Source organism: Colletes latitarsis, chromosome 7 (assembly GCF_051014445.1).
Source record: "Colletes latitarsis isolate SP2378_abdomen chromosome 7, iyColLati1, whole genome shotgun sequence".
Taxonomy (NCBI): Eukaryota; Metazoa; Arthropoda; class Insecta; order Hymenoptera; family Colletidae; genus Colletes; species Colletes latitarsis.
In genome coordinates, this window is record NC_135140.1 from 18,248,768 (window position 1) to 18,392,946 (window position 144,179).

Genomic DNA, 144,179 nt, shown 5'->3' on the forward strand with positions numbered 1-144,179 from the left:
GAAAATCAAGAATACTAATTTGTTGATTAAACAGTTATTAACGTTTAAAGTTCCGCTCGTACTGAATTTTTTTCTACGGATATTGCAAGGATATCATTGGGAACCTACAGGATACTATGATTCAGAGACACATACTTCAAAAAGTGAATCTATAGACTACAACAAATGGACTATCATTTATCAAGCATCGTTGTCTCGTTTATAAATATTTCTGCAAATTAAGTAGCCCATACTTTTCGTCAGAGCATAAAGAGCAAGTAAATGAAATTTAGTCTAAATTGGACAGAAATGGTAGCAGTTATAGGGGGATCACAAACACACAGACTTCAAATTTTATGTCATCGATTCAGACCTAACGACGTTTATTTGTATTCACATGTTGTGAGAAATACATTACAGTTTTAAAATAGGTTTCGTCGGAAAATAAAATGCAGTGTTACAATCTTATAATAGATGGATGATCGCTTTCTCAATAAATAATTTCAGAATTACATCGACGCGACTCCGTCATGAATAAATAAGAAATAAATTATGAAATGTTATAAATCACTTAGTCTATTAAGTTAATTCTTATTCTAATCGATCAAACGCAGGTAACGAACGCACGGTGGCAGGTTTTATCGGGTTTGATCAAACTTATCAGTGGTACATCGTTATTTAGAGTCATCCACAACCAATTGTTTATCTTGACTATGTAGAAATGATCTCGATCCGGGACCATGGGCTCCTCTGTAACTGAACTGTCATTTTTAACGTCCCCAGTCGTGTATCCCATCGTTTTACACAAGTTTGATGATTCCTCTTTTGATGTGATAGGGTTTGAGAAACATTCTGTGTGCCATACACCGTAACTTCGTCGAATCACTTCGCCAGATGTAACACTACAATTGAAAATGATAAATCTCTCGCATAAAAAATGATCAAGGACTTGTTTGACACCTTACAATAGCATCACACTAATCACCTGTCGTTTGCAGATTGTTTTAACCTTCTACACGTTGCCTCGTCCTTGCCATCGATGCAATCCTTGTCCCCATCGCAAACGAAATCTTGAGGAATGCAAGTGTCGTTGCCACTAATTCTGCAGGGAAAAATTGTTATATTATAGTCGGAATAATTATGTAAATTTGCAATCTGTTAACAAACTCAATTTCAAACAGGTGAATCTTTGCTTAGATACTAAGACAGAATATTTGTTTGTTATTGATTCCTCTCAAACTTCAACAAACTTGCTATTGTTTAAAGCTTTTGTGACCTGTTTTGAATTTTATATTTACGGTAACAGAATGTGTCTTAATAGCTCTTACGTTCTGCATTTGAATCCTGTGTCTGTGCAGAGACACCTCTCCGGGGATTCGTCAGTTTTGTCTAAACAATGTCGCACACCGTCGCACAGACGTTCAGGTGCAGTCAATTTCAGGTATTCCGCGCACGTGCATATCGTAGGTTCGTCGGATCCGTCGGTGCAATCCATGTTTCCATCGCAGAATGCACTCTTGTCGACGCACATGCCATTTTTACAGCGCAGCTCCGACTTCAAGCAACCTGCACGTTCATAACACAATCGACCACTATTTTCTCGTTTGTCGGTGTTTGTATATAATTATCAGCAAGTTTGTATGGCATTAAAAGCGACAAAACAGCGTTTGTGTGTGTTTGATAGCATTTTACCATGTTCATATGTGACTGCAAGTAATAATGATCCCGTTTGTGTATGTTTGTGCACGTTTGAACGTGTCAATAATAGACTGTGTGTGTTTGTGTGCCAATGCAAAAGGCTACTATTGCGTTTGCCTGTGTTTGTGTACGATTATCAGTAAGAATGATCGTGTTTACGCGTGTTTGTGATCGTATTGTCTTATATGGAGATACTAACTGCAACCCTCTACGATGTTTTCGCAATTTTCACGAACTCGATTGCAATAATTTGGATCCTCGTCAGCTCGATCTCGACAATCCGGAACACCGTCGCAAACACGATCCTGCGGAATGCATTGGCCAACGTTGCACCGGAAACCACGGCAAGGAGCTTCGATGGACACTCTGGAGCCATCTGGATCAATGATTTTCGTTTAGGAGAAAAATTCGTTTGGAATAGTTTTCAATCGATCGTAAGTTTACCCATAGCTTTCGTCAGATAAGGATTTATGTGATCGATTCCCAGTAATTTTTGCGTGTCCTGGAAGCTGCAGGGACCGCCTTTGTCCTGAAAGGTGGCCGCAGGATACCATCCTTTCTTGCCACGACAGAATACCGTTCCACTCCATTCTGATGTCTCATTCTTCTAAAAAGCATCAGAAATGAATTTTCTCTGTTATATGATGATCTTCTAAATAAAAATTACCGAACATTCGGCCATCGACGATGTAACGAAGCATCGATGACAGCTCTGGCAGTCTTGCAAAACTGTCTGCAAGAAGATGGACTTCGTCTCGTGGTCCTCGTCCGTTCCAACCGCCACGCAAGTGTCTTTCGTCCCTGGTAGATACACCCTGTGATAAACATGATTAATAATTCCGTGGAACAATTAAATATCAGTGAGACAGCAGTCTAGATATACTCACGTCCTTTCGAGAAACAGTGGACGCACGTGTCGAGTGAAATGCACCTGATCTTTCAGATGCAACAGAACAGAGTCCGACTTGTTTACAGGCTGCACGTCATCGATGGTCGATACCTGTTGATGAGGACCATCCACGTAGCGGAACAGTCGACCATAACCGACCAATGCTGTCGTGTAGTTCGAGTCCAGCCTAAAAACACTTGAAATCTCAATCACTGCATCTGACGAGTCGAAAATTGATCAACTTCAATGGAATATCGACTAAAAAGAGTTTGACTGAGCGTTACAAGGAGTTCACAAATGTATTAACCCGTTGACGGCCGTTGTCACGTATACGTGACTTCACAGGACGACACGGAAGAAAGTGTTTAACTTGCCTGACATTTTCGATACATTTCGCAGCAGTCAATAACCAGTTCGTGTCCAATAAAATCGCGGAGCAACGATACTCCCCGTCGACGAAAATGGCGGCCAGCCACGGCCATAGGTAGTCACGACTGCCAGTTTCAGCGTCGACTGTCACCAGCGTGTTCACGCTGCCGCTCAGAACCGGTCTGCAGCGAACGTGAATCCCGGGGCACGTTTCAGCCTCGTCGTCCAGAGAGGCCGCTGATGGAACCTCCTGAAGCGTGGCGTTCGCCTTGTTCCAGGGTATCGTCTCCAGTATGGAATTCGTCACGGTGACTGACTCCGACGATTGCAGATTCCTTTGTGGAAGAAACAGGTTTCTAATGATTCTTTTTATCGTAGAGATCGGTAAACGATCCTCGCTTTTGTTCCTTCTACGGGAATAATTCAATAACACACGCAAGAAAAGCGTCACACAGCTTCTTGGCTAAGGTCTACTAGCCTATACCATAAGATAGGGGTTGGTAATTTTAAGGACATAGCGATTAACTCTCCCCAAGAAGAAGATTCAAAGTGTCATAATAAAATGCACATCGCTGGATAGACTACTTCGTTCAAATAAAATATTTAAAAGGACACAAGTAGCGAGAGAAACATGTTCACGTTCAAGTCCTCATCAGCCATCCTATGGACTCTGGGATTAACAAGTCCTCCAGTTGCAAACCATACAAGATACCACATAAATAAACTTACGCAAATCCAAAATACTCGCACATATTTTGACCTATAAGCATGATCGTGGATTGATTGTGATGTATCTTAGGTCGATGACACGTGACCTGCCATTTGCCATCGACGTATCGTGTCAGAATACCCTCCATGTTCAAAGATGGCCGCTCGTCCGCGTCCAGGAACACGCGTCGACCGTCAGTCAGCGTAACTGCAAACATTTGGTTTGCACAAACTCAAACATTATCTCCATCGACTATTCTAAGATCGAACTCAAGGAAAGATGCTCACAGCAGTCCAGTTCGTCCTCGTTCCGTTCACAGTCGAACTGTCCGTCGCACTTCTTGGAAATTGGAATGCAAACCTTGCTGCTTCTGCAGAAGAACTCGCTCTCGGAACAAATCCCTGTAAAACAAGTAACGATGAGTATTTAACCTACTGGAAGAGACAAGAAATTGAAATTATTATTTACTGCAATCCTCCTCGTCCGTTCCGTCGTCACAGTCTGTGTACCCGTCGCATATGGCAGTTGGTTTGACGTTCATCAAGTACTCTTTGCAAGTACAGTTAATCTCATCGGTGCTGTCCTCGCAATCGATCACTCTGTCACACCGTTTGTCCATCGAGATACTCTGAAGCATGCTGTTAATTTTGTGATTATAAGAACGATCCTTGTGATCTTCAGTGGCAATTCTTACCTTCTGCATGCAAATGTTGTTGGAACGTTTACTACTACTGTGATTGACAACGAATCGGTAGTACTATCGTTGGGACTGTACGTCGTTGCAGTAGGATTATTGAGATCCTCGGTGTATCCTTGCGGGGACGTCCATTGATCGGTGGTGTACAACAGTTCGACATCTGAAATGAAAATTGAGCTAAGAAGTGAGAAGATACTCAGTGATTATTCTGGAACTTTTTCGAGGCCTACCGGGTTGTCCAAACGTCGTAGAGTTCTCGTTTTCGGGTGTCACTGAATCAGGATCAGAAGTCTCCATTTGTCTGTATACAGGATTGTTCAGATGACCAGAGCAATAGAGTTCGTCCTCCCCGTCCAAACAATCCACCATTCTATTGCAACGAGCTTCGATGGGTAAGCATTTGCCTAACCCTCTCTCGCAACTGAACCCTGGACACTTTTCCAAAGGAGTTCGTTTCATGGGAGGAACTCTTTCGCCACCTGAACATCAGAGAAGAGTAGAGAGTTCTGTTATGTTGGCTAAAGAATTCCTAATGATCCTAAAGATTCTGGAGATCCTAGAGACTCTGTACTACAGGTCCTGTAGACCCTAAAAGTCCTTGGAGACAATAGGGATTCTACATGGTTTACCAGCCCTAGTGATCCTAGGTCTTCCAATAATCTCCATTCTAGCACCTAATAGTGATAATCAAACGTCTAATATGGACTTAGAGCATAGACTGGTGCAAACACCTAAGACTCTACCCTAACAGTTAATGATTTTTACCTATGGAACTAGTAGAGTTATCAAGTTGACCAATATCAGAATAGAATGTGGCCAAAACATAAGATAAAACTCACTGAAAACCTCTCGAATCCACTCCAAAAAGTAACTGACTTTCGTGTAGGTACCAGGTTCGTCTGGTCGACCACAACCTTCTCCATGACTGACTACGCCAGCTACGTACCATTGCGATTCCGAATACGGATTTCTGCAAATTATATACACAGTATTCGTATCATTACTAGCAAATATGAAAGAAGGAACAGTTGTGACAACAAATAGTAATTCTAATCAAGAGTAACTTCAAGAACTTTGAAATAACGTTGATCAATGCGTACTTGCACATTAGGGGACCACCACTGTCACCCTGACAGGCATCGCGACCACCTTGGAGATAGCCCGCGCAAATAGCAGCGTCGCTTTTATCGATCTCGTACTTGCACTTCTCCAGTATTGGCACCTCGACTTCTCTCAAGTGGTCAGCTGCAAATGATCATGAGATTTGGGTGCTTATATAATAAGGGCACGCACGCAGAAACTCAGAATGTGTCTTACAGTCTGGTCCATGCTCCCTAGTAGCTCCCCAGCCGATAGCAACGCAGGTGGACTTGGGCTCTGGCATGTTCCTCCACATGGGGCCCAAAATGTCCACTTCCGGCAAGCAAACGGGTCGCACCCATCGATTGAAACGCAGTGGTTCGTCCAGCATGATCATTCCAATATCGTTTCTCATATTCTCGCTATTATAGTGAGGGTGCACTATAGCGTACCTCGCCTTTCTGGACTGCGCCATTGGGGAGAACGACAGTCTTCGAAGCAGTCCAGCTTCGATTTCGAAATAGTGGCCAATGTACCTATGGTTTGGTAAGAATTTATTAAGGGATGAAATTGGATACTATAAATTCGTTCTGGGCCTGCTAGTGGACTCAATAAGACAATTCAAAAGGATCACTCGAGCGCTTGCGAGAGAGACAAGAGCGTAGCCCTCTAGTGACGAGTACGAGAGGTGTCGCCAGTGTGTCATTCTGAATCCTCACCTGTCGATGCAGTGTGCTGCAGTTAGGATCCACAATTCGTTCAAGATGGTGCCCCCACAGTAGAAATTACCGTCTCTGTAAATGGCCACCAGGAATGGCCAAGCTTTCGGTTGACTGGCGCGTCCACCAACGACTCGCAATTGCGAGCCAAGGATGTCGTTCTGTTCTACAGTGTCATTGTTGGTTTCCTTCGTTTGAGAGTCAACGCTACCTCGGAAGAGCAGTTGCTTGATCGGATCCAAGGCATTCTGACTCCTATTCTCGGGAACGAGAGATTGAAAATAGTCCTGTTCCGAAAAAACTCTGGTCCCGCACAGTAGTCCTGAACACCGGCCGTAGACTGCAGTATTCGCGTTTGACGAAATTAGCTTCACTTCCTCGCCCTCTGCCGATATGTACGGACCCTCGTACGTGTTCTCCGGTATGGAGTGAATATTTATCTCAGGCATCTCGCTGCAATATGAATTTTAACGAGGTTTTTGGTGACAGGTTATTTTTTGAAAAGCCTTTGAAATATAATTACGTCATTTTTGGGCCAATTTCTGAGATACAGGCATCCCTGACCCAAGATGCGGCTGCTGAGCTGACAGGGTACCACTGGCCCTTGAAGTTCTTGTGAAGATATCCCTCGGTATAGCCCATCGTGAACACCTGATAATTATACATCGACTCGATAACGCGAGAAGTTCGCAATTTGTCTATAAAGATAGTATTTGCTCACATTTTTCCCCTCGATATACGTGGGCGTGAGTATGTTGCAATCCATCTCATCTTTTCCATTGGCACACTGCTTAACACCGTCGCATCGTTGAGAAAGTGGAACGCAGTTGTCGGTCGAATATCGTCTCTGCCAATCGTTGCAACTGAACGACGTCTTCGGACAGCCTAGAGAGTAGTATACATAAATACAATTGTAAAAATTGTAATTATATTCATATTCATTCAATAATAGCGCTAATACAGAGTTCTGGGGTTTGAATAGCCCGCCAATTGTTCCGTAGGTAAAACAGTAGAGAATCGAATTGTGGCGACTCCACAGGCACCTTCCTTATCCATGGCTGGATACCATTCTGATGCAGTCGGTAAGGGTGATCCAGCCATCTATAAGGAACGTGACACCACAGACGAGATATACGAGCAGACCTTTCACCTGATGTATTTTTTCGGCCCGTTTCTCTGGGGCTCTAGAACTCCATTACCATTTCTGTGCCACTCGCAACGTTACCAACAGATTTAGAAATGAACACAAGAGGAAGTGAGACAGAAAATTAAATTACAGAAATTTTATTATTTTTTAACGGAATGAAAGCTGTACAAAGCTGTTTCATTGGAGTAATTAATCGATTAAGATTATTTAAAAATGTCAAGATTATTAAAATACCTAAGGATGTATCTCAATGATACGTATACCGCAACTGTATTTACGCATGGACAGCTTCGAGAATTCAAGAAAGAAGGCGAATGTGAGTCTTTCTTTCTTGCTTTCGAAACAGCTGAAATCCGAGGTAAAAAATAGACCTATCGTTAGTGGGATGAACGCTATCGCTGTACCACGAGTATCTTATAAGATACTCTCCTCCAAAGTGGAACAAAATGTTAAAAAGACCATGCATCAAATTGTAAGGGGATCCTCGTAAGAAGGCTTTAATCTTCGTAACAATGACTAACTTATGGTCACTGGTGGTCAACAGTGAGGTGGACATCAAGGTCAGCGGTCCAGTGAAGATCCAGAAATGGTCAAGAGGTGGGACCAATTGAAATAGTATTGTTCGCTAGACCAAGCGGTTCTTAACTCTTCACGTTGACACTGTCTCCCCACTCTTCGACTTCCCCTCTTGAAGACTACCTCTGGACAAATTCTTCAGTACCCCTGGAGCATCCAGGGGGATCGGGTCTCGCGGGCCTAAGTCAGGCCATTCGTGGAGCGGTGACCACTGGGGGGACCAGGAGTGACCAGGACTGACCAGGGCTGACCAGGGCTGACCAGGACTGACCAGAACTGACCACTACTGACCAGTGCTGACCAGTGGAGATCCGACTACTGACCACTACTGACCACTACTGACCAGTGCCGGACCGTGATGACCACTGGTAAGAACTATTTAAAATTGCTCTCCCCACTTCTATTTCGTCGTTTGATACCAATTCAACGTTATGGAACTGTCTAACGCTTTTGCTAAATTACGAATCGTTTCTTATGTTACAGCTGGACCTCTGGTGCTGCTTCCTTGGTAATGGTAACTAATGCTCAACAAGTAGTAAGTCCACTTTACTTATTTATATTATTATCACAGAATTGACCAGTTTATTTTATTTGTTTGGTCATAATTCGGTGTTGTTTTACTGTCCGGTTTTATCTGATTATTATGTTTTCCTCTTCTATTTCTTCTGTTTCCTTATTTTTTGAATTGGCATGATTGTGTTGGATCATGTACCATTTTTGTTTCCATATTATTTTATGTATTTTGTTTGTATGTTATTTCATGAATTTCGATGTCACTAATTAGAATCAGATTTTTATTCTTATTCTATTTCGCTAAGATATTTTGTTTGATTCTTGGGTATTTTCATTCTTTGATTTCATCGTTGGATTTTCAATTCTGCGTTGGATTTTCAATCTTTGTTTCTGTTCGTCTTTGAAGTTTGTATGGTTCTTTGGACAAATTTTGTAATCATTCGCTATTTTATTTCGACTTTATACTCTCGTTACGCAAGTATAGGTAGAATACTTTGTTCCTAACATGTATAAATTTTGTACATTTCCTTAGGTAGGTCTAGCATCGAGAATCTTATAGATTCTCACTTTTAGGTACATCAGCACGACTAATTATTCCATCGCTTCGTCTAGTTTGCATGGTGTTTATTAAATTTCCTTTCGTATGTCACTAATATGGGTATCAATTTTAGTTTCAGATTATTCGCAGGGACATCGAGGGAGTACGCCACATCCGCCGAGGGACTTTTAATTCTAGGTTAATTAGATATAAGCTTCGTCGCGAATCTTAAAATTAACGTCGAAGATTTCTTTATTGTACATATTTTCGCGTCTGTACCAAGCAATTATTCAATAAGTAGCTTCTCGTTTTCTCGTTCCCTCGTTTCTAGCTTCGGTCACCGCTGTTTCATCGATTGAAACATGTGATCGGCCGTGTATCTGGTCCGAAAGATCTAATCGCCTTCCCTTGGTAAGCTTGATTGAGGGAAAACGGCACTTCGCTGGAAGGTGTGGAGTTTCCGTATTCTGCGGAAACGCATACCTTCCAGCGGAAGTCGACCCCGTTTCAGGTACTCTCTCTTTGTCAGACAGCCTAAGTCGGGTCCTTCGGGCTCCCGGCGGGTTGCGTTGGAGAAATGGAGACCTCGACTCGGGGTTGCAGTTCTCTGTTTTCTTGTTGAGATCGAGTTAGCAAGGGCAGTAGGTTCGATCCTCGGATCAGCTGCACGGTACAGCATCGCGTCGCGTCGCGTCGCGTATCCCACGATTTAACTTCATCCCTCTTTTTAACCACATAATTGCTTGGTACAAGGAACTTTGTTTCCTTCTATCGTCCGAATTTTAGCTTCAACTTGACTAGATTTGAGCTTCGACGTTAATTTTAAGTCTCTAGTGTATCTGCGTATGCCAAGTAATTATTTAACAAGTAGCTTCTCTCGACTCGTTCTCTCGTTTCTTGCTTCGGTCACCACTGTTTCGTCGAACGAAACATGTGATCGGCCGTCCAGTTTGTCCGAAAGATCTAGTCGCCTGCCAATGATAGATCGATTTCTAGAAATAGAAATCAATCTACCAAGGGTAGTGTTGATTCGATCCGAAGATCTGCTGCACGGTTCAGCATCGCGTCGCGTCGCGTCTCCCATAATTTAGCTTCAACCCTTTTTAAACAAAATAATTACTTGGTATTTAGACTTAAGCCCCTAGTGTAGCCGCGTGTCCTGCCAAGTAATTATGTAACAAATAGCTTCCCTTTCACTCGTCTCCCGTCGCCTCCGATCACCACTGCTTCCATGTAGAAAGCAAGTGATCGGCCGATTAGCTGGTCCGAAGGGTCAGTTGCCGTCCTCTAGTAAGACGATCCAAGGGAAAGGGTATTTCGGCCGCAGAGGGGATCAGGGACTGTTCCTGTCTGCGGTAGCCCCGACTCAGGATCCCTCTCTCTGTCAGACATCCCGAGTTGGGTCCATTTGGCTCCCAACAGGCTGCTTGGGGGAAATGGGGAACCCGTGTCGGGTGCGTCGATTCCCTTCCCCTTCGATCGGACTTGCCAAGAGGCAACGAGCTGACCCTTTTGACCTCGCTATTCGGTTCGCGTCTCTCGTTCCTTGCACTATTGCATGGTGCATCGCGTCGTATCGAGTCGCGTCACCCACGATTTAGCTTCATCCCTTTTTAAACAAAATAATTACTTGGCATGACTAACCTAGTTTCTAAGGATGTAAAGGGGAGATCGATGGAACTTGGATTCCATCTATCTCCCTTCGGGTCTCCATTCGCAGCAACCTCCTCGTGGTGAGACCTGGGTAATATTATTTAACGTTTAATTAATAATCGTATCACTCTTAGCTGGGTAATGCAATTATTAATTAAAAACTAAATAATATTAGCGAATTGGCTGCGATCCGCCTTGCATAGGTCATCATGAATATAGAGTTTCTTCGCTAAGTTAGTTTTGATTCTCATTGATTCATCAAAGATTCTAAAGTATTGTCACAGACGAGGTATACCAGTAGATCTTTCGCCCAATGTATTTTTTCGACCCATTTTTATGGGGTCTCGAACCCCCATTATCATTTTCGTACTATTTGTAACATTACCAACAGATTTAGAAATGAATTTCAATCCCTGCATAGTCAACTCACATGTATTTATGCACACACTACAGCTGCACAGTCCATCAATTGACCACCATCCATGAGAAGAGGGCGATAAAATCACCCCTGAATTTTCAGGTCGGTATGGCAGTCAGATTGGGCCACTTTCAGTCCATAAGGTGTAAGGTCTATTCGTATACATCGTCTGTGGCGACACTAGGAGACACCATATGAGTAATTGTTTTACCGAGACAGCCTAGCTCATCTTCTCCGTGCGGACAATCGAAGTAGCCATCACAAAGCCTCTCTTCTGATATTCGATGTCTACATGAGCACGTGGTCTCGTCGCTTGCATCGCCGCAATCCACCTGTCCATCGCACCATTGCGACCTCAGTATACATCGCTTGCCGTCACGACATCGAATCATGTTGGAAGGACATAGTTCATAGTATCCTGATATAACAAAAGCGAAATTCAGTTATTAATCATGAAACCACTGGTATCTATTCTAAAGAAAGTAACTCAAACTGTATAGTAGCGTATCTAAGACAGTGCCTACCATAATTCGGTAGATTTTGTTTGTAAAATGAGTTGTCCCTTGCGTCACCCTGCGCTTTACTGTCTCTAGAATTAGCGGCAGACCTCTGATACTCCGACTCCCCAGGTATAGCTGGAAATTGGAACGTCGGCATAGGAATATAAGTGCAATAGTAAGGCAATTTAGCTGGTGCACTCGCGTCGGCACTAGGCGACGTTTGATGCCCCGGGAACATGGGGAAGTTCTGTGTCGCGGGCCCCGTTGGGCCCACTTTCTGGCCACTGAATCCTGAGTTCCCTGAGTAGGGCTGCATCGGCATGATCTGCACGTTCTGCGCGTGGACTTGCACGAAACTCTGCGCTTGGCTATCAGGATCCTGGTAGCCTTCTCGCTGTTGAGACATGTACACTGGATAAGGAGCTCCTGGAGCCGAGGGGTACACAAATTGACCTGATTGCTTCCCGGAACCGCTCTTCCCTGATGGTTCGTAGAAGCAAATCTGGTGTTGCTTCCAGGACATCGTCGGGGTCAGCTGCAGCTGCTGGGTCGATTTCGATGTTTCCGCTGTGGGGATGATCAGCTGGGAGTAATCTAGGGTCCCTTTCGTCTGTGGGTCATCCTTCATTATGAAGACCTTGCCTTTATAGGGGGCTGACTTCCTGGCCCCATTTGAGTCTGGAGTTTCTGACCCTGTAATAAGATATTTCAAATTCTTTCCTTTCTGAACTGAATATTTGAAACGCGACTGACAATTTGGTTGCTTCGACCGGTGCAACTGCTTTATACATTCATGGATATTTAATATTTACTGAGATGCAAGTACAACTCTAGCCTTTGAAGCAGGTTCAGGGTGTAATAAATAATGCATCTACCGTTTTTGGTTCCCTCCGGTTCTCTCTGTTCGGCGTGACCTTTGTACGAAGGATACGTCGAAGGATTAACCGCGTCGTTCGCTAGTTCCGTCACGTTATTTGTGCTCGAACTGTCCGTCACGTTCACGATGACCTTTGTCCGATCCGTATCATCGATTCCGATCGTCTGGCTCGCCGCTGCATTTGTCGGCTCCGCTTCCGTGAACGTCGATTTGCTCGTCACTGGTTCCTTCGTGGTTGGTCTAGAATCTTCCTCCAGACGATCGAAAATGGTCGATATCTTGGCGTTCTCATACTGATACCGCGTTCCATTATCAACGTGTTCCACGTAATTAACGCTAGAGTTCTTTTCGGTTGGTTTGTCGTCGTCCAGTAACTTCGTGATAACGTCGACGTTATTCTCGATCCGATCGTGATTAAAATTCTGATACGTACGATCGTTGTTTATAACTCTATCAGGGCCAGAAGTGTCGATGAACGTTATGGAGTCGTCCTTGCACTGGAGACAATCGAGAAACTCCATGAATTCTGATCTGGACTCTTCCGGATTCGTGGAGAAACTCGTCAACAACGCATGCAAATGAGGCATGCTGTTATTTACGATCTTCGTGATCGTCCTCATCGAATTCATCACTGTCTTGCAGTGCTCTACGTTCTCTTTGCACAGAATCGTTCCAGTGTCTCGTTTTCGACGATCCCCATCCACTTCGGACAGTATCGATCCCCATTCTGGACTCGATCCCAGCAGTCGAATAGTGTCGATAATTTGATCCATGGTCTGTTGATCTAATTCCTTTTCTCGCTCTTCGACCAGCGACTCGTTTGTCACGAATTCCTCGTACTGATTAATTGGATCCGCTTGTTCGTCTTGGAAGAAGTAGCCTTTTGAAAATTCAGTTAGATTTAGGTTAGATCTTTATCTAACATGTGATGGAATATGTTAAACAAATGTTTTTACAAAAATTATTTCGTATAACATGGCTAATGAAAATTTATACAGAGTGTAAGCATTGATTATTGACAGTTAAATGCTTATTATACAAACCTGACGTGAAGACGAAATATAACAGAGAACCAGCAAAAAATATGGTCAATATCATGAGCAAAACTTCGACCAAGAAAAGTAATCCAAAGCGTTTGAAGAAATTCCAACGACTACGAGTAGCTATACTGTTGCAACATTTCGCGTCCACCGTTGAATTATCTGAAATTTTACGATAAACGAATAGTACTAACAAATTAAAATATTTATTGGTATCAATAGGCAAATAATAAAAGTTTCCCATGTATTGAATCTGAGTCCCTTTCAAGCTTTCTAAATTATTTTTTTACACTGAAAAATGGATTATTGTCTTCAATATTTTTAGTGACATTTACAAAGGAACAAAGGATGGAAAACGTTTACTAATTGCTCGTCAAGGCTAACAAACGTATCAGCCATTCTGTACGAAACATTCACTGGACCATTTTATTTTGAAAAATATCAACGATTTTCCGTACTGGTTTTCGACGTTGTTGGATTCACGCCACATTGGCAGTCGAGAATTGGCAGGTTTTCCAATTTCGAGAACGAAATTTTGCACTCTGTGTCCATGACGTGTTCGTGGAAAACCTGAAAACGAAGTGCTCGAGTATCATCCATAAAATTAAGTATCCATTAAAAGTCATCAGAGTCGATGGAAAAGGATATCAATAATAAATTAATGGCTCGTTTAATGGTAAACGTAGAAATTCTCCCATTTAAATGTCTTGAATAATGTAGTCGATGGAAAATTTTGAAATTATAAGCTCGAGAGCAAAAAGGAAATGTTTACTATAGTAAATTTTTCTCTGTCAATTTTGTTCTGTTTTCTAGCTTTGTTATAGTCAATTTAAGTTACTGGAAACGTATAATTTTACCAAATCGTCGGTAAATCATGATTCTTCGCGGATGCAGGAAACTGCCATTTTCGATTTATTTTCTGATACGATATTTCGGAGATATAACTCGAAAGAGGCGGTACTCACGCTCGCGAAGATCTCAAAGTACACTTCCTTGGTAGATCGTTTCCATTCAAATGTCAAAGTCGCCTCGCGAAACCGATTCGTCGCTTGAGAAGTTGCTACTGCCAATGGTCCGTGCGCTCGACGCTGTCGACGCAAAATAAACTCAGGATTCGATAGAACGAACTATACTTTGCATCGAATGCAAATATTGGTCAGCAATATTGGCAACGAAAATCAGGCTAGCGAGATTTCATCATCGCGAACGTGTGAATGACCCTTTGGACGTATCGATATTACTCAAACAGCGACAAATTTTGTTTTAGAAAAGTATACTTCGAAGCTTTTAGTTTGGAAATGAAACTATACAAAATGTCCCATGTAATATTTATGAAACTGTTGACTATACTAAAAAAAATAGTTCAGGGAGGAGCTTATTCTCTGATGTAAACAAGTTTGACCTTTGAGGACGCTTGGAGAACATATGAAGGTCAACTTTGTTTTCTTAAGTGAAATCGCGTATTTTTAGGTCTCTTTTGATCATTTTCTTGTGTAGAATCATTTGTCGACATTTATGGAACGCCTAGAAATTTTTTCAAAGTTAAATAATCAGAATTTTTGCGTTTAGAAGACTTGAAATCACCATCGCGATTTACGTGGAATATGAATAATTTTTATTCGCCTTGTCGAAATAGTGGTTTCGAATTGATTTCACTTTCGTTGTGAAATCTTTTGTTTCTTCCGGAATTAAAACGATGCGCTTACTTTTCAGCGAAAAATTTCAACGCACGTAAACCTCTGTTGTTCTGTTCGTATGTCAAGCGTAATAGGATCTCTGCTGTCGTCGACTTTTTTTATCACTTATTGCGTACACGCATGCCAAGAATGTGCAAAATGGGCGCATACTCAACAATGGAACACTTTTCACTTGTCCATATTAATTTTTTCATATTCGAAAACAAGATATTATTTAAAATTTTTTTAAGATTATAATTACTACTATAACTATAATTTTAGTTATTTTCCAGTTTAGAACAATATTAATGTTCATATTGTGTTTAAAAGTCTGGTTCTTTTCACATTTTGCAAATACATATTACGTTTCACGGTCGTTTATTTTTATCTTTCGGAAGGAATGCTCGTGATAAAAGGAGATGTCAATGGTTAATCGTCGGTTTATCTGCACGACCGTGCACCGAAGCTTCTTCAGCTCGTTAAATCTTAATTATCTTTATTTGAGTTAACGTTCTTATAAAAAAATTGTAATCTTTTAGTCTGAAACAAACATACGTTTCGAAAAATACTTTCGATCGTTATAATTCCCAAAACAATCGTGGATACTTTTTTATTTATGAAAAATAAATTTTAAAGCAAGTTTATTGCGCGTATATGTATAATTGTACTGGAAAATTTTATTATATTGTTACACTAATCATGTCTGAACGGTTGTCGTTTCATGAAAACGACATGATTGTTTTTTGCACGGTGTACATTGATTTTAAATTCTAATTCAGTATTCGATGTTGATTATGTGCAACAGATGCAGCGAACTTCGCGGGAAAAATATTCCCGACCCTCGTGTAATTGGATGAACGGTTTTAATTGGGAGAAATAATTTCTCGTGCCAGTACTAATTGGATTAAATTGAATCAGCGACTTCAATCCCGGTGAAACAATTGGTTTTCTGGAAACCAACCGAACAGAAAATTCTCACGTTTCTATTTTCGAATATTTCATTTGGAAATGTACAATGTACAATAATTTCAGTTTCGAGTAATTGATAGTATATTGTGTTTTCAATCCACTACCTTGTTTTAAATGCTTTTTCTATTTTTACTTCCAACTGTGTACGCATACATTTTATTACGCAACACTTTACGTGAGTTGTAGTACGAACTTAGTCTCAGAGAGATTTATGTGGATACAGATTTCTCTGAAGGTTAGAGAAACTATGCGGGGAACTAGTTTAATTAAGAATTAGCATCGAAACGGCTGGGGGAAACTATCGCTAGCATTGAATTAAGAATTATGATAATGAAAACAGTATTAATGGACTTGTCACTACTGACTCTATTAAAATAGCTACTAACCAGTCGACAGGATTATTTACTCTCTGATGAACTAGTTAATAAGTGGTTTATTATAGTGACTATTATGTTAAATCGTTGAGCTGATGTACTGTTTAATAAATTAAGTTATCGTGACACTGCACAAGGTATCAATTAATTAGTGAGTCAAGTAACTTGACTGAGTCCACTGAGTCAAGTAACTTAGCTACTATAGTATGCACTGAGTCAAGTAACTCAGCTACTATAATGCCCATTGAGTCAAGTAGCTCTTCTACTATAATATCGACTGAGTCAATCAACTTAAGTTCTTCTTCTCGCTAGAAAAATTACCAGATTATTTGTTCATCTACTAATCCACCTGTTGATCAAACGCCTAACCACGCTTCTAACTTTCTTCCCGTAGTGCCTAACTATCGTTCAATGTCACCAGTTTCAAGGTGCAAATAAACAATAGTCACGCCGCCAGTAGGCAGTCTTATTACGTAGAAATTATTTCAGACGCTGTAACGCGGAATTGCGCAACGTGGTTCTTTTACTTTCTCTTGCAACTGCTCGGCTCGCTCGGCCGGCAATCGATGAAAGTGACAGTCCTTGTTCTAGCGTTAGCTCGGCCACGTTCTCCTAGAACACGGACCGTTTAAATTCCATATTTTCTTTCCCCTCCGATCCACGAATCGATCCAAAGTGACTGGGGACTTTGTTCGAGCAGAGGACTAAACGGTGACTGTGGTGACGGGGTCAAGTTGTTCCGGTGATAATTGTGCCACGCTAATGAAACGTGGCCCAGAATCAAGAAACTCTCAAGGCTGTCGAACTAGCGACGCGCACGACTATCGAGTGCTTTCCGTTGTAGTCCTCGAGGTTCTCTCGTAAAACCTTAGAAGATTATTGACTAGGAGGCCTAGGAGTCTTGGACATATAGACGTGGGGCATTTGAGGACTGTAGAACACCTGGAAGACCTTCTGTTTACAGGAGACCTAGGAGTCTAAAAAACTGAGGAGTTCAAAGGACGAAGTAGGGTTGGAAGACCTAGAAGGTCTCATGTATACAAGACACCTAAAAGGTCTACAAGATAGAGAAGTCTAGAAGACCCAGGAATCTAAGAGACTTCGAATTCTAGGGGACCTTTAAGGTTTAGAAGACTTAGGAGTCTAGGGGATCTAGGCTACCAAGTTTAAGGAATTTAGAAGATCTTAAGCAGTACAGGAAACCTAAGTGCACTCAGGAGTGTTGGAGATGTAGGAATACAGAAGAAAGGCTAGGAATCTAGAAGACCTAGAAACATGGGAGTCTAGAGAGACTAGGAGTGTAGGAGACCCAGGAGTCTAGAAGACGGGAGACCTAGTAATGCAAGGAAACCGACGTCTCAGGTGCATAGTGGACCTGGTAGTCTAAGGAACCTAGAAAATCTAGGTCCAGGAGTCCTAGGAGTCCAGGATTCTAGGGAACTTGGGATGAGTTTTGCGGTTACCTATGATGCCCTGTCTGCTGATACTGTTAGGGGAATCCCAGAGTTCTGAATCCAAGATCCCGCAGACAGGTCGTTACACGATGATCGTACAAATTCCAGAACATAGGAGATGAGCAGACTATGAGAAGAAAGTGTTGAAAGTTTCTCGAGGAAAGTGGCCGCGATATGAAAACCGGTCTTGCGGAAAAGGGATCTAAGAACGAAGTGGATGGTTGGATCTTCTCCACAACCTGGCCTCTAATGACCTCGGTGAGCATTATGTTAAACAGCACTTGGTTCTAAACGAATTGCATCAGAACAGGAATGAGGTCTTCGAGTTATGGCACACTTTGATTAGCAATTCTGATAGTAATGGCGCTTTCTTTGTTTTGGTACTGTTGATGCATTCGAGTTGTTGCCCCTCTTACATTGCAACTTTCTAAGGAACGTCTTTGAACCAACGTTGGGTATTTATAGCACTGCAAATCTTTGTTTAGGAGGCTCATTTGACGTTTGAATTGCAAATTCGTTTTAAAGAACGATGTGCAAGAATGTAGTTGAAAGAAGGAGAACCGGGAGCAACGGGACATTCGTCATTTTCATTCATAGAATGCTCCATTTGCATTCGTGCCTTCGACTATGTCGTTTGAGAGGCTTCAAAGTCTCTTATGTGTTTAATTGCATAATTACGATATCGTAACGCTTCATGAAAATGTATATTTATTGCGAAACATTTCGCTTCGAGTGCAGGAACGATGCATCGATCGGTCGGGGAGGTTAAACACTTGAAACTGGAGGGCTCGAGGACTCTCTTCGTCCAATCATTCGAACGACCTTGTTTCTATTAATTTAATAGCGATTCCAATCAATTAAATTAATATTTTTAATGTAATACTTTGGTATGAATTGTCGATTCCGTTATATAAATATTGATTAGTGTTGTGAATGTAAGGAACAAATGATTGTTGTAAACAACGAAGTAGTAAATTGTAGGTTAATCTTCCTTTTTTTTAGTAAAGTAGTTTACGGTTAACTCATTCTTATTATGAACAGTTTATTGCTCTCTTCGATTTACATAATACATTACATCTTGAGTTAGATTGTGTAACAGATAGGTTAGGTTATAATACATAATACATTACATTAGAGGTAGGTTATAAACCAGCCTCCTTCCCTGAAGCTCGCCCTTTCACTCAGTCCACTTTTTTGCTCTTCTGTTTTTGCTTGGCGAATAAAGTCGTTACATGAAAATATACTAAAAAATCAATAAACGTACTCCACGGTTCGCTCGGTATGCTCGTAGTGTGAGATTATATCGTGAAACCATTAGTTTCAAACAATTTTGTTGAATACAAGGTACAATCTGAATTACGCAATCAAAGTCGACTTTTATGCGATTTCGTTTCATTTCCGTTTGTCTTGTTTTCTCTTCGGTGTCGGTTCAATTGCGTGCAACAGAGAGGTGAAATAAAATACACGAAACAAACGAAATAAATGGAATGCATGAATATTTGTTCTACACAGAAACACAAAAAATAAGCATGGTTCATGTCTAAACCAATGTTTAGATAACTGCAGGGCATTCTTGATCGGATAAGTGAATCGTAAAGGGTTAGGAATTAATATAAGCATGAGCGACGGATATACGAGTTCATCGTCCACGTCGATGGTTTACGCAGACAGAAAGGGTTAAAGCCTCCGACGGAGCCAGACGCTCTCGACGCAAATCTCCCGACGCGTCGCTCCGCTTCGAATATGATGATCCGATAAGTAGACGCAGTGCCGCGCGACGGGCCTGTACGAATCATCGGCCCTGCCAGAAAGAAAAGAAAAAGAAGGACAAACGTAGCGTGTCACGGCGTCAGAGCGAGACACCGTGTCCATGAGAATAGCCGTAGGATCATTTCCGTTTCCCCTTCCAAGCCGCCTGGCCACGCTAGTCTGAGCGTGTTTGATGTTTCGAACCAGAGTCTTCGTGGTGACGGCCCGACGAACCGTGCTCTGGTCGATCTCGCGCTCTTTCGATCGATTATACCCGCGATCGGTCCCTCCAAGTCTCCGAGATTCTCTGCGCCACGATTCCGGTGACCATGCGTTCGCTGTTGTGACACGTGAGTACGATTTTATACTTTGCATCGCGAAAACAGCTCCTGTTTTCAGTTCTTAATCGTAATATACTACCATTCGTTCACTAGATTGTTTATTTAAGTTAATAGACTTCTAAAGACTGACACTTTGGAGTTCATATCAATTTTTATAGTGGTACAATCAACGTTAAGGTTCGCTTTATGAGCAGAAAATTTGCTACGATAAAAATGGAGTAATCCACAGTCGTGAGTAACTTAAAAGCGACTGTTCTTTTAATTAGCCATTTCCAGTTACTTGGAGGAGATTAATTTACGATAATAGATAGTGGTAAAAATAATTTTAAAACGTAATTTACAAATGGAACATTTCTCACAATAAACTATCACCACTGCAAATTCGTGGAAACGTTTTCCATTTTGTTTTGCTCTCGATAGAGCCGTCCTTTGTTTTGTTTACATCATCGGTCGTAGCGTGGAAGTCTTTCCGTATATTTCGTTCGTCGATTGAACGAGGCCGTACCGTGGGATCGTTGTTTTGTTTACATTGTCGATGGACAAACGGGGCCAGTGTTACGTAATTTTCTTTCTTTCGAGCGATCGAACTCTCGTTTGATGTTCTGCGGATGGTGCTGCACTCGATTCGCATAGCTCGCCGTGCATGAATGCTATCTGAGCACGTGCTGCTTCGTGACGGTATTTGCGCCGGGAGATAAGAATGACGACTTTGCAATGATATCATCGCCCCACCTGTATCTACAGAGCATATATTTATTCTAAATTATAACTGCACCGAGCTTGGACATTGTTGTTCGACGGTCAATGTGAAATATCGGTTTATTTAAGGAGATATTACTGTCTAGACTGTCAATTTCACGGCCCATTTTGTGATTTTTTTTCTAACGATAGGTAGGCTGTTTTGCACTGAGACTTTGTAGATATATTTATTCATCTTATAAGCACGTACAATATTTTTTTCATGGAAAAATATTAAAAATCGTGGGAATTATAACTTCTTATTTAATGGCTCTTTTGAAAAAGGCGCTCCAAATGGCTTCCAGGATTCCAGATAATTTGAAACAGAGGGGGTTAAAGTATCTAAAGGGGGAGAAGTCAAAATCCTGACAAATAAAGAAATGGCGACGCTTAAAGTTTCGAATTTCTATTTGTTAATCGTTCTTTTGTCTTTAGCGTATCAAAAACAATAGTAATACTCAATATTTTTTTAAGTCTCTAGTTTCAGCTATAAAGGCGTGTCTGCTGAATATTCTCTGCAAATTTGAAGTCAATCGGTTTGCTAGATCTTGAAATATCATGTAAGCCAGTTTAAATGCGTTTTTTTTTAAACAAGAAGCTATAACTCTCGCAATTTTTAATATTTAAAAAAAAAAATCACAATAAAAGGCCGAAGAAATGACAGCCTAGACAGCAATACTCCCTTAAATTGATCTTGGGTGCTCGATAATCTTTATACGATCGTTTAACGACAAGTGCGAGCAGTATCGGTAGAAAAATCGGTGTCTCTGAAAAGTGAAAGCGTTTGCTCCACCACGCAATCGATGAACTCAGTCGAAATCCTCCAGCATCCACTTGGCACGTTGTTCGATCTCTCAGTATCTCGCCAGCCGATCTCGGTGTTTGTTCGCGATTCGCAGAAGAGGACATATCTCGATCGAAATCGATAATCAGACCGATTGAAATAGTGTAAATAACCGAAATATGTCGAACGATCGATCGTCGATATAATTTAACATGGTCTCTAACAGTTAGAGAAGTTGTATTATTAACAACAATTGTGAGTAATTAGTAAATAGTGTTGCAAATTGATAATTGGGAAGATCGGTAAGGACGAAGTAAGAAATTTTGTACTTTTTAAGGTGGAAAAATGGTTGAAATTTAATTCGTGGTTATTCTAACCGATTTTAAGTTTCAATTTGTAACGATTACAGATTTATAAGAACGTACGTAGATAAATACAGCAATTGTGTCGTCCGTGATCAGAATCGAAAGATCGGTAACGAAGAAGTAAGAAATTTTAATTTATTGTTATACTAACCGAGTTTGTTTTCGATTTGGCGAATCGATAAGTTCGATTTTTTTGCATTTTAATTCGTTTCGCTCGAAATCGTAATTATCTCTCGATTTGTGGTGAGAACTGGAGCAGTAGGTCAAGTAGAAAGATCGAGACGATCAGTCTCGTCGAAGGAAATCCCGTCGATCTGAACTCGAGGTGAACGTCAAACTTGCTTCGCGAAATATTCGGAGAAAATGCAGACCCATAAATTGTGCATCCATAGGCATATACTGGGTGGAACGTTTAAAACGAGTCTCCTGAATAACTCTCAATACTACCTCGCTTCTTGCATCGGTTCACGTTAGGGATACTTGTTAAGAAATCACTTGTTTTTAAAAATCATTATTCTACAGAATTGTGTCATACAAAGTCATACCATTTGGTAACAAGGGACCTTTGTATCTTTCTTGTGCTTCCATAAAAATATTGATATCAGATTTTGTCCCCTCAGAAAAAAAAAACTTATTTAAAGCGTTTTGATCTACCGCCAAAAGTAAATGAGTCATTCGGGTGGTCTGTTTTTAAATAATTCACCCAGTATAGATCTCGTTGTCGTTAGAATTTAATTGTTTTGGAGGTGCGTTGCGGACGCGGCGGGCGGATGTCACTGAAAAGCGTTAGAATTAAGTTGAAACGATGAATCATACCAGAGGCTGCGTGGCGCCATTTCTGGGTAATCGCTGCACGAAATTAACCTTAATCGCCTCTGATAATAGAGCTCACTAGAGAGCGACCGACTCCGAGACTGGACGAAGTTTCGTTTCGGTGAGTGCATCTCTGCGAATACATACTTTTTCTCAATTTTATAATAATTTTCAGTACTGATGACGCTTCTTGACATCTAACCTAAATCTATCCTCGCATAAAATAAATCACTTCTAGATTACGGTACCTAACTTAGACTAAACGAATCAATTCACGGTTTTGTAGGTCACCTTGAAGCCTGACTCGGGTCTAACCTAATGTAAACAAATGATGCATGACCTTCAAACGACCTTGACTGTTTCCATACGTCTGTAACAGAAAAATAACTCTTTCCAATTATCAAATAGCAAAGATATTATTTAAATAGAATACTCTTTACGAATTCTGAGGATTCAAGTGATGTGCGAGAAGTAATTAAGATCAGATTAGGTTATTCCAACCCAAATTTGAGCCAGCTACTTCAGAAACACTCTGTAAATGTAAAGTCTCGTAGTAAAACTGTCGATGCGTATCAAAATACTAACTGCAAAGCGCATGGTATGATGCAGGTATACAATTTCTGCAAACCTCGAACAATGGGCATTCTTGCGACCGACGAATGATACTATTGAGCGAGCTGCAGGTGTTGTCACGCGAGAACTGTACAGACCTAATAAGGATTGCATCGCGAATCGCCTAGCCACGTAATCCGATCACGTTAACCGTCTGCTTACGCAAAATCATTTCGGTCGAACGTCACACGAATTTGACCGTTCCTTTTCTAATACAGTTATCACGTTAAGTGTCACGATTGGTCGCGTTCCCCCTAACTGACCCAGCCACAGCCACGGAGCAATGACTTTAGCTAGCCATAACAATCTGATCTCCATTAAAACGTGGACCCAACAACATGAGAAATAATTTAAAAATACTGTAAATGAATAACATGGGCAGAAATCTCCAAACAGAGTCGGACAAAATCTGATTAGGTTTCTGCAATAGGATTACACAAATTCACACTCTAATTGCACTGTTAGCGTATTATGTTAAATGTAATCGGATTACATGTTGCCCAACTCTGTTCCCAGGTTCAATATAGTTAAACCCTTCGAGAGGATTCAAATTGGGTGAAATATTAGGTCCGAAATTGAGTTATTCTAACGAATCGTCTACCTCGCAGCTAGGTATCTTCTAACCTTCTTTAAAGTAGCTCTCTACTGCTATACATCTCCTTTAATGTCGTTGCAATTCCTGGAAAGATCGCTAAAAGAGTGGGAGGCTGTTAAGCTCTGTCACGTTCACTTTAATCCTGTCAGGGTTACTTGGTCCTCCATTTAACTCCATTCTGATCCTGAGAAGTGAGGATGAGTGAAAGGGTTGATGGTCTGGGTGATAGTGATGTTGGACTTAAGAGAGAATTGCTCAGCAATTAAAGATCTCCAATGGTAATCGATCCTCTAAACATCTCTTCACTTATTCCTCAAACCACTCTTCTTGTACCCTAGAGAACTTCCCATACTCTTTCCTTTTTCACTCTATTAATATTGCAAACATGACTACAGAACCCAACGATGAACCTGTCTATCTACCACCACCTAACGCCAATAATAAGTACATATCAAAGCTAGTTTTGAGGAGGAAGCAAGGTTCTTAAAGTTTCCCCTATTATAATCTGCAAGTTTCCTCGAACTTTCTAACAAATAACATACATCGGATTAAGTATTTTCCTTACTGCGATACGTCACTCTTGAAGCTAATAACACGGATACCTCGATCTACGGATCGTGGGAAATCCTTTCTTCTACAGACTTCTTAGGCTGATATTGATAGAAGCTTATGTGTCCCGTAGGATCCGTCCTTTTGTGAAAGTGTCGCGACATTTTGTTAGCATTGTTGCCAGCTTCATCAGAGATGAACGATCGTTCTGGCAGTGGTGCATGCCTTACAGTTATTGTCTATTTAAGATGCCTGACGTCACTTCTCGTTGATCAACAATCACACTTGTTCAGCCGATCAATTACAAAGTAAGAGGATCCTCCCAGTGTTAACTAAGTGGTGACAGAGCTCTTATTGATGGCTTTAGAGTACCACGTAACTTTCAAGATTTGGCTGTATCTTTTTAGAAGTATCTATCATTTGATTATCTTCTGACAAATCCTTTTTGAATGTCATGTTCATGTCTTATCAGCATTACACCTAGTATGATGAGAGATTGGAGGATGCACTGACATTTGCTTGAGGATTATATCATGGATTATTGACTACCAGTCATAGATTTTAGTTGAATCATGTTGTCCAAGTTTACAAACAAATTTTAAAGAAAAATCAACAGGGGGTAGGTGCCTCAATTTTTCGACGAAAAAAAAAATTTTTAATCGTTCTGGAAAAATTATTTTCGGTCGCGGGGGTCAATTACAAGCATTTTTGGTCATTATACATACCCCCAAAATCCTACTCAGTTCCGAGAAAAAAATTCAGTACGGGCGGAACTTTAAATGTTAATAACTTTTTAACGAAGCCTCCATCAACAAATCGGTATTCTTGATTTTCGTCCTATTTTGACCTCTAGAATCTCCCGTTCAAATTTTTCCCAGGGTTGGCCGAACACCCCGTATGTAGCAGGGAAAGTTATACTACTTAATAACACTTAATAACAGCTCTTTAGCTCCATCCTGATTTTTACCCACTTAAGCGCTTCCTATTTTATTTATTTATTCTCTATACACACACATTCATACATAAAATATATCGATACTAAAAATTGAGACATCGATATAAGAATTCCGTTTAGTCCATCGAAGTATTATTCTCAAGTTTATTCGAAAGATGAAATCACGTGTCGACCTTGAGTTACACGATTCCTTCAATTATTGCATAACACATGGAACTAGAAACTGTACGAAAAGAAAGAAAACAAATTCTTCGCATGTTTCGCGCATCAATTAACGTCCGATACGTCATTAAAATCCTATTCTCGTTGCGCAATCCAAGTTTTCGATTGTCAAGATAGGCAAAAGATAAGTCGACGTGACGAAACGATGTTTACTCCGCTGAACGAAACCTTCCCGAGGCTTTTGGAAATTCCGATACGAACGGTCGAAGGTTATAAAGCCACTTTCGATGGGTATTAAGGCAACCTGGAATGTGTCGGTATAAGAATGCCTGTTAGGTGTCTGGTGACCACCCCACTATTCCTGTCACAGCGACGGATAAGAGGATCGTGAAAGCATAATGCTTTGAAATATCGAGCAACGAAATCACCAGGACCCTCGAGACTATCAATTCTTCAATAAAATTGGTTGCAGGCGTTGGAGCGTCGGAACGACAAAATTGTGGCGAGACAAATTGGAATTCTACACTCAGGATCTATCGTCTGTCGAAAGTTCGACTTCCAATAAAACAAAAGAATCAAATTATTTTACTCCTCACCACCAACTTGCTAATAAACATTTGTCAATTTGCATTTTGAAACAGTAAAATCCTCCAATCCGTTCAGGACTTATGACCTTTCTAAACATACGCATGACATTTCAGGGGAATCGGAATGTCACGATCAGACATTGTATTTTCGGTAAAGAATTTTTTTCTCGAAAGTGCGTAGGAATTCGGGGATATGCCTATTCACCAAAAATGATTGTAATCGAACCCTGCAATCGAAAATAATTTTTTCAGAATGATTTGAAACTTTTTAATTTAATTTTTTAATAACTTACTAACTTACTAACGAAGCCTGAGTCAAGAAATTGATATTTTTGATTTTTGATAGCAATGAGACGACAACAACAACAATAAGTTTGATACAATACAGATATTTAATAAATTGCAAAACAAAAACTATTTTTCGAAACATTTGTCAACATTTGTTTGAAATTTAAGAGTTAGGGGGTGGTTTCCCCCTTAAAGTTCGAAAGCAGCATCGAAATATGCCATAGTTATTGGACCAATCTTCAGTTGTATCAAATTTCATAAAAATTTTCATCCCTCGCGAACGTGACAAATTGGCTGCGACAGTTTCGGTTCAAGATTGCCTCGAAACATGAATTTTATATCATATGCTACAGTCTCATACATCATATTAAAACTTATACGTTTGGCTTTCCATGAAAACTTTTTTGCAAGATTTATCGAAGCCTTTCCCTTTGTAAATAGTTCTCTTTTGTCGTCTACGCAGGTTTCGGAATATATTTCGAAGCTTAATATATGCATAATGTAATCTACAAAATTTAAAAAATAAAAGTTGATCAGTTTTTGATCAGTGGACGTTAAAAATTCCGAAAAACTGTTGCAATAGTGGGCTAACGGGTTTTAATCTCTCGCTCATACTAATTGAGCCCCGCTCCGAGCAGCCAATTTGCGTATAATCGCGTTCAAAATTGACATCGTAACACTGGAGCTTCCCCTTCCTCGTCGATGGCGTCCTCCCGCCGTACACTTTTAGCGCGATAAGCCACACGATTTATCATTCGGATGATCGTAAACATCGCCAAACCCCATTACAGTAATTTTTTCCAAAGTGCCACGATTTTTCTCTCTAAAAGTGTCACAAAGTTATATTCATCCCCCCCACCACTTCCTGCAACCGCCAGTACCTAGCGAGCCCCAGGATTATCTTCGAAACGCATTCATCATTGTTAAAAAAAACAAGAACTGGTCTTTTGTTCCCTGCAATTGTGATTTGAAAGTAACAGAAACATCCATTATTCATACAAAAGGCATAGTCTGTGTGTTTGTTTCAAAGTTCGTAGAGGAGTAGTTCTCATTTTTGACGTTAGATAGCGTCACCAAATTTTGTAGCGCGTATTTCAAAAGGAACACACCACTCCAACAAATTGCAAAATATTTCACAACGACAGGTTCAAAATTTAATTGCCGCGTGAAAGATTTCCTGCAAACATTCTAATCTACGGCAAATCCTTATCTCGTCGATCGATTACGATAAAAAGTGTGGGAAACGAAAATATGAGACACAGTCGATCCTTTGATTCCAGCGCGATCAGACCGTGGGGCCAGAAAGCTGAATGGAGACATCAGCAAGCAGACGCTCGCAGATCCTTGGATTGGTCTCGCTATGGTTCCTGCAAATCGCGTTGCCCACTGCGCATGCATCCTACAGCATTGGCGTGGGCAGAGCTGACACCACTGGACCCACTGCTGAAATCAATTTCGTTGGTATCCAGTTTCTGATTTAATTTTCTATTTATATCTAACAATTTTTTATCAATCAGTGGTGGCTGAAACAACTGAATTAATTTTTTAATAATTGTATATGTAAAAATTAAATGAAAATATTATTAATCTTGGTAAAAATACCTGCCCTGGCAGATCGATTAAAAATAAATAACAACGAGAAAACGCCGTGACACATTCGAGCCTTTTATTGGTTGGTTTCCAGATGGGCTATGCGAAAATCGATCAGAAGGGATCAGGACTCCATCTTCGAACATTCTCCCGCGCGTTCGTCATAGATGATGGCGAGGAGAGGTTCGTCTTCGTCAGCGTGGACAGCGCGATGATAGGAAATGGCATTCGACAGGCGGTAATCCTTCGGTTTTCCATTGATAATTCTTTTTTGAGAATTTAGTACCTAACTCAAATCGTTGAGCTTCGTTGATTTCGACTTAACGAGGACCCACGTGGTGTTTGCCATCATCACAGGTGCTGCAGAAACTACACACGCAGTTCGGTGACATGTACACGGACAAGAACGTGATGATCAGTGGCACGCACTCCCATTCCACTCCAGGTGGCTTCATGTTAGACATGCTGTTCGACCTCACTGTGTTCGGATTCGTTAAGGAAACGTTCGATACGATGGTCGAAGGAATAGCCAAGGTGATTATGATGCAAGCTAGTCGACGTAGGAGTAGACGATGATTTCTATCTGAACGCTAAAACAAAATAAACATTTTTTTTTCACGTATCTTTACTAAAGTATCACCACTAGATTGCTGGCACTCCCCGGATGAAAATGAGTCCAAACACGGCTAGATTCCAACCATTTTTAGTCCCTCAAATATTTAACTCGAGCTCTTGCAAATTTCAAAAATAATTCAAACAGGTTTTAGACATATTAAACGTAGTCCGAACAGGGTCGTGTTTGTACTCATTTTCATCGGGGAAATCTCGTCGATACATTGATAGTATTGCCACGAAGATATAACGGAGTACATAAAATTTTAATTGTTCCAGAGTATCGAACGTGCCCACAATAGCATAGTGTCAGGTCGAATCTTAATCGCCCACGGGGAGGTCCTTGACGCTAATATCAACAGAAGTCCTTCAGCATACCTCAACAATCCACAGTCTGAAAGAGACAGGTGTGTAAGGACACATTGACATAACTAGCCATTATCCTATCACTCGGAGATTAATTAATACTCTTGTTCTCAGATATAAATACAACGTCGATAAGACTCTGACCCAAATCCAGTTCATTGGAGCAGACAACAAGCCTCTGGGTGCCATTAATTGGTTCCCAGTGCATCCAACTAGTATGAATAACACTAATCATTTGGTGTCCAGTGACAATGTCGGCTACGCCTCCATTCTTTTTGAGAAAACGATGAACGGAGATAATTTGGTCGGCCAGGTGAGACGTCTTTGATAATAGTAGTAGATCAACTGCTCAATTCCTAAACACACTGTTCGAGATAGTTAAAAGATCACGTGACACGATAATGTAACCAGTGTCTGACACGAAGATCCTTTATTCGTTGGAATTAGGGTTCGTTCGTAGCGACATTCGCCTCCACCAATTTGGGCGACGTTTCTCCGAACACTCATGGCCCGAAATGCGAGTTTTCCGGTAAAAATTGCTCGGCTCAGTACACGTGTCCTGGAAAGAAAGAGATGTGCTTCGCCTCTGGGCCAGGGAAGGACATGTTCGAGAGTACCAGCATCATCGCGAATAAGATCTTCAAGGAGTCATGGGTGAGTCACTTTTTCTGCATCCTTCTTTGTAGCAATGGTTAAGTAGCGTCAAAACTAATCACAAATATCGAAAATATTGAGGTGAAATTTTTCGATATTTGCTCTCTTGTTTAGGCTAGGTAGCTAATTCGTAATGGACGCCATATCCGTTAATTAATTAAAACTTTGCAGTAATGGAACATGTCACTGAATAGTAATCTAGGGAATAATACAGTCCATTCAAGACACGTCCTAACTCTAACTCGCCTCGGTTTATCCTTTCGAAGGAAATCTGTTATACCGTATACAATGGCGTCGGAGTGAAATAACAGAGCATTGTGAATATTGTCAATATATCTCGCTTATAAGGATGCAATTAATACCCAGTCAGTGGCACAGTATGCTTACCTGTCAACGCAGAATCGACTTCGTAGCGTGTATACCGGGTGTCTCAGGAGTTACACGACTAAGTTGCATAAAAAGTTTATATTCTAGATAGAAAAGAAAAATAATGGGATCTAGATAACGAAGAAAAATAGTTAAATGAAAAAGTTTCATTCTGAAGGTGCTTTAATAATCTTGCTTGTATCTGGAAAGAACTCCAATTCAAGGAAACTGCAAACAACAATTAGTAATAGACTAAACGGCGTGTAACGATAGAATCGCTAATTGCGTTAAAACTTCCAGTTCCACCGCGAGAAAACCCGTAATTAGAATACACGGTGTTTGTTAATGAACGATATTCTAGTAAGAAGCGTAAGAAAAAAAAAGAGGAGACGCACAAACGTGAGCAGAGTACGGACGAAATCATGGACACGAGGAGCAGAGATAGCGATCGGTGGAGTAAAGTAAATGCACTCGGCAGACCGTAATACGGTTGGTACACTATTAATTAAAAATGAAATAAACTGTCGGTGCAAACGCCTCGTGCGTTGATTGTTCAGACAGCCGGGAAGTCGCTTTGCCGCGATTTTCCTTTCATCTACCGGGATTTTTCGAGAGATTAAATAACTGCAAAAATTTTTAAAATATAAAATAATAGATTTTAAGTCAATGTTAATAATTAGACTTCTTATTCAGTCTTGAGAGAAGCATATCAGAGAAATTAAATTTATTTACTGATAAGATCGGTAAATAGTCGAGTACGTTCTTGAAACTCCCGCTAGGTGGCTACTGTTACGATTCTTTTCTCGCTTTCGATCATTAACACTTGGAATAGGATTTGTTAACTTTATTTTGTCTGTATAAAATAAAAATTTACATTGTTAAATCGTGATTAAAATAACGATTGGACGATTTAGTTGAGTCGATAGCAGGAAGTGTGACTTGCAAACGATGAGATTAGATCCGGGAGGAAATGCTGAGCACGAAAAACTGTTTACGTTAGCGACAAGTGTTGTGGGAGCAGGAGATTTCATCTCGACAATTCTGCTTTCGCAATCTTTCTCCCGTTTCCCTAAGCTGTTTACGGAAACGGAAACCTTGACCAAAGTTACGAACTACACTGATGTGTTCTTCGCCTCATTAACTCCATACAATCCTATGTGACGCTGTCACATACACATACATCAATATTTCCAAAGTTTAGAGCTACCTTTTTGCCAACAAAGGATCATCGCGGACTGTAACGTGTCGATTTTTATGAAACTTTGCATAAATATTCTTCAACTTCTCGACTTTAAAGGAGAAACCACCCCTTATATCGGAGCTGCCATTTTATTCGTGCCTGCATAACTCTTAAATTTCAAAGGATATTGAAAAATGTTTCAAATAAATATTTTTTAATATCTGTTATAGTTTAAGAGTCATATAGTCGTGAAGAAAATGGAGGCTCTGATATAAGGAGTATTTTTTTTTTTAATCGAAAAATAGCAACAATTAAATATGGCATAGTTTCAAGATTGGACCAATAAAAATTTGTGAAAATTTCAATTCGTATCTCGCTATCAATCTTTATAAACGACCTATTATGCAGTATTTTCCGAAAACAAAAATAATTAAGGTTAAATGGGGTTAAAACACTCGTCTCGTTTGATCAGATTAATAAGTCATTGTAATTGAGCATCGCCATCTTTGGAAGTGCTTCAAGGTAACTTCATTGTCCCTAGAATGGCGTGTTTTTCTTTCATAGGTAAACAAAGTCGACTTATGATTCCATCTGACTTCGTTATTAATTACCCGAGAGAATAATTCCAGCGAACACAGTCGCATCCGGGCTGGAAATTATAGCAGGGGTTCTTCACCTCATTTCTGTTACCTTTTTAAGAGTCAGATGATTCACATAAATTGCCTTGTTCAAAAATATATTTAACTTCTTAAATTAAAAGTGTATATTCTACGGTTTTTTTTTCTTTTTTTGGGGGGGATTATATCAATTTTAGAGAATAGAAGTCTTTGAGGTTAGCAGGCGCGGAAATTTTTATACAATAGCTTTTATTGAGTACAAGCTTAGTTCCTATTTACAGAAAATGTGTAATAATACTTTACAGTTAAAAAAAATATAGATTCGAGCTGTTTCCTCGCGGCGCACCTTTCATGTAGAACGATCAGCTGTGTTCCGAGTTCGTTGGTTCCTAGAAGTGTCACTGTGTCGTTTTCAATCCATAACCAGATGGCGCTGAACTCAGATAGTTGCAAACTCAATTAGCAAACTTGTTAAATTCTCATAACTAATATTACTAAATTTGATTTCTATTATGATTTTATTCGTCCCAAAAGCTCATGATTCTAACCTCAAAATTTCAATCATTCCAATCCCTAGTGTGATGACCCTAACCTCCAATAATTGGCACGATTTGCAAACTTTGCCAAAACCAAATTCTGTTCCGGTTTCTCCAATCCCCAAGTCGGCAATTCCAACTCGCGACGATTCTAATCTCCACAAAACCTTCTAATTTGCGCAATCTGATCTTAACGACGTCTCCGCCGTCCGTCCAGCAAAAAATGGCGCCGGATTTTCGCGCCTGTTCCACTTCCTTTGGGAGCGTACCGAACGGAACGCGATGGAAAGTTCTCGTCTGGCTTTTCATTAATTTTCAGGTACCCGAGCAGTTTTTCTCCCCGCTTTCTACTAGTTAAGGAACGGTAAATCTCGTTTACATATTCGCCGTGTATAATCGTCTCGACTTTAAGGATCGTTTTCCACGAACGAAAATTTACTCGCGAAACTCTCAGTCGTCGATCGGAGAGGATATTTTCGAAAAGAATTGCACGCTCAAGCTTTACTTATTAGTTTTCAACGAAACGATACGCTTCTTCCTACATCGAACAGGGTCCCGTCGAACCACCCTGATCGATACGGACACACGAAATTGTAGTTGCAAACGTAGAAACGAATTCTCAGAGAATCTTTTCGAACTCTTCGTAAAACTGAACTCGAGTAAGTCGAAGTTTCGGACACGTGGGTAATCGACTACGGAACCAGGCTTCCCTACTTTGATCAGGAATCAGCAGAATTCGGGGCTGATCTCTGAAAACGTGACGTGTCCCTGTTCGATCACCTACGCGGTTTAACGAAGCGATTCGTCGTTGACCCTGTTTCTGCTTCCTTCGAGATCTCCCTAAGTTTAGTAGTGCTTCTCGTAATCTTCGTAGCTGTTGAAGTACGCTGGCGACACGTACTTCGCCACGTGGATGGGTTTAGGGTGGACAGCTGGACCGACCTTCTTCACGACAGCGTTGAAACCGTTGTGATCATCTGCAGTGTACTCGACGATTCTGACGCTACCGTCGGGCTCGTTGACGCTGTAAGATCCGTGGACGACGTCGCCATCGCGTACCTCGTGCTGGGTCTTTACATCCCCCGTGTGGGGATCGTGCACGCCATAGTTGAAGGTGTACTTGGGGTGAGCCTACAATTGAGGAACAAACAATGTCTGTGTTGAGGGGAAAGACAAGTTGGGTTGTAAGAATTCAGCAGTCTAGGGCTCTATTGCGAAGAATTTGTATTGTATTGTAGCCACAAAGACCCTAACATCGGGTGAACATAGCTGTCCAATACTTCTGGGACTTCCGAAATGGACATAGATCAATTTCATAGTTATGCACAGGATGTCCTAGAATCCCTGAAGAATGAGCTCTCTCCTTACTCATCTCCACTTAAAACATTGCATGGGATAGCCTAACATCAGGAGAACACAAAAGTTTTTACCCCTACAATCATCATAAATTAGAGTTGTTGAACGGCTGAAGCGATCAATACGTCAGTTTTATAGTTACGCGAAGGATGTCGTAGAACAGTGAACTTTCTCCTTACTTGCATATTTTCACTTAAGTCGACACACTCATAAAGAAAACGAAACCTACCAATTTTCTATAAATAGAGTCACTGAGAACACTATCAACGTATCGCCAAGGTTTTTCCGGTGAGAATGAGTCCAAACATGGCCTTGTTCGAACTACAAAATTATTTTTTAATTTTGAGAACGCACGCGCCAACGATTCGAACAGGGTCGTGCGTGGACTCGTTTTCATCGAACAAATCTCGTCAATCCATTGATAATACAGATCATAATTTATTGATAATTTATTTTCGAACATGGATCTACGATTCATATTTTCTGGACACCCTTTGTATTCCTACCGACGTCGTAGACGAGTTACGAGTAAATAGGGGAAATAAACTATTCTCGTAGATGGAAAGTCTGGATGCATTGGATATTCGAAGCCGTTCAATTGATATTATGTCCCACGTGAAAATTTCGTAATTATCCACGTAACGAACATCCAGATACTGATATTATAGACGATCGTAACGAGCAGACGTAGCGAGAAAGCGTTGCGGAAACGGCCGCGACAATGAGATACATCACGGAAGAGGTTCTTATGCCGGGCGTCACTTTTCACAGCCAAGAATTTCAATTAAAGCACAGGTGACGCGGTTGGAACACCCGTTGCTCGGGCTCCGTACTACTTATGATGGACATGGCACACGATTTCGGATGTAAATTAACTCCAAGGCACTCCTTGTCTCTCAGATCGACGATCGTTGCAAACAATTGTCATGCAATTTGTTTCCGATGTCAGAAATTAACATTTTAGGTATCGAAATTCCGCAGAATTTATTGCCCCTCGTCCCAATTGTATTATTTTGAAAGGATTCAGATTCAAAACGAAGATTTTGTTACTATTTTGCTTTGCCAAATTCTATCTTGAAGTAGTGTGAACCCTTGAAAAATGGGTTGATTCGAAATACGAGTTGTTTTATACTGGAATGATAAAGAATAGTACTTCAGCGCCCCCATGGGGTACTACAGCGCCACCATAGAGGACTGTAGCGCCACCATAGAGGACTACAGCGCCCTCACTGTCAATTAAAGTGTCCTTTTGGGTGACAAAGACCCCATTTTGTGAAGCTGGTTGACACTATTGGGCACTTACGTAGTAATCGTGGTCATGATCTCCATGATGGTCGTAACCGTGCACCCCGTGGTCGAGCGTCGCAGCGACATGCACCGGTGCAGCGGAAACCGCGTGGACTGGAACGGCTACCGTTGGCAATACCGCATGTTCCCCATAGTTAGAAACCCCTGAGTACGCTTCGAGGCCCTCGTAATCGCTGTAACTGATCCCGTGACCTCCGTTGTAACCGCTTAGAACCACGGCGTTGCAGCATGCGGCCGTTACGCAAACCAAGCACAAAATCTGAAATTTTAATTTACAATTTAGATTGTATTCGACAAGCTAGTTCATAGGGGTGAGGAATTAGCCAATGAAATTACAGAGTCGAGTATACAGGGTCCAACCTCAACCTAGTTAGTCGATGGGAAGCATGGAGGATAGGAGGTAGCTAATCCCGAAACAGTTAAGAGGGTCTAGGTTGCAACTCTTCGCAGAGTGTCATCCGTTGCAATAAGTCTGAGGGAAGAATGCGGGGAATTCCCATTCTAGGCTAATCTACAAAGGAGGAGGTTCCTCAGTTATTTAGTTTCATCGTCAACCTAACGAATTCCTTCTCGCTGTAATTAATATCTGTTAGAGGGAAAGACTTCACGATCCCAACCTTGAAATATCGGGGAATTTTTTTGCTCTGGGTTTAAAATGCCAAAATGGCTGCGCGTTTTTATATCATATCCAGTTAATAATTCCTTCAATAGGAAAACTTCCAATTATTATTTAGTCGATATCGTTTCAACGGAATGCTTTTGTGAATCTCAAAGGGCTCCGTGGAATGTCCATGGCGAACTTTAAACGGACGACGAAGCACGCAAGTTTCGCGACAAAAGGGGGTCGACGCGAAATCGATTTCCTGTTAACCGAGATTTTTCCCTCGTTGAATCCTTGCTCTTTCGTGAGAAATGTTAGCCACGCAGAGCCAGTATATCAGGAGTATGAAAGGGTCATAAAGCGAAGAATATTATGGCGATCATTTCGTTGAGCTAATACAAGCAATATAAACGCAACTTTTGCAATAACAATCCGTCCTCTCTTAAGGCTCACTAGGATGACGTATTTAATACGTTACGTGCTGCTCTTTAAAAGAATATGGAAACTGTCGTTCTGAGGCAAATCATTTAGCAACTTTCCATTTTTTCTCCTACGAACGTAGTATCTGCCATAACTATGAGATCATCTCTGTTATACATTGAACGAAAGAATAGTTAACTATTATCATTTGAATGTAACTAATATTATTCTGGGTATATTATAGTATAATTAACAGATCTATACATCATTTTAAATATGAATATTATAGGTAGACTCAGGTGTAGCTTAGTTTCTGTGCACAATAAGCCAGGTCTATGATAGATTGAACCTGAGTTATTGGAAGTTAATGAACTGTTTAACCTAATCAATCTGGAATCCTGATCTGAGGTACAGTTAACTCAGGTTGATGCTTAGTCCAAACCATTCCAAACCTATCACTTACATTAGCTTGATTTGATTGAACCAAGCTAATCAAACGCTGGTCTCAACGAGATCAAACCAATAGGATGTCTGGGACCTATTCCACCAATAAAAGGAGTTAGCAAGTAATTGATCAGCCTAACAATCTCGTAGTCAGAATAGCTTACCATCAGGTCCAAGTCTAGCAAACCTAACTCAAACCTAGCCATACCACGTCATACAGACCTATCTTTCAACCTCACACGGTGAAAAGTATTACCCCAAGTACCTTTTAGGATAATCTAGCTAACTTCCAAATTCTAGATTAGCAGTGGACTCAGGATTGTTAAACATTGTTTGGCCACTGGAGAGGTTCGACGAACGGGAGGCTGAAGTCATCGAACGCGTCGAGAAAGTTTCTCGTGTTTCGTCTTTCGCGTCGACCGTCTCGCGCTCGAATCACCCGCGTGTCTTCTCCCCGAGTGTCCCTTTTCACTTTCACGCCGACCTTGCTCCGCAAACCAACACGAATCCACGGAAGTGGTCAGAATCCACCACCTGGGCTATCGCGTTCTGTGGATTCCAAGAGTAAGCCGCGATACTATTGCTCGTTTTATCCTCGACCCGAGGGTGTCGTTTATCAAACAAAAGAACGAGCTGGCGCTAAGCGACACCGAGGCAAACCGATCTTTCTTGGACTCTTTGGAACAGTGCACCAGCGTGGGTGCCTTTGATTAGATTGTCCTAGGTTTGAAGATGTTTGGTAGATGTTAACTGGACTTTTAAGGATTCTTTTTCTAGAAACTGTCCTCTACATGTGTAAGGATTCTGTTTGGGTAGGACAGTTCTGTTGTGGGTGAACATAGTTCACAGTTCTGTTATAGGTGTTTGACTAGGTTTGAAGGTGTTTGCTAGATGTTAACTGGACTTTTAAGGATTCTTTTTCTAGAAATTGCCCTGTACATGTGAAAGGATTCTGTTTAGGTAGGACAGTTCTGTTGTGGGTGAACATACGTAGGTGTTTGACTATGTTTGAAGGTGTTTGCTAGATGTTAACTGGACTTTTAAAGATTCTTTTTCTAGAAATTGCCCTGTACATGTGAAAGGATTCTGTTTGGGTAGGACAGTTCTGTTGTGGATGAACATACGTAGGTGTTTGACTAGGTTTGAAGGTGTTTGCTAGATGTTAACTGGACTTTTAAGGATTCTTTTTCTAGAAACTGTCCTGTACATGTGAAAGGAGTCCATTTAGGTAGGCATACCTAGGTACTTGACTAGGTTTGAAGGTGTCAACTAAACTTTTATGAGGATTCCTAACGACACGAAAAGTAAATTATAACAATCTTCTTCTATCGTTCAGAGAAGAGAGAGATCGCAAGGCATCAAATACCTAGACGATCAACGAACGATTGAAAATTCTGCCCTCCACAAGACCGAATGGAACTCGAACGACTTTTATTATTTGTCGTGGCAAGATGGAATACCATGTTTCGCAAGAACAACCCACCGCCTATTTGCCGAGCCATCAGAGGGGAGTTCCAATTTCTGCCCGGTGTCCAAATACGCGTCGTCCAGCCGTTCAGGGGGCAAAAGTTAAGCTGGATGAGCGTCGGAGGATTACAAACGGTCGCGACGGGATGCCCAATAAGAAAAGTTTCCGAAAATCCAAGCGGCCGCGACGAGTATCGGGGCACAAGAACGGAACGAGACTCCTCTGACGGCTCCCACGCACGCACACGGCCATTTATCCCCCGGTGTTAAACGAACATCGTACCTTCAGCATCGTTGCTCGACTCGTAGGGTGGCCCGTTTAACTGGTATATGCGAAAACAGCGCGATACTCACTGATAGCCGTTATTCCGGGACGATCGTCTTATATCTATCTCCCACCAGCGTGGCTGTCCCGTTCCGGGCAAAGGCTCTCGTCCTCCTACCGCCTGCCCCCCGCCCTCCCCCACTGCTTCCCCCCTCATCGTCATCTGCGGTTTCTTCTTTTTCCTGCGCGAAAACCGCCGACGTCTATCCACGTGCCGGGGGTATTTTTTCTTTTTTTTTCTTCTTTTTTTACGGATTCAGCACCGGCGAAAGGACGCTCGTTCTCTGTCAGGGTACTTCCGGTCAGTATTCAAGAGTTGCAGAACGTCTTGGACACCGTCGTTGGGAAACGGGGAATCCACGCTGTCGATGAAATTAACCCTTCGTTACTGAAGCATTTCGACGTGGTTTATATTTGTTTTGTTTATGATTGATATCGTGCGCTAGTGTTTTGAATTTCAAATTTCCCGCCGTATCAGTTTCGTCTTGGAAGTACGAGGTTTCGTTTGTTGATGGATTCTGGTTCATTTTTTTGGGAATTAATTTGATTCTTTATGATTGCTACGTGATAATTAAATTGATTTAACGTTTCGTTCGGTTCCTCGAGTACTTTTGCGACGCACTGTACGTAACCGGGATGCGTAAGCCTGGTAGGGAGGGAAGAAATTAATTTGGCGAGAAAACGAACGCGCGGAGAGAGGCGTGGCTGCCTCTGTTACGTTGGGAAGTGTTGTAATATTTAGGAGAGTCGGAACAAAGCTCGCCTGTGCGGCTCCTGTGCATAGCTAATAGAACGTCGTTGCTCCCGATGCAATCGCGAACTGGGCTAGAGAATTCCCTGGAAGCTAATGATGCACGACACTTTTCCATCCCGGCCTTGGATACTTCGTTAGATTTTAAATAGTGATTTTTATTGCAACTCTGTACCTCCGCAAACTGATACACTATCATCCAAATTGAGTGACGACGACCTAAAAATGATTGGACAATGTTTCACGCTGGACTGTATTTGGATGGTTCTAGCTTCTGTTTATGTGTTTTGAGAACACAGTGAATGCGTGGGAAGATCGAGAGTTTTGTCACGTATCTTACAGGTGCTCAAGACGTTCAAACACAAGACTGCACTGTCTTTTTAGCATGTCTGACGTATCATAGACCGCGAACAAAGTATCACTTAAAATACAAAAAGTTTCAAAAAGATAGGTTAAAAGTTTAAACTGAACCTCTCTCCCCGTAAGAACTCCTAATTTCGAGGCACCAGGTTTTGAAATCAAAAGAACCTTCGTTAAAACCCACATCTCGATACTAAAACAAAATAGAAATTGTCCTGTGCTGCGTCAAATTCGTGTGAAATTAATAGCAATGCATTTGAGAGGATTCGCCGATTAAAATGAGTCCAAACACGACCTGATTCGGACCATCCTCGATTACACGTGATTGGCGTAGGCGTTTCCAAAACTAAAAAAATTATTCGAATCACGTTTTAGCGTACCAAACATGGTCCGATCGACGTCGTGTTGGGGTTCATTTTCATTGTGGAAGTTTCGCCAATACGTTAATGATATTTTCACGAAGATATGAAGAAAAATTTATTTGAAATTATCTCGAGCAAGGGCTAATAAGAATCGTTAATTAGCAGAGTTATTACGTTCTTCCTGTTGAATAAATATGAGAAGGGGGTGATCGATTATGGTTAAGGGTATAAATTAGGCCTTGAAACCTAGAGTTATTGCAAAATAATCCTACAAAGGCGTGGTCCTCCTTAACTCCTCTCAAATGACGCAACAATACATTCAACAAAGCTCGTTTGTCCACTTGAACCAATGACGCTGTTCTCTCACGCGTTATGAGACGCGCATGGACGTTATGCAAAAACGACGATTTCGCTCGTTTATTGCGACCAACCAGGTCAAGAGCGACTATTATAGAAAAACGGGACTCAACGTTCTGCATTCCCTTTCTTTTTTTTATTCGTCCTTTTTATCAAACTCAATTTCATCGAATCAATTCACATTCCAGTTGTTATCGATCCAGGAAGAATATTTCAAATATTTTTAAGTGCCTCGTGCAGAAAAATTAAAAGAAAAATTGATTAGAAAATTGAAAAATAGTTGGATACGCCCTAAAGTAATTCTGAGAAGATTTAGCAACAACTTTGCCAGCTTTTGTTCTATTTATTCGCACCAGAGGGCGTCGACGTTTACATAATTAACCTAAAAAGATAAATTGAAGGCCCTATTCTTTCAACGTCCATTACGCAGTCGCGTCTTATTCACAATGGCGGCGATTGGATTTCACAGAACCCTTTGTTACACCGACGGTTTGCTACACTATAATCTATATCTTTCGAGGTGACGAAAATTCGACGATTTCGCAAAGATTCTCCTTTCGAACTTTCGTTTTCAACGAGTACTTTTCCATGGATTTCCGTGTGACGTCGCCATTAATCGGTGGACCGACAAAGGAGGATATGTACAGTGATACGATTCAAATAAGATTCGTAGAAACGATTTGGTATTCTCGACTCGCAGAGTAATTCATGACTGGAGGTAAAAATATCGTTAAAACGTAGCAGGGATATCACGGGACGACGATCAAACGTTTGCATAAAGATGCGACTGCGCATCCTCGTCACGTGACGTTGCCACACGGGTCACGTGACTTTTGAATTCCGACGCTCGAAACGACCGCGAACGTCTACGTGAGTTATTTGTAAAATTAAATGTCCTGGATCTTAAATCACTGTCTTTTTAGAATCGTCGAACGACCAAAAAGTGATTTAACTTGCAAAGGAAAATGTTATTTGTTTGGAAAGCGATCAATTTTTCAAAAATAAAATTCGTCGAAATGCTCGATTATTAAATTTTGCTCGAATTGTACCGTAATCGTAACGAAAGGATCGAAAGGTAAATAAAATTGATCGTCGAGACTGCTTGACACTGTTTCTCGAATAAAAATATCGAAGCTGAAAGACAACCGGTTCTCTTATTTGATATTTAACGTCGTACGTCGTTCGTAACTTCGAGTGGTTTTTCTTCGCGTGTCGCAGACGCATTGAAGAAACAAATCCTTGAGGAATCGTTTCGCAGATCTGACTGGTCAGATGTAAAAACGCCTAATAATAATAACGCCGCCAAACCTTGGACTGGTCCCATTTGGGGACAAACGGTCTTTCGAACGTTCTTTCCTTATTTCGTCGAAGCAAAACTTGTAGAAGCGATTCGATCCCGAAGAAGGGCCTTGTCGAAGCGAGGACGTACTTTACGGCCAGTTGAAGTAGATAGTGTCCGTGGTCAGACGGCGTGAAAGGGTCATTAAAGAGGAGTACCTGTTACTCGAGCCAGTCCGCGAGCAAAGCGTCGAGAGGCAATCCGTTAACACCTTTCGTCGTTTCAAAATTACACCGTCCTGTCGAATCTATGAAACATTATATTTTTTAAAAGAGATTTGAATTTTCGAGAGCATCGAAATTTATTTTGTTCGCGATACAATCGATCGGATCCGCCTGCTATAATAATATTTGTCGCAATCATTATTGTCCCCGTTGATTGCATCACACCTCGTTAACGAAATCACGGTGACAAGCGTGTAGTAGAGAAATTTGCGCGAGCAGGATTAAACGAAATCCACGTCGACCATGTCCCGGAATTTAGTCGTCAGTTTAGGGCTTCTATGATTAACAGGAATAATTAATACTGAATTTCGTAATAAAGTTTACAGATTCTAAATTTTATTGGCATTACACATTTCATTTCGCGTTAGGTTGCCTAATCGCGATGCAATATTCCCGTCTCACTGACCAACACTTTTCACGCGACAGCGTTCGAGAGAAGTGAAAGCACTTCGCGAACGAGCCCCGTTATTTCCCTTCCGATTCTAAAAGAAGCTTTAACTACGCGAAGCACGCGCTGCCTCGGACCTGGAAGAGGCCCAGAAACTCGTCTCTGTTACGATTCTAACAGCCGTGAAACCGTGAAAGGTTGACTCGTGACCGTAATGCCAACGCGAACGGGATACCTCGGTAATGCTCTAACACGGTTTACGCCCGTTCACCGCGTGTCATCGCGGCGACGTTTAATACGAAGTAGTCGAAATGGCAGAAGGAACGATCGCGGAAAACGGCTACACACTCCCACGGTTTGGGGCGTGTCTAACTGCTCGCCGCCAACTTCCGGTTCTGAGCGGCACCTGGCTGGCCCAACACTCTTCCACGATTCCTTTCAGCGGACTCTAAATCACTCACACCGTGAGTAATCTGGATCAAAATTATATTTTCAATAAGAACACGATATCAAAAATGCTCTTCATTTTTTTCAAATTAAAATTAAATTTTTGGCACATCGTTAATTTATTAATTAAATTTGTTTCTATATTTCCACCATTGTGGGATACAGTATACGAAATATAGCATTTGTATCGGTTGTATAAGAGACGCTTATCCATCGTGGGTCAAAGTACCCGTGGAGGACATCTGCATCGTTTTCACAGTTGCAAGGCATAGTTGGTTGAAGCACCTCATAATCATCATATGTAACACCTTTATCGCATCGCTGATCGCCGCGGTAGTTTTCACGGAAAGGTTTTCCGTCGGATTGATATTTTCAGCGCCAAGAGTCATATCTCTTTTCCTAATCGTGTGGCTCCCTGTTCGAAGGTTCTCCCCCTGTTCCTTCTCTCTCGGTTGCTCTCCTCCTGTCACGCCTCTGTCAATCGGATACAGGCGTGATGCAACTCATTGTTTACGAGCGGCATTTCAATACAATCGTGTGAGAACTCCGGCTGCAAAACGTGGGGAAGAAATGTCTTAGCGTATCCTTGGCACACCCCGATACACGTACCGTTTGTTGCGGCTGAGCCTTGCTCGAGTGAGGCCATTTTTATCACCCGAAATTCCTCTCTTCCGACATCAGTCGACAAATCCCCAATATGGTGGGTCTGTCACTTCTCTGAAGACCACAACCAGGTCTACCACTTGGGTATTCGGGAGCTGTACACTCATCTCTCTTTGAGTCATGCACCAAAGGGTTAAGAACGTTTTTCCTTAGGTCAATCTTGATATCAGAGTCTGAAACCATTCCCCAGGGACCTGGCCCTTCGACCATAAAGACAATTAGCGTCAGTTTAGCTCTATAGTGTTCAGTAGTACCTAGCTCAAAAGCTTAGGTTTGGGTTAGGCCTGGGTCCCAACCTCCTAGGTCCAAAGACATCATGTTCTACTCCTTATTACACCTCTAACTTTTGGTTTTGGACTTGGGACTAGCCCTTCCTTTATTATCCAAGTCTTCCCAGAGTCTCCCAACCCTTCAACCACAGGGATTAGCTGCTACTAAGCAGAGTATTCGAATCGCTCATCACTCCTGAGCCCACTAAACTGACCAGTGCTCCGTTAAATTTTGATACAGCTGAAAGGAGTACTTGTTCCTCTGAACAGGTACGAAAGGAGATATTGTGGCCACTCGAAGCAACGCGTAATAGTCGATGATGGGAAAAGAAACGAAATTTCGAGCCAGTCTCCTTCCTGATCGCTAGAAACTATCAATAAGAAACAGATGCGCTTGTCATTCTGGAGCAGTAGGACGACGGAGCCTCTGAATAGTTAACGCGAGTGCATTTGGATTTCACGCACACGCGGTGTTCCGGGGCAGACGAGAGTGAAACTTCCTCGGTTGAATAACCGTGTCGTAACTCAGAAGGAAGCTGATCTTTTACAATTTGCTTTTTCCCCACCTCGTGTCGTCGTTTCCTGGCGCATCAGCCGCCAGTGGACCCAAGTAAAAGTCCTCGGGATGGTGTGCACCTCGTCGAGACGAATCTCGAGGAACGTTCGGCAGCCCCTATGCATCAAACGTAAGTAAACGACGCTTCCTTCTAAAATCGTGACTACGGGTTTCTACAGTCTGGAAAGTGGACATTGTTACGCACGTTCCTCTCGCATCTAATTAAAACATAATTGAAGAGTTACGCAAACGTCACGGTAGCGAAAGGGGGCCATAGTTGCGCAAATTCGACGGGCAACGGGAACCACGAGGGATTTAACTTCGATGATCCGACCTCGCCGCGCCGAATTTACGAGCAATTTTGTTGGCCTGCGTAGCCGGCGATCCGCGAGTCTCGCAACTTCCGGGTGATTCATGCGCGGGCACCTTAAAATCGAGCGTTGCGACAGGGCTAGTTTCACGGATGGCGGAGAAAATTGAGATGTACGAGATTCTGAAGATTACTTCCCTTTTGCGGTCGTCTCGTCTGTGTACCAGGCGCTTGATGAAACGTGGGCGTGACCGTCGGGCATGGACTAAACACAGAGAAGCGGCGAAGAAAGTTTGTACGATGTCAAAGGTCGTGTATAATCTTAATTCCGAGTAATAGCAGTTTGCACCATCGTGATAATTCTCTAGACGAAATAGAGTAACTTATTCCACTTGGTTATTTGTAATTAATATTTAATGTCTTAGTGCAACGTCGATCAAAGGTCGTTCAATAATTATTGTCTCTATAAATGCAGCCTCTATCAAGATTTTATTGATAGTCGTCACATTTATAGCGACTGCATCTATAAATGGGGCCTCTATCAAGTTTAATTTATAGTTGTGGTGTCTGCTCTATCAAAGTGTCGTTTATAGTGATTTATGATAGTTGTCCTTATAGCATCTATTGAAGGTTGAATCCACTGTTATAGCTTCTATAAAGTCTGTCAAAATTTAATTCATAGTGATTGCAGGCTACTTTTATAGTTGTAGTATTTATTAAGGTTGCATAACGATAGTTTCTCGATAGAATAAACCTGCCGAGACTAGATCTATACATTTATATTGCTTCTGTACGTGCAGCCTCTATTGGGACACCTATGATATCTATAGAACTTGTACTTATAATGATTGCATCTTTGAACGTCAATTATCCTGATAATTCCTCGGTATCGTGGTCTAATTTCCCACTTGGACGCGTCAAACGTTAGCCCAGTACGGCCACCGCCGTGATTACCCCAAGGAGTTCTAATTGCCGCGGCCAATTTGATCCCACGATGAAAGAACACCTCGTAGTCCATGAGCAAGGGTCGATTACCGCTCGTGTGTTGTCGAGGCGGGCGAATGAGGAGACACAGAATCGAAGGATAGGACACAGTACGAACAGAGGCAGGTAGGACAAGATAGAGTGAGCGAGGAAAAAATGGAACGAGCCGAACCGGCATGGCGATCCACGTGTTTACACGTTCCTGTTCCCACGTATGTTGAAGCAGGACTTTGCAATCGCTTACTATCTCGCCTCATTATGTCGCTTATCTCGGATCTCGAGAGACACGATTCTGCTTCCGCGCATGAAAATCTTTTGCCCGCGAGCCCGACGCGTCGTATACGTGCGTCGTTACAATCCAGACGCTGGCAATTTGTTATGAGTTAATTTCTGCTGAATGAGATCAGATGAAACAGGACTAGACGAAGTAGTCGAAGGTCAGCATTTCATGCGTTGACATACATAGGTGGCCCTAAATTGTGGACGATACGTCCACTGTCAGGCAAAATATTTCGCTAACTTTAGCTTCTTAATTACCATAATAAGTTTAGGATAGCCTAGGTTCAACATTACATATTCTAAATTACGTATCGTTGCTCAAATATTCCTCTTAGTTCTCTCAAACTAAAGTGTCAAAGTATCGAACTGACGACGTAATAGACGCGCCGCCATATTGCTTTCTGTGCCCACGTGTCTAGATGGCGCTGAGAGCTACATCTTCATTTTTTTTAAATTACACAGAATTTAAAGTCTGATTTAGAATTTATAAGCAATTGGATCGTATAAAAAATGTTATTTTTCATTTTTGCGCATAGAATCATCCCCTATTCGTCGCAGAACACCCTGTGCATGACAACTTATGCACGATAATCTGTATCTAAGAGATATAGTGGGACAGGGGATCGTATGAAAATGTCGAAAGAGTAGTAGAGCCGATTCGAACAACCCAAGTGTTCTCTATCTCTCTTTGCAAGGATCGTCGAGACGTCACGCGATACATCCGATGAAAACCGCATCGACAGTCGATCCGGCTGATCGAGTGGGAAAGTGCAACCGGTGGAGGCTGATTCTAAGCTGCTTCCCAGTAAACGCCACACCCTACCGAGACTTTGTGAATCACGAGACACGATTCATGCTCGGCGCTCGCAAGGACGACGTCGTTTTCTTCCTCGAACAACTGCAGGGGACTTTTTCTCCGCCGGGAGACCTCGCGAATCACGCTGGGCAGAGGTTTCACACGTCTCGCGGTAGCGAAAGGCGTTTAGCCGATACTCGACTGTTGCTATCTCGAAATTGGAGTACGAAAATTTATGTGCTACCTGTTTCTGCTGTGCTCTCTCGTTCCACGGTTTGCCAATCATCTTCGATTAAATTTCTTCCCATGGATGACGTACATTCGTACTGTTTGCGTTCCTTGAATCAATACTTCATCCACGACCCTCGTCGAGAAGTGGGATTGCTCGGTCATCGGAGGTTCTGCCTCGTTGAATGAACGAACAATCTTTCCTAGGACCGTGACTGTTCGATTCAACGCAGCACGGAGAATCCGTGAACGGTAAATGGTTCAATGTCGATCGACGGAAGGCTTAAATCATACTACCGTAATAACCGTAACGCGTGTGAACGTAAGGACTCGTCAGCTCCCACTTCATTATGGATGCACCACTGCGTGTAAATACGTACCGCGTAATTAACGACGGACCTATGATGAAAACTTATTTGGCGCTTGCATCCATCGACGAGAAAATCACGAGATCGAGACACGGTTCTTCCCTCTTTCAAGCAAACATTTTTACCCCGGATTTGAGTCACTAGGACATCCCTTACTGTTCATATTTAAGTAGCGTTCTATTGTTATATCTCATGTTATACTTTCCTCGTCGGACACTGTACGCGAAGCTGTGCCTCGGTTCAAGATACAATTCGCTACCTACCCCGCTTTCAAGCAAACTAACGATTTTGTCGTTCGAAAGCGGGAAAAATTTTATATTATTAGTTTTTACGGTTGTAAAGGGAATACTTTTGAATGAAATTATAAATTTTCGAATACCTATAAATTCAACTTAATTAACTCGGAGTTTTTTTATGAATGACTTGCAATCTCGCTTTGTTACCACGTTGACAGCTCAAATTAATCCTGCCTTTGGCAGATTCTCTTTATGGTAGCTCTCGATCAATTACCAATATTTCAAACTGCAGCGCGAAGGTATTCATTAACTTACGAGCTTCTCTATAGCTGGACATAGTGATCGATGCCTTTTAGCAGACGTTGCAACAGCAATCCTCATGCTATTAACATAAATTAAATAATTCTTGTCACTGATAAACATGAAATTAAATCACTAAAAACATTGATTCGTACTGCTGATATACATTTTTCTATCGTTTAATTTTTTCCAAATTTCAATTGTTTGAGTATGAAATTGAATAAAGTTCAGCCCCATAGAGCTCAAGTGTCCTTTTGATCATCCACACCTTCAATGATGTGACAACGTCAAAGAAATATGCTCGATTGAATAATTATGAACTGCAGCGTATCCGCCTAAGATCGCCATTGTCAGGTTGCACGCCATTTTATTGACAGCAATTAACACTAATTCATACTCTGACTCGTGTCGTATCTTGTAACGAGACGATAGACGTTTGCACGAACAATCAGATTCATGTTTACCTGCTTAGAATGTCTTCCAAATGCAATAGCTGTCGCTTGCACAATTTAACTCTGTACTACTGCATCGTTCGTCGCCATCCTTCGCCACTGTAGACAAGAGTTGCATGAATCGAGGCATGTGCCTCTCAAGTTGCAAAAATCGTTCTCAAAGGTGCACTATGCACCCTAGGTATTTTCGAAGATGAGAACAAGTGATATGGGGGACCAGGAGTCAAAATCAGGGGACTTTGAAGTGACGTAACTTGTAACCGATCAGTAAGGCGTTTCCTCTCGCCAGGACTCGAGTCCTCCCTACTTTGGGAAACACTGGCCTATTCCATCTGTCTGTCGCGGCGACTCTATGTCTTCGTTCCATGCATGCCGTGTCGCTCTCTATCAGAGATCGCATCTTCGTGCACACGCAACCTTACCTTCCGCCACTTTCCCTCGGTCGCGCGCATGGAAACGTGGTAGTGCGTGGCGCGCGAGGCCGAACGATCGGCGCTGCAATCGCGCGCGGTCAAGAACACCGCACCAAGGAAGCTTTTATTAATAGCGGCGATTCGCGTCAATGACGGGGGTTGGTATTGCATCGAGGAAATGGTCGACGATTAATGTCAAGGGACAGGACGTTCGATTTTGGTCGATAGGTGTCAGTCTTGGCTATAGATTTCCTCCATTCCGGCCATTTACCTCGATTTTCTGGTCGCGAATAGATAAATTAATATAAGAAACGTAGAAAAAAGTCGTGGCCCCGTAAAAAACGAAGTGGTATAATCCATTTCTCGTTTTGGAGACCCGAGAGCCCTAAATCCGTACGCGACAGGTCGCAATTCATTAATCTTCATCCCCTTTGTCACGTAGCAAGAAAGTTAAAACTCCTATCTGACAGAGAAAGGAACCCAACTGTATCAAATCGACTTTAACGATATTTTGTAGGACGATAGAATATGTATTTTTGTAAAGAGATAAGTGTGCTCTATGATGGAGTACTCTAGCTAAGTGTGCTCTATAATAGAGTACTATATTCAAGTGTGCTCTATAATAAAGTACTCTAGTCAAGTGTGATCTATGATAGAGTACTATATTCAAGTGTGCTCTATAATAGAGTACTCTAGTCAAGTGTGCTCTATAATAGAGTACTCTAACCAAGTATGCTCTATAATAGAGTACTGCCATTAAGTGTACTCTACAATAAAATAGTTTAAATAGATAGAAATTAATAATTCTTAATAAGAATTGCACTGTAAATGCTGTGGGGTAATATTTGCACCGTCACAAGCGCCATCTACTTTCCACGGTTGAACAACCGCGCAAGAATAGGGGTCTGATTAACATACGTCTCGCCTGCTCTTTAACCGTGACGCGGTCAGCGAAGAGCGTTCTCCAGTTTCGAGAGTAGATATTAGCATCATAAAGCAGAAACACGGAGGATTGGTTTCTAGCCTTAGAGAGGCGGATATGCGTTTCGTGCGTGCCTGGCTGGGTCGTGTACACACAGCGTTGCGTTGTTCCCGCTATGACTCGATTCCATATTCACGTTTCGTTGCCCGGTGATTGCAGCGCCTGTGGCAGGATGGGAACGCCAAGGAAGTGATCGGGCCCCTCCGTGTGGTTCATCGCTACGTAAACATGCCGGAACAAACGGCCGAATTCTACAACGATACCACGCAAAAGACCGAAAAGGTGAGTTTTATTATTCATTATTTAGTTGAGCCCTCAACTTTTTCGAAACGCAATCTTAATTTTATCTTTCTATGTTATTTTACTGTTACGATCAATTGGTTAAGAGTTTCCGGGATATCACAAACACACAGATTTTGAAACTGAGTAGGTATTCGCAGTGTCGATCACACGATATGTGGTTATTATTCAGCTCGATAGATCATCCTTTTCACACCTTATTGCATCGTGCTATTCACTTCCTTCGACACGCATTCCTCGATTCCAGACCCAGATAAAAAAGGTCGACTTTTTGGAACAAGACAGTTAATACGAAAGAAGTAATCCTCGAAGCGTCGAATTATTTTTATAAATTTATTATTTGCCAGACAAATATTTTTCCCTTGCGACCGTTGGATAATTTCGGGGTTGAAGGGCTGGAGGGTTGAACAACCACTAAATTCAAAGATAACGACCGTGGAAAGATTAAAATTGGATAGCCCGTGAATACCCTGTCGTTACTTCCAGACAGTTAAGTTAAAATGTGACCCTCGTACGGGTCTGCGGCGGGACAGTTTTGTTCATCGATTTCTACTCGATTTGCCCAGGTTCATGGCTGTCAGCCAGCCATGGGATACAGTTTTGCAGCGGGAACGATCGACGGACCAGGCTCCTTCGCGTTCGAGCAAGGCACCACCACGGCGAATCCTCTGTGGAACGCTGTTAGAAATTTACTGGCCGTCCCCACGGCGGAGGACATCGAGTGTCATGGCGCGAAACCGATTTTGCTTGCCACTGGACGGGTAAATATCCCTAGGAAAAATTCCCTAGGATCGCAGATTTCCATAAGCTTCAAAAGTGCTCTTGACCTTGCGACACGTTGCAGGGGGGAGGATTCTGAGTGGCCATTTATGACTAAAAGATTCTCAATTTTATTTATACAGGCTGTTTCAGTACCTACCCCTTTGCAACGTATCCCAAAGTCAAGGTCACTAGAGCCACGACCCCTTTTTCCAGAGAATTATCCTATTCTTTGTTGAGAACACCATGAGTTTTAGTTCCACGTTTGAAAATTGTGGTGATTTTTGAATTTATCCTGTATAAATGTGGGGACATTTTTTAGATGACTCTACCGTACGAATGGCAGCCAAAAATCATCGCGACACAGGTCGCGCTGATCGGGAACGTCGTGATCGCCGGTGTGCCAGGAGAGTTCACAACAATGTCCGGAAGAAGATTGCGACAGGCTATCAGCACGGTCATGAACGACGCGTCCAACGACGAAACCTCCGTCATAGTCGCCGGTCTTTGCAATAGTTACAGCGATTACATCACCACGCCGGAGGAGTATCAAGTAAATCGTGAATTACACTTACTCCCCCCTCGTTTTACATCCTTTCGGCGGGTTTGAGTCATTTTCTAACTATTACAATTAATAAAAACGCATTTTTCTTTGAGATTATGTTAAGACTGCTACAACCTTTAGATTAGTACTAAACTTAATAGTTTTCAAAACTTCATTAAATACGACTCTAAAAGGCTGATTTAAAATGGCTAACAGTCTCATCGGTGGTAGTTACTATATAAAACGAAAAAGTTTGCCCAATTTTTCGAGCAGAACGCAATAATTACATAAGTCGTATCATCGCAACTTTTCAGATTCAGAGGTACGAGGGGGCATCCACCATTTATGGGCCCCACACGCTCACTATTTACCTAAAAGTATACCAGGAGCTCGTGACGGCCGCCATTCTTGTAAGTACCCGTTCTTGGAGTCTAAATTCAACGCCCACCGAGAGATGGCGCTGGTTGCGTCCAATTTTCCCGCCAATGGGAGCGCGCATTCCTTTCAGGGCCATTCTTTTCAGCTCCCAACGCTACATAGAGATTTTATATCGACAGGAAATTTCTTATCGCTTCAGAAATCGCACGTTGATCCTGGACCCACGCCCCCTGACCTCAGGGAGAAGAATCTGCTCACCTTCGTGCCGCCAGTTCTCTACGACACCCCGAAATGGGGTCGGAATTTCGGAGATTGCATCAAACAACCTCAGAAACTCGCCGCGCCCGGGGATATCGTCACAGCGATTTTCGTAAGTACGGCCAGGGAGCTTTTTATTTTAAGTTTGGACACACGAAACGACGTCCATGACCCAGCCCGTCCACGCGAGCACGTTGTATAAGGGGGTTACGCAAAGTCTCATAATCGGGATTGTATACAGGGTCGCAATTCCATTTCGAGAATATCGTTGCAGTGCTTCGCGAGCCATTGAGCGACACGTACCGCGAAACCGACGATTTCTATTCGAAATACGCCACGCAATGGAAATGTGCTGTACTTCGATGAACATTGAGGCAGAAATTCGTAGCAAATTGATCGATGGATAATTAATTTTCTAGGAAATTAATTATCTAGGGAAATTAATTATCGATCAACGACGACGACGAGCCGTTTGGTGAAACGCTTTCAGTGACGATCACGTCGATGTGAGAAATTCTATATTTTCCAATACGAGAAAGAAGAATCGATTCACGGTTTGCGTGGAGAAGGAGAGAAGTGGAAACTTTAAATAACTTATCTGTTATTCGTTTATTTATTTTGTCTTGGACAGATCTCTGGTCATCCGCGTAACAATATGATGACAGAGAAAACATTCCTGACGATCGAGAGATTGACGGATGACGAAGTGTGGGTCCCGATGGCCACCGATGCAAGCTGGGAGACGAAGTACGTAAATCGTTCCGGTTATTTGCAATTTATATTTACGATATCGCCCAACACACCGGCACGTGCGCATCGATATTAGCTCGTCGCTTGAATTAACGAATGCAAATACTTGTCGTAAATATTCTGCGGAACATCGAACGTTTAATATTTTTCTTTTAAATTCGCATTAGAGATTCATGGAACGAGGAAAATGAGCAAATATTGTTGGACGTTAATATTGGAGGAGCAAAAACACGATTTACTTAATTGACTGAAGCTATATTAGTGCAATATTAGTGCATATGCAGAATGAAACCTCTTAAATCAACGTCGAAGTCTGTGTGTTTGTGATCTTCCCATAACTCCTCCTATTTTTGTCTAATTCAGATGGAATTTTCTCTAATTGCTTGGTGTACTTTGACAGAAAATATAGGCTAACTAATTTGCCGGAAATATGAGCTATTGTTAACAAATCGGGGCTGAATTGTTGCATTAATCGAGGTTATGGATTGCCATTAAATCTAACCCTATGTATATTCATAAAATCGATAATGGAGTATCAGGTCCGCCAGGCAGACAAATAATCGTATCCATTTGGTGTCAATGGTACAGATTCGAGTGGAAGAGGACATCCGTGGTTCTAGGCTCGAGTCAGGTGACCATTACGTGGCAAGTCCCGGAGGGCATCAAACAGGGTGAATATCGCGTTAGGCACAACGGCTACTATCGCTACATCTTAGGTGGCATCTTTCCGTACTACGGAGTATCGAACCATTTCAAGGTAAATTGAAAAGTCTGGGGAACATTGGTAAAATGTTCGTTCTTCTGCAATCTAATGTATATTTTCTGTTACAAACGACTACTGCCTCTAGTGGCTTTGTTCTGAGAACTGTTGCATATATCCCTAACGCAAATTAATGCAATAAGCGAGGCAATACTGTGGGTATTTTGAATTCTCAATATTACATGTCCTTCTGTCTAATATTATTCATTAATATATTCGAGAAACATAAACAGTGATTTCTTTGCAAGTATCCCTAACGAAAATTACAACACACATTTGATGCACTATTCAATACTGCATATCTTTCTGTCTAATTGGAAAATTCTTCTGTAATACCGTGATACAAGTTGGGTCCAAGGTGTCCATTCCTGACGATTAATTTGTAACCTAGTCATGTTCTGCATTGATCCTTTCAGGTGGTTTCTGGACCAAACACTCATGAAAGACGATATTATGGATAAACCATGGTTCTTGGATCCTGAATGGACTGCTTACGCTTAACTGACGACTGAATTCGATTACATTCAGTCACGAGGACCATGGTGTACCCGTTTAGAGACACCTCTCGCATTTCTTTTTGTACAGTGGTGTATATTGATCTCCTTGAACCGAGGCCACGGTTTCGGATCGAAATGTGCGCGTGGCGAGACTTCTCGAACTGATGTATTAAAAATGTGATCGTATGTCTAAATAGCAAATAAATAAAGATTTATCGAGATGGTTGTTATTTTCCGGGGACCATTCCGTAGGAGGTGTATTCGACGAAGGAGGGTGGATAGTTTTGCATGCAAAATATCTGGAACCGATAACCGTAGCCGCGCGATCGAGCTTAAAGAAACGTCCATAGCTCCTAACGTCGCACTTTATGGCGCAAAGTTCGAACGTAGAAAGTTTTGAGCAAGTACGTTCAGTCATTTCACGGTAGTAGACGCGATTCCTCTGCATACAGATGAGCCAAAAGTATGAAACTTTCTGCTGAAAGGATTTTCGTCCTTGAGCCACCGAACTTTTGTGATACTTGATTTACAACGCAAAATTTAAATACATTTTAAGGAAATTATATCTAGAACTCCTACTCTAACTATTTAACACTTGCTATAAACGAAAGTAATGTCTAGAGCTCCTGCTATAACTATAGAAATACCACTTGCTATAAACGGAAGTAATGTACCTTAATTTTGGTACCCTCCTTTCTCATCCCTCTGTATCTCTTGAACAATTAATTGCCTCAGTTTCTGATTCAGACGCCTGGACGATGCAGCGAGTAATACTCTGTTACGCAGATCACGAAGAGAAAATAGAAACCAGGGGTCCCCTTTTTAAAAATTAATCAAATTGGACGAAAGCAATTCCGTGGAACGTCTACGTTGATCCCGTTGTTGCGTAACGGACGCCGCAACATCGATAACTTTTTACTCGACACGAGAACCAGATTCCTGAGCTCGTCTTTTAATTAAATTTATTCGATTCGTATGGAAAACTACAGTTCGCCAATTATTCTCGTGTGTAAAAAATAACGGTAACTCAAATCGGTCGCTTTGCGTCAGTCGAACGTTTATTAATTCTAAGAATAAAGAGTCGACATACATACGATTCCTTTCGAAGTAACAGTTATCGAGGTTTTCAAAGGTGTTCCATGTTTTGAATTAAAATTGTGCATCTTTATACGTATAGTCCTAATAACCAGAGATTGCAAACGGAGCCCTGGGTCTTCTGGGACCCCTGAACCCCCTCTACTGGTCTCTGCGTACCTCAGTTGACCTCCTGATACTACTAACAGCGTATAATGATTTTTACTTCCTTCTTCTTGCTTCTGCCAACCTCTGCTGGCCCCTACCACAGTGCTCGCTCTTGTCTTTCTCGCAAGCGCTCGATCGAGCCCCCTATACGCTCTTCGACCGACTTCTAAACGGGCCATTCGAGCACGGACCAGCCTAGAACTCGTATTTACTCGTATTTTTCTAGTAATATATTTGTATTGCATCAAGAAGTATCGACTGAATAACAAAATAAATATACAGCACCAAAGAAAGGTTTTACTAACCCAACCTCGACAACACACCCGGTAGAAATTTGTCAGTTACGAGTTCAAAGGCCCCGTCAATAATCGCGAAACAAGGTCGAGCAGAATTTTTTTTATCGAACAGGTTATTCGAAAAAATAGGTTATTAACGCGTTTCTCTTTGCCGAGTAAAACGAACCGGGAAAATAACAGAGGACGTAAAAATGCAGTAAGGAATGCGGTCGATGGTTGTACGAAATCGACGAATATATTTATGAGGGGCCAATTAAGAATACATCCGGTTTCTGCTGGAAGTATCTCGTGACAACCATATTGGTTCTGGTACTGGTCTTCGATTACTGGAAATCATTTTTAACAGGCGGTACTTCCAAACCATTCGAAGTCCCTAATTGGACTCCATGGCAAACCATTTATGGGGTACAACGATATTCGTAATTAGCAATACTATAGAGTCATACTACGATATAGTAGTAGAGTAAAGTAGAGGAATATGTTATGATAGCATAATTGTGCGACATAATAGTAGTATAGCAGTATAGAGCAGTATTACTATACATATAGTAGTATAGAATAATGCTCTTGACTCATAATACGATATAGCAATAGAGTAGTATGATATAATAGTATAGTCGTACAGTGCAATAGTAGTACAACAGTATAGAGCATTATTATAGAGCAGTAGAACTATGTAGTAGCGTAGAGCACAACTAGAGGGGTGTGGAACAGTATAGGATGGTAGTATACACTGATAAAACAGTAATACAGGGTAGTAACAATAATATATCACAGTAATATAGCAGTATAGAGTAATATATAGTAGTACTCTATATTATTTCAGTAGAGTATGATACTATATAGTGACACAATAATAGTATGGCGTGCTTGTGCGACAATATATCATAGTACAACGTTTCTGCTTAACGTAAAAACAAATGGGGTCGATTTGGACAAAGGCAAGTGCCCTTGAACTGTCCTGGAATCCACCATGCATCGATTTTCCTCTATGAAATAACAATGATTCCGTCAACCTCCATCACCACTCTACCTTCAATTCCACCTTCTTTCCGGGGCGTATTAGGTGAAAGATTAAAGCGAGGCAACCGGGTGAAATCATCGTTTGGGGGGGCAATCGAACGGAACCATAAATCAAAGAAGTCGATCCACCTAACCTAACCCCGTCGGAAAAACGATACGGAGCGTTGCTACGCGGAAAACTCGCGGGATGCTGTGCGACGAAAGAAACTAGAGATGAACAGGGAGGGGACCTCGGGGAGACCTTGCATCTACGAGTTAAACGACGCGAACCGAATTCGACACTTCTCGACAGAAACCGAGGACGTTCGGCTCTTCTTTCGAGGGAAGGATAGAATTACACCTAGGAGGATGAACCGGAGCGGCGGAGGGTTGTTTCACCCGCGAAACGTACCCAGAATTGGACGGAAAAGAGTATTATTATGGAACGTCTCGGAGAATCTCGATTACGCGTTGGCTTTGAACGACTCAGTGAACTCGATCAAGGGATATGCATTTCTCATCGAATTTTTTTTGTAATATATAGTATCAAAAACTACGTCATATTTGACTTTTAAGAATTAAATAGGGTTATGGTTAAATTATAGGGCGGTTGTGCTCTATAATGTTGCTCTAGCCACTATATTTGAATATGGGCCTCTAATTTATAGCTATCTCCTTGCATCTATAATGGTGTCTTAGTGTCTAACAGTAGCTACAGAAATAGACCCGTATTAATATTTATCCTATGCAAATGAGGCAGTCGATTGCATTCCATGCGTTAGCATCGACGATGTATGGCCACGGTAGCCGCGATTGTACCTATCATAATAATTATTCCGCACTACGATAGGTCAGCCACTGTTACCCAAGAGATTTGGCCTATACGAGCAACCATGAATCATTCTCATGGTGGTTATTACAGTGGATGCATGGCTATACTAAAATTGAAGTCATCTGAAGGCTTCTGAAAGAATGCCTGGAGTAAATCCTATTCACCCAATATTATTCAGTGTCCTAGAAGATGATAATAATAGGGTGCAACTATAGGGGACGACTCCAAAATCTGAATAACACTAGCTCCTTTAAGGGACAAGTTAGCGATCCTCATAATCGTTAGAGATTTAGTAGAATGCAACAACTATGACGACTATAATTTCAGACCAAGGACTCCCCAGTCTGACACGCTCCTTAAAGCCGCTGGTTTAACGGTATCTCGAATTGTTGCACCCTCAAGTGAATTAGTGTCGGGATAGAGACATTCCAAACCAACGCTTAATCTGCTCGCTTACTCGATATGGGAGACTTCGATCGATATTCGATCAGCAGTGCAAGCTTCAAATTTCATTTTTAAAAATAACTCAATCTTCTAGACAATTCAAGGACCAAATACGACTATACATAAATTACTATATTTTTTTATCAACGGACAGCAGTTCTAACAAAAGAGGCTCCAAGAATACATAAAAATCAGAAGATCGCAACAAAAACGTTTTCAAACCTAACCCAGACCAACTCAAACGATAGAAAACCAGCTCCAGTGGATGCTTTGTGCACCGAACGGCGTTTCCTCGAATCCCTGAGACAAAAGAAACGTTCGTTCCTCATTTAAATTTCAAACAAAATTGGTAATCAATTTTTTCTTCGGTCATCAAAACAGTAAAAAGTCGCCTTTCACGCCACGAAAGATTAATTCGTTTGACATAATATTTACAGGCCAGAGGACGGGCAAGGACGCGCGTAAGGAAACACGAGGGAGATGTTCTCGAGCGCGTGGACGCGTCCGTCGTACGGAGGCGCGCAGAAGCGTCCGTCGACCGGCGTCGTAGGTCGCGTCGGTGGCATCCTCAGTCGTGATTCGCGCGGCGCCCGTGACGGTTCGACGGTCCCCTGTCCGACTCGTAATTTGAAAAATCACCAGGTGTCATCGAATCCCCGTGTCACCACGCCCAACAACAACAGCGTTCCGTTTTCGCGAAACTGAGAAACCAGTTCGCGTGGAAACCGGTAGCCGCGTGCCCTGGCCCTTAAATGGACCGAACGAGTTGTCTCGCCCCTCCCGAGGACCGTCATCCTTCGTCCACCGAACGATCCTTCAATCAGTGTCCGAGATAATATGATCAATCGATGACTATCCGCGCGGGCAAACAATCGACATGATCGAAGGCGAGATAGAAGTCACCGCTATGGACCTGCTAGGCACGCTGAGCACCGAGCTGAGCAACGAGTCCTACCTCGCCATCCAGAACTTCTCCAACCATCACAACAGGCTCGAGGACCCGTCGAAGAAGGTCCAACAGATGCCTTCTCGCAGAGACTCGCTCTACATAGTCGTCCCAGTGACCATCATCTACGTGTCGATCTTCGTGACCGGTCTGATCGGCAACATCAGCACGTGCATCGTGATCGCGCGCAACAAGTCGATGCACACGGCGACCAACTACTATTTGTTCAGTCTGGCGGTGTCGGACCTGTTGCTGCTGGTCTCCGGCCTGCCAGGGGAGATCTACTTCGTCTGGTGCAAGTACTGCTACATATTCAGCGAGAGATTCTGCATTTTGCGTGGCCTGGCGGCGGAGACGTCGACCAACGCGTCGGTGCTCACCATCACCGCATTCACCATAGAGAGATACGTGGCCATTTGTCATCCCTTCCTCGCCCACACCATGTCCAAGCTGTCCAGGGTGGTAAAGCTGATCCTGATCGTGTGGCTGGTGGCACTGTCGTTCGCGCTGCCCCAGGCCCTACAGTTCGGCCTCGTCGAACACGAGATAGACCCTACTATGGTGATATGCACCTTGAAGAGGACCTTGGTGAGGTACTCGTTCCAGCTGTCCACCATATTCTTCCTCGTGTTGCCTATGAGCCTAATCACCGTGCTCTACATCCTCATCGGGCTGAAGCTCAGGAAGTCGAACATGATGAAGAGGAGACCTGGCAGGGAGGAGGGCGGAAGCTGCAAGCATCATCCTGGAAGGTCGTCCAGGAGGGTCGTGAAGATGCTCGGTGAGTTGCAAAAGCTTTACCAGATTTGGCTGGCGAATTTGTTCTCGATTAGGCGTCGAAACTGTATTGTCTCGATATAAGACCGAAATTTAGGTCCATTATGAAAGTTACTCGGAATAAGAAGTCATCGAAACTGTTTTATAACTGTTTTCGAGCACTGGTTTGTGTAGGTTAATGAGGATATAGGAACCTCGACACTGTTCACTGATTTCGCAATCAACTTTTAAGCAGTTCTTCCACTCATCCCCCTACCATTTTTAAATTAAGAAGTTTTTAAGTTTCTTTAAGATAATGAAGCAGTATGAAAGCTGATTGTCGAAGCAAGAGTGTTAGAAAACTTTTTTTTAGTTTTATATTCTTTTTTTTAAATATTTCGAACATCGTAAATCGTTGCTAAATTACAGTAACAACCCCTTTAAACTTGACTTTGTCAATCCTTTCCTTCTTCGTATTCATTAAAAGAAATTTTTGTTCTGTTTTGAGTGTTATCCTACACACAAAAGGTAATCCCTTTTGATCTCAAAAAGCTATTAAAAAATCGAATGTCCAGGAAAATCCTGGGATTATACACAGTGTATTTTTTAACATTGACTCCGATTTTTTAGAAATTTTTACCAAAAAACATTTCGAACAAAAACTGATGGACTTTTGAATACTCCAGGATATTAAAAATTTCCATAAAAAGTCAAGTTTCTTCTCTGTTCATATACAACCCCCTTAAAAGAGATGGAAAACCTGTTTCTTTTCCTCGAGAATTTCTCTACCGCAAGGGAACCAATGGAAAACATGAAATTCGCTTTGTAAATTGTGAGAATGGTACTAAAGTTCATTACTTCCTTCGTTTGTACGTTATTATTAAATGGTAATCATTTGCCTTGGAATCGGGCCTCTGGTTCCTCGACGATGGTTAGGTAAACACGATCGTTTTCATGAGATATTGCCCAAAAATGAATATTTTTTTAATACACGACCTCTCGGAAATTCTGTGTTTTATTCAGCAAGAATGGAAGGCGAATTTCTGAAAGACAGTAGCGGAATATTAAATCCCCAAAGACGCTACCGGTTCTGAGTTCGAACGTGCCCCTTAAACGAAACCGAAAACAGCATAGTTCCATGCAAATTCAGTATTTCCAACGTAAATATTTTTTTTATACAAAATTAAATATTTCGAAGATGGTCGTCTCTCTCTGCCGAAAAGTAGTTTTTGGGAATTTATTCCGAAGTGGTACGATCGATAAAAAAAGAATTATATACTGCTCCATCAACCAGAAAGATTAACATTTTATTCCCGTTCATTTTTATGCTCGAAACGTATAAAATTTTTGCATCCCGCTATCCAATTTTGAACCATGATACGTAGGAATGTTTTGCATCGTTGTTACGAACAAAATTTTTTGTTTTATTTATTAAATTTTATGTACGATCGAAGTGGTGAGGTTAACGATTGATTTTTAAATATGGCGCCCTGTCAGGTTTCAGAATCATGGCGCCATTAACTTACTAGCTTTGCTCCAAAATATTTCACGCAGTTTCTACCACAAAATTAACACTAATAATTACACAGAAATAGGCATGGACATTATATAGCATTTGATCGCCAAACCTAATTCCTTTCTCCGTAGATATAACCAGGGACTGTAATTACAGCTATCTGTTTGCTTTGTTTCAAAATAACTAACAGCGTATATAAACGCCACAGATAATCTCGGCGACCTTTAAAGCGCATCGAAACTTTAATGGGCCGATTACGCGATTTATGACACCGTGATGCAGCAATAGTCGCAGATGGGAATCGACATTCTTAACACCAACAGCCATAATTAATGTGTACTAATTGATTACAATATAAATGTTATCCACGAGCAACTGTATCAGGAAGCTTTAGCAAATTCTTCGTCAATTTAATGACTTCGTTTCGGTGTCGTTCGACGAATCTGTGCGTCATTAATAAATTCGACTGCACTTTGAACCCTTACTAAAATAAAACTGCATAAATGAGTCGAAAATTTATTCTTAAGAAACGTCTTTCTGGTTGGTATATTGCACAACCGTATTTTATGTTCCAAGACCACGAAACGAACGGCCATTTGCAATGGATGAAACATGAAAATGGGGGTCTAAGACTTTATGGCTATTTACAACATTTTTTAAAGATTCTCCACCTTTTAAAAATACTTTATTTGAAAAATATCGTTTTTATTTTTCCTCCTGTGGCCCCACCATGATGGTGACGGAAGAAACAAAGTAAAATAGTTCATTTACGCTAGAAAGTAACGTTCTGTAGACTGCGCGAACATTATGTTCATCGAATTGCTTTTATGTTGCAATATAGTCTACTCTACGCAGGATGAGATACCGTCGCTATTTCAGTATACTGTTTGAATAGCGCTGTATATACTTAAGCTTCTATTACAAACAACGATCAACCACGATTTACGAATATTGATGTTCCGCTAGTTTAAACTGGTTCATAAGGCAACAAACAGAGATTGTTTCGGTCGATTTGAGAAATTTCAATCGAGAGATAATAAAATGTCTCCATCTTCGTTAATTTTAATATTCCTTTTGTAAAATCAGATTTGAAAAACGTGTTTCTTTTGTAACTGATATCCGCCATCTTGAATCCATCATTTCTTTCTATTTGAACGATGATGTTCTCATTTCTTGGGCATTCCAAAAACGAAGGCAGGGAATTTCTATATAAATATTTCATTCTATGTATAAAAAATAGACTTTAATCCCATCCAGCCTTCAATGACTCCTATCTGAGGACTTAACAGATTTAAGTAGACTTCTCTAGGACGAAAAACAAATATAGCTAACCTATTTCTCTCTAGTAAAAAGTTAAAAGCCCTCGGTATATTCCTCTACATCCTTGACCAGAGTTAATCCATACCTAACAGGACCACTAGTCACTTCAGCAAACTTTAACATGATTGTCTCCTTCGTCTAGACCTGGTAGCTCCAATAGTTACTTCACGTAATTCTACCATAAGTATTAGCTACTTCATCTGGACTTGATACGATCATTAGACACTTAATATAGACCTTATATAGAAATTAGCTACCTTTCCTAGACCTAACACCGATCGTCTACCTCATTAAGACCTAAAACGATGTGGTGTAGACTGGATTTAATCGTTAGTTACCTAGTCTAGACACAGCCATTAGCTACCTCGTGTAGACGTACCCTAATTAGACACACTGAAAGTCATTAGCTAATATTTTCCAGTCGTACCCGAGTCCTTCGGAGCATGATAAACGAGAATTTCAGTTAGCATTACTCTACCTCGATCGGTTCCGTAGGTCCTGGATGAAGGATCTCGATAATTCATTAGCAAATATATCATTAAATTTGAGACCCACGACTCCGTCGAAACAGTAGCAAAACACTGTCGCGGGTGCTCGTTTATCATGGTCCTAAGAAACGTATACGAAGCAGAACAGTGCTGGTGACGTTCTCAAAAATTACATTAGTCGCATCGATCGTGACGCGACTGCATTTACGTCCACGAGGGTAGCTAACGCGACTGTTGGTTGCCAGACCTCTTTTTTTTATGGTGCACCCTGACCACGTGATAGAGTCTCGTCGAACCTTGTACCAACCAAAAATCAGATAATGGCCTCAAATGCGGTGTTAGAACCCTGGCAACCGCCAAGATACAACACAGAATCGCTATGCTTTGAAAAAGCTCAATTTGCCCCCTGATTAGAACAACCCCCCACATCATCTCCACCTAACGTCATTGTACAATTATGATTCCTAAGAAGTCAGAGGCCCATAGTCACCAGGTCTAATGATCACACGACTATTCGTTACTTAGATGAAGGGGGGGTCAATAACTATGTCACCTGAATCAAATGTGACTCTGATTAAGACCTAATTTAGCTATTAGCAATGTAATATAAATGTAGAATGACCACGTGCTACTTAGTTTAGATCAAATTTGCCTAATATAAGTAGACTCTAACAACCCGCCTGGTACATACTTAAACTAACCTCACCCTAAACGTGATCCAGCCCTACTCAAACGATACACGTAGTATATCAGTTTCGGTACAGCTTTGCCTGTCGGTATGAAAATCACACCAGTATTAACTCCCTGGGTAAAGCTCTTACCCAGAAAATCGTTCATCATCCCTTCAGATAACACCTTGTGACAACCTCCTGCATTCACTATCACAGAGCTATCGAACCAATCTTCTTCCCGTACATTCTAGCTCCACCGTCGACTCCTGCGTGTTCAGTGTTCTGAAATCTAAGTCAAGGCTTTAGGTTTTAGAGCAACCTATTGATGAGTCCATTTAGCAGAAACAAGACGAGACGACCGTCTCGTTTCCACCCCCTGTCCTCCCAGCGCCATAATCCCTTCCTGCCGCCCCTGTCGCGTGGAAAGACCTCGTTCGAATAGGTAGACCAAAACCAGGCTACCTAAGTGAAAAGTTCAAGGGGATGTAACGAAGGGGAAAAGTTCTCCCTGCATAGCCAGCAATTACCAACTGACTCTGTCACCATATCCTTCACTGAGTTTCTCATTAATAATAAGATTACCGCGATTACTAATTATACGACACTCTGGTTTCTTTTTAATTAAAAATTCCTCCTTCCTCTGTCGTGTATGTTAATTAAACATAATAGAATCAATAATTTCTGTTGAAATTTTCGAAGCTTACGTTATTTTAAACCTCTGCAATTTGACAAATGAGATTCAACAGTCTTTTTCAGGAATTGAAAAATCTTTATGTAAAATTTTTATGCTCTATATATTATAAATAATCGTTAAGTATAGTTATTTTACCAAGGCAATGGCAATTACAAGAGGTTTCAGGCCACTAAGATAAATAAAAACTCATAAGGGGGCCACGAGCATCGAAAAAGTTTGAGAAACAATGGCCTAATCTATAGTTTCTCGTTTTCCACCAACTTTTTTTTATCTCCTACTATTTATCTGTTCTCGAACAGGTTTTGGCAAACTTGTTTCAAGAAGGGCCGGATAGTAAATGTTTTATTTGTCTTGCGTGCCACGGGGTAAAATCGAACATAACGTACACATACACGGGGTGTGCTAAAATTAATGGCCCTTGCTTCTGACTGCGTATAACATTCGCCAAAGTAAGAATCAAGAAAAAAACATTTGATTCTATCAAAGAATAATACGCGTCTCATAATTTGTAACAATTTCCACTGCAATTAAACGTACTAAGCGCCATCCAGAACGAGGGAGAGTCACTGTCGAAAATTCTGACAACAGATCATTCGAAAACTAATGAAACGAAATCCGAGGGTTACGATGGGGAAGATTAGCCGTGAAACCGGAAGAAGTGATCGATCACTTCGACAAGTGGTGAAAAATGGCCTCGAACTTCGCCCCCATAAACGTCAAAAGCGTGAACTCCTCGGCCAGGAAGATGCTGATGGGATGTAATGGATGACAATCCACAAAATGAGAGAATCAAGGATTCCAAAATCTCTGAACCATCTGCAATTGTATCAATTCATTTTGATTTTGTTTTTATTTATCGATCGTCATATCTCTGAGCAAACTGTTGCTCGAATAATGGTGTAAAAATGTCTGGCTTGATTTAAAGCCAAGTCGAAGGAAACCAGTTACCGTTAAGCCTATAAAAATTCACGATGAAAAATGTGTAATATAGGAAAAACCACACATTTCCCGCGTGATGATAGCTCATCGTTAATATTCCCCGGTCATTTGTCAACTTTTCCCAGACTATCATCAACAGGTGATGAATGCACGGTCCGAAGACTAGACCGATACGAGATTTAATCATCGAGATATTGCAATTTCGTAACATTATGGTCAATAATGCGAGGTTACGAAACTTGGATCACTCCCACGCGACCTATCGATTCTCCATATCGTTTGATTTTGGCGCCCTTGTGAGGTGCTTGCAAAGCAAGAATTTCTAACCTATAACTTTCACCCATGGGAAAAATTTTAATGGGGGATTCTAGAGGCCAAAATAAGACGAAAATCAAGAACATCAATTTCTTGATTGAGGCGTCGTTAAAAAGTTATTAAAAAATTTCAAATCATTTTGAAAAAATTATGTTTGGTTGCGGGGGTCAATTATAAGCATTTTTGGTGAATAGACATAACTTCGAAATCGTACCCACTTTCGAGAAAAAAATTCTAGAAGGTGTGAAATTTTTCGACGAAAAAGAAAAATTTCAAATCGTTCTAAAAAAAATATTTTTAGTTACAGGAGTCGATTATAAGCATTTTTAGTGAATAGACATACCCCCGAAATCCTACGCAGTTTCGAGAAAAAAATTCGAGAAGGTGTGAAATTTTTCGGCGAAATTAAAATATTTCAAATCATTCTGAAAAAAATATTGTTAGCTAGGGGGGTAAATTACAATCATTTTTTGTGAATAGACATACCCCCGAAATCCTACCCACTTTCGAGAAAAAAATTCGAGAAGGTGTGAAATATTTCGGCGAAATTAAAATATTTCAAATTGTTCTGAAAAAAATATTGTTAGCTAGGGGAGTCAATTAGAATCATTTTTGGTCAATACACATACCCCCGAAATCTTACCCACTTTCGAGAAAAAAATTCGAGAAGGTGTGAAATTTTTCGGCGAAATTAAAATATTTCAAATCGTTCTGAAAAAAATATTGTTAGCTAGGGGGGTAAATTACAATCATTTTTTGTGAATAGACATACCCCCGAAATCCTACCCACTTTCGAGAAAAAAATTCGAGAAGGTGTGAAATTTTTCGACGAAATTAAAATATTTCAAATCGTTCTGAAAAAAATATTATTAGCTAGGGGGGTCAATTACAATCATTTTTGGTCAATACACATACCCTCGAAATCCTACCCACTTTCGAGAAAAAAATTCGAGAAGGTGTGAAATTTTTCGACGAAATTAAAATATTTCAAATCGTTCTGAAAAAAATATTATTAGCTAGGGGGGTCAATTACAATTATTTTTGGTCAATACACATACCCCCGAAATCCTACCCACTTTCGAGAAAAAAATTCGAGAAGGTGTGAAATTTTTCGATGAAATTAAAATATTTTAAATCGTTCTGAAAAAAATATTATTAGTTAGGGGGGTCAATTACAATCATTTTTTGTGAATAGCCATACCCCCGAAATCCTGCACATTTTCGAGAAAAAAATTCCGTACGAACGGAACTTTAAACGTTAACAACTTTTTAACGAAGCTTCCATCAACAAATTAATATTCTTGATTTTCGTCTTATTTCGGCCTCTAGAACCCCTCGGGGTGGCCAAACACCCTGTATATTTTCACCAATATGAGTTGCCACTGACATAACACATTTCTTACTGTCTTTTTGTGGAAACGTAACCGGAAAAGACCTGCAGTTAATTTCGTTTGAGCGAAGAAAACCACCTTTAATTATTCACCCTGCAAGCACGTGGAAAGCCTTCACAAAGTATAAATCTCTCCTTAATTGCTTCGTTAATTACCACTGAAGCTATCGTGGCAGAAAATTTAAGCAAACATTCCCTTAACTTTGTAGAATATTGTTTTTCAAAGTGGGGGGAATCGAAACACGAAATATATTTTGTACAAACCTCACTTTCGTCATTTTTTAAATCAATACTATTCAAAAATTAATAATAGCAAACGTTGTTTAATTTAATCTCGACGAAGAAACGTTGAAAATTATCTAGAAGTTATTGGACAGAAAAGGCTTTTACAGCAAGGAATAAAATTGTTTTAATTAGTCCGTTGGACGTGGAACTTTAAAGTTCAAGGGAAAAGATTAGGTTAAGAACAACGTGTAGCTGCATCTCGAAAAGAATTCTTTGGATTTTTTCTGGAAGGCATCTGGAAATTATATTCATAAATCTCGCGGTAACTTAAACAAATCACGGTAGGAAAATACTTGGCTTAAACCCTAAACCAGGGACTCTCGATCTTGTTAAAAAAAGAATTAATAACAAAAGTACCTCAGTCTCTATAAAAGAAACATTTAATGGCTATTAAAACCTGGAGCATTACTTTTTAAGATGTTCTTTCTTTTATGGAAGTAAGTTACTTTCTTAAATTAAAAAACCGTCCTCGGCCTTGATTATTAATGAACTACTCGGTAAGGCATTGATTATTATCGTTTACTTTCAACGCCATTTGAGCTGTTTACACTTCATACTTATATGGAAGTTCCTGCTGAATAATACGCCACTCGGTGAAATTATCTGAAAGCTGTGACTTTCGTAGCAGTAACCTAAAATAGATTCTTGCTAGAGATTGATCAAAATAATATTTTACTGGTCGTAAACTATAGAAGCAGACGTTAATAATGGCTGTTAGAAAACATATTTCCCATCTAGTACGTCAAGAATCTTTAAAGTCACTGAGTGATTTGCTTTTGCAACATTTCGTTCGCAACGCTGTGCACGAAATGCCATTAATATTAGCGTCGCTTCGACGCACGTTGAGTGCAATATCTTGGCATTTGGTAAACTCCGATGCTTGAATAGTTAAATTTAGTGAAATGGATGGTAATTTATGCCTTCTATCGCGATCGAAATGTATGGCTAGATGATTTAATGCAACAATTCCATCACATAGTTTCGAGAATCCATTTTGTAGTTGTGACGTCGCCTCCCGTGCTCGCCACCAGAGGGGTCGCGCTCTCGCAAGCGCTCGACCGACCCCTCCGTTGCTATATATACACTCCTCGAACGTAGAAAGAACATAGATATATACTACATTCAAAAATAAGATTCTAAGTTCTATTGAACCGGTGCTTTGGACCAATCACAACCATGTCAATAAATCCAGTCACTCCGTATAATTTCTTGAGGTTATGTTTCCTTGACATCAATTAGAACCGTTAAACTGCTACTAATTGCTCGTCCTTGACTCCACAGTGAAAGCATTTGCACCCGAAGAATATTCAATCAACTAAATCACGTTAACTCTGTTGCAGTCGCGGTGGTGATAGCATTCTTCGTCTGCTGGGCGCCGTTTCACGTGCAACGACTGGTCTACATCTACGGCACGAAACCAGACCGCATATCCTCCAACAGCATATGGATAGAGAACTTCCATCTTCTCATGACCTACATATCTGGCGTTTTCTACTACGTGTCCACGACGATTAACCCTATTCTCTACAACATCATGTCCAACAAATTCCGCGTTGCTTTCATGGTGAGTAACGTCGTCTCCCCGTGGGTGGAACTCGAAAGGAAGCGCAGTGGAAGAGATATACAGCGACCTCGTTAAGAGCAGCGAGGTGCAAATACCGGGTAGCACACGCTTGAGTGACGGAAGCTAAGGGTCCACGAATTTTATGTGCTATTTCTAGTCGCTGCACAGATTTACTTTGTACCACTCGCTGCACTTTATGGCGGAGCCAACGAGAGATACGACAATGGAAGCCTATTTGTTCCGTCGTTGGTGAACTTAACCCCCTCCGATTGGGTAGCATCCATTGATTAAAACAGTATCTTTCGTTCACTCTACCACGAGTTAAAAGAAAATTAATATACCCACCTAGTCCTATGCGATAATAGAAGCAAGGTGGTATGAGATTTCTACTAACCAAACCCTCCATAGTGGCTATTCTCAAGTATGCAATAAGGAGACTCTGGGAATCCCAAAGGACATGTGATACTTCCCTCCCCATAATTTAGCCTCATATTTCGTTATCCCTGATCACTGTTAGGACCCCATGATGGCCCAAAGCTAATGCTTCAAGGACTTTGGAGTCCATTATGGAAATCCCCTTCTTTATTACGTGGAGCAAATCTTCTTCAGACACTTTACCTCCCTGAAGTGAGGAGGCAAAGTAGTGTCTAACTTTTATCTACTAAAATCCTCAGTCATCGTCCTCGAACATGTAAGGGGGAATCCCGGAAACTCCTACACTTTTCCCCTCATCTCGACAGTGCGTGATCTCTGTGCAATAGCAACGCGAGCGAGGAAGAACCCTAATCGATCCTTCGCCCGCCGCGTAGCCAACCTCTCGATCGACCACCCCGCCGTTCCAACCCACGTACCAACGAGCTGTAATTTTGTTTTTTCAGGAAACACTGTGGAAGAGGTGCAGGCTGCCAGGTCTGCCGCTTCGAAACGGCCAACGTTCCTACTCCAGTCTATCCAAATCCCAGCCGAGGATGATGGGCTCCAGGACAGCTGCTACAGCAGGCACTGCGTTGCCTCACGAGAGCACGGATTGTTCCGGGAATTCTGGCCGGGACGAAAGCCCGAAGCAGACCACCTCGTTGATGGAACAGGCGGCGACGAAGGCTCAGAAAACCGAGAAGAAACAGACGGAATCGAACGGTAGGGAGATCAGAGACACGAAGATAGTCGATGACGTCCATAACAAGGGCTCTTTCAAGGATCAGATGAACGGGGATTCTAGGAGGCCTGTGTCAGCAAAATACACGACGGTGAAAGTATCGAACGTCGACGGTTCCGGAAAGAAATGGTGGCGACTGTTAAAGTGGTATCCTGGTCTCGAATCTCTGAAGCTTGCCAGGAGGACCACCTACGCAGTACCGGAAAATCGCATTCTGGAGAACAACGAGCTCCGACGGGAGGAATTCTCGATGACCATGTGCAATGTGCACGAGGCGAACGACGAGAGGCCCGCTTGAAGGGCGATCCGTGGTCTAAAGAACAGGTTTAATTAGTAACGAACGAGCAAGGTTTAGTACTACATACGTGACACGAGAACAGTAATGAACAGTAATGAAGTCTCGCGTTTGACGCGGTACTAAACGACCCACTCGTTTGATGTGAAACGATGCAAAGAGGACATTGTAAACTGGGCTAACGTCTCGAGTGAAATGACCGAACCATCAGAGAGGAAATGTAGGAGATCCTTGCGTTTCATTTTTCAGTGTGAATAACTAGACTATCGAGTCTGCTGTATATTTGACAAATTTAAGCCTGTCCAAGTGACTCTGACATGGTAGAGATTCAGCCCCAATTCCGCCTTACCCTAGCCTAACTAAGCGTAGAGAGTATAATCGACCTAACCACATCCAACCCAGATTTAACCATACATTAGTTTAAGTTGTATTTAAGAATCCAAATCAAACTCAGAGCTGACCTTACTCCTTGGACTCGCCAACCATAACCTAAAACTCAACATGGAGGTAAAGCAATAGAGCAATCGTTTCAAAACATTCTTGATTCCCTAAACTGATCCCTAGAGCAGCTATTCTATAAATATCGAAAAAGAAAGATGTCTCGATGCTAACAAAAAATATTAAAAGGTTAAATTCAAGAAGTAGAGTCAAAGAATTCTATCACAGCGCTGTCCTCCCACCCCAAAGGGTAGAATCGCTTTGCGAATTAATGGGATTAGAGGTTAGTCCCGCCTCGACGTTGTCGAAAACTTTGTCTTTTTGCGAGGACGTGACGCCAACCGTAAAACGCGTTAATCCGAATAAATTGCGGGTAATCACGAACCCGTAGTGTACATTGAAAGTTTTAACGGAGCAATTCCTGGGGGTTTAGCCTTGGACCGATTCGACACCAACAAGACTGATCCTTATTAATCATAATTATTACGAAAAAAGTGAATCCTGTTCGCTGAGTTTTCAATGATCGTCCAAAAACAGACGAAGCTCCCTGGTTTTAAAGTCGCTGACACGTAGACACGTGACATGCTCAGTCAGTTTGACGCCTAGGGCAACCCTTAGGGCGAACACATGAGGCCACAAATGAAACAGAATATGATACATTTCTCCTGCCAGATCCGGTAGAATAATTGTATTTCATCGTTTCTCCGACGGAAGCGCTAATAGTAGAGGAGGACTTTTTTGGTCCAGTGAACGTATCGACAACAAAATGGAGCCTCATATGATGTGTAAGTATGCTTCCTCCCTCGTAAAACATGGAAATTTCGAATCATGTATCGTATATGAGTAGCCAATAAATTGAATAGAGGTACGAGAAATGCGAGGAGTATAAATCATGGTTATAAATCGCTTGGGAATATATTCGTATCAGGTTCACAGTGACGCGCGTTGATCATAGATTTCCGTACCCTTTACTGAACCGTACGAATTCGAGATAAGAAAGCCCGTTGCTTTCTACACTGACAAACGATATATTCTATATATATATATACAAGCACACACACAAAATTTGTTAAACACAAAGTGTATCGAGTCCTCACTGACGGCCATTTTATCCCGACTGCTGGCAACTCTGCCCACAGTTTATAAAGGACCGACAGGACACGTAAGTTGAACTTGTCGAACTCACATACACGTGAGTTAACCTAAATCAGATCAAACTGAAATCTACTCGAGAACTCGCATAGGGATTAGTGAGTCGTTATTTAATTGTATCCCGTAAGAGGAGAAAATGTACATAAAATAATTGGAAATCTGATTTCTAGATTAAGTTTAATCTTTGATAGTTGTTAATGGTACCCAGCACACGTTATTGACGTAGAGAATATTTTATGTACGTCTCTGTATGTTGCTAAAATAGAAATGTGTATATCCGTCGAACGACAATGGAGAACTGTCGATCTTATTGGAGTCATAGATATCATCGCCATGCTACTGTGGAGAAATCCTACGCGGATCATCGGAAGCAATCTGGAGAATGTGATATTATTTATTGTGTAATTGTTAGAAATGTATAATATCGTATGTAATTATCTTAAACGTAACTATTTGCTTAGATTCATTCTACGGCCCCTCGTTTGCGTTGTTTGTAAGTCGATGTATTTTCAGTAATAATATTTTTGATAAACATAGACAAGAGTTGAAATTTACTATCATCGTCGTTGCACCTTTTACGCAGGATGTCCCAAAATGATTAATAAACAGTGTCCAAAGCTTCTTACTACATTATAGTAACTACAGTAGTGTCAGCATAAGTTAAAGAAAGTGTGACCCATCGGTGGTACATGATTTGCACAGCCATCTACGGCAAAACGCCCAAGTTTGTCGCGGATAGTTTGTTATCTCCAACGATAGATGGCGCTTATTTACCGACCTCAAACCCCCTGGTGTTAAAACGCCCAAGTTTGTCGTGGAATAGTTCTTTATCTCCAACGCTAGATGGCGCCTATTTCCCGACATCACACCCTCTGGTGCTAAAACGCCCAAGTTTGTCGAGAAATCCATCTAGCGTGGACGATACGAACTATTCCACGACAAACTTGGGCGTTTTAGCACCAGAGGGTTCGAGGTCAGGAAATATGCGCCATCTAACGTTGAAGATAACGAACTATTCCACGACAAACTTGGGCGTTTTGCCGTGGATGGCTGTGCAAATCATGTACCAACGATGGGTCACACTATCTTTAACTTATGCACTGAGAGCTTCACGGGCAAACTAAACGGATATTTAAGTAGGCAAGAATGCAGTCATTTATGCCGACACTACTGTAGTTATTATAATGTTGTAAGAAGCTTTGGACACTGTTAATTATTCATTTTGGGACATTCTGCTTAAAAGATGCAACGACGATGATAATAAATTTCAACTCTGGTCTATGTTTATCAAAACTATTATTGCTGAAAATACATTGACTTACAAACAACGCCGAGTGCACTGTGGACACGTCTCGTGGGAGTCGAGAGAGAAAGGCTCACACTTCCCTTCTCGCTCTTCAACAACTAATATCCGACCTCCCGTCAACAGATCTCCACTGGCCTCTGCTGACCGTAGTTGACCACTCCTGGAATTTCTGACAACGTATAACGATTACGACTGGCTACTATTAGTCTCCCCCAGCCTCTGCTGACCGCTGCTGACCACTCCTGTTACTTCTGACAACGTATAACAATTACTACATGCTACTGTTCGCCCCTGCTGATCTCTGCTTGCCACTGCATGCCTCTGTTCGTCTCTGCTGACCGCTGCTGACCACCTCTGATACTTCTGACAAGATATAACGCTTACTACTTGCTACTATTCGCCCCTGGTGATCTCTGCTTGCCACTGCTGGACTCTGCTGACCATTGCTTATATTTCTGACAACCTATAACGATTACTACTGACTTCTGCTAACCTCTGTTGGTCTTTGCTGATCTCTGTCATCGTGTGCTTGTCTCTGCTGAACTTTCCTGGCCTCTGCCGAACGCTACTGACCACTGTAGGTATTTCTGATAATGTATAACGATTAATACTTACTACTGCATGCCCCTACAAGTCTCTGCTTGCCTTTGCAGCTTTCTGCTTGCCTGTGCATGCCTTTGCTGGCCTCTGCTGAACACTGCTGACCACCCCTGATGCTTCCGACAACGTATAACGATTACTACTTGTTACTGCTTGCCCCTGCTGGACTCTACTTGCCTCTGCATGCCTCTGCATGCCTCTGCTGGCCTCCGTTGGCCTCTGCTGACCACTGCTGACCACCGCTTATATTTCTGATAACGTACAACGATTACTACGACTCCTGCCTTCCTCTGTTAACCTCTGCCAGCATCTCCCGACCTAAGCTGGTCTCTACCAACATCTCCCGACGTCAGCTGACCATCGCTGACCACTGCTGACCGCTGCAGACAACTTGTGACATGATGTAATATAATATAACATGTTTATATGTATCAAAGTTTTGTATAATGTAAATCTATGACAATAAATGATATAATTTTAAAGTATTCAATGTGTTCTCATCATTTTTTACCGTCCTTTTCCTCTCCAAATCATTCTCCTACCTATAAGATGCGTACCACCTTCTTCGCAAGTTCACCAGCATTTTAGAAATGTTCCGGGAACTTTGGAAATCCGAATTTGACCTTGACCTTGGCCCAGTTTCGAAAGTGGGTCAAGGCCATTCGAAATTTCAGAAATCTTTGGGCCGACTTGGAAATCCGGATGGCCTTGACCCAATTTCGAAAGTGGGTCAAGGCCATTCGAATCTTAGAAAAATTCCGGCCGCTTTGGAAATCCGGATGGCCTTGACCTAATTTCGAAAGTGGGTCAAGGCCATTCGAAATTTCAGAAATCTTCCGGCCAACTTGGAAATCCGGATGGCCTTGACCCAATTTCGAAAGTAGGTCAAGGCCATTCGAAATTTCAGAAATCTTTGGGCCGACTTGGAAATCCGGATGGCCTTGACCCAATTTCGAAAGTAGGTCAAGGCCATTCGAAATTTTAGAAATCTCCGGGCCAACTTGGAAATCCGGATGGCCTTGACCCAATTTCGAAAGTAGGTCAAGGCCATTCGAAATTTTAGAAATCTCCGGGCGCTTTGGGAATCAGGATTTGGCCTTGACCCAGTTTCGAAAGTGGGTCAAGGTCACCGACATTTCAGAAAACGCTCCGGGCACTTTGAAATTCCAGTTTTAAGTAGAGATACGGTTTCTTATAACTAAAGGAATAATGGGGAGAGGAAAAGAAAGGTAAAAGTGACGAGAACACATAGAATTCTTTGCAATTATATTATTTATTGCCATAGATTTACATTATACAAAGTTTTAATACATGTACATCATGTTAGAAGTTGTTAACAAAGGTCAGCGTGGTCAGCAGGGGCCAGCAGAGGTCAGCAGAGGGATGCAGAGGCATGCAGAGACTAGCAGGGGCAAGCAGTAGCAAGTTGTAATCGTTATACACTGCCAGAAGCATCAGGGGTGGTCAGCAGAGGTCAGCAGAGGCTGGGAGATGTTGGCAGATGTCAGCAGAGGGTGGCAGTAGCCAGTAGTAATCGTTGTACGTTGCCAGAAATATAAACGGTGGTCAGCAGTAGTCAGCAGCGGTCAGCAGAGGCCAGCTTAGGCCAAGGGACGCTGGCAGAGGTTAACAGAGGAAGGCAGGAGTCGTAGAAATCGTTGTACGTTGCCAGAAATATAAGCGGTGGTCAGCAGAGGCCAGCAGTGGCAAGCAGAGATCACCAGGGGCGAATAGTAGCAAGTAGTAAGTGTTATATGTTGTCAGAAGCATCAGAGGTGGTCAGCAGCGGTCAGCAGAGACGAGCAGAGGTATGCAGTGGCAAGCAGAGATGAGCAGGGGCGAAGAGTAGCATGTAGTAATTGTTATACGATGTCAGAAGCATCAGGCGTGGTCAGCAGTGTTCAGCAGAGGCCAGCAAAGGCATGCAGAGGCAAGCAGAAACCTGCAAAGACAAGCTGAGACTTGTAGAGGCATGCAGTAGTAAGTATTAATCGTTATACATTATCAGAAATACCTGCAGTGGTCAGTAGCGTTCGGCAGGGGCCAGGAAAGTTCAGCAGAGACAAGCACACGCTGACAGAGATCAGCAAAGACCAACAGAGGTTAGCAGAAGTCAGTAGTAATCGTTATAGGTTGTCAGAAATATAAGCGATGGTCAGCAGAGTCCAGCAGAGGCAAGCAGTAATCAGGAGCAGTCAGTAACAGTCGCTGTATGGTGTCACAAGTTGTCGGGAGTTCTGTACCTTCGTCAGCACTGGTCATCAGAGGCAAATAGAAACCAGGGGTAATTTGCAGAGTTCAGTAATGAACTCTAGAAAAGGCAAGTAAAAATACCTGGGCAGTCGAGATTGCGAATCGTATGCCGTTGACGTGAGGTCCGATTTCAGTTGTTCAAGAGTGAGAAGGCAAATGTGAGCCTGCTTCTCTTAACTCCCATGGGACGTGTCCACGGTGCACTCGGCGCTTCGTCTGGCATCTCTGGTTTATACCAGAGATGACAGATCACGCGAACGTACGTAAGCTTGTAGTGTTTCGGAAAGTCGACAAAGGTAAACTGACTACTCTCCTTCAAGAGTCTCTCAAAGATGCCAGAAAGGCACCGAAGGTGCTCTCTCACATTATGCCAGATCACGCGTACGTGAGCTCGTGGAGGTTCGGAAAGTCGACAAAGGCAAACTGACGCATGCCCTCTTTCTCGATTATAAGTAATAGGAGAAAATGTACATAAAATAATTGGAAATCTGATTTCTAGATCAAGTTTAATCTTTGATAGTTGTTAATGGTACCCAGGACACGTTATTGGCGTAGAGAATATTTTATGTACGTCTCTGTATGTTGCTAAAATAGAAATGTGTATATACGTCGAACCACAATGGAGAACTGTCGATCTTATTGGAGTCATAGATATCATCGCCATGCTACTGTGGAGAAATCCTACGCGGATCATCGGAAGCAATCTGGAGAATGTGATATTATTTATTGTGTAATTGTTAGAAATGTATAATATCGTATGCAATTTTTTCTTAAACGTAACTATTTGCTTAGATTCATTCTGCAGCCCCTCGTTTGCGTTGTTTGTAAGTCGATGTATTTTCAGTAATAATATTTTTGATAAACATAGACCAGAGTTGAAATTTATTATCATCGTCGTTGCACTTTTTAAGCAGGATGTCCCAAAATGATTAACAGTGTCCAAAGCTTCTTACTACATTATAGTAACTACAGTAGTGTCGGCATAAGTGACTGCATTCTTGCCTACTTAAGTTCGTATCGTCAACGCTAGATGGATTTCTCGACAAACTTGGGCGTTTTAACACCAGAGGGTTCGAGGTCGGGAAATATGCGCCATCTAGCGTTGGAGATAAAGAACTATTCCACGACAAACTTGGGCGTTTTAACACCAGGGGGATTGAGGTCGGTAAATAAGCGCCATCTATCGTTGGAGATAACGAACTATCCGCGACAAACTTGGGCGTTTTGCCGTAGATGGCTGTGCAAATCATGTACCACCGATGGGTCACACTTTCTTTAACTTATGCACAGGGAGCATCACGGGCAAACTAAACGGATATTTAAGTAGGCAAGAATGCAGTCATTTATGTCGACACTACTGTAGTTATTATAATGTAGTAAGAAGCTCACGTACGCGTGATCTGGCATAGTGTGAGAAAGTGAAATGAGGTTCCGTCTGGCATCTCTGAGTTGTGACAGTGTAGGTTACGTGGTCGCATCTGGCGTGACAGCCGAGTGCAGAGTTGACGCAAATACAATCCGAAGCAGAAATTTTCCGATTAGTACCCACGAAAAATAGTATAACGAAAAAGTAAATTTTATTTGAACAAACCATTAGTCGTAAATATTTTTGTTCGTCCACAAAATGACACACGTGGAACGGGATCAGGAATGCAGTGTATACGAAATATTTATTAAAACTCCAACGACGCTTATTTTGTGTAATCTGTAACAATAAAATGTCAGTAAACGTTCAGCCATGTCTTATTGCAAGAGCGAGAGCTTTTGGATTTTGGTCCTGGATCGCAGTCCTGCAGTGCGCCACCGTGTTCGATGCATTGTTGCCAACTGAAAGACGCAAAACTAGAGCATTTCAGAGAAAGGTTAACGAAAAGGTTACCTCTTAATCTCGCTGCCCTCTGCACTCCGAGATTCAACTCCTTCAGGTTCGCGGTTAGGTCTCTGTAACTTTTCATCCTGATCTCGTGCTCCCTAATCAAGTCCACGTTGACGTTCTTCAGTTGCACCAACCTCTTCCTCATCTCCTCGACGTTTTCAAGAATCCTCGCGTCCTCTAAACGAATTATGATGCTCTTCAACAAAGTGGTTTCGCTGGCCGCCTCAGCCTGCAGCCTTATGTCGATTTCTTTCAAGTCTACGACAAACACACGCAACTGCTTAGCAGCATACGCTGAAATAAGAACTTGTTAAGTTACCTTTGACGCGTTCCAACGCGTCCAGCATCTTGCTCTCTTCCGTCGGAAACGTGACTTCCGAGGACAGCTCTCTGAGGCCCAAGTACATGGCCAATGATTGGATAATGTCACCCGCGAACACGGGGTCTTCTGTTTGAATAGTCACCTTTCCGGCTGGATCTGCCACGAAGCAGTGAACTTTTTGGTCCCTCATCCCACGAAGCCACAGCTCGATACCTCCGCTGTTGGGTCCGTCGTCCTTAACTTCGAATTCTTTCAGTAGTATGAAACTTTGGTTCAACCAGAGGGCGATCCTTTGAGACCTCTCTGCAAACTGAATAAATAATACTGGGGTGAGACACTTGGTATCCCTCTAACACTGCTAGTACAAAGACCTAACGTGATCACCAAACCAGTACCTCAGCTATAACACCGTTTTTCATGAAATCCTCCGCTATCTGCCCTGGCTTATCGATGACCTCGTACATGCAAAACCTGGGCAACTGGCGCGTCATCTCGAACACCTGTTGAGCCCAGTAGGCAGCGAAATTACAACAGTAACGTCTTTGTCTGTGGCGGGGAGTCTTTATCCCCTACCTGCATCAAGTCTGCGCCAGCTGGACCAACGCACACTTTCACGTGCATGTCCACAGGGGCGTTTTTGGCGGGACGAAGCTCTATTTCGAGTTCCCCCCTCGGTTTGATAGGATGAATGACCAGAGTCTCGCCCTCGAACACGCCTTCGGTGAAGACTATTGCGCAGTGGATCTGAAGACGACCATTTTTAACGTCATATCTGTTAACCTTAATGTCTATTGGAGAAGTAGAGTAGATCACGACTGACTAGAAGTCCTGGTCCTGACGCTAGGGCCACTCGTGCAGCACCGTTAGCCGTCATTAAGCTGACTGCCAATTTCGTTCGATGGTACATGTTAGGAACGGACGCTGCCCTTTGTCGTAGCTCCATCTGCAATGCTTGTTTCTTGGCCAGCAATTCGCGCATTGCCTCGCCCGGTTCTGGGGTGTCCATTGTGGAACCAGCGCCATAGCCCCGTACTGCAATCGATAAATAGTCGAATTATACTTTATATTACTGTATTTATGAAGCAAGAACGTGACAAGTACCTTCACCAGTGGTGGACACTACGACCAAGTCGGGTTTGCCAAACCTCCTGTAATCAGCTTCCACGATTCCAGCCACTCCGGACGATAATTGAATTTTGAAGATCACTTCTCCGTTATTGGACGATCTTGCGTCCACTTTCCCATTGTTCCACCCGGTTATAACCTCCGGGGTGCCATCCCCATTAACGTCGAAGCTCCTTGTGACTACCACCCTGTGTTTCGACTAGAAAATTTACGAAATCGAATGATTCGTTCAACAATCCACGCGCTTACGACTCACTTTAACGCGCCAAAGTCTCTGGCCCATTTCGTAAACACCCAGAGTCCCATTCCCAACCGAGTACACGAACCTCCTATCGGGAAATCCGGTTAAGGTAGTAACTGGAGCTGTCTCCTTAGCCTCCCAAAGTACATTGTCCTCTTTGTACACTTTTATTTCGAAGTCGTCGGTACCAGTGACTAGCTGGAAATTCAGACCATCAAAGATCAGAACCTCATAGACCCTGGGGATTCTGGAACATTTACTTCGTTCTCGTTGTCCCCGTCGAAGTCAAAGATAGCTAAGGAGCTGACAGTGCCTTCCACTACTGTCCAAAATATTTCTGTGCCATGTTGGTCTAAGATCGTCACTGAACAATTGCCACCGACGATCGCCACTTGGTTGGGAAGCCACCCCAGTTTACCAATCATGATGCATCTGGCACCGTCTGACATCTAACGAATAAATTGTATAAACTTAACAATATTCAATCTTGTGTTTGGCACACAAGAGTACCTCTTTGTAGAAAATATCGGCATTATCTTCGATATGGTAGGCCAGAACGTGCGTTGCAGTACCAATTAAGAGGACATCCCTCTCATCTTCGTTAAGCCGACCAGTGCACAGAGCCGTAATCTAATGATATATGCAAATATTGATTAACGCGTAATTCTAGATCTGCTAGGTGTACACCAAGCCTAGTCTGATACGTTCCTGGCTAATTTTAAATTTTCCAATTTTACCTCCGCCCCTATTTGAAGTTCCGCCAGTTCCCCGCTCCAAGACAACTTTCTATCAGACTGTTCGTGATCGTGACCCTTTATTTGCGGTTGCCTGTGAGGGCTGTGCACCAGTATGTTACCGCCAAACGTTGCCACCGCTAAACAAGCGTGGGAGCCATCGAATTTGCCGCAGGTTACGAGGCCAGACTCCACGTGTTTCTGAATATTCAAAGAAAACGCTGCCATTTTAAAGCCACATAGGTTACCTCATACTTAACTGAGCAGAGCTGACTCATTGGGTGGTGGGTTATTGATCCTACCCTGTTATACCTATGAATACCTTCTGTATTTAACTATACCTATTGGCACTGTACAGTTGTAGCTTTATTTCCGAACGGAACGAAAGCGATTTCTGATAGAAATGATAAATCGAAAAACGGACGAAAACTTAATTAAGTCGTAGAATTTATTTAGGAGAAGGTACAGTTATCGATCATTACAACTGTAATTACGAATGTACATCATAAATTTTTATAAATAAACTCTTCCCACACGAACACACTCAGAGACACACCGCACAGTTTCCGCATCATTGTCTTTGGGCACTGCCACCTGCCACCCCACCAGCTTCCGGGTTTGTTGCCGAGGACAAAAGAATAAAGATGAAAGCAAGGAAAATGTACATCCACTGAAACATAAAAATAACAATCCATAAAAAATTATAAATCTTTTTCTTTCGAACAAAAAGACTTACGTATCTCGATAGATAAGGTCTGTTGTCTTTGGCTTCTCCCCTTTCCCTTGCTTCTCTTTCGCGCACAAGTTTCTGAATGTATGTAGCAGTATCAGGAACCGGTCCACCATCTGGGTATTTAACAATAACATTAGTGGTCCACATATTTGTAAATGGACTCTCCAGGCTGCAAGGACCCGGTGACGTTTGGCTCACAACTATCGGCTCTGCTGCGCTGTCCAGCCATATAGTTATGACATCTTCAAGATCAGAACCAAGAAGGTAACACTACATACGGAAATAAGATTTTAAGTAACACAAATATAATCTGTCACGAATAATAGTGGAAGTATACTTACCGCGGGTACAGAAGTTAGGAATGTTATCTCATTTCCTGAAGAAGTTCGAGCCACAGCTTTAAGTCTGTACTTGCCATCATTTTTGGCAAGGTTTTTCAGTTCATTTATGTGAGGCTGCAGAAGTCCGTTTTGTCCAACAACGGATGCACCACTGCGTACGCTGGAAACCGTGAGGTTTCCTCGTTCAATGTAAATTGGTTCTGGCTCGTCGTTAAACGCGTGCCATAACCTCAACTGCAACCATCCGTCATAGTCGAGCTCGCTCTAAAGTTTGATGGATCGTTTCGTTAACGGACGACAAATTATTTTCATTGTACCTTTAAAACTATACTAACCCCACAAGCTAATGACGATACACTGATCAATAAACTTATACAGAAGTATACCAAGTGCATTTTTATAATTGTTTATCTTCTACGAGGTAAACGCAAAGTCAAATCGATCTCATTTTTACGATAATTATGTGTTTTACGACTTATTTATCAATGAATGGTTAACGGAACATGTAAGTTTTCGCACTATGCTATATGACATTAACAGTCAATGTGCTGACGTTTAGAAAATGTAACTATTTACATTTTTGTACGACTAACAATCGTATTTATTGAATTCTTTTATTAAATTTGATGAATCGTTCGGGCTTGCCTCTCTAAAATTATTAAAAAAAACCTCATTGATCGTAAAAATTATACAGGGCATAATAATACATTAGTTTTTCCACAATTTCATCGTTTTATTGGTCAGTGTCTAGTGAAAATTTACATGCAAAAATATAGTGCACGTTATTCTGACCAATCATTTTATTTTACGCTGCATGTATAACTACGGTCATGGGAATTTTCCTAGTGAATTCAACATGGCGTATTCCAGCGTTCATTTTGTGAATTATTTCGTTTGAGGAATACCTAGGAAAATATACTGTAAAAGTTTCAACAGTTATGGATTTATATTTATAAACAACAATAAGATCAACTGATTATACAAACTCTACTTCCCGATCTTTATACACTATCATTTTTATATGTAGAAATTTACTAAAAAGGAAATCCTAGTAATTATATAGTGCATTAGTCGAAACTTGTTTAGGACACTACTTGTGTGAAGTATAATGGAGAGTCAAAGACTTTGAAGCTTTGTCGGTGGCAGTAATGGTAGTTAAACATTTTAAAACGAAAAATTACAGAAGAAGTACAAGAAGAAGGCAGCTTATACTGTGAATCGAAACGTTTAACAGGAAGTTACAGTTTATAGCTGGTGAACGATATTCTTCAATGTATGTTTGTTTCCCATAACTGTAATATGATATTTGAACTCTCTTGTAGTAAGAGAGTATTTACCACAATTTTGTTTATTTATAAAGTCCATTAATGTTTGTTTCAGATGGGTGACAAAGATCCAACAAGTGTTATACAAATGATAAAGGATTTGCAGTCAGGATCAGAAGCATTTCGTAGAAATAGCAATAGCTTGGCATTGAGATTATCCGGGACTACATTTCCATCTATCAGTGATCAAGATGGATGTAATATTACACCTAAGAGAAGAAGACTTGATGACTCCATTAACTCCAGTAAAGACAGTGACACAAAGACTGTTCCAAACAGTCCATGGGAATGGAGAAGATTAAAAGGAGAGGTGATTATACTTTTGTTAATTATAATGATACATGGGTGAACTAAAGAGTAATGCACTGGATGAATATAAAAGATGGAAACAAGTTTCTATTACTGTTTCATAGATAGGTGGTTTTGCTAGTAGTGTATAGTTATCATTTTTGTTCTGAATGTTCCAATTCTCAGCCAGCCTATACAGGGTATTTGGCCTGGGAAAAATTTTAATGGGGGATTCTAGAGGCCAAAATAAGACAAAAATCAAGAATACCAATTTGTTGATGGAGGCTTCGTTAAAAAGTTATTAACGTTTAAAGTTTCGCCCGTAATGAATTTTTTTCTCGAAAATGCGCAAGATTTCGGGGGTATGTCTATTCACCAAAAATGATTGTAATTGACCCCCCTAGCTAACAATATTTTTTTCAGAACGATTTGAAATATTTTACTTTCGTCGAAAATTTCACACCTTCTCGAATTTTTTTCTCGAAAGTGGGTAGGATTTCGGGGGTATGTGTATTGACCAAAAATGATTGTAATTGACCCCCCTAGCTAACAATATTTTTTTCAGAACGATTTGAAATATTTTAATTTCGCCGAAAAATTTCACATCTTCTCGAATTTTTTTCTCGAAAGTGGGTAAGATTTCGGGGGTATGTGTATTCACCAAAAATGGTTGTAATTGACTCCCACAACCGAAAATAATTTTTCCAAAACGATTTGAAATTTTTGAATTTAATTGGTATTAACTTTTTAACGAAGCCTCCATCAACAAATTGGTATTCTTGATTTTCGTCTTATCTTGTCCTCTAGAATCCCCTATTAAAATTTTTCCCAGGGCTGGCTGAACACCCTGTATGTGAATATGTAAAAAGAAAAAGAATTTAAAAGCATTTACATCTGTTTGTTTAGGTCATATCATTAAAAACAAGGCTGTCTCATCAGGAAGCTGCTGTACAAAAGCTTCACAACATACGTAGGGAAATGGAAAGTATTTTTGATAAGGAGAAGAGTATTTTAGAAATGCAGACAGAGCAGGACAAACAAACTATCAAACAGTTGGAAATAAGACTCGATATCGCACGCAGAACAATTCAGGATGCGCGTGATGCGCAGACTTTGGCCGAGAAAGAGTTATTTGAGGTCAAGACGAACTTGGAACAAAAGGTGTTGATGCTGATGAACGAAAATTCAAAGTTATTGAGCGATATCAAGAACTCTTCTGTGACGGAATGTGCGCCAACGCCGAAAGATATTCCTAACACATCGGACGCGGAACCGAGATTGGAAGCGGCGCAAGCAAGAATAGCGCAGTTGGAGGAAAAGTTGAAGGAATCACAGGCCAAACAGCAAGAAATGGAATTGCAAAACGTGGATCTGCAGAACATGAAAATAAAAATCGAACGATTGGAATCGGAGCGGGCGTTATGGGAGGAGGGTAAAATATTAACAGCGAGGGCAGCAAGGGCAAATGAGCTCGAGAGGGAGCTCCATGCAGCAAAGGAGACCATTAACTCGTTAAGGGAATCCGTCAGGGGTAAATTACTTTTGGAGGAGCAAATGGCCAGCGTGACGAAAAGATTGGAGCATACCCAGAAAGTAGAGCAGCAAGTTGCCTCGTTGGAGGCAAAAAATACGGAACTTTCGTTGCGTCTGTCCGAGTATGAGTCGATCGGAATAACCGGCGGCTCGTTTGCTTTGAAACGGGAGCTGAATCGATTGCAACAGGCCGAGCTGGTGTTGAAAGCAGATGAAGGACAGATGAGATCGAAATTAGACGCCGCTCTACGGGAGTCCCAGTGTTTGTCGAAGAATTACGAGGAGATTAAAAAGTTGGCCACGGAAGTAACGATTTCCAAAGAGAAGTTGAACAAATTAGTGAGCAGATTACAAAAGAAAATGATTCTGGTTACGAGGGAGAGAGACAGTTATAGGCAGCAACTAGACATGTACGAGCAGGACATAACCGTAGATAGCAACAATGCTATAATCGAAAGAATTCCTGCGCTGGAACGCGCCATAGATGCTTACAGGTAATTAGAAAATTATATTTTAATCGGATGGCGATTCGAAAAGCCGTTTCACGAATTATTACGATCGTTTCGTATGATTACGGGGGGGTGCTCGTAATTCTAGGGAATTAGTTGCCAAATTAGAGTCCGATCTCCAAGCGGCTGAGGGCAACCATCAAATGGACGAGTGTCATAAGCTGAGGCAAGAAATAAATCGATTGAAGGGTGAATTAGAGCATCGAGCGTTGAAAGGCGACTTCAATTGCAACGCGAGGGTGTTGCATTTCACTATGAATCCCGCCGCCATTGCGGAACAGCAGGCGGAAGAAAAGCACAAAGCACTGTTACGCGAACTGGAAGAGCTAAGAGCCAAGGTGGCCCAAGGAGGTGCCAACACCACGACTTCCTCTCTTCAAGTACAAGGTAACTCAAAGTTTCTTTTCTTTATTTTTCCTTGAAAACAATTCGATCGTACTATGTCCTTTTCTGGACATTATACATTATAATAAACGGGGTATTCCTGTTTTTTTTTGCCTGACTTTCGTGCGTTTAGAAATAGCAGAGCTCAAACAGACGCACGAGATCAAGATAGCTCGCCTGAAAGAGGCCTTCAAAGCATCTTCGCAGGAGTATCGTCAGGCCTGTTATCAATTGTTCGGTTGGAGGGTAGACAGAACTAAAGAGGGTCGATACAAATTGTACAGCCAGTACGCGGAATCGTCGGAGGACTTTCTCTTCTTTAACATCGGCGAGGAGGGGGTGGATCTTTTGGAAACCGCTTTCTCCGCGACGCTTGTGCCGTTGGTGGAACAGTACTTGCGACGACAACACAGCGTTCCCATGTTCCTTAACGCTGTGCAGTCGGATTTATTTAGTCAGCAAACTATGACCAACGTTATGAGTTGATCTGTTTAATTTCCCATTAAAGGAGTATTATTTTAATTAGGTTAACGCGAGTATTTAGTACTTTTTGAAATCAATAAACGGCCATATTGTTTTTCATCCATGTTGTTTTTATTCACCTCTCTAATGCGCTGGCACCTCTACTCTGAAGCCTCATCAGTAATTAACGTACCGAGTGTAATAGTCATTTCAGCTTGACTTCACGTCGCTGCACATACATTACCAAAGCATTACGCGCTTCGTTCGCTAGTAGTTCCTCGTTTCTCGTGAACACGTTTGAACGAAACACCATGTTCAACCGCGTGTACCAAACGCAGGAACTGCGCCATCATTATTCGCTTTACTTGCCACGGGATCCACTCGATTCGCGGAACAACGAATGAAATTATTAGCAATAATACGATAGATGCATATTGCGGTACAGTTATTAACATGGGTTAAGTTAGCAGCATAATACGATTCATGTCTGCTGAAAGACGTTAGGTGTTCCACATACAAGTTTCAAAGATATTTAGCCTACGATTTTGCTAACATTTTTTAAGTCCCAACTATTGTCAGAATCTAATAAAATTGAAACAAATGTTACATTAACGTGCCTAATAAATAATTATTATTTCCCATGCTCCCAACTCCAGTTATTTCAAACACATTTGACTAACCATAAATCAGAATAAAAGTTCATTGAAATCTTCGGTTGTTACAAAATTAATTGTCGATTTGTGATATCACATTTTGGAAGCATATATAGACATACTTTCGCCGAAAAGTTTGTCTCTCTGGAGCCAGGATTTCGGTTATTCCTGTATCCTTTAACACCCTCTGAGTTCCAACTGACTTCTGCTGGTCGTTGGTGACCAGAGAACTATTCAATACCCCAACCATATTGCAACAGATAACGTATTTACTTATGTATTTTATTTAATTTGTTGTGCTTTAACCGTTTGCTTCTTTTATTCGTTCATTGTTATAAATGTTCCCTTCTTTCTTAACTAGGTATTACATCCAACGAAGAGGATTTAAAATAACATAGTACGCACCATCGTTTATTTCTCTTATTTTCTCATTATTTCTTGAACGTTAACGATTAAACTGTAACATCAAAAGAGGAGAACATGTGATATTTCGTTTGATCGTTTTCTATTTCCACTTTCTCGTTATTCCGTAAGCTATGCTGGCTTCTAATTAGGTATTATATTTAAGGAAGAGGATTCAAAGAAAGTAATTTCGTCCAGTCGTTCGCCCTTATAATTTGATTCTGATCTTTCAAAAAGATCAGTAATCAGTAAAAAAAATTACTAATTACGTACGTAATTAAATAATACGTTTAACGAAATGCAACGAAATACAGTGATACCTCGATTATTGCACGAGACCCCGTTTAGTGCACGTAGTTGACAAGTGGACGCATTGCCAAGAATTCAATTGCAATTTTCAAGTTGATCAATTGACATTAATAGTTAAATAATTAAAATCCTCCAAAACCAAAAGCTGCCTTTTGACTGGAAATAATTGTTATCGCGAATTATATTACACTCAGAGAATGATTTCCTATTCTTGTAATTCAAGCGCAATGACCCCAAAAAATCAGGGCAGACCCTACTAGTCCGCTTAACTGCAAAACTAACTTAAGATATGCTGGAAATTTATGTGAAATCGATGGGGGCAAAGTAATAGTGGTCACTGTCCGATTACTGTTAAGCAATTGATACTATTGAAACTAAGTTGGGGGTGTGGGGAGGGTGCCACCGTTACGGGGATCCAGCATTTAACGCGAGAAACAGTACCTCTGCCTCTATAACTTGGGGATTTCCAGCGGACTTTAGTTTCCTTCTGTGTGCCTCGAATAGGTCGGATCTCGAGACAGACGGCGTTAATCTCGCGTCCAATTTCATCGACACACGGAACTCCAAACTTCCGCGAAAGAATCGTTCCGTTAACGTGGCCGGACTTGACCATACGTTTGCTTGCTTTTACCGCCGACGAGCTATAGGATAACGCCCTACGTTCAATGGGAGTTTCTGTCTGCGAAAAGTATCGACCTTGCGTAAATTCAGGGATCTTGGTGTGTACTCCACGCTTTAGGAAAATCACCCCCTCTTGATTCTCACCGATCTCTAAAGTTCCGTACGTTTCAACCCCTTTATTCGTTGCTCGATACATTCGATTAAGCTTCGTTTGTAAATTCGCGACATCTACCCCCGTGCAGCTGTTCAAGCCTAATTGGAGGATCTTTTGTTCGTACGGACCCGCGCGAAGATCCTCTCGTAGCAAGAACCGAATCATCTATCTCAATTATGTCGTAATTTCTCCGCGAAACGAGCCGTCGAAAGCACATCCGTTGAAGGGAGAGGGTTTGAACTTTTCGAATTCTTATCGCGCGAGTAAAGCCAAGACGACGGAACATTGCGATGGAGGATCGCGGCTGGAGCCTTCCTCCAGCCATCCCCGGGGATCCCTTACAGCGCTTCCAGTAACCCTACGTGTCTGGGAAAGCAGCTGGAATCCCCGAAGAGCGATTCCAATTGCATTGTCCGTCGGGGAGCGGTGGGTGGTAGTCTTCATTAGCGACTGAGTCACCCGGCAGAACTTATGAGACAACGAATTGAACGTGTAGGTACACATGTCCCTGTAAACGTGCCGCGCGTATTTATTATCACACGTGCGGGGATAAATAATCAAACGGAGAGGCAGGTTTGGAAGACCGTGCAAAAGGGAATAGCCTTTCATAATTAAAGGGGAAACTGTACTTTCTCTTTCCTATTGTACACAGAGATATTTCTTTGGGCCAGAACTCGTTCTACGGGTCTTTGTATTAAAGTTAGCTGAAGATCTTCTTTCCCACTGGCGCAGTATTTTCTCGATTTCATCGTCAAGAATTGTCAACAACTTAATACTTCGTTACTGATTCGTTAGGGCTATTGTTAATTGCAACGTTTCTTGTTGCGGAGGAGCGATTGTTAGGGTGTCCCACAGGGACCAATAATATGGGGAGTATCGAGACGTCTCTCTTGGTTCTAATAGGTTAGGAAACGAAATCTGGGGTGTACTGTTCGTTAGCCTAATATGCCTATTAGGAACTGATAAAAGTAATCTAGTTGTTTGATTGGGGGTCAATAAATCGGAGGCAGAATTGGAGTGGCGTCCATGTGACGGCCATATTGGAACATTCGTCAGTCTGAGGATCTGGACCAACTGTCAATTTATATCCCCACTATGTCCTGGGGCCTTCTTCGTGGGCAGAATCCTTCAGAAACGATCTTATTCTTGCGAACAATTAGTATTATTTTGCTTAGACTGTTCAGTCATGTGCCATAAATTCCTTAAAAATACGTCATCTAGTCTACCACCATGGAACTAAAGAACTTAATCCTCAAGTTGAGACGTTGTATATGTAAGTTTTGGGTTACAAGAAATTTAAAATGGTCTAAATTCAAAATTTATCAATATCGTAGGGTTTTGATTTGGCATTCTAAGAGGTTAATTACTATTCTATGGTCAAATTGATATCCCTTTGTTGACGATTTGCTAAAATTGCTAGAATACCGTAAATATGGCAGCGTTCCGACTCTCGTGGAGCAAGTTCTTTCGCGAGGAGGGGCGGCACGTGTACGTCAAAACAGTATGAAACACGGGGGACGTTTTGTACGTGCACACGAACCAGAGAAACTAGGTGACCAAAAGCATTTTCGAGGACGGCCGTGCACGCTGGCTGACGACAGGAACTCGATATAACGGCACCAGCTGCGAAGGGACTCGGAGTCCACGGGAACTCCCGCGCCGAAACTCCATTATCCTTAATCATAATCGCGTTTAATCGCAAACTCATCCAGCTCCCTTCCATATGTGCGCCAGTTCCACGTTGTGCAGCCCTTAACTCGACCGTAGAGGCCGCCACAACCCCGCTTATCAATCTGGAATCAGCCGGGATGTGTCCTTTTTGCTGACGTTCTGGAACGCTTCTTCCTCCTGCAATTAATGGTTATCGAATCAGGCTAAATCCTGATCCTCGTTAGGGCAAGTTTTGCTTCCCATTTCGGGTCGCTTCTTCGGAAATTAGATCGATCAAACGACTAGGTGTATTTCCATCAAAATGGCGGATCGAGCAGACGATACAAGGACAATAAAAAATGGACCTCGTCTAAGTTTATACGAAGAAGATTGTCTATCCAACACGCGAGGCAACGCTAATTGTTACTTCCCCAAAGAATTTCTCAGGCCCGTGTAAACAAGTTTCCAGGCCATTTAGCTGCCCGGAGCCGATCGTCGAGTCTTTTGTTCGCGAAATTTATTTTAATTGCAATGATCTCCGGATTGATACCCAACTTCCACGAACGCTTTACCAATACGAGCGTGCGGTATTCCGAACTTTTTAATGGAACTTTCGCGAGTGTAATTGCGTTTCGAAGCAGTATAATTAACGCGTAACAATTCGACCCTCCCCCACCCGCGCAGCCGGTGGCGTGCAAAGTAAATACCTTCGCTAATTTCTGAATCTCACAGCGTGGGGCGGTGACAGCCCCGCCGGGAATTACTGGCCCGCGTTATTACGTTTTTTTCACCGGCGCCGCGTATTCCTTCGATATTAGGGTTCTACGTCACTTAACCGGGACGGTAATTGCACGCAGAAGACTGTTAAACGGACGTTTTATTCCGCGATGGTACGTTCTTGCTTGCAAAGATGCGCGAATGGAATGGAAGAAACGTTGGGAATGACAAAATGGCACGCACGATCAGGTTGCACCACGTAACATGGACTCGAAATTAGGGGTTGGTCTGAGTTAGCGTCGTATTAGCTGCATGGTTATTAGCGACGAAAAATTAAAAGTCTTCTCCTTTATCGTTTTTGAGGTTAGATTTGATCGCCATCTTGCGTTCACCATCTCGTATCTGCCGCGCAGTGCATCGTGGGAGAAGCGTGTCTACAATTCCCAAAACCGATCAAATGGCTTATTTCCTCGGAACTCGTACCAAAACTGGTCATTCTCGTGTACTTGTTCGTTTCAGCCGATCGATGAGAAAAAGCGGATCGCGCGAAAGTCGATAAGCGCAAATTACACGGCGGGTGGACAGGCGGGGGTCGCGAACTATCCGAAAGGAATGAAACTTAAGTCATTGTCGCGGAGGGACAAGTGGAATTCAAAGAAACTCGGATAGAGCGGGAGGGAGAGGGAGAGGGAGATTCGTGGAACGGGGTAAACGAAGCTCCCCCATTTGCAAAGTTCGACCCTCGACGGAAAGAGTGTCCCGATAAGCTGAAACTTTCGTGCTCCGGGAGTGTAAACTCCTTTAATGGCCCGATGCGTGCCACGAAAATTTTATTGATTCGCTCTAATCGCGTAATTTACGCGTTCGTTAAAGTTCGGATCGAAGTTCTTGCCACCGCGACGTCGCTAGCGGTGATCTAATTAGGGCGTGCCGGGATTACGTTCTTTTCGCTTTGGTCTCGATGACTTTAATTTTTCCGGCGCATCGCTTACAGAGAGCCGCGGGTGGCCGTCGCGACGAAGAGAAAACTGTGGAATAATCCCTCGGGGTATTACGCTCGGCAAGTATTCGGTGGAAGAGGACAGGGTGTGTGTGCACGGGCGAATATTAAGGAAACAGGGACAAGCCGCATCAAGTCGGACGTTGAGTAAGTGGACTGCCTGCATAGGGGATTTCATTCGGCCACGAACGGGATACTAGATGAAAATAATGAATAAAGATTAAAGCTCTGCTTTCAGAAACCTTTCGTGGCCTCGTGTGCTTCGGGGAAATGATAAGGGAAAATGCTTTGTACGGTAGATGCGGTGGAACATTTTCCAGGAGTCGGTCAATTATTTATTATACTACGATTCACGTAGTTTCGTCTCCTCGTTCCATCTTTATACCTTCTACTTCACATATTATAATATTCGCCATTATTATCAATAGTCGTAATTACGTTGACGTACTTCATTTAATTAGAAAATAATAGGAAACATTTCTGGCCACGCATTACAGTTTTAGCAAAGAAATGATTTTTCCAGAACGATTTGAAATATTTTTTTTCGTTTTTTTCTATCCTGTCGATTTTTCTTAAATATTCGTTTCTCATTTTTAATGAATTTGTTTGATGCTGTATGGAAATGTTGTCCAATACTTTTTTGTAGCTATCCACGAGCTCCACTTCGAAAATAAATGTGAATGAAATACAGTAGGAGGAATTTCCAGGTCGGTCTGGTAGTCAGATTGAGCCACGAAAGGTGTAAGATCCACTCGTAATACCTCGTCTGTGGTGTAAGGTTTCCAAAAGAAAAGTTCTGGACGGAATGGGGCACTCGACGCTAGCGCCGCCTATGTGGCGCTCACGGACCAAGCATAGGGGCGCCATCTTGTCTCGCAGATAGCCGTAAATCTCATGGTTCCCCAGAAGTCTTTTCTCCGTGGAACATAGTACTATGCACACGAATCGAAATAAAAGCGAACCACAACCGAGTATTTTCGAATTAGCGCGACTCTAAGGGCGGTTTCGTCTGTGGGGTCAGTGGAACGGCTTCGAGGCGTCGAAGCTCCGACAAAGGGCCACTTGTCTCTAGAATCCCGGGTGCGCGAACCGGCTGGAACGCAACACTGTCGCGGTCGTGTTTCGAAAACCGGCTCGATGTAATTTGCGCGCGGCGGAACGATGTCAAGTTGCCACGTAAACGGCGCTTTTATATATCGCCGAAAGCACCGATAATGAGGAGACCCTAGCGCGAACTCGAGCCGCGCGCACCTACGCTCCGGACAAGAAGCCTTTTCGAGTTCGGCCGCGGTTCGTTAAATTTATTCGATAACTTGGAAATGTTTGCTTTTCCCCTTCGCGCTCCTTCACCGCCGGGGCTGCGAGCCCGTGTTTCCGACTAACGAGTGCAATTTTTTTTCCCGTACACGCCCCGGCCTTAATCAGGACCTCCAGAGCGAATTCGAGTTCGGCAAACCAGCCCCATTCGCCACGTAATTTCCTCGATGTTCCTATTAACTCTGTTCGCGTGTTAATCCGTACGTCGTCGCGACGGGTTACATGGCCCAACGTTGTTGCCGCGTTACCGCGACACGGAAGGGTTAATCGCGTTCCAGCGCGTACGTTTGCCGCGTACGCAGCCAGACAGCCCTCCATTTTTAATTGGATCTTCTTTCGGGCCAAAGGGACGCGGCCCGTCTTCGGAATTATTTGCCCACGACCAGTGGATCCGTAAACTATTCGGGGAATCCCAAACGCCCCACAAGTAGGAAAGAATTTACAGGAGTCTGTCGAGTTAAAAAAGATCTGGTGCCAGGAATAAAGGGAATTTGGACAGTGTGAAGTAATTTAATTAACACGTTTTACTCGGTATGGCTAGCTTTGCTAGAGTACGGATCGCGGAAGAAAGGTTCGGGAAGGAACGCGACACTGGCGCCACCTTTCGCGACGCCTGCGGACTAAGCGAGGTCTGCGAGCACTTTGCCTACTCGTAGGCGCACCATCTCGTTTCGCAGGCACTCAATCATGCTTAATATTGACCAGACACTTGATGATACGTCTTTTTCGTGCAACAAAAAGTTGAAAGAGTATTGTTGTACATAGAAGTACACGTTGTAAAGCATTCGCTGGTATCAACCCCTATTTAGGGACCCGCCTAGCTGACAGTCGCAAGATCAACGGAAGCCTCTGAATGATTAATTCCCAAAAAGGCGTGCCTCGAGAAGTCCTTGTTTGCCTGAGATACGAGGTCGCCTCCGTCTACACGCTTCTTGGATACGCTGCGCGCTGAAACATTGATCCTCACTTTACGATTGCTACCTTGTGCTCTTGTCTTTCACCCCGCAGCGTTCCTGCCACATTCTGAACCCCGGCGTGTATTCTACGAGGAAAACCGGTAACACAACCCTGGACCTGTTGGTCTGGCCGACGAGCAACGTCTTTGACGAAATTGCCTTCCACCTGAACACGTCCTAGGCGTGTTAACGAGCTAGTGGATCCTACTGATCTCATCTTAACTTAACGATCTGTTAGAGTACTTCTCCTGTCAGCCACCGGGGACATCATCTCCCTTCGTTTCTGATCCTAGCATGTGTATTATTAAGCTGTAGCCATTCTTGAATCCACATACGTGTCTCACAATTGGCTACCCATCTAATTGTGGTCTCTATTAGAGGCATTCTTCGAGAGACAGGAAGCTTCTAGGAGCAAGTGGATCGAAGCGATACGAACCTAACCCAGAGCCAACCGAACGATCCGTTTTCGAGGGACAATGTTTCTCCGCGCCAGCAACGAGTAGTCAAGATGGCGATAGTTGGGTCTCGGGGTCCACCGACTGCAGTTGGCAATGGAGTCGCGGATGAATGGGGGATAAGGGCGAGGGGCTAGCCAGGAGCGGTTCGAATCGTTCGCGAACGTAAAATGGCAGGACCGCGATCCTTCGTCGGAATCCACGTACAGGGAAGATAATCAATCGGGGAGGAGGGTAAACTGGTATCTTATCAAAGTTGGACCATCATCGTGGAACTTGGCGCTCGTCGTAGGTGCACAGGGGGGCCCAGTGTTCCTCGCATTGGAGGGAATCGGAGACAGACTGGTACGCGATATGGTCGCGAGCAACGGAGACGTACCATCTACCTCGAAGGGTTGGGAAACGAAGATGGCTAGAGGGTCGCGCTAACTTTCGCGTCTGTGTGCTCGCGGCGCTGTCAGGAGGAACTTTGTCGATCAGAGTTGCGAAGGAGAACCCGGTTATATCGACACTGCCTGCCTGTAGATATCTCTGGAGGAACGTCGCGGACCTCTCGCCCCCTCCCCCACCCCCCCGCCACTTTGTCACACTGGAGAGCAAGAGGGACGGCGTGGCGTGTACGAGCGAGCATCAAAGATAGAGAGTTGCGCCGCGGGTTATCGGAGACCCTTGCTTCTTGCTCGCTGGGTCATCCCAACGATGACTTTTCAGTTCTTCTGACAGTGGCTGGCAATTTTTCAGCCGGAAAGATAAACCAGAAACGGTCGGGAATGATGCGACAATGGGGTGGGTTTAGCAGCGAGAGTCCTGGAAACTTAATGGAAGGAGCATTTCCAGGTTAAAAGTTGGTCCACCCGCAATAACTGGAATTTGTATTTTTAATTTTCGAATTTGGTGGAATTGTTTTGAGGGTGAATCACTGGAGCTTTTGCTAGAAGCGAGAAGTAGGCAAGTGCACGGAAGGCCAGGTTGAACGTAGCCGAAATTTTATTAAGGGAAGATGATACGATTTATCCGGCTGATCAAAGCAGCGAAATCTGGCAGCCGCATTTATTAACGCAAATACTTTGGCGCGTTGAGGTTCCCTCCAGCTGCCTCTCGAGTAAGTTTTCGTGTCAGTTTCACTGACGGAACTCATTGATTTTCAATCGGATCCCTGGCGCGATAAACTTCCAGGAAGTTGCAGCGTTAAACCGTGGCTCAAGTGAAACAAGAAACGACAAGTCAGCCGCGAGTAGTAAGAACAGAATAATCAGAGATGCCGGATGAAACGCGTTTCAACTCCGGCGAGTTATGTGGAAGGGAAACGGAGGAGCCATTGGTTTGGGGTTGCTCGCGGCTAATAAGAGACTACTGGTCAGATTTGATTTGAAACTAAAATAACATTTCGGTCTTGCATTAATGCAACGCGCTTCATCCTGAATATTTAATTATTGCTGCCTCCGCGGTATCCACGTTCGTTCGCCTTCCTCCTAATTTCAGTACAATTAATAGTGTCTCTTTAAATTATAGGCTTAAGAATCACTTTTAACGGGGCAATCTTTTTCGTTGACCAAACAATACTTTATACTTGCGTGTAAACCTTGTTCCACTATTAACACACTGAAAATTAGAGGATTATTTCGCTTATTGATCGCGAGTGGGGCCCAGCCCAGCTTTGTGGGTGAAATGCTTCATTTAGCGAGGGAAACGTTTGATCAATGAGCGAGGTAATACTATACAGCGTGTTTAACTACATGCAATCTTTTAGGAGATGATTCGAAATGTCAAAATAAGAATGAAATTGGGTTTAATATATAATTTCTTTTGTCATTATTATTATTTTGAGGCATGCATGAAAGACGAGGTAGAAACTCGACAGTTGCAAGAGCTTTTGTGCAATTATCGAAGTTTTCCAGCGCTATTCGAACGACGTTGACGCGGACTTGTACTTTCCGATTAACGAAATGAATCTTATTCCTTTCGGATTACCCCGAACACGTTTCAGTGAATAATCGGTTGGCCGTTTTAGGATTCCTGCGGCGGCCCGCGTATTCCCACGCGAGAACTTCCGAAGAATGCCTCGAGTTCCGCGTGGAAAAGAAAGAGGACGAGATGTGGAAGCGCAGGAAGGGAGAGGAGAGGAGTTAATTACCTGTTCCACGACTCGGTTACGCTCGAAAGAGACGACTAGCGACGGTGAACGTTTTACGAGATCGGCTGGTTCGGCGCGAGATTTAATCAGGAAGTTTATTAATTTCCTGGAATCCGCGAATTATGGAGCCGCTAAGCTTAATAAGAACTTTAGGCAAGGTAAATGTTTATTCGGTCGCGAATATCGAATCGCTATTTGCGGATGGGATCGTCTAGCTTCTAATTGGAACAGAAAACTTTAACGATATTGGCACGTTCGTGTCTCGAGCGATCCCGCTGAACCTTGCGTTAGTAATTATCTCCTGTACTTGTTTCACGGTCGAATATTACTCGATGGAATTTCCGTTACGTGAAACGAAACTAAATTTTGTTTCCTCATGGTGATAGAAATTGTAATACTGCTGTATGCTTGTGTTGACCAAATTCTATTCTGTTTCCTGTGCTTGCCGCTAGAGGGCTACCCGAACGATCTCTTTCTCACAAGTCCCAGCTCCAATATATATATTTCAACGAAAATTCGTATTTTTATTACTGTCGTGCAATTGTGAGGTTTAGGGCTAATCTAATAACGTATAATAAAGGATCACAATACACAACTATATTCGCCTCGACATTTTTCTTAATCGAACCATCTATTTTGCAATTTCTCATAGACTAAATAGCCTCAACTGGTCTATATATTTGGCCCAGAACGTTTTTCACGCTCTCCGACTCAAACTTTTCAGGTCCCAAAAATAATTTAGCGACTATCCGTGCACTACCTATTGCTCTTTTCATTTCTCCAGCACTTTATCGGCACCCATCTTTCAGACCCCACGGAATTTACCATCTACCGTGCCCCTATAAGTCCTGAACCCTTTTCTTCAGCGCCCCGTGAACTTATTTAATTAAGAAGTTCTCCGCGTCGCCAATCCTCCGTCGCGACGCGGCGCGGCCTCTCGCAACGCAACAGGCTGATAGGACGAACGATTTGACGCAACGGTTCGCGCGTTATCTTTACGAACTTCCAGCGGGTCGATGCACCCGCGATTGCAGGGACTTTTCGGGATAAGGGCGCCGGAGCATACGAGACGTCTATCGAAGGTCTAAGAGGATAGTTTCGAAGCCATCGTGGCCATAATTGCCTGTTTCTCGACTCCATCAACTCGGATGCAGGCACAGAGGGCGACGATCGAAGCGTGGGCGGATGGGGGGTGGGCGGAAGAGAGATCCGGAAGTCGATACAATATCAAAATTAAGCCGAGCACCGTCGAAGGGAGATGCAACAGCGAGCCTTTCTCAGCCTTTCATCCCCGTTATTTCCTGATCCCCCGTCTTCGGGACCGGGAGAGATTTATAGACAACCTGTCGCTTGCACGATGAAGAATGCAATACTTATTTTTTACGGGCCCGTTCGACGGGCAAAAATCGCGTTCCAGGCAGCGTCAGCCCGAGCTACGCCTTTGTCCCGCGACCCGACTTGCCTCCGACATCCGTCTGCGCAGAGATTCGACGGGATTGGAGATGCAGACGACGCAACGCGTCGCGATTAATGCCTGAACTCCGAGCCCGCCATTGATATTCAATCTGATAGCCTATATCGAAGATCGTCCGGGAGGAGGGAACTCCAACTTTCGGGAAAGATCTCTCAGACTCACGTCAGCCATTTTGGTACCAATTAGTACGCGAGTTAGTGGTACGAGGGTGTAAAAAAAATCACCAACGACACTCGAAAAGGAGCAATTCAACTTCCACGGAAAGAAACTGACATACGAGCAAAAATAAGTCACTAAACGCTCCACCAGAGGGGCGTAGGGGGTGACAAGATGTCAGAAGGTATTCCCGGTGTCCCCGAGACGTCAGGGAACTGAAAGATGAACCAATAATCGGAATCCTCGTCGTTCCAGTTTAGAACGAGAGAAAATACCTCGGCCAACAGACCGATTCGTCGAAAAAAGGGGAAAATGAACGGAAGGAGGAACAGTGGGCCTTGGTGGATGGGAGGGTTTACGAAGTCGTCCGACGTCCAGAAAGGATTTTAACGAGATGGCGCGTTGACGGGGGCTGGGAACGCTGAAAAGAGGCAACTCGAATTTAGAAAAATCCGTGGAGGAAGTTTCGTGGACGCGGGGAACTGCGGCGAAACTCGGCGGGGGAAGTAACGAGGAGTAAATAACGCGAGGAAGGAACGAGGCGGCGGCCGGGAGCGTCGGGAATTATACGAAAGCGAAGAAAGGGATGATGGCAAGAAGTATGCAAATGCAATTGCGACGGCAGTTTAATAAAATCTGAGAGAGTGCAGGCGCCGGGGGATAATCACCGGCGCGGAATGATTGAAGCAATAACGCGTAACGGGGAGAAGAAGAGGGTCATGAATGCGTATCGAGCTGGTGGGGATGGGCAGCATGAAAATTCAACGGTGGGGAACGACAGGAGAGGCGGGAAGCGGCAAAGAAAAAAGTATAATTAGATGTTTCCTGGGTTGGAGAACCACGGATAGGAAACGGGGACAATGCCTCGCGGAAAATAGTGGAGTGCGCGAGCCGCGAAAAAAGTGGCCACGCTAAACGGGCTCACATTTCCTGTCGAGAGCCTGGCGCCACGTGTGAGACGCTCCCGGGTCGTCTCAAACTTCGTCAAACCGACGGTCTTAAAGTTGGATTACCTCGTGCTACGTTACTTGCATTTAAACAGTGCTTCAATATTTAGAGTCGTTCTTTTGTTGAAGGATTCACAGGTCTCAAACTTCGTCAAATCAACAGGTTCAAAGTTGGCTCACAAAGTGCTACATTACTTACGGTGCATTAATATTTAGTGTCATTGATCTCTCGAAGGATCCACACGTCTCAAACTTCATCAAACCAACATGTTCAAAGTTGCATCACGTCGTGCAACATTACTTGCATTTACACGGTGCATCAATATTTGGAGTCGTTGATCTCTCGAAGGGTCCACACGTCTCAAACTTCATCAAACCAACATGTTCAAAGTTGGATTACTTCGTGTAATATCACTTGCATTTAAACAGTGCTTCAATATTTAGAGTCGTTCATCTGTTGAAGGATTCACAGGTCTCAAACTTCGTCAAACCAACGGTTTAAAATTTTTATTGAAATGGAGTTTCAATATCCATGTGACCTAAAGATGGATATTTTTTCTACGAGCTGCAATAACTCCGCGTCAAAAGTTGGATACATTTTTGAGATATCATCTTCGCGAGCTTGAGAAGCGTGCGTTCGAGAGAAATGTCTTTAAACTTTTCAATCGCCACTCCTTGCCGCGCTGGATCATTTTTCAAACTTCCATAACTTTATCAATTTATCGAATTTCGGTCTGAAGTTTTACGTGGGTCATTCTCGAGACTATGGACTGTAAGAAAGTGCGGAAAAGCAAACAAAAATTGATGTTTTGGTCGTGTAATTCGCGTTAAGAGGAATATATCTCCGTCTGTGGACTGTCTAGTAAAATGTCTGACCAATGGCTGATATTTCTACTGATTTTCTGACCGTACGAGCGCTTCAGAGAATTTCACGCTTGTATCATTTCTCCATAGCTATAGCAATTTATTGCTGTTACTATTAAGTAAACCAGTCCTATTGAAATCGAAACAATGCAAATTTTTTAAATTATTAACTGGATTATTTACAATTCTGACAAGGACTATAAAGGGTCGTTTATATAATCTGTGCACAGGTAACTGATCAATGACTTTTTCGAACGTTATATAATTAACATACAATTCAAGATCTGTGTGTTTGTGATTTCCTTGTGACTCCTATTATTTTTGTCCGATCCAGATAAAAATTCTCAGTTGTGTTTCGATCGTAATCGAACGAGACGAGTACAGTTGGAGTTGCGAACGAAGATTTCCAGATGTGGTGAAATTCGAATAAATTATATCTGGTTCGCGGCGTTAAACGGGAAATTTGTTGGACGATTACAGGGAAATTCGTTTCTCGTCTGCGCACTATCATGTCGTGGATACGTCGTATCAATGCGACGCCGCGACATGATAGACGATCGCATTATTGGATCATATTTCACCGATCGCAATGGGTACGGTATGCTTCATTTTTATTGGGCAGATTGCAAATTTTTGTTGGAGAAGGAACGGCCAAATATTCGACGGATCAAGTGCCGTCGATAAAATGGCTGTTTTATGCAAACTGCGTTATCAATGCAGTGTAAACCGTTGCCGGAATTTCCCTTCAGGAAATGGAGGATAATTTAATGGCTCGCTATCGCGCAATCGTGAATATTGTCCGATAAAAAATGTACAGAATTAAAATTTTTATAGACGAACGTTCGAATAGAGAATCACACAAAATTTGTTGCGTTTTTAAATTTACTTGTATAATCTGTAGATAGAAATAAACCAATAAAGATAGGTACTTCCGTAATTCCGTTTTTTTTTTCCGAATTTTCGATATTTTTGGGATTATTTATTGACATGGAAATCAAAACATGTATTTTCCGATACTTCGTTTATCCGTTTGTTATTGCATTTATCTGCCTGAATGTTTGTTTTTATTCATTTAAACTCGTAAAAGAACAGTTGAAATCAATCAAGCCACTTATTACTTCCCCCTCCTCTCAAATCAAGAAAATGATTTAAAAATTTCGAGGACCAAGTGGACAGTGCAGGAAAGTAATAACTCCACAAATCGACACCGAAGTAATTTACCAGAAACACGATAAAAAAGACTATCTAAGGAGGGGGAGGGGGTGGGGGTCAAGTTAATTGCAACTTCGTAATTAACGCGGGCCGAGGATGTCGATTAGAGTCGAGGCGATTTATCAAGATCGCCGTATTCGTGGAAACCGAAGACACGTGTGCGATCTGTCGATTCTTCGAGAGTAGTGCTGAGTCAGTTCGATGGGTTGTGTGTGTGTGTATGTAGGTGTACTGTGGGTGTTGGGGAGGAGGGTGAAGTGTTCGCGGTGAATTTCGCGGAATTGTAGAGACTCGCTCTTATCGAGCACGAGGCGCAAAAAAAGAATGACGAAGAAGCCACGTGGAAAGCGTACGGTTCATCTTTGCGTTTTTGCCGCCGGTAAACTACCATCGGGCACGCCCTAATTGCTGCAATATTTTAGAAAATTTCGCGGGTGTACAGCAGCCGTACACGAACGCGTTCTTTTGAAGCGAGGCGCCTCGTGGCTGGCGCAAATTGAAATTCCGACGGCGTTGAATGCGCATCGTAAGCGATGTTGAATGTTTGTTTAAATAGTTCATCGTTTCTAGCGTCCTTTTGCAGAGAAAAATTTTTACGGACTTTAATATGTGTGGCGCGGACCGTAAATAGTACAAACGTATGTTAAGAAATCTATAAATATCGTTCCATTCGTGGCTGGCGTCCATTTCTCGCGCAACTGAAACGTGTAGTTGGTACGCGTGGCTGCGCGACGGAGGTGCGCATTGTCATTGTGTCGCTGACCACTGAACGGAGCGGATCGATGCGTGCGACAAAGTTCTTATCCAGAGAGAATTATTGATTTTTACTTAAATAAACTGTCAAATTTTTAGACGATTTAAGCAAGAAACTTTTGTACATCCATAAACGTCTTATCAACTCAGAGAATAAGCTAGTTTATATTATAGACACGTTCCAAACAGCTTGTAAGAAATATAATAAATACTCCATGGCTAGTATATATCGATATATTAACAGAAGCTTGTCGACACGTTCGTTTAAGGTGGCGTGGAATTATTTAAAAAATTCAACAACCCTACTTCCAAGTTTGAAGTAAACGCGAGCATTGCCGTCAGTGGGACGATAAAATATTTATATTTCAATAACAGATCCCATTCATTCGTCGGGAGCTTGAGAGCCGTCGATATGTTTTGTTGGAATGTTAACGCAGCTGGTATTGTTTTAGTCTGCGATCGTATTTCAAAGTTCTCTTTAGAACACCGACCGCCATGTCATTCATTTGTGAATGACGTCTACATTCTAATTTACACGAGGAGCCACGCTGCACGCATGCGAATGACGTTTAAATTTTAATTTCTAGAAATCCTGATAAAACACCGATATTCTTAATAAACTATACAAACTGGTTTTAATTTTATTTCATTTCACGGTTTTTGTTTTTGCATGCACGATGAAATAGCCGACGCGTTAATAAAATCAGAAGCGCAGCCTGTTTATAGCCCAAGAAGACTTTGAATAGTTTTTACACCCCTGAAAGGAGGTATTGTTGTTGTATTTAATAATGTTCCAACACAATCTGAAATCTCGATCAACGCGAAAACGCATCTCGTCAAATTACAACGCTCCTCGTTACTTTGTAGGGAACAGAATTACCATAAAACGTAATAAAAATCGCGATTAATTAATCTCTCGTCGGTGTTTTATTACCGCCCGTGGACCAATAAGAGACGCCCAGCGTAGATACGATATCCAAAGGGCCCATTAAATTGCTTTCCTCGGCTAAAGACGAAGACCGTGGAATTAATTATTAAAGATTTTATTACGCGGCATGTCCGTGTCCAACACACTCTATCGCTCGTACGTATATATTCTTTCCTATTCGTTTTACATAAACGATGAAATTATTTAACAAAATATGCACCGAGAAACGCTGGATATATCTTTTTATACGTTCTACATTCATAGAGACGAAGGTTGAGATCGTCTTCGACTTGCGAGGAGAACATGGTGGTCGAAACTTCACCGCCAGAGGGCTACGCTCCTTTGTCGATTCTCGTAAGTGGTCGACCAACGTCTCAGTCTATGTAAGTATGCTGTTTTAAGCAAGCATATTCTTCACTTGTGTTTCCTACACAAGTATTTACCACGTTCCCGCTAATATTCTGTACCGTAAATTAATTATACAGTAATAGAATCTTGAAGGATAAGTCTCAATGGAAATTGAGTATAGTACTACGTCAGACGTGTCGGTTAATCTACGTAAAATCTGGGTTAGGATTGGGTTAGATCCTCTTAGACCCGGAATGATCTTCCCAGCACCCAGCTACAGCGATGGTAGCCTGAGAAATGAGTCCTGGAAGGAATTGCCAGTCGTATTAGGTTAAACATTTCAGTCAGCTTTCATCAGATCTGCGGCTAGGCAACCATTACTCGACACTGTCTACATTCCCATTAACCCAGGACTGATCCTTTCAGTTTCCTGGAATACAGAACCTATCAGGCGGGGGACACGAAAAGTGAATTTCCACGTGTCGTACATTCAACCAAACAGCTCCCATTCTCGATTCACGCAACGATTGCCACAGGAATTCTGTGGCTGGGGAGTCGTCAGGACAGCGTTCGCTTTCGGAGGCTACACGGCCCCCCAGGGTACATATTGTCAGTTCCAGTGTCAGTGCTCGCTACTTGTAGACTCTGTAATTTCCGGCTGCCACTCGACCTGTTCTTATTTCCCGTCACGTTCGCCAGCCGCCGCTTTTCTCGCCAGTCCTCACTCGTCCTTCAGGTGTAATGGAGTCGAGAAACAGATAATTACCCCCTTGGCCCTCTTTGCCCCGAAAGAATTGCGACTTTGACACCCTCCACGGTTCTCAGAAACAAAATGGGAATAGAGGCTGGATTCGCCGCGTCTATTACATCAGGACTATTCATTAAAGTATTTTGAATCCTCTCTTCGTGAACCTAGCTCCAAATTAAAGTAGAATAAATGGTTAGAGTTGTTCAGACGTTGTGCAAATGACGTTTGGGCTAAAACTTCGGTTTAGCAACATCTAATAGATATCAAGTGATACACGATAGTTGTTATCGAGTGTTCAGCGCAGCCATCGCTTGTACAACATCATCCTCGATCACTTTCACGATAGTGCTTCATCATGAGAGTACCCGGTGGTCTGGACGGACCATTCTGTCCGCGAATCCGTGACCAGCAGCAATTTTTGCACGAACGTAGGGAAGCATAAACGTATCCGGGCCAAGGGTTTGGTTATTAACTATCAGGAAATATGGGGTGGAGATCGTCGATGAAGCCCGGGTGCTTTGCAATTATCAGAGCGAAGGAAAACAGGACCCTGGCTGGCTCTAATTATCGGGGGGGAGTCGGATTAAACGGGAAATGAGACAGTAGTGTACCTCAAAAGAGGATTACGTTTGACTGGGAGTTCTCTGTTTCGGTACCGTTCAAATTAAACGAAATACGAGTTTCAAGGTTCCTCAATTATCCCTATTTCGCTACTCTAGTAAGTAATCCTGACGTTTTACATGGCAACAACAACGCGAGCCTGCTTGCCAAGTTTAGATCTTCGGGTGCAGTTGCAGTCCTAAGCCAACGTGTAAACATGACGTTAATCTCATGAAGTTGGGAATGAATGGATAATTAAATTCTAACGTGACTGTACGCGTGCAACGTCACAGACACAATTAACTCATTGTTACGGCACAAATTATGAGCAGGGGTGGTCCCGAAAAACCCTAACGCCCGCGAGGTTTACCTTTGGCTGTACCGGCATTCTTAGACGGCTGCACGCAGCGTGCGTTTGGCACAATAGACCGTTCGTCCATTGTTTTAGAGGCTGACTTCCAGGAATCTCAGGTCCAGCGTCCTCAGGACAGTATTGTCTCGCTTATTGCATCGCTTTGCGTTACGGATACATGCAACGGAATCCTCCACGTCGCTGCTTATACCTCCTACGATAATTAGGAAAGGTAGATCAAACGTCTGCTCGAGAAGTACAATATTGCCTCGCTTCTTGCAAAAATTTGCGTTACGGATACATGCAACTAATATTTTTTATTATACTACGCGATAGCAGACGTCTATACGAAGTCATCGACTCTATCGTACTATTTCTGGTAAACGAAATCTCTTCCAAACCTCTCTACATGACAACTGGCGGGTCCGATTTAGTTGCAAGAAGCGAGGCACTACAGTATAACTTTCCGTGGATCCAATCCAATGCAAAGGAACGGCGGTGTCTGGCAACAAGACCTCTTCTCGGTTTGTCGAGGTGGGTTTCAGGGTGTCCCTCGGCAATTTTCTGCGTAGTCGAAAGAAAAAAGAACAGCGGTGGGTGGGGTGTAGCATCGAGGACGAAACACACGAGAGGCGAGCCGATAGTTGGCTTAGTGACAGACTCCAATCTCCGGGGCTACTCCCACGGAGACACCTCTCTGGGTAAGGATGACGTCACCAATCCTCCCCCAACCCCCCACACGATACCATACCATTGCTTTCTTCCGCGCTGGGGTTATGGAGCTCTCTTCTTAAATGGCGCGGAGCGATAAGGAAGAGGACCGTTTGATGAATCGGCGCGGAACTACGTCCGGCATACGTAAACTCCCCTCACGGTGGGAGTGGGGGGATGAACGATGCCATCGTCGGGACGGGAATGCCGAGGAAAGCAAACCGTCTGGCTTGGAAACACTCGGATGTGATTACAAGGGAACGCTCTTGGACTCGTCGAGGCCCGGGCCAGTAAGAACGAACTTATGAACGAGCATACCTCAGGTATTATTCCCGTTAAGACGGTAATTTATTTTTAACGTTCGGGGCGGACTATTCGAAGATTATCCGCGACGTCAGTCACGGGAGAATTTGTTATTTTAAACGAGAAGTACGATCGAGAGTCTCCTCGAACAAAGCGCGTACGCTCTGCTAAGAAATTTGCAATATCCCCTGAAGTATGCACTTTGAAGAATCGATACAAGATACGTTGAAATCCTTTATGAGTATCGGGATTCCTCGCGATATTTTTAAACGAAAATAATCGTTGGATGGGCAGCGAGCAATTGCACGCGTGACGATTGTTGAAACCAGAGTTTAAATGTTCGATACCGGGGACGGAACCAACCAGAAAACGCGCTGCTTCCCCGGTGGCTGTAACCCGTAACTTGTAACGGCTTTTGTTCCCGCGCTATCATAAATATGCTGGAAAATATCGGGTCCCCGGCACACATTCGCCAACGGGTCGCATTGAAAGGCTCTCGTCCAATTTCCTTTCCGCGCGCCCTCGAATTTACCAATCTACATAGCAGATGCAGGCTGCTCGAGTCCCGAATAACAGGCTGCAAAACATATTAGACCGATGTTAAACGCCACGCTACTAATAATCCTCTTATTTCACTGCACTCGTGTCGTTTACCATCCCTGTTCAACCATCGACCACCTCCATTCAAGTACGAAATAACCCGAGTTTCTCTTACAGAACTACATTAGGTCTGGATTTGATTAAGTTGAGGTTATGAAATAGATTAGGTTCGTATCGGAACGTACTTCCAGCTGTATCTGTCGAAACTCTGTTTTCAATCATACATCAAATAACAGCTTTTATAAAATCCATTATATTTTTTTAATAGTTTGTACTGTCCTACATTACCTATTCTTTAAGTTCGAAAGGATTCCATTTGTAAATAACTGTTTTGAAAATTGTGAAAAATATCGAATATTAAAGATTATCGAAGTGCCTATTATCCACACCCAATAGTTACGAGACTCTGTGACTCATCGCGCTGACTCATCCCCACTTCTCGGCCCAGCGTGCTCAGGCCACGCCCTCCGGGCTCTTTTCTTAGTTATCGAGCTATACACGCGATACAATGATGGGTTCCTTGCTTCGACCAATCGGTTGACACTTTAATCTGCGTAGGAAATTGCACCCGCGGATTTCCACAAAAGAAATAATTCAGCGGGCTTGACAATCTGTCGGTAACACGAGGGGCGTGACGGTTAACCGGAAGAAAGAAAGACATCGGGGGAAGGGGGGACATTGTGTAAAGTTTTAAAATACGAAGTTCTGTGCGAGTAATATAAAAATGTAACATAGAAATGCATAACTTAAAAGACTTTGATGTTTTTTTAAAAAATAAATCGCGGGTATCGCGGTAGCATTGGGAATCGAAATTAATATTCGCGCGTCAGAGTCGTATTTTTCGTGGCGGGGAAATTGTTATACCGAGTCGAAGGGACCCGGACTCGCGTATCGCATAGAAATTATTCGTTTCGCGGACAAGCACTCGTTACAGAACGCTACTCGTTCCGACAACCGTATTCCGCCTCAAAATTCGAAACATTTCCCGTGAAAATTTAAACTTCCATTAATTTTCACCGTGGAAAACCAGCACTCAATTTCAATGGACTTTAATAATTACGCGATGAAACACGACCAACGATTCCGCATTCATCGAATATCAGCTTATTAGTAAAATATAAAGGGTGCATCGTAATGCATGATCTACGCCATTATCATTATCGAATTTGAAGGCGTACCTATATCGAAAATCGAAGTTCTTCGCGTTTTTGTTCGCGTTTAGCATACATTTTGCGCTCGAAATATTTTTTAATCGTAAATGTTTTCTAACGCAACTTTTTTTTTTAATCGATTTCACCTTATACAGAGATTCTGCAGACAAACGGAGTAGCTACATTTAGGTGATTGAAAGACCGTAAGACGACCCAACGTAATTCACCTTCGAGTCTCCGTCTCGCATGGTCAGTGCCCTCGGAGGCGGTTCAGGGAGGAAGACAGTAGCGTGATAGACCACCCTTACTTCTAATCCGTCCCTCGACTCATCCTGTCGTTCTTTCGCAACATTTGCGATCACAGTATGCGGCCATTTGGTCGAACCACCGATTGAACCGCGATTACTTACGTCTGCTTTCCCCAGGCCCGTGTGGATCGTAGACGTGGAAATGATGAGGAGAGAAACAGCGTGGGCTGAATTAGAGAACAGCTTTAAATCGATCGATAAATTGATTGGAAACCATTCCCGGCGATATCGTGTGTTAACTGTGATGCATGGCCTCGAACAGGGGGAATAAGAGGCTGGTTATAAACGTTCCTTGAGTGGATCTGTTTGTTTTCGGCCACGAGAAAATTGGACGTCCCGTAATTGCAGTTCCTTCGGCGTATATTATGGGATCGATCGAGCTTTCTAGTTACGACCACGTGAACGTGAATGTAAAAAAGTAATTAAACGCAAAACTATAAAAGAGAATGAAACTACATCTACTTGGCCTCGTCTATAAAAGAAGATATTAGATGCTATCGGCGATCGTTGAAATTCTCGCGCGACATTAGCGCCGCCATGTGCGCAAGGTGGGTGCGTAGAGGTCTATTCAACATGGCGCTGGGGTCCCGTGCCCACCTCGATGATTCTCGGTGTATTAACGGAACATTTATGAAAGATGCAATGTAGTATCGACTCTTATATGAATCTGCGTTAGGGATACTCGCAACGAAATCACTGCTGTCAATTTCTGAGGATGATTTACTTCAGTTTAGATACATATAACTGAGAGTTCGTTAACTGAAGTAGTTTGTAGCTATGCGAATGAGTTTTAAGAAGAAATTCTCTTTTTCCACAGCATGTGACGGTACCAATCCGATTTCAATGAGCGAGGGAGTATCGTAGCAAGACTGTACATCTGCAGCGGAGGGTTTCGCGCGTGTACGAGAGCCGTTCCGCGCCCAAGTCCCTAAGTAAATCGCGAAGAACACATAAAATATCGTTAAGTGCTTCCTTCGGGGGCAATCTCGCCGGAGTTTTACGAAAAACCATAATTTCTGGCGGCTCGTTCGCCGCGCTATCTCCTCGGCTTTCCAGACGCTGTTCGGGGCGTTATCATTGTTCGAAGTTTACTTTATTCACCGTCGAAACGAAGTGTCCGTGAAAAGGCCAACAGCCAATGGACGGAAGCGATAGATAACGGCCGTAGGAAGTTCACTAATCAAAATGGAGGAAAGTTATAGCCACGACCATTAGCACGGTATGGTGTTGCGGCACGCAAAATGTCCGTTTGCCAACGCTACTGGTATGAATTATTGTCTGGGCGAACTAGACTGACCATCGGATCCTCCGTTCATTGATGTTCGGTCTTCTTTATTTTATTTTAATAGTTATTAAAATGATATTTCCCTCTAAGAAACAATCTGGAAACTTTAAGTTACTCGTGGAATATACTCTTGTCGATGTATGGTACGTTAACGATCTGCAAAAAATTTACGACGCTCGTTTTCGGCGGGGATCAGCCGGTACGAAACTTTTGGCCGGTAGTGTAAGTTCATCGATTTAGGAAACGCGATGCTCGATGGTACTGATAACAGCTGCGGGTGGAAAGAGTCGCGTCGAATGAAACGATACTGGAGATCGATATCCGTGGCGTGACAGTCCCGAGATTAATATACAAGCTCGTGAACATGTATTTCCACGGAGCTTTCGGCGGTACGATAGCTCGATAAAGTTACCAGGACAATTTGTTACGCTCTATTAAACCGGCCTTGATTCCTCTGTCTTGGCGGGGAACGTGTCTTCGATATAAAGAGTTCGTCCGATTTTTTGCGAAACAGCCAACTTGAGTGTTATCGGGCCGCCGTCGACTGAAAACGTTCCCATTTCTCACGGCACCTGTATAAAATCCATTCGAAGTAAATTTGAAAAATGGCGATCGCATGACAGCGACGTTGCGACTTCCTCCGCGGACTTTTCACGGTCGATGCTCCGCCTCATTGGAAAAACAAGTCGATAAATATTCCCTGTATTCAAGGAGATAGATATGGTATTTCGATTCACCTGTTTACCCTCTCGAGTTGTCACCGGATCGAACCTAAGCTGACACAGCCACAGCGAGAGACAGGGCTCGACGGAAACGTTATCTTTTCGACGGAGAAACGTTGCGACAACCTGACGGACAGTAGCACATTTAGATCGGAAATTTTTAAACGGTTTCCCGATTTTATCCCGACACTTACGCGTGACTGTCGTAATTCCGTGACGAAATCGGGATACAACGAGCCAGGGAACATGTCGCGTGACGGACGACTTTTAATGAAGAAGCTGATGTCTGCGTTGGTACGTAATTTGATCACGAGGCGGGAAGTATAGTTCCTTGTAAAACATAAAACTAATATCTCTGGCTTACATCGTTACCCTTCATTATTCGCGGCTTCAGAAACTGCTAGGAGTCATGAAGTTCGTGGGTCGACTTAAAGGAGGTCGCCAGATAAGAGACTCCATTTAGAGGAGAGATAGAGCCAACGTATGCGACCGTTTACTGAAATATTCGTCCAGCGGCGGGGACATTTTGAGAAAATTGATTGGTCATCTTCGAAAGATTCTAAATCGAATAACTTTAGTCTTAAATATTTTCCAATTCCAATTCACAAGGTTCAGAAAATGATAGGGAAATTCGAAACACATGCGATTCATCGACAGACGTTGAAGAGTAACCGAGCAAAATTTCATTTGGACAGGACAGAAACAACAGGAGTTATAGGGGAATCACAAACACACAGACGGTGAATTTTACATCAATTATTTACGTTTAAATTTAGGAATTAAGTTCTTCGTTGTACGAGTGAACTTTCTATGCCATGTGAACGTCAATAAGTTAAGATAACCTATCTAAATTATGGATGCTAAAGCTAGGTTTGATAGGTTAAACTTGACTCGTTTATAAATAGGTCGCCAAGTGAGAGACTGCTTTCAGCTCAGAGATAGACCCAATGCACGTCGACGTTCACTGAAATATTATTGGGTATCTCGAAAAATGGCTCTGAAGAATTTCTGATGCGCCTGCTTTTAAGGACTGCATTGTGCTCTTTGCGGAATTGCCGGAGAAACGATTTGCCGTTTTTTAAAGGACCGTTACGGGCGTACGGGAGTGCCGTTGAAAAAATCATGCGAACGGTAAGAGGCGCCGTAAGACGCGAGTCCCGGCGATATTTAAATGTCGTTGCATCTTCGGTGCCTTTGGATGGCCCCGTTTCCCCTCTCAGCCAAGAGAAACGCAAAGCGAAAAGCGTGGATTCTCGAAATTCGCTTTGACGGCACGGACTTGACGAGACATTTGCAATTAAAAGTTTCACGTTTATTAAGAAAATTCTCTCCGGCACTTTTCCGAAAACTTCCACCGTCGTCGATCTTTTAACAGAAACACTCGAGGCACTCGACTTCATTGACATCGCAACTTTGTCTTATAGATTTAAAATGCACATTATTTGAAAACGAGACCACAGTCTGTTGGGAGTTAGAGTGCCACCTCGTTATATGCACCAATCTGCGTTACGGATACATGCAACGGAACCGTCCCCACCACTGTTCGAGTTTCTTCGACTCGAGCAGATTTATACTGTCAAATTTCACTAAGATCGGCTATGGTCAACCATTTATTTATTTATAAATAGGTGGGTGGGGATAAATGTGCCGTCCTTGAACGTGTACTCGGAATTAAAGATGAAAGATCGCGAAGAAAAGGCAGTGTGAACCATTAGAGCAAAAGGTATAAATAATATTTCTGTCCCGGATAAGTTTCGTTGCTCTTAGCGTCTCACTGTCCCTTGCGTAAAGGAGGCAGGATAAGAGGCTGCTTTTAAGGACATAAAATACGTAGACACGTAAGAATACCTATGCGAGGCTGTGCCTTGCACATGTGACCCTAGGGTATGTACCAACCTACCCTCAGGAAGGCTACTTTTATCTCTTGAGGGGATTTCGTAAGTATACGGATGAACGGCTGTTCGATCGAACGATCGAATCGATCGTGAACCCAGCCAGTATCAGGCTTGCCTGTTTATTAACACTTAGCTATAATATAGCGGAGCATATAGTACTAACTCAGTCGTTGCTATCTTCGTGAAAGTGACAGGAAAGTAACGATAAAATTAGGAATATATTGCTGGGTAACCGAGTTTGATAGATGGAGCCACTGCGGAGTCAGCGGCCATTACAATGTTAATCCATTTAGGCTTGATCTACATCGTGAATTAAATACGATTTCTTAATATATAATAATAAATTTCACGTTCTTCTTATACCGTAATAGAGAAATTTCTGGGTTAGTTTTTACCAGAACTTTAGGGTCGTAAGTTCCTTTCATTATTCTACGTGTAAAAATACTACTACATGAAATATTTTACATGAAAAATTTGAGGGAACGGATCTTTTAAACGTCTCTCTGAATAAAACGTACACTTTACTAAGAAATTTCGAATATCTCGTGAAATATGTACCGTTGAAGAAAGCTGGGATGAATATAATCGGTATATGATGGGGTAGCGTTCGAATTCTACTTGAATGGTTCGAAGAAGAATAGTAATCGTATGTACGATTGAAACCTAACCTAACATGTTTGATGTCTACCCCAGGATGCTTCGTAATATTGATCGTTTAAAATGGAAATAAACTCGAGACGATAATTTAAAACCAAAGAAGCAAAATATAGTGTCTCTAAATTATTAAAAATTTCCTAAACGTGAGAAAGTTACAATGTTTCACAGGTGGCACCACCGTAGATCCAGTGACCATTACTATGTTAATCTAGCCTACGATTGGACTCTATTATTGGGTACATAATCTAACCTACGATTAGGTATTATTGTTGGGGACAGTGCTATTGTTTGGTGAGACTGTAGAACATGCCAACATTGTCAGTGGATGAAGAGCTTTCCAGTTAATAGTTCTTTAATTTGCAATTTGAATATTTTCTCTAGACTCGATGGTTTCTGTCAAGTTAAAACCCACTCGAAACAAAGTCGATTTCGTCTCTAACTATGGACGGGACTGTACAGGGTAAGATCACTTATGGCGGCAGTAAGGAAAAAGTGCCGAGGAAGGGAATATTGGGGCGGCTGTGCAGTTCCAGCCACGGCACTTAGCGGGCCGCGTTAACGTTTTCTCGTTAGTGCTTTCCGTAGCGACAAAAACGGCACCGGTAATTACTTCGCCAATTACTTCGAAATATTTCACCTCTATATTTCCTAAATACTTTCTTCGTTCCTGTTTTCCCCCGCGGCGGCCGACCGCCGTCACCCTCTACTTTCAGACGAAACTTAACCCTAGTTCCGTTTGATTTGTACCTTGTTCTATTTTTTTATTATTTCCATCAGTATTTTTCCTGCCTTTTAACTCTACAGGGCGATACAGAGTAAATATTAAACGCAAGCGATCGTTAACTCCATCAATGTTAATCGCTATTAATAAATACGAAACAATACGCGAAAATAAATTATCTCGAAAGATTCTTCGCATAAAAATAAACAAGAAATGTGGAATACCATTTTTTCATACGAGGCTTCGTTTTCGAGAAAATCGATTTTTAAATTTCTTGGGGCATCGAAGTCGTTAGACTTGGCTGACCATTGCTCGATATTTCTACTTACGTTGATAGTTTCAATCGAATCCTAACACTGCTTCCTTTTGATTTGCACTTGTCTCTATTTTTTATTATTTTTATTGGTATTTTTCTGTCGTTTGACTCTCTAGAAAATGGTGGACGTCCCGTAAAATTGGTAACATCGAATTTTCCGCTACAGAATATGGAAGGTCAATCGTTTTTATCTTATCTGTTTATTTGTACGATGCTATAAATTATGCCCAAACACGAACTGGCCGTGGAGGACTAGTCTTTTGGCACACGCGACCATCAGATCTTACTATTGATTTTTACCTGCGGCGAGCTGTGAAATAAAAATTTCACTGTACACGGTTGAATGATTTTACTCGAAAAATATTGCAGTTCTATGAAATCATATTGTCCACAAATATAATTTTGTAACGCAACATTTATGTCAGTGAAAAGGGGGCGGATGTTCGTGCAAAAATAAATCGAAAATATGAAACCAAGATTTCTCGTGCGAGGTTCGTTTTCGGGAAAATCGAGCTCGAAAATACGTAGGGTACGCGTATGACACGGCCCGCTAAAAGTAAATTAGAATTGGGGATTCTTCGTGTAAAAATAAAGGGAAAATATGAAAAAATATTTTTTACACGAGGCTCTCCGTTTTCGAGAAATTCGATTTCGAAACTCGATAGAGTACGAGTACTATTAAGACTTTGGCTAACGCGTCTGGCTGTTATTCGCTGTTTCTACTTGTATTGGTGTCCACCAATATTGACACTGGCTTGGCGTTATCCGTTTGAGGTAGTTCTAACTAGTTTGAAGATAATATTACAGTGTAGGTGCAAAATATGATGATACCTAACCACTGTCAGCGATTGCAATCGATGCTAGTGGAGATAACGAATTATGGTCAGACCTATTAGCCAAGCTATCTTCGAAAATGAATAAGGACGAAGTGAAAGGAGAAATGGAAACAAATAAATTAACAAGTGTCCCTATATGGCGAGAGGTATCGTGGGGAAAATAAATTGACAATGTGTAACAATTTTTGTCTTCTATATTCCGGGCTTCGTTTCAAAAAAATCGATTTCGAAGCTACGCGTAATACGCGTGTAACAGAGTATGTTAAAAGTCTATCAGGATTACAGATTCTTCGTGCAAAAATAAATCGAAAATATGGAACAATATTTTGTTACACTAGGCTTAGGTTCCCAAAAAACAAAAATTTATTTTGAAACTTGTCATGTGTGCGGTGTTGGATACTAATTGTCTGACCATGCCTCGATATTTCTACTTAAATATTTTTATTGGGAACTTGATCACAGTTCCTTGCAAATATTACTGTATTTTTTCATTTTTATTATGTTTATCGTTAACTTTCTTATCTCGTAGCTCTATAATTTCTTATTTTTTTCTTCCCTTTTGTGAAGTTTCATTTATTTATCCGCCACGAGTCCAGAGTGATGCTGGAAGCGATCGTTCGCGCAGGAACGTTTCGCGTCTCGCAAGCGTTTGACATGTGGCAATAGGTGCAGTTAATTAACCGAATTACAGCGACGTTAATGCGCCAGTTTTAACGGGTGACTGCTAAATTGACGCAATTAGAAGATCAATAATGTAGCGACACGTATCGACAATTCTCTTAGCCTATCGAACGAACGACTAACTATTGTATAATTATTTGATTTGCGATCCGAGTGACGCCATTCTTCGATCGATACAAGCGTGTATGATCTATCCTAAATCCTAAAGGATAATTTTTTATATTTTTTCAATACACAGAATGTTAAATATCTTTCTCAGTTTTGATGATGGGGAATTATTACGTCATACAAAAAGAATTCTTTTAAAGTTATAATTTTTTTAAAAATGGCTGGAAACTTCTAGCCGTCGAAAATGGGTTCAGTTTGCTTAAAAAATTCAGAATCTAACGAACCGTTTCTGTAGCTCTGTGTTTCGGTGTCCCCACCCTTGTTATCGTATCCACTTTAAACTTATCTTTATGCATTTACTCGCGGCCGTGGTCTTCTAAGAACCTCTTCGAGGCAGGATTAGGACTTTCCACCCGGCTATACAGCAGTTTTTGGGGGACAAAACTCACGGGTCTGTATAACCGTGAACCCAATGAACATTTGGACAAAACTAATAGAACTCTATTGCGCGTTACTCGTACTGCTAACTTCGACTATTTGAATTTTCCATTTCAGGAATTCCGATTCGTTTGGACTTTGCACATTCCGACTTTCCACAATTATTGTCAAGCTATCGTTGGATACACGAAATCACAAGTAAATTTAAAGGAGCTAAATTTCGAGTTTTCCCCCGCTACGCTCGAGACGTAATCATTTAATGTTTAGAAAGTACAAGTAACGGTTACGAAAAATTAAAAAATTTCATTTGTCGCGAGCGAATAAACCCGCGAATTTTATTCCCCGGTTGGAAATAAAATTCGCGTCGGGTCTCGTTCCAGTTAACAGTAATTAAATCCCCCCCGTACGGATTCCAACGTTTTTACGTTAATATACAAGCGGTCAAAGGAACGGCGCGAAGTGGTCCTCGTTCCGTTTCTTGTTTCCGCGCAATCGCTGCAAATTATTACCAGTACGTGTGCCCGTTGCGACGCGGCTGCGGAAACGCGGGAAATTTTCGGCCCGCTTGGCGCAAAATAACCGCGAACGTTCAACCGTGAACTCGGCAAACAAGGGACGCGCGAAAGCTGTGCTTGGCGGCGTGCTTAAATAAGCCGGGGCTTGAAAATTCCGGCAACGTGAACGCGGCGCGTTTGCGTATACAGGGCGAGTGACTCGCGAAATTTTCGCGACGCGAGTCGAATCGTGCCCGCGGTTAAAGCAGTCCCCCACCCCCCAAAAAGTAAAGTCGCGCCGGAAACGAGCAAAGCCAGCGAAATCGAAAAACTGAAGAAGACGGAAAAGAACCAGACGCGGTAAGAAAATGCATTTCCAAGGTGAAAATTCGCAGATCGGGACTGAATTTTCGCCGTCGAATCGCGAAATTTCGATTAGAAAAACTAATTGGCTGATATATCTATACTGCGGCAGAATTCGGGGTGGGTCGGAAAGGGGAATGATTTTACGCATAAAAATGAGTCGGAGATGTGGAACAAAGTTTTTCTCTACGAGGCTTCGTTGACGAGAAAATCGATTCTGAAATTTGTTCGGGGCAGCGGTTGACGCGTCTGACCAATGGTCGATATTTCTACTTGGATCAGTGTTTGATTATATCGACAGTGGTGTGGGATTTTCTGTATTAGGTGAGTGTAAATGTAATAGAAGATAGTATAGACGAGAGACAGACAAGTCTGTGGATACTAATGCAAGTAGAAATATCGACGATTGGTCAGACGGATGTTATATCTCCTAAACTAACGAAGCTACACATTCGAAATTTTAATAACATCTGCAGAACGTATCTATCCACCCAAGGCGGTGGGATTATGATCATATCTGTAATAATTTATTTGTTATTAATACAAAATGACTAAAGCAAATTTGGGTTTTATAAATGGCTCGACAGCAAACTTATTCGACGATTTTAAAGATATTTTTACCGCTTTGGTAAAAAGTTAAGTTCCTTCAATTCCATCTATATACATATAGTAGAATAATTCAGTGAACAGGATAATCGGAAAGTCTAATCCGAACACCGCGTTATGAAGAACAGGTCGTGTTCAGTTGATCAGATTATCCTACTGTTGAAATATTCCCGAATCCGCTTTAATCGAGCCTGCAACTGTGGCAATCAATCAAATGGTGGCTCAATATTGACATCGTTCCTTCCTTCCACTGTTAGAAGAAAATACACCAGAAAAGGAAGTGGAGAATGGAAAGGCATTTCCCTTTCCGGCGAACGAATCCCGTTTGAAACGCTTTTTTCGAAAATTTTCGGCTCCGATAAAGCCGAGCTTTGCAATAAATTCTGTTTCAATCTCCATTTAGAATCGAATACGAACAGTATCAGTAATTCATCGATATTTTTAGGGATGTAAGATAAAGAGTTAATGCAAATAATATATCCTTTGACATCAGAGACATGAAAAACAATTTAAAAAAAAATCTTGTTAGCCCACTACACTATTCTCGCGTTATATGACGAAAAAACAGGTCTCTTGCTTGTTTTATGCGTGGAATTAATTCTTTTTCATTCGAGGAATCAGTAACAACACTTTGCACGGTTTACTGTACTTCGTAGTTCTTTTGATGACATTTTTAATCAAGAAAAGAGTGTCTCAAAGCCACTATTTCAAAGTAAATTTAGATTCGATTGACCGCTACGTTGTACGTGGTAGAGAAAACCAACACAAAAGGGAGACAAAGCGTAAATAGCAGCATATTTTACATTCTTTTTACGGTTTTATTTTGCGAAATATTTATTCCCCGTGGCTTTCATAATAACATAATCTTATTATTCGTGGTGTTTGCACGAAGCACACACAAACATTCGTCGTTCTTTATGGCTCTTACGAATAAATCTGGCGAGTTTTTCGCAATATTCGGACGTTTTATTTGCACTTTTGGCTTGCAGTTGTGTAAATAGCGTGGCTATTTAGCCGATCTCGATAAACCAGTGACGACACGGTCGCTCGGAATATGTATTTTTAATCTTTCTCCACTTAGATACGAAAACACACTAATGTGATTTTTAATTTCTCCGATGAAACTCTTTGCTAAAGTGTTAATTTCACTTCCCTATTTGTTGACTCCACACTAAATCGTTTCAATCGTCGCAATATTTTCGACGACCAAAATATCGTGGTTAGCGAACCTCAGTGTAAGACATTTACATTTTCATCCAAGAATATCAGATGATCTAACATACCCCCCAGTAGATTTTATTAGAAACTCCCTATTTTAATACTTTCAGGTGGAAATAGAAACTGTCACTGAGACTAGTCACCGTGCACTAAAAATTTTATTACCAGAGAACAGAACTGGTCCATTGAACCTCAGCAGCTAACTCTGGAACTTCTAGGGTCGATACTATCTTACTTCCGGTTTCCCCTAATCATCGTTCCGTATATCAGGGCACTCGATGCCCGTGGACATCGAGACTGAACAGATCGGAACGTGCGTAACAATAACGGGGAAGTTTTTATCCGACTCCGCCTTAAAACAGGCCAATTCCAGCAGAGTTAAAGAAGATGGAACACGGAAGGGAGAAATTTGTCAGAAAACTTGCCCGGCAAGAAATTCCGCCGTAGATGTCACGAGACTGTCTCGAACGAGGGAGGGGAGGAGGGTTGGTTCCGCCATTCTTTCGCTGTTTATATTTAATGCCGCCTATCTTGGTCCCGGATGTGCCCCACCCTGGGCCGCCTCGCCCCTCAGCCACGTTTCTCGCGTTCTCCCCTTTTCAACGATCTGACCCGTGAAAACCATATCGACTCGCCCGATCTTCACCGCCTAGGGATTAATTTCTGCCCACCCTTCTATGTGCCGTACTTAATTTGCCGTGAATCGGCTCGGGGAATCTACTCACCCCATCGCTTTCAAAAGTCAACGAGTCATGATCGCAAAAGAGCATTCGATCAACGTTCATCCCTTCCATGAAATTGCCGTTCCATTTTTCTCCAAACAATTTTCTTCATTTTTCTTTGCTCTCTCTTCCGGTCCTGTTGCGATCTCCCTCCGTCCACCCTCTTTCAAAGGACTTGCTTTGTCTTTGATCTCTTCGTGCGTAGCTTCGTCGTACAGTAGTACCTCGATTAACGCACGAATTCACTTTTTGCAATAATCGAGGCACTACTGTACGGAATAACAGATTTCCGTCAGGTGGAACTGTGGCTTAAAGTTCGTTATACAGGCTGTTCGACCACCTCTGGCAAAAATTTTAATGATGGAGGCTTCGTTAAAAAGTTATTAACGTTTAAAATTCCGTCAGTACTGAATTTTTTTCTCGAAAATGCGCAAGATTTCGGAGGTATGTCTATTCACCAAAAATGATTGTAATTGACCCCAGAATCTAGAAATAATTTTTTTAGAACGATTTGAAAAATTTTTTTATCCGTCGAAAAATTTCACACCTTTTCGAATTTTTTTCTCGAAAGTGGGTAGGATTTCGGGGGTATGCATAATGACCAAAAATGATTGTAATTGATCCCAGAATCTAGAAATAATTTTTTTAGAACGATTTGAAAAATTTTTTTTTCGCCGAAAAATTTCAGGGGAACATATCAATGGTATGGTCAGACATGACATTTTCGGTAAGGAATTTTTCTCTCGAAAGTGCGTAGGATTTCGGGGGTATGCATAATGACCAAAAATGATTGTAATTGATCCCAGAATCTAGAAATAATTTTTTTAGAACGATTTGAAAAATTTTTTTATCCGTCGAAAAATATCACACCTTCTCGAATTTTTTTCTCGAAAGTGGGTAGGATTTCGGGGGTAAGCATAATGACCAAAAATGATTGTAATTGACCCCAGAATCTAGAAATAATTTTTTTAGAACGATTTGAAAAATTTTTTTTTCGTCGAAAAATTTCAGGGGAACATATCAATGGTATGGTCAGACATGACATTTTCGGTGAGGAATTTTTTTCTCGAAAGTGCGTAGGATTTCGGGGGTATGTGTAATGACCAAAAATGATTGTAATTGACCCCTGCAACTGAAAATAATTTTTCCAAAACGATTTGAAATTTTTGAATTCAATTGTTAATAACTTTTTAACGAAGCCTCAGTCAAGAAATTGATATTCTTGATTTTCGTCTTATTTTGGCTTCTAGAATCTCCCATTAAAATGTTTCCCAAGGGTGGCCGAACACCCTGTATAAAGTGTTTGATGTATGATCTTGCTTCAGTCTCGTGATTCAAGTGAAAGAACCGCTTTAGATTGTCCTGGGAGATTTAATGAGATATTATCAGCGTTTGTTTAGATTTCCTTGCGTCCAATGCGTAGGTGTCTTCTTTCCAGGGTGAAAAGGGCCGTAGAAGTTTCTATTTTGTTCCAGGAATCGCGCGTTGCATGCGTTTCTAGCAGTCCAACTTTGAAAGCTTTCCATTCTCGTACCTCGTACTTTTTTGCTCCCCCATAAAACATTACAAAGTTCCGTCATAGTCATTGTCCACCTTTGACGTCGATTTTCCAATTTTTCGGAGGCAACGGAGCCCCGGCTCGACCGTAGTTGTAGATTCGCTGCGGAACGCCGTGAGAATCGATGGAAAAGGTATTGAATTTTTTACTCGATTGTTAACTATTCACAGAAGTTTTTATGGCACAAAGGCAACGCCCGGTGGGCCACGGGGAAAATGAATTTGTTGTTCGACTAGTTTAACAATGCTTTGTCTGACAAGTTTTTCGCGGAAATATCTTTACTCGTTGCGGAAACTCGATCAGCTTTCCGAGGCCAAGATCTTCGGAGTCGTGGAGTCGTTGCTTCCAAGATGCGTTTGGCTTTACATGTCTTCCATTGTCTTCTAGGGAATACTCCCAGAATAGGAATTTCAAAACTTGTTCCAGCTCCGTCGATTTGCCCGTAGAAAATTTTGTTTAAAAGATTCGAGAAGTCTAATACTTTAATACTTTGCTTCTGTCTGAAGAACCAAGAACTACCGAAGAGTAAAACAACACTATGAACTAGACTCCTTTTTCCAATGAGTGGGTTTCAGGTTCGGTTCATCGAAAGGTTAGGTTACTTAAATTACAATACCAACGCTACCAACGGATTCAAAAGGATAACTCCTCCATTTTAAGATCCTGTTGGCAAGCAGAGTATAGAAATAAGGGTGGTTGGTCGACTGTTGCAGAAACGTTTGAGGTTAAAGTGGTAGCTGCACAGTTTCAGTTACAATATAAAACATGCAGCCTCAGGTAGTTGGACCTTGCTAAACAATTCTATTTCTTCGTTGCTTTGTTGTCTTACGTTGGCGGATTCTTCTTTTTTCCGCTGGCTTTCGGTAGATCTTGGAAAACACTGAACTTAAAGTACGACCATCCAGTCGGTGGATTATAGGGCAAGGTTACCCCGACACGGTGAAAAATGCCAGCCCCGATTAAAATACGCGTCCTGGATGCTTGGGACGCCTGAATATTTCAATCGAACCCTCCCCCTCCCCCCCCAGATCGTTTCGTCTTTCACGAGATAGCACCGCGTCTCATCTCCGTTGGATCGTTGAAATATTTAGCAGCAAAGCTACGCGAGTCTGGTTTGTTTTCCTAATATTACATTTTGAACGAAGTTTTGCAGACTTCCGGATTACCCAACATTGACGATGAAATTTACACTGAGCGTAATGGTAGATCATGATTTTTCTAATTCTCTGCGACTTGTTGACCCAAACCAATACCAAACGATCCTCTCCGCCATCGCCACTTCTTGCCACCCTTAAATTCTTATTTCTTTCCCTCCAAAGTGTTCCATTAATTACAGGTTCTTATTTTCTCCTCTTCAAACTTTCTCGTCGCACCCACAGAGTTACTTATTCATGGAGCCTGTAATTACCGAAACATGTCTTACAGGAAAGAAGCAAGTTACTTCACGCGGACGTTTCGAGAACATTTCATTCGCGCTATTCGTCTTCTGGAGTTTCGCGAGGTATTAAATGCGTTTCATAAATTATCATCGACGCCGCTCTGAGCACAATTTACTCTCAGCCCGCAGAGGAGCGTTCTAAGTGATTGAAGCACGCGACGCAAGAGTTTCCACCCCCGTTCAAAGTATCGATGCTCTCGCTAGGGAGGAATTGATCAAAATCAGGTTCAAACATTTGCAATGGTTCGTGGCGTTCGCAATATACTCGCGATTCGCGGAACGGATGGTTCCGCACGCTCTTTCTACAACGAATGATTCTCTTTAACTCTGTGCGTTCAAGTTTTCCAGGTTATCGGATATTTTGCTTGAAACTATGACGTAATGCAGATGACCTACATTGCCGTCAATGATTCAGTGAATAGGGCCCTCGGAGGAGTAGTTGAAGATTCGATGTCATCGGGCTTTGGATCAACACCAACGTGTTACTATTAATACACGAAGGGTGGTTTCCCTGAGAACCCTATTATTTTTATTCACCTAGGTTATGGCTTAGTGGTAGCCCTAGGTGAGACAATATCATTGCACTAATGCACTGAATTGGGAGTCCAGATAGAACAGACACCACTATGGGTGATGATTTCTTCCAGAGCTAGTCTTCTATGATCTTGTTGGATGACCACTAGGACCATCGATAAGTCATCGTCAGGAGTCCTCCATCCCTGCTATTACTAAGACATATACACCCCCAGACCATGGGGCCCGGGAGCTCAGAGTTGGCCAAGAAGTCTGCGGGTGTTAACGCCTTGTCGAAGAGTCCAAGTCCACTGCAAATTCCGTCATTCTTCATAGTTGAGTTCGGCGCGAGTTCGATGTAAAAGAGCATTACTTGACCACCCGGATTCCAACAATCTTGGCTATGCAGCTGGTAGCTAAAAAGGTGATTCTTGAGCTAGGAAGAGTGGTGTATGGGATGAAGATGTTCCTTCCACTCTAGAGGCCTGAAAAGTTTCCTTTGACAATCCATAATCCCAATTCCAGAACAGGTATAAGCACTGGTTGGGCAGTTAGTGGGTTCCAGTTGGCCGCGTTTATGGCTTAATCGTAGCCCCGGGGGAGGCAGTCTGGCTCCAGTGGTAAACTGAATTAGGATCGGAGACGGAACGGATAATTTTTTGGCGGGAATCGCCTCTAATGAACCGTTTCGGGGAACAGCCGACACTTCACCGTGGCGATGGTCAACCAGCCAGCTTGTTCGTTCCCCGTTGCGAGCCTCCTCCGCGTTCTAATTCGGCCACTCTTTTTGCCTCTTTGGATGCATTACGCTGTTTGGCTTCTTCGCCGGCCTCGTCTGGCATCCAGCCTCCGTGTATCTGCAGAATTTACCGAGGAGTAGCCGGTTTGCACGGAAAGCAGAATAAAGTCACCGGGCGCAGCTCCTCCTCGGCCACCCCCTTTCCGCTATTTAACCCTTCGCTGCGAGAGTTTACCTCGGGGTCATAAGCATTTACTGCGCTCCGCCACTTTATACGGAGAGCGAAGGGTTTCCAAGGAGGACTCGCGCGCAAAATACGGTAAATGGAACACGAGAAAGAATGCACCGGCTCTGATTCCGCGTGCAAAACGCCTTCCCTCGTTCCGCAAATAAGTCTCCTTTGCATAATTAAAGTAAATGACGTCTCCGCCGAACCTTCTAATCTCCTCTCTCATCCACGGTTAGAATAAGGGGGATGATTGGACGGTGAATCGTTGATTTCGCTTTGCACTTGTCATGCTCAGTGAGGTCCAACGATATCTCTTCGATTCGGTATTCGTAGGGAACAAGTACTCCCTTCTTGCAATCAAATCAGGATCGCCAGATTTTATGTGCAGTCTGGGCCAGACTTTGTTCTTGGGGAGGCAAATACAGTGAACGCAAGTGTCGAGTAGAGAGATAGACACAGAAATTTGATCTTGTCTTTCGAATCGAACTTCTTTTTTCAAGCCCACTCGAAGGATAGGGATAAGGAAAACACATTTAAAGACTTCTTTGTATAAAATTTGATGGATCCTTCTCGCTTGTGGTGATCCGGTATCTCGTAACTTGGTCGGGACACAGCACTCCCAGCATTTAGTCTTCGGTCGCTGAATGAATATCTGAAACAGTGAAGCACCTCAATCAGTTAGCAAGTAATTGGTCCAAGTTACACAGTCGCACGAATCGTATAATTGTCATCGCTTGTCTTGTCACTCCGTTAAGTACATACATATATAACCAAGAATCATTCGCGAGTTTACCAATTACTTCGAGTAATGTACGAAACCATTGGCGTAGAAATTCGCGAGTCCTATACAGGGCAACTAAAAAAGTTGGAACCAACTTTACAATATTGCCTCGCTACTTGCAATTAAATCGGACCTGCCAGGTGTCATATAGAGAGGTTTGAACCTCTCATAATGAACTAGAATAGCCACTCGAAGAAACGTAAACAGTGATGGAGATGATACCTTTGCATGTATCCGTAACGCAGATTGACGCATATAGCGAGGCACTACAAAAGCTTGCATCTCGACAGGCTGAGAACATGCAATTTGCAGTTCTCATCGCAGCGATTCTTCGCGACTTAGAATCGACGTGGCGCGTACGCGGACAAAGGATTTCTCCTGGAAACGAGGGGGCGTTTGTATCGGGCGCGAACAACCCTACGCGACGATAAATCACGTCGATCGAATAGAAATTTTATTTTTTTTCTGTCCCTGCAGCGTAAACAAAGGGCTCGCGGAGGATTCTCCGTATCTTTTTTTTCCAGCGCACTTGGGGGACCGGATTGAACCTCGGGCGGCTCGTGAAACGGCGGGAATTTGCATCGAAATTGTGCCGTGGATTCGACCCGAGGACCCGAAATTCCGCTGAGACTCGACTATTCCGCGATGACATTTACGCCTCGGTAATACATTTCCACGTCGTTGCGACGATGCGATTCCCCGCGAGCCGCGGGACGTATTATTAATTTCCTTTCGAGGAACGTTTTCTTTAGGAAATGCGTCGACGGGACGTTTCGAGGGACCACGACCAGTCAGGCACACGAGATACAAGAAATTTGCATCGATATTGGGGGGAAGGGGGCGAGCCTTGACTTCTGTTGAAACGTGAGCTACGTAGCTGGATTATACGAAAATGTACGTTTTGTATGAAGAGCGGTAGCTTAAGAGGTTCGTAAGGACAGAATGAAGTCTGGTCGCACATTGTATTTTTGGTAAGGAATTTTTTTTCTCGAAAAGGGTTAGGATTTCGAGGGTATATCTATTGAGCAAAAATGATTGTAATTAACTCCTGCAACCAAAAATAATTTTTCTAGGGTGATTTAAAATTTCTTAAATGTTGCTTAATAAATATTTTTCTGTAGGTAAATGCATTCACTACAGTAGGAGACTATCATGGAGTAAGTTTTCTCGAAAATTAAGCGCGATCGCTTGGGTCACATCGGTCGGTGCGCTCGGAGTCGAAAGTTTGCAGTCCCAGAGGGGTATTGCTTCCCAGTCGCATCGGTCCGCGGACAAAATTTACTGGAAACGTGAATCCAATATTATATTCGATTACCCGAAGGCTTCCCAGCCTACATACAAGCGCGAGAAATTCGAGGGATACTTTAATAAAGTAAATTTTCGAGAAGACAAACGGACCACTCCCAGACTCATCGGTCCGCAGGCAAAATTCGACCCTATCGTAAATCCGGTGTTATGTTTGGTCACCGTGGACCATTTTGGACGATTCTGGGTCGTGCATATTTCTAAGGGAAGCTCGCCCTTTGGTGTAGAGGTTCGAAAGACCGGGGGCGTAGATTATACAAACGAACCGTGGGTGCAACTTCGTGCCCGGGTCCCGGAAATTCGTTTCTTCTGCCGATAGAACAGCGGCAGGATCGTAAACATGGACGAGGGGGAGCAAGATCCGAAGAATTCGCTAGCGTATCATTCGAGACGAGGTTCGAAAGCTTTGTGAAAAGGGCCTGGATGCGGGCGTAAAAGCGACGTTGATAGTCGCTGTCAGGGTGACGACAGGGTTGATTGGAGTGAGGTGGCGTGGGAGGGGAGGTTGGGCGAGTCCAAGGGATGGGTACGGGGACCGTTGAATATTTAAACCGGGAAGGAAAGGTCTCTCTAAAACGCGTATTTTATGAATGATTGAACGAGTCTCCGCGGGGTCGCGCACCGTCGCGAAGAAAGAGGGTGAAAGCGACGAGCGAGGCGACGCAAGGGATCCCGAGGTGGCTGTAGGCGAGTTTTACGGCTCTAGTTGCTCTTAAACTTCTAGCCGTGCTGATTTATATTTAAAAACGCGAATTAAGATCAGTTTTCACCTATTAGTCTCGAATAAGTTATGTAGAACTACTCTGAGGAAACACATGCTAATGTAATTTTGAAATGGACCAGGGACGATACCGCCATTTTTGATAGAGAAATCAGGTACTTCATTCGATTTAAATTAGAAATGTTACTGAAAGAATCACAAAATTTCACGTGCATTTTTCTCAAAATTGACTGACCATCTACGGTTGTAATTATGGTTACGTTTATTGTCGACACGGATCTATTACCTTGCCAAATTTCATTAAAATCGGCGAGGGCTACATCTTAACCTTTCTTTGTTAGGTTCGAGGGGAATTGAAATTCGATCGCTCTGATCTCCCCCGAAGCGAGACTCGCTGGAATCGTGTTTATATTACCGAAGGGTGTATGAAACAGCGAGGGCAACTAAGAAACAATCAGGGCGAGTGGAAAATTCTGAGACGCGAAACTTCGACTTCTCCACTTCGGTAACTCATTAGCAACTTGATTTTCTGTCGCGTGTCGGAGATAACGTTTCGAGCCAACAGTTCCAACACTTGATGGAAACGACATTCGCGCACGATTCTATCTAACAATTTTAACAATTTGAAATACACTTGAAACGCACTTTGTTTAAATACTGGAATGAAATAGACACTACGAGACTGTGCGTATATATGGAAACGAAAGGGTTAGTCGAGCGCTTGTGAGAGAGCGGTCCCTCTGGCGGCGAGCACGGAAAGCGACGCCACAAGACTACGCGACACTTGCAGATGATTGTAATATGTGAAAATCGAGGGAATCTAGTTTCTTTAGTACATTTTACCAAGCGAAATAGGTATACGAATGGAAAAGTGGTTTCGTAGAAATTAAAACGGATTCCAAGCGTTCGAGAGGCAGCATGAGAGGTGGGAGGGGGAAAAACGATCGTACGGAAATTCCCTGGCACGCAATTAGGCGGCTCGGTTGCGATTGTTTCCGAGCGAAGTGCAATCTGCAAAGGAGCCGAGAGGCGAGTCGAGAAGGGGATGAAGCGTCTCGAGTGCCGGGGATTGATTATCGTGAAGGGATGAGGTGGCCGAAGGATACACCCAGGGATCGAGTATGGCCTCGCAGGACCCGCAGGAAATTGCTATGCGGGTGGTGACTTCCGGGTGATTGGCAGTAGCTACCGACGGCATTCCTAATCGCAGCTCTAGCTACAACGTTACTCGTTGCTCTCGCGCACCTTCCCTCTCTCTCTCTCCGTTTCATTTAGATTTTTCATCGCTTTACCCCTGTCGGTCGCGGAGAACGAGTAATATTTATTCGTCGACAACTTGTCGTTTTCTAAGCGCGATTCAATCCTGTAAGAGGATTAAACTGACTGAATCGAGACGATTAATAGGAGAACCGTCTGGCAAAAATTTCACCGAGCTTTCCCGGTCGCACGTGATTCGTCCATTTTGTGCGTTCAGCATCGCAATAACCGTGCAGGCAGAACACTGTGACATGGTCTTTTTTCTTTGTTCCTGGCTATCGACCGTCCAATATGCATTTGAGCAAAATGTAATTTAGCGTTTTGATCCTTCTCAGGTAGAGTTAACGATAATTTCTGTCGAGTAAAAATACAGTTTTCTAAAATGGCGTTAAAATTTCAGTGGTCAGTGTTCGTCAAGAGTCTAGAATGCAAAGAAAATTGCGAAAAAATTGTTTTCCCCCCAAGTTCTGGGGCAGACGAGCCCCTTAGAGCTGCGTCCGGATTTGGAAACACGTAAGCAACCCTTGTCAAGGGTCGACTGGCAGGAACACACGTATGACTTACGTGCTTCTCGTCGGCGCTAACGAGGTCTCGCGGATTATCGCGTGTCTGTTTGCATTATTGCTGCACCACCATCGCCACCCCACGGTTAGTCTTGGCGGGTTACGGGCCGGAGGTACCACCTCCTGTCACGCCCCTGTCATTAATTTTCATGCCGGGCGGACGATGCGTCGCGTTTGTTAGAATTTACGGGGTAACTCGTCCTCCAGCGGGAGGATGGGAGGCGATGGGGTCTACCGCCGTCTCCCCAGAGAGTCCTGGAACGATTAATTTTTCACGGTAACACGTGGCGCGATATTTTGGCTTGTAGCCGCTGACCAAACTTGCGATTCGTCGACCTTATTTTCGCCACGGACATCGCGGAGTGTATCGTCCCTCTTCATTTTCAAAATCATTCTAAAATAACGAGACTGGTTCTTTAATAATATTTTTTAGCAGCTGTGCTGACAGACTTCGATTAAAAATACTTCCATATCGCTATTATTACGAGATTGTCTGTGTGTTTGTGATTTCCTTATAAATCCTATGTTTGGCCAAACCGGAAGAAAATTTGTTTATAATCTGGAAATACTAGCAATAAGGTAGGCTACAAGCCTGTATGAAATTTGAAATCATCAGCTTTGTGACTCAAAATAGCAATTATTGAGATGTGTTTCGATGTTTGGGAATAGGCAGAAGTCACGTGTACTCTCCAACCAAGGGAATGAAGTTGTGGGACCACAGGAAGACCTTAAAAGATTTTAGTGTGACAAGGGTCATTGAAGTGATGCAGATTCAAGGGCGAGGAATCTCGGCCCTGACGCGAACGACCCTTCTGAGTCTTTTAAGGACTTCACGGTAGTAAAAAGTGACCGTAAAATCGGTCGCTTTTTCGCTCGTTTATGGGGTTGGATTGCGTTGTTAAACGATGCCTAAATGTCAGGCGTAACAAATTGTTTAATTGAGCCCAGAAAAATTTGCAATTCGAGCTACGACGAGATGCTGAACCTCGAAACATGCGTCTTTTTATTCGAGAAGGAATACGCACGATAATATCTGCGCGAGTTGCATCTAAAAAAGAATTGCGCCAGCTTAATCTAAATATAAACATTTTACGAGACGTCAACGTGAGTGCTCTCTTATTTATCTTCGCTATAAGATGCTGCGTAGCATCATCCTGACCTGTCGAATCGCATACTAAAAATTCTCGTAAAACCACCCTCTTAAGAGCAAGCTCTTCGCGTCCGGATCGAGTCTTGAACACATAACTCTGGCACAAACTATTTCCCTCATTGAACTATTATGAACGCCACTGAATGCGGTCGTAACATCGGTTGAACGTAAACGACGATGGTAACGATCTTTAGTACCTCCCTTCGAGTATTAAAAAAGTTGTAAGTGTCTAAATAGGTTGGCTGGATCAAGTTTTTGGGGCTGAACCGAGTGCCTTGGCTCTCCGCGCTCCAGTTTGCGAAGCACTTGATCAATTTTGAAAAAGAATTCACGTTTTCGAAAGATGAAAAGGGTCCTGGTAGAGTAATTTAAAAAATAAAAAAAATCAGCGATTTTGAGACGATAATATTTACCAGAGTTAAAAATGTTTGTTTAAGAAGTGTAAAAAGGGTTATTCAATCGCCTGAGCCTGCTATTATCGATGTAACGTTTAGAGTCTGTGTGTTTGTGAGTTCCCTGTAACTCCTAGAATCTTTACTCGAATCGGATGAAACTTTGTTCAGCTGCTCTTTACGTTTCGACAGGAAGTATAGGCTCGTGTGCTGAGCTCTACATTGCCTTATCTCGTTCAAGGAAGCAATACTAGGGTCTCTGTTGCTCAAGGAAGCCAGCGAGGAAACCTTTCAAAAGACAATGGAATTTCTTGTCAGAGTTACAAGGGGATTCTATAAATAAATAGTACAAGATCCTCTGGCAAATCTTAGTAATTTTTCACGTGGAATGTGCTAGTGTTAAATGCGTGTAAAAATACAGCGACGTCGCGGTGCATAATAGATTAGCAGAAAGCCGTGTTACCGTTCTAGAGATATGGTAACGTATAGACCGCTGGACGCTGGAGGATCCTCAGTCCCGTTTCCTCTTTTTCCAAGGACCATTACTTCCATTAGCTATAGCTACTTCCACGCGCTTAACACTTTTTCCGCTTTTTGCAGGCTTCCTGGCAACTCCGCGGAAGACGCCGAAAGAACTACAGAAGACTCCACTCCGTGCGCCCATTAATTTGCGGCCTCCATTTTCGTCCCTTCCTCGGCGAGACAAAAGGCGTTTGCTTTAAGCTGCCGCAATTGTTCGTGATCACGCTGGAGGAGTTCGATATCGAGCGTCCGGAACGCGAACAAAGCACGGAAATTACGTCTTGGTTCCCTACTGGCACCGATCGGAGCCGACGTTCCAAAGATTCGCTCGGAAATTTTCGAAATAACGGCTCCGCGAATTCTTAAAATTTTCAAGACGGTATGGCTCCGGGCGACAACCACCGATCCTTCAGGTTTCTCGAGAATATTTCTGGTACACTACTATATAATTCCCCACTTATTTGCGACAGTTTACGATTGTCTATAGACTGCAAAATGGAAGTCTTCGAAAGTACAGTAATGATTCTTAAAATGAACAGACGTGATTCGTAAATTGATCATTTCTATCCCTCCCAAATGGGGGATCCGTTACGAGGCTGTGTATAAATGTCCGTCGTATTTTGCCTCTGCACGAAAGACGAACACGTTCATTTTACGAATCATGACCGTATCTCCTATTTTCGGTCACTTTTCCAGCCAAGCAGGGTTTCATAAAATTTGGGCGGGAATGTTCCCGCTCGAGTGGCCCGAAAAACGACCCGATAAAATTATACACCACGGACTTAACAACATCAAAATGTCCCAGGTGGCATCGCCGAGGGATTCTTTTAGATCCCAGGGTTGTGTCTCGAAGGTCGCCCAATGGGGCCATTAAAATGCTCCGGGGGTGACGTTCCGAGATTCGTCCGGCAGGATATTACCCTTAACGCCGGGCGGAATAACAGCACCCGGGGTAAGCTGGCGCACCAAGAAGCCATGGTTGTACTCGGTCCAGCGCATCCTTTGTGGAAAACAGAGTCGTTACTTCTGGCCCGGCAGTATCATAGTTCCTCGAGGACGAGGCTCTCCGTATCGTCGGCTGATCAGTATGCGGAAGGTGAAACGGAAAATGTAGCCTGGCTCTGTCTCTCTTTCTTCCGCTGGAGCGTCGTGCTCCTTCCGGCCTCCAGGTGGAAGCGAGTGAGTTTAAAATTTCCCGGGGGATACAGGATGGACCGATGATGGGAGGGTGGGGTCAGGTCAGAGCCACGGGAACAGAGGAACGATGAAAAACGAGGAAACCCGCGATACGTGCGCGATTCTCGAACGCGGCCAATTCTCAACGGCACCGTGAGCTCTTCAGGTGAAACAATTACGTAGGCATTCATGGGAACTTTATATTACCGTCCGTGGTTGGATTTCTGAATTAGATCACCCCCCTCCCCCAACCCGTTGAATCAATAAATTTCAAGAGAGATATTCGATTTATTTGCTCTTCGAAGATCCTATCGATTTGTTGCGAAGACTTTGTCTCCTGTAGCTAGACGCTCGGAGAGCACAATTGTATAGCGCGATTCGCTTGAAAGTTGACTCGGATGAATCGATGTGAAACTTTCTTTGCAGTCGATGATATAACACCGACGAGGTAGAGATTATGTACAGACGTAGTATTTGTGAAACGTTTAAGTGGCTGTGTTTCTTTCAAGTCCATTTTCCAGAGAATCGCGCTATAGCAGATCCGAGTTTTCGAGTTATTTGCATTATAATAATAATTTAATGTGTACATGCCGAGGATAGCTATCGAATTTTAACCGACGAACGTGTTTAAGATAGGACTAACAGACGATTTTTGTTTGACCGACAAAACGGTATAATTTGAGCCATTTTCGGCGAATTTCTTGCCGCCGCGTGTTCAATTTAACCTGTTTCTTCCCCGGTCCTTTTTCTATGTTTGAAATTCATGGGAAGCAACCCCTGTTCCAGGGGTGGAAAGCGAAACTAAAACGCAGAGGAGATCGTAATGGACGCGAGCACAAAAACTGTAATCGAATCTGCTGTCTAGTTCTCCGACTCTCTTTTCCAGACGCGCGGTTCGACGAATTTTTTCCCCGGCTGCGACAGTTAGGGTAAATCTTGTTTCCGAAAACGCGGCCTGGCCTAGTTCCGATCGAATTAACAAAGTTCACGTGCACAATCACGATGGGGGACGACTGGAACGCTAAGTTTCGAGCGCGATTAACGCTGGCAAAGTGTTTTCTCGATCATGTTCTTCGTAAATCTAGCGACTGATATAAATAGAATCAAAAGCTTACTGTACTTCGTAACGACGTTCGAGAAAAATTGTTTCAGTTTACTTCTTTCGACCAGCTTTTGAAGAATAATACAGCGTAAAAGTAGCGTTAGATCACGAGAAAATCATTATGCCATCGCGGCGTTCGCTGCGACAGGAAACATTGCTCGAACGTTCGATTTCGGAGGCGGAAGGGAGACTGTAAGGAGCGGAAGAGATTGAGATATCGCGGAAAATCTCGCGCGCTTTCGAACGTATCCGGCTTTTGAATAACTCGTCGCGTGGATAGAGGAGAAAAGGAAGAAAAACGAAGATATCGCGAAACGCGAAAAATTCGAAGGACACAGGCGAAAAGCAATACCTTGCATCGATGCATCGTGGGTACGCTAAAGCAGCGTTGAATTTCGGTTCTTATTATAAATTGCACATGGTGGGTATCTCGTATACTCGCGTGGAAACTTTGGAGATTATGTTTCGCGATGCGCAATACAAGACATGGGTTATTTAATGACAGAAGTTGTATAAATTCGAAACTTTTCCGACTATTATTGAATGTGCTGCTCGTAAATACTTAATCACCCCCTATTTTATGCGTTTGTTAATGTTTGGAAGTGTCTCGAGTGTAAAAATCGCGAGGTTACGGGGCACTAGCGCCACCAGCGGAGGAAGGAAGAACTGTCAGGCGCTGTACGTGCGCAAGGTAGGTGCGCAGAGTACACTACGCAGATTGCAACTCGATCTACCAAGACTTTAAATGCGGAGTAAGAACGAATCTTGTTGTATCGGACTTCGAATACACTTTTTATTACTGTCGTTTTTTTTTTACAAGTTGATTTTAATTGTTCAATAAAGTCGCACTATCCTAACAATTAAAAGAACACACAGCATCGAGAGTGCACATACTCCCACGCTCTTGAAACGCGTTGTTCCAGCCAACGAAGATCAACGAGTCCATTAATTCGCGGGGCCAATTAACGCGAGTTACGATCGAACCGTGCACGACAACGTGGAACGCAGAAAAGAGGACGGGAAAAGAGACAAGAAATATAAAGGGGGGAGAAGGAGGAAGATCGCAGAGGTGGAATGAATATTCGTTTATTTATTTTATGGTCCATATCGTGTAATTCGATTCTCTCGATCCCGCGAGCTTCGTTCCTCTGGGCTGAAACTTTTTTTTATCTATCTTGTTCCCACCCAACGCGCGACCGTGTCCCACGCGGTTCTGTATTTCTTTCAGCCATCGTCGATGCGTCGACAATATTTGCTTCGGTATTTTTCGTTGCCCCTTTCGACTTTTCGCTCAGTTGTTCATCGCAGACGAACATATCAGAGAAGCGTTTTATCAAAAAAAAAAAGATAGACTAATCCAATGATCAGTAAAAATAACGTAACATCGATGGACCATAGCACTTTTAACGTATAAATACAAAATTGAAAAATGGATTATTAAGGCTAAGGTAATATTTACTGCGACGGTTTTAATGGCGAGTTCGCAAACAAAACCTCCACGAAACATCAATTTATTTTTATAAAACCCCTTTATATTGGAGTTCGATGCTCGGAACGAATGTTATATATTCCAGTTTCAATATAAAATAATAGCGTGCAGATGCACGTGCGCAACTGATGGATCAGGTCGAGATTTTCTGATGCCGGTAACGTCCTGGAAAAAGAACACAACCCAGCGCTTGGAATTTGCTCGTTCTTCAAAGCTGACTTTTTGACAGATAGCTTTGCAACTCGCAAGGGAAAGGACAAGGGTGGTAGGGCTCGATTTCAATGGGAGAAGTTAAGTGTTAAAGTCTCAATCAAATGAAAAAACGTTTTGACCCGATTCTATACGTTTCATCCCCACCACGATCAGACCACGCCCTCAGGGGGCTACTTTCTTAATAATCGAACTATACATGCGATACAACGATGAAATTTTTTGAATATTTCGAGGCAAGATACGCGGTGTATAATAATAGTAAGAAACATATCTCCACGGGTTAAGTTCAAAAGTAGTTTCGTGGCCGAAATCGAGGCCACACGGTATATTATATTCTGGCGTGACGTATAGTTAAGGTATTTCCTTTTTTTGGATGTACGGGTGCTTCCAGCTTATCGCGCCACGCGATATTTTCTGCCGTTTTCCGTTGCTTACACGAGTTTGTCGCAGATCTACGTTTTATCTAACGGGTGTCCGGAAGGAACGCCGCGCGATGATTAAAAGCCATCCCGATAAAGCTGTGCTACAAAGTTCAGGAACGTTCTTGCGAAAAAGTTCGCGGAGACCATAAAGATTTCCAGGGGCGTTTCAGCGAGCTGATGAAACACGGTTGGCAAACTTTGTTCGAATACGATTGCGGGTCAACTTGTCTGTGGAAATTAGGTTAACGTATAATGGGATGTCAGTTGGAAAATGTAGATGACGACGGACACACTGGAACTTTTCAAATATATAAATCGTTTATAAGTTGGAATTATAGTGCACGAGCAACGGGAGGAATCATACGAAACAAAAGTGGTTAAATTGGAATATCAAAATGTGCACTGAGACTTGTAAAATGTGCAGCAGGTATATATAAATTTTAAGTGTATGTATTTTCATCATAGTATGCTAAATAAACTCTCAAAAGATGGTTCTTTCTCTTAAGATTGACTAGAATGAATAGAATCACGTGCAATACCTCTCTATTTGTAATCTCGCGGACCCGATTTAATTGCAATAAGCGAGGCTTACAGTACGTACTCCTAACGAACCAAAGTTATGTCCTCCTTTGAAATAAAATACAGATTTCTGACTACTGCAGTGTACGAGTAATGTTTATAGACGTGTTTTCGTTTTATACGATGAAATGAAACGGTTTTGAGTAGCCGATGAACGAGATTCAACGATTCGTAGAACGCAATAACAGCAATGACATGGATGTATCCGCAGTTGCAACAGCACTGGCAAATAAATTGGACACGATGATCGATTCAAATGTTTTTGATGTTGATTTTGGCTCTGTAAATATTCGTGCATACAACTTGCCAGACGTTTGATATGACAGGGGCTAATATTACTTCGCGGGGAAACACCGTAACGCGGAGAGAATATCTGTAAGTTGAAGATCCTTTGTTCTTCGTACGGGCCGTTTATGGTTTCCCCCAGAAAATTCCTTCTAAATATTTGTTTCAGAGGACGCGACGTACCTTATCGTTATTAATTATCCGCGTTAATGGAGCCGTTTCGTTAGCCACCGTGCAAACGGGCGCCCCCAGATGAGGAAAAAGTGGGGAACAAATCAAAACGAGGAACGCGCTCGTGACGTAACGACGCTTAATATTTCCTCGTGAAGACGCCCGGGGAAGGAAAAGAATCCCGTGTACCGGGGAACATTAATTCTCCCGGTGCGAATGAAAATATATACAGGTGCAGAGTGAAGGGACCAGAGGAGGAGGAGGGGGGGAAAAATACAATAAAATAAATAACAAAGGAGATAGAAAGGGCCGGGAGGAAAGAAAGGGCGCGAAGGGAGAGAAAGTCAGGTTTGGCTGCTGTCTAATATTGAAGATATATGAAGTCAGGCTCGGCACAAAGGCTGGAAACGTGCCGGCTGTGACGATGACTGCACCGGGATCGCGCGCCACGTAAAACGAGTAGGTGGAAGCCCGATATGCCGGGAGGGTTGGCTGACTGCCGGGGCCTGTGGCCTATCGTTTATTAATTAACCGACTTAATTAATAATTCAATAACCGCCACCGCCATCCCACTTTCCGGGCACACCCCTCCGTGCTTGTCTTCCACCACCCTCCAGCGGGGATATATACGAACAACGCATAAACCAGACCTGGCAAAGCTTCCCCGAAATCCGTCGGATAACCCTAGCCCCGGCGCGCTATGCCTATTGTTGGCGATCGAAGGTGTGGGCGCAGCGACACCGTTTGCATTTTATGATCACTGCATCGTTTTAATTGACACGGTATATCTTCTGGAATGGGAAGAACCGGAACACTTTTCTTCTTTTAATTCTTCAACTCTTTCGTTATTAAGGCGCACCCGGCTTTATGGGCCAATGTAAAGCACGAACGTAGCTGGAATACTTTGCCCTTTGCGATCGTTCCTCTCGTTTCGAAATGGAGCACAGTGGAACTCCATTTATCGGAACTAATGTCACGGTACTTGGTTCATGGTATGCGTTGGTGAGACTTTTGTTATTACTGTCTTTGTTTAATATATTTGTGGAATACGATCTCTCGCGAAGGAGGATCCATGTCGTCGTTTGGCTGAGAATAGTAATCAGCAACGAATATTCGCTGCTGCTTAAGCTACTCCACAATTAGTAGCGATAATTTTCATCGGCGCTTACAACCGGTGTTAGAAAATCATTCAATTGAGTCTGCGTGTGGGGAGCTGTGTATCGGATATACGTGTTCGAGACGGTATGTAGGTAACATCGAAAATCAGACGAACAGACTGAACATGCTGGAACACTAGAAGTCGATATTCGAACGACGCTATCTTAATTAAAAGTACGTTCGCAATTCTCGAGCAACGAATGAAAATTAGTAAATAAAAAAGTCAATTTTTGAAGAAACTACTGAAGCAACAAGCTTTGTGTCCTTCCAAGAATATCTAGCTTTACACTTCCATCTTCACGCAAAGTACACAACCGAGTTAGGCGTTTGCACCACGAGCTTGTCTAGGTCGCGTGGCTAACAAGGACGCTGTTGCCAAGCTAACCAAACATGGGGTAAGCGTGATCACCGCTGTGCTCCCTAAAATTCGACCAGCCGGCAGCAGAGTTATCTCGGAAGATTTGTTGTCCTTAGTTTAAGTTCAACTTTGACACTAAACGGAGAATTATTGGAAATCACCCGGTAGAATCTAATCCTTTAACCGCTCACGAACTCCGCGAGTCTAATCCTACATCCATTCTGCGATGCAACCACGCAGTGTACAATACTACTCTCGATGGCGATTCGGGCATCGTGAATTCCTGTGAGAGCTAGATATGGATCGAATTCACACAGGATTTACGTGCCAGTATCCTCTAATAAGGACTCGTTCAACGTTCCCGTAAAGCATACTTCCCGTGAATTGACTGGGCAGAGTTTTACTAAGGTTCGAGTCGAATGTTTTGGTCGTTCAAGGTCACCACTTTATAAGCACGTGATGCAATTTTCATGTATCAACTGTCAATGAAACATGTTTGGGTCTCTTCATTCGCATATTGTCAAAGTTATGATTGATTAAAGTGGAAGAAATATAGTGATAAAGTAGCTAGATGGTATGGTGGGATTTATCACGTGTTAGCCTTGAGCGACCAAAACATTTGGCGCAAACCTACGCTGTTCTATATGTTCAATGTACCATGGGTTTTATTCTCAGAATGATCTATGGCAAACTCAGATACATAATGTGTTTATCTCTCCAAAAATTTCAAAGACGATGTAGTGGGGGGGTCACCTGTCACTGGCCTCAAGTGGCCAAAACATTTGGCGCTGCGTTTGCTTAACGAAGACTCTTTCTAGCGTCTCCTCGAACAAACTAATTTTAAATCTCGAGTGTTTTCATGGTCTCCATCCATTTATTAGCATCAGAACATTTATATCCGACGCAAATTGAGTTCCTTTTAAAAAAGAAACAGACTTTTAGCAGGATATAGGCAACAAGCATCATAATCTCCAAACTGTGTCTCCTCGGATTTAGTGACAGGGGATCGAAAGGCGCGAAAGCGTGTGTGGTTGACATTGACGTACAAACTGGAACGCTCACAACACCGATGTTCCAAAGGGTGCTGTGACACGTGGCTGGTGTAAACCTACCACGAGAGTGGAGGTCACGCATAAACGTATAAACGTGTATAATATAACAGGCCGCAGGGCAATGCAGCCAAACCGCCTGGTCGTTCAAATAACATTTTCGTCCGAATGTTTCGCAATTCGTCGGACTGCACAAACGAGCTCATGGCGAGATTTCGAAAAATAATCCGACGCCGTTGGAATAATAGTCGACATCTGCTTGTTCCAGTAGCTTTCAGGCTGTTTGTCGATCGCGACCAGCTCGTAAATTAATACCGTGCTATCGTGTACCAGCACTTATTATTCGTGTTTCGGGCCCGGATAAATGGGACGACCGTAAGATTCGTTATGATCCACGCTGCCGCAATGACCAGATATGTTTTCGTAATTAGAAAACAGGACGCGATTGTAGCTTCCGTTGTCCACGGGTTATGATTTATGTTAATGGACTTCCGGACCTACAACGCAATCCTGATTCAACAATTATGATCCATATCATGTTTCTGTCGATTCCTCCTAGTCGAATTTCTTCTTTTACACAACGAAATGTTACACACTTCGGAGATTCGTATCACAAGCCATGTCATTTGCAATGCATCGACAAGCGGTTTACTCTATTTTTAACGAAACGTTAAGATAATTATAATCAAATATTTCGAATTTTTCTCAGAATCAACTTTCCTTGTGACTCGTCTTAATAAATATTGCCTCTGCCAATGATCTCGTTTCCGTTCGTCCCCACTAATTCGCATAAAAGTCTGCTCGCCGCAGCAGCAAGCAATGCGATTATCCCTGCTGTTGCATTTTAATGAAAGTTCGACAAAAGCTTTATCGATCAGTCGTCGGGACGTATTTCTTCCGGGTTCGGCTGATCGCGACGCGACACGAAGAACGGCAAATCGGAAGATATTATTCACCGATTCCTCAGCGAAAATCCATGCGTGCGGTCATTACCGACAAACTACGGGTAATAAAAATCGAGCCAACTCCGATGCCAGTTCCACCGCCCACGAAAACTTCCAAATGGGAAAACTCGACATTAAACTGGACGTTGGGTCTGAGCGAACAAGCGAGGAGGGGGAGGAAAAAAATGCTGAAAACTTTCGAAATCCCTCGAAACGATGCCTGCTCATTGTTTCTGTGACAAACGGAAAGCTTTTTACGGCGGCTAGCGGGCAACGAAGTGCGGTTTGCCAGTGAGGAAGAGGCGCTCCGACTCTTTTTTTTCTAAACAAGCCTTTTCGGTGACTGTGTGACATTCCCATCCACTTGGTTAATAATTAACAGCGTTAGCTCGTACCAAACGTTTACTTTTGTTGGAGATTACATGCGAGTATTTGTATCTCCATATGCAACCAAAGTTGAACATTATTCGAAATCCACCATTTATTTCGAGAAATTTTCATTTCTTTTCTGGTAGAATTCGATAGGTAAAGTCAACAAACCGAACATGGTGTTTGGACAGTGATGGAAAAATAGGTATGACGCGAAGTGTGGTGCAGTTCGTGGCAAAGGGAAACCAGGAGGTGACCCTCCGCATCAAAATACAACGGAAGTGTACAATGGAATTTCTTCGTCTGAGTTTCCGTTTTCGAGAAAAACGACGACGAAAGTTCGTGGTGTTTGCGTGCGTTTCTCAGTGGTTCTCATCTCCATCGTTATGCAATCGCAAGACTATCGGAAAATCAATCGGTGGACGAAGGAAATCGCACTGCATTACGGTGCAACGTAATAGCGATGGGAAATGAGAACCACTGGGGCGCCACCGTTGCACGCTGGTACCTCCAAAGTAACTTCAGAGTCAATTTTCTCGAAAAGGAAGCGTCTCACGTAAAAAGTTCTTTCTACAAATTCCACTTATTTTTGGAAAATGTACCAATCCCTGTCGGTTGCAGCGTGATTTACGTTACATTGTGTACACCACGCTCTGAAAGAGTCAGAATCCGTGATTTAGCGGAATTGTACGTCAGTTTGCAGCCGGATATTTCGATAAACGAGGAAAAAGGATACGCGTTTAAAGATCCATCGACCCTGGCGAGTGCGGCTGAAGCACGAGCCAAACTGTACCGTTCGGTAAATAACAATTTACGCCAAAGTGACGCAAAGGGATTTACTCAACAGTCCCACGGTCCGTTAAGGCACTTTTCGCGTTTTCGAAAATTCCGACAACGCGGGAACAACGTTCGATTATCAAAATGGACGCGCGGACGCGCCGGCAAACAGCACGATGGTGGTCATTAAACAGTAAATGGCGACATTATGGATGCCACATCACCCTCTACTTCAATATAAGGGTCGACTGGGTTTAGTGCGTTGAACCCTGTTTCAGATATCCACTTTAATGCGATGGATAATTAACCCCAGACTGCTCAGAAATGAATAGTGCTTTTGCTATTATTGCTTGGACCATTCAAGCCGAGTCCCGTTTACTACAAATTTATCATCGTCCCCTTTTCACTCTCTCCTCGCCACCGGGAGGAAATAAAGAGCTGGGAAGAAGCCGTTCGACGAGCAAGAATAATTTTAACACAGATTGTTTCCTTCCTGGTGGTCCATTAGGAACATAGAGCGTCTTAGAGCAGACAAGGGCGCCCGTCCGTCCGGAAACAGGCTCCGCAGGGTCGTCAGGATCATCCTGAACGGTGAATGGACGGAAAGCAGATCGAATGCTGGAATTCTATGGTGATTCCAATCGGGTCAACTCGGTGGACAGAGTCGATCCGAATAAACGAGTCGGGGAAACGTCGTTGGGTTAGGTTGGATCACTCGCGGAACCTTAAAACCTCCTCGACACCGTGACACTTTTGTGTGTTCGTGGCGTGATAACTATCCCGCCGACAGTGGCCAGGAAAACGACTGCTCGAACCCGTCCGGAGGGTTCTGGGAAGGCGTCTTTTTTCGCTGGGGAGTAAAAAATTCTCGTTTGGTAAGCGACTGCGGCGGGCATCCCTGGCAGGAAACAAATGTAGGCCACTTTAGTATGAATAGTTCTCTTTTCGGGACAGTTTCGTTGTAAGTTCCACGCGTCGAAATAATTCAGGAGTTTATTTCTGACCACGGGGCCATTGTCGGGACTTCAGGAACGAAGCAGATTTAAGTGGAAGAAGAAATTCTTCGAACAATGACGTCTGTGTAGGGTAATTTCAAAAACTGAGCTGATCTTTTCTAAACGTAATAATTGCTCTGTTTGAACGGGTTTGAACTAGTTTAAACTGGTTTGAACTAATATTTAAATCAGTTTGGTCCTGTTGGTCGCAAGTGAAATCAATCTACGAGAATTTGATTCCGTTTGAACCAGTTTGACCCTGTTTGAAACACTTGAAAAGGACCTGAATCAATGAGGCAGTGTATTTTCCGAGTCGATTCTTCAGTCGTGCCACGTACAGAAGAATTCGAAAAATGTTTCGTCGTTCAGTTTTCCTTTCCCGTAAACCGTTTGCGTTTAGAGTCAAAACGGGCATGCAAAGTGCTTCTTTGAGCCACCGATCGCAAGGGGCAAAACAACGAGGGCAGAATATGCGGAGCAAATGTTAATAACGGGAATGCTTCACGGTTTCGTGCTTATAACGCTCGGCGCGATATATTCTGCGTTATTATCATATTGTTATCTGAATTATCTCGAGGTCATTGTTGGCCCGCATGAAACGATGGTTAATGAATTGTTCTCGTAATATCGTATGCTAACGCGAGCTGGAAAGTAATTGTCGCTCTTTCGAAAGAGCAATACCCCGTGAAATTACTAATTAATTAATGAGCATCGGTGATGATGGTAATCGCACTAGTAAAATGCTTTCTTGTTTCGTGCTTGTAGTAACGTTCACGGCAATACTGCAGTGGTACTGGCCCTGGAATAGCCAGACGGTTGCATTGTTGTGGTCGGATCTCAAACAGAGTCAAACACTGGGTGGGTTTGGATTCCATCGATTCTGGGTCGTGTTAGACCAGTTTTATCTTTTGCACTTGGACGATGATTGGAACCAAGGGTGTGAGACGGTGCACGTTGTACACTTATGGACACTTATAGTAGAGGGGACCCGAGAGCTCGTTAGGGCAAGTACTTGCCCACGCGACCAGTTATCGAACAGTCACTGGCGCCACTTATAAACAATTCGCTGTATCCCAAATGCAAACTGATGCAGAAAACGAAGCGGCGTTATACTTTAGCGGGGAGTTTCGCAAACAAAGCAAAACGTTGGGTTCTATCGGTACGGTCTCGTTTAAATCGATTCCGGGAACACGAGTTCTCCTCTAGTCGTACGACTTAATTTATGATCGTTGATTTTAAATTCAACGCGGTGCCGACGCACCGCACGAACAATTCGCTCCGGCGATGAATATTAATCGACGTTTAATCGATATTCAAGTGCGTGGCCACGTATTCTGAGAACGGGCTTATTTTATTCGCCGCCTTGAACGCGCGCGACGCGCGAGCTACATCAACCGGAGACAGACCGCGACACTTCTACTCTTTTCCTTCCTATCCTCTTCTCTCGTTGTCGCGTTCCTCTATTTTCCCCACCGTGCCGTGCCGTCCCCGCGAAAACAGAGAACGTACGCGCGTTGTCCCGCAAATAGCGCGCGGAATAAAAACAAGCCGAAAGGAGATGGATAGCCGGGGAATAATCCTCTTTCGGGTAATCGGTAATAGCTTCTGTCCTGTCGTAAAAATGTCCCCTTTCCGATGGACAGACACGGAGTTCGATCAACGTTATTCATCGCGTCGTTAGCGTCACGTTTTCCGATTAATAATTGCCACTTGTTGTCGTCGATCCTAAGTGGAACACTATTCACTGCAACACTCGCGTTTAGCACTTAACAATCGTGTTTATTAATCCACGCGTCGACGATCTTCTTTGTTCACGATCACTTTGGACACTGTACGTTTCAAAACTCAAGTTAAGGGAATTATACTGTCATATTTGGGGCTTTGAACCGGTTCCGTGACCACCTTAAACTAATTGCGTCTGGTGCAGGATCAGGCTTACTGATTAGTCCGGATCCAGGAGGAAACACAAACGGAATGTTTCAGGAACCATAATTCTCTCAGATTGCATTATTGTCTCAAACGTCTTCGACGTAATTTACGTTTCGAATAAGTTCCTTTAGAAGTGCTTAATTTCCAACGGAATGAGAGGACTGACCCCCCTTTGGATGCATTAACAGGTTCGACCAGCAAACGACGACGCATCCCTCGGAGTTAACCCCGTTACCTGGTTGTCCAAACCGTGGAAGTTCACCGGGAGTTTTTCTTTTCAGAATTTCCACTCCGAGGCGAAGACGGCTAATGTCGTTTTCCTTCAAAAGACTACACCGTGAGAGAATTTTTCAATTAGCCCCGTTCAGTGGCCGTGGATAACTGGATGACAAAGTGGCGTGCACCAATAGTACGTACAATATCAGCGGCGTTTCGTACCGAGTAATTAAAATCGGCGTATCATCGAGCCTTTGTTTAAACTTTTCATCGCTGTACGCGGAAATAAACATATTAAAAAGCCGAACATCTCGATGTGAATATTTCATTTTAATCGCTTTCCGTCGCCCGTTATGTTATTATACCGGACCGCGCGTTTATTATGCGGTCGGTCGACGGGAAAACCTGCTCCGTGGAACTCGGTTTTCGTTGTAATGATACTTGCGCCACTTTCACAGAAAAACACGTACGCCTTAATTATCCGTATTTAGCCTCAGAAATAAATAATTTTTCTATCTTTAATCGTTATTTTGTTTCTCGTTGCGTTTATATTTCGGTGTACTTTATCTATAAATAAATGGATATACTGTCAATCTCGAGGTAAACTGTGACGAGTATTATTTATATTCCGATAGAGAATATAACGCACGCCATGTTCTAACAATAAGTCGTTCGAATAGTATTGTATTTCGATACTAAAGCATTTGGATAACGGAAGTCCGAATAAAGAAGCGTCCCATTGTGTTAATAGAATTAACAGCGCTGGTTTTCGTTGAAAACACTGCAAAAGCGTGGCGATAAATGAATAAAAACTATTGTTGCTATACAAATAATGGACCATTGTTAAAAATTCACCGTGTACAGTGGTAGGTTACCGATTCCCATGAATAATCAACGACTGGCTAGGTCAGGTTAGACCATGCCAGTATCTGTTACACGTTCTATTAGAGATTATCGACTTCGTGTTCCTACGTGACTTGATTAATCGTCCGGGCTGTATGTTTAATTCCATGGCGCAATCGATAGTAATTTGTATCCGTGACAGTGGAACAAGTATCTATGAAATAATACCCCAGAGAACGTGGCAAGAATCTTACAGTAACCGAGACTTTAAAACATTCTGAGGTTGTACAATGGTTGCATTTCAATATTATTCTTGTCAAGATCTTAATAAAAAAAAGTAATTTCTCAAGAACTAACGCTTCAGCTAGATTGTTACCCAATACTGTAACAATAATTGAACGATACTCGTGTGATAGTAGATACAATCTGATCTTCTTACTATAGTACCTCGATATATGAAACAACTTCTACCTGGATTCATGAGAACCTTCATACAACCGAGCACTACTGTACTTCAGATCGTGAAAGATAGTCTTCTAATTAATACTATTACTATACCTGTCACTATCATTATTGCTGAATTAAAATACAAAAATTTATTTGTAGAATCTTTGCTGCTAGATTTAAGTTTTTTATTGCTTGCTACTATCGCTCGGTTTATTATTTACTATTATGAACATTAGAGAGAAGTGTATACGTCAGAGTAGAGATTG

At 42.5% G+C, this 144,179-nt stretch overlaps 7 protein-coding genes across 13 annotated transcripts; 3 read left to right on the plus strand and 4 right to left on the minus strand.

Moving 5' to 3' along the window:
• Positions 1-423: 423 nt before the first annotated feature.
• On the minus strand, positions 424-14,463 carry Ndl (serine protease nudel). Of its 2 annotated transcripts, none has more exons than XM_076768755.1 (25): positions 14,368-14,463; positions 13,861-13,972; positions 13,406-13,564; positions 12,361-13,242; positions 11,510-12,178; positions 11,197-11,403; positions 6,862-7,025; positions 6,664-6,791; positions 6,141-6,593; positions 5,659-5,957; positions 5,442-5,586; positions 5,181-5,311; positions 4,572-4,820; positions 4,339-4,501; positions 4,113-4,282; positions 3,932-4,045; positions 3,665-3,851; positions 2,941-3,270; positions 2,565-2,753; positions 2,345-2,492; positions 2,122-2,281; positions 1,877-2,053; positions 1,308-1,545; positions 965-1,081; positions 424-881 (listed from the first exon to the last, which is right to left on the minus strand). In XM_076768755.1, the coding sequence occupies exons 2-25, from the start codon at positions 13,952-13,954 to the stop codon at positions 584-586; spliced, it is 5,871 nt and encodes a 1,956-aa protein (XP_076624870.1). In that variant the 5' UTR covers positions 13,955-13,972; positions 14,368-14,463; the 3' UTR covers positions 424-583. The 2 variants fall into 2 exon arrangements, with proteins under 2 accessions (XP_076624870.1, XP_076624869.1); XM_076768754.1 differs by having other exon boundaries at positions 2,122-2,284.
• Positions 14,464-18,041: 3,578 nt separating this feature from the next.
• Cdase (neutral ceramidase) lies at positions 18,042-53,786 on the plus strand. Of its 4 annotated transcripts, none has more exons than XM_076768241.1 (15): positions 18,042-18,133; positions 27,694-27,870; positions 28,098-28,241; positions 28,361-28,537; positions 28,895-29,022; positions 29,096-29,294; positions 29,429-29,635; positions 49,479-49,601; positions 50,186-50,380; positions 50,701-50,931; positions 51,237-51,332; positions 51,500-51,670; positions 52,190-52,305; positions 52,897-53,065; positions 53,485-53,786. In XM_076768241.1, the coding sequence occupies exons 2-15, from the start codon at positions 27,724-27,726 to the stop codon at positions 53,527-53,529; spliced, it is 2,148 nt and encodes a 715-aa protein (XP_076624356.1). In that variant the 5' UTR covers positions 18,042-18,133; positions 27,694-27,723; the 3' UTR covers positions 53,530-53,786. The 4 variants fall into 4 exon arrangements, with proteins under 4 accessions (XP_076624356.1, XP_076624353.1, XP_076624354.1 ...); XM_076768238.1 differs by lacking the exon at positions 18,042-18,133 and adding an exon at positions 19,844-19,974; XM_076768239.1 differs by lacking the exon at positions 18,042-18,133 and adding an exon at positions 21,557-21,742.
• On the minus strand, positions 32,102-38,876 carry Cpr6 (cuticular protein 6). Its single transcript, XM_076768242.1, has 3 exons — positions 38,214-38,876; positions 34,994-35,257; positions 32,102-33,465 (listed from the first exon to the last, which is right to left on the minus strand). Exons 1-3 carry the CDS (start codon positions 38,220-38,222, stop codon positions 33,181-33,183), a joined length of 558 nt encoding a protein of 185 aa, XP_076624357.1. The 5' UTR covers positions 38,223-38,876; the 3' UTR covers positions 32,102-33,180.
• Positions 53,787-57,851: 4,065 nt separating the features above from the next.
• LOC143343730 (pyrokinin-1 receptor) lies at positions 57,852-70,357 on the plus strand. The gene is made up of 3 exons (XM_076768925.1): positions 57,852-59,108; positions 68,042-68,265; positions 69,144-70,357. The coding sequence occupies exons 1-3, from the start codon at positions 58,259-58,261 to the stop codon at positions 69,717-69,719; spliced, it is 1,650 nt and encodes a 549-aa protein (XP_076625040.1). The 5' UTR covers positions 57,852-58,258; the 3' UTR covers positions 69,720-70,357.
• Positions 70,358-77,116: 6,759 nt separating this feature from the next.
• Positions 77,117-80,066, minus strand: LOC143343278 (BBSome complex member BBS2). Of its 3 annotated transcripts, none has more exons than XM_076768017.1 (11): positions 79,767-80,066; positions 79,540-79,659; positions 79,290-79,478; positions 79,045-79,227; positions 78,765-78,987; positions 78,484-78,695; positions 78,237-78,407; positions 78,059-78,163; positions 77,661-77,973; positions 77,345-77,599; positions 77,117-77,170 (listed from the first exon to the last, which is right to left on the minus strand). In XM_076768017.1, the coding sequence occupies exons 1-11, from the start codon at positions 79,989-79,991 to the stop codon at positions 77,157-77,159; spliced, it is 2,010 nt and encodes a 669-aa protein (XP_076624132.1). In that variant the 5' UTR covers positions 79,992-80,066; the 3' UTR covers positions 77,117-77,156. The 3 variants fall into 3 exon arrangements, with proteins under 3 accessions (XP_076624132.1, XP_076624131.1, XP_076624130.1); XM_076768016.1 differs by having other exon boundaries at positions 77,117-77,292; XM_076768015.1 differs by having other exon boundaries at positions 77,117-77,599.
• A 123-nt stretch (positions 80,067-80,189) lies between these two features.
• Positions 80,190-81,496, minus strand: Emc10 (ER membrane protein complex subunit 10). The gene is made up of 4 exons (XM_076768096.1): positions 81,173-81,496; positions 80,838-81,101; positions 80,500-80,766; positions 80,190-80,433 (listed from the first exon to the last, which is right to left on the minus strand). Exons 1-4 carry the CDS (start codon positions 81,230-81,232, stop codon positions 80,335-80,337), a joined length of 690 nt encoding a protein of 229 aa, XP_076624211.1. The 5' UTR covers positions 81,233-81,496; the 3' UTR covers positions 80,190-80,334.
• Positions 81,497-81,751: 255 nt separating this feature from the next.
• Positions 81,752-85,984, plus strand: Mad1 (Mitotic arrest-deficient 1). The gene is made up of 5 exons (XM_076767809.1): positions 81,752-82,110; positions 82,218-82,472; positions 83,357-84,477; positions 84,581-84,879; positions 85,010-85,984. Exons 2-5 carry the CDS (start codon positions 82,218-82,220, stop codon positions 85,360-85,362), a joined length of 2,028 nt encoding a protein of 675 aa, XP_076623924.1. The 5' UTR covers positions 81,752-82,110; the 3' UTR covers positions 85,363-85,984.
• The last annotated feature ends 58,195 nt before the right edge of the window (positions 85,985-144,179 follow it).

What these genes read in the sequence shown, in the direction of transcription:
- Ndl (XM_076768754.1), bottom strand. Translation starts at nt 13,954, where the DNA reads ATGGACACAGAGTGCAAAATTTCGTTCTCGAAATTGGAAAACCTGCCA. An exon ending in TCCAACAACGTCGAAAACCA is followed by an intron (nt 13,565 to 13,860) that starts GTACGGAAAATC and finishes GTAAAATTTCAG; the next exon opens with ATAATTCAACGGTGGACGCG. An exon ending in GTGGATTCGAGAGGTTTTCA is followed by an intron (nt 4,821 to 5,180) that starts GTGAGTTTTATC and finishes TCTGATGTTCAG; the next exon opens with GTGGCGAAAGAGTTCCTCCC.
- Cdase (XM_076768241.1), top strand. Translation starts at nt 27,724, where the DNA reads ATGGAGACATCAGCAAGCAGACGCTCGCAGATCCTTGGATTGGTCTCG. An exon ending in GAAATGGCATTCGACAGGCG is followed by an intron (nt 28,242 to 28,360) that starts GTAATCCTTCGG and finishes CCATCATCACAG; the next exon opens with GTGCTGCAGAAACTACACAC. An exon ending in TTTTGCTTGCCACTGGACGG is followed by an intron (nt 50,381 to 50,700) that starts GTAAATATCCCT and finishes GACATTTTTTAG; the next exon opens with ATGACTCTACCGTACGAATG.
- Cpr6 (XM_076768242.1), bottom strand. An exon ending in ATCATGACCACGATTACTAC is followed by an intron (nt 33,466 to 34,993) that starts GTAAGTGCCCAA and finishes CCTCAATTGTAG; the next exon opens with GCTCACCCCAAGTACACCTT.
- LOC143343730 (XM_076768925.1), top strand. Translation starts at nt 58,259, where the DNA reads ATGATCGAAGGCGAGATAGAAGTCACCGCTATGGACCTGCTAGGCACG. An exon ending in GAGGGTCGTGAAGATGCTCG is followed by an intron (nt 59,109 to 68,041) that starts GTGAGTTGCAAA and finishes ACTCTGTTGCAG; the next exon opens with TCGCGGTGGTGATAGCATTC. An exon ending in AATTCCGCGTTGCTTTCATG is followed by an intron (nt 68,266 to 69,143) that starts GTGAGTAACGTC and finishes TTGTTTTTTCAG; the next exon opens with GAAACACTGTGGAAGAGGTG.
- LOC143343278 (XM_076768015.1), bottom strand. Translation starts at nt 79,991, where the DNA reads ATGGCAGCGTTTTCTTTGAATATTCAGAAACACGTGGAGTCTGGCCTC. An exon ending in AACTTCAAATAGGGGCGGAG is followed by an intron (nt 79,660 to 79,766) that starts GTAAAATTGGAA and finishes ATATATCATTAG; the next exon opens with ATTACGGCTCTGTGCACTGG. An exon ending in CGCGTTGGAACGCGTCAAAG is followed by an intron (nt 77,600 to 77,660) that starts GTAACTTAACAA and finishes TGTTTGTCGTAG; the next exon opens with ACTTGAAAGAAATCGACATA.
- Emc10 (XM_076768096.1), bottom strand. Translation starts at nt 81,232, where the DNA reads ATGCACTTGGTATACTTCTGTATAAGTTTATTGATCAGTGTATCGTCA. An exon ending in TATCGTCATTAGCTTGTGGG is followed by an intron (nt 81,102 to 81,172) that starts GTTAGTATAGTT and finishes ATCAAACTTTAG; the next exon opens with AGCGAGCTCGACTATGACGG. An exon ending in GACCTTATCTATCGAGATAC is followed by an intron (nt 80,434 to 80,499) that starts GTAAGTCTTTTT and finishes TTTATGTTTCAG; the next exon opens with TGGATGTACATTTTCCTTGC.
- Mad1 (XM_076767809.1), top strand. Translation starts at nt 82,218, where the DNA reads ATGGGTGACAAAGATCCAACAAGTGTTATACAAATGATAAAGGATTTG. An exon ending in CGCGCCATAGATGCTTACAG is followed by an intron (nt 84,478 to 84,580) that starts GTAATTAGAAAA and finishes TCGTAATTCTAG; the next exon opens with GGAATTAGTTGCCAAATTAG. An exon ending in TTCCTCTCTTCAAGTACAAG is followed by an intron (nt 84,880 to 85,009) that starts GTAACTCAAAGT and finishes TCGTGCGTTTAG; the next exon opens with AAATAGCAGAGCTCAAACAG.